The sequence below is a fragment of the Rissa tridactyla genome, chromosome 4 (genome assembly GCF_028500815.1).
Source record: "Rissa tridactyla isolate bRisTri1 chromosome 4, bRisTri1.patW.cur.20221130, whole genome shotgun sequence".
Taxonomy (NCBI): Eukaryota; Metazoa; Chordata; class Aves; order Charadriiformes; family Laridae; genus Rissa; species Rissa tridactyla.
Window position 1 is genome coordinate 29428802 of NC_071469.1, and position 138784 is coordinate 29567585.

The window sequence follows — 138784 nt, forward strand, 5'->3', positions numbered from 1 at the left end:
TGCTATGAACCTATTGGGAAGCAGAAGGCTTGGTGAGGGCCAGGGGAGGCAGCACCTACAGCGGGAGAGGCTGGAGGCAGAGGAATGTCAGTGGGACAGGGTGCTGAAAGGGGCTTGGGGAGCAGCGGGCACAGTAAGATAGCCAGTGCTCTATGTTGCAGGCTCCCCCCCCCCCCAATACCCCCTGTCAAAAGGGACAAAAGAAATTAGATGAATTCATGGGCTGATACGACAATTTGCCTTTTAAACCCAGTGGCTGAGCTGGAGCACCTGGCTGAAGGAGCCCCTACCCAGTGGGATTCTGGAAGGTGTGAGGGTGCACCCAAAGGATTGCTGTGTGTGCACACAGAGTATCTCCTGTTCTCCCACAGGCATCCAGACACAGCGCTCAGGGTCGGGATGTCCAGTGATGTGGACCTTTCATCCGCCTGTGTTTGGTATGACAAAAAGGGGTTGATACGTGTTACTGGCCACAGGTCCCACTGCAGGGACACACACCAGCAAGCATTTCCTTCTCATGAGCACCTATGGTGCCCTCCTCTGCCTCCTTGTGCCCAGAGATGCAGTGAGAGGTCTTTTGCCACCCATCAAGTTCACAGCCACCACTGTGGGCCAGAATGAGCCCACCCCAAATATGGCGTGTTGCTGGGCCAGGAGTGAGCCTGCACTCCTCTGGGAGGATTCTCTCCCTGCCTGAGATGGCCAAGGGCAGCAGAGAGCAGCAGAGATGTGGCAGAGGACAAGGCCAAGCTGATGTGTGTAGTTGAAAAGGGACTTCTGCCCCCCTTCTCCCTCCTCTCACTCTTCCCTCAGTCCTTCTTGGCGCATATAAAGCTGTCATTTCAAGACATCCCTTGACCTCCAGGTGCTCATGGGGGAGGGAGGGACATCTGCTCTAAGCTGGTGGGATATGTCTCCTGGAAGATCTCTCTTAGCTGGAGGACCTGGAGCTTTTAGGTGGGTCCTTTTCTAGCCTGCATCTATACAAGTAAGAGTATAAAGCCCTGAGCTGGATTTGAGGAGACCTGAGAGCTCCAAAGCCAGGATGGGATGGCAAATAAAGCTCTCCCCATTGCCATGCCTTTCTCCTGGCAGATGCGATCAAGACCAGCAAGAGGGCTGATGCTGCCAATGCAGCTCCAGAAGTCCCCAGCTGCTTGGGGGCGACGGTGTATTCCTCCGGCATCCGTGCCCCCTGCTCCGTGCACCCCACACCCGGGCTGCTCTTCCTTCCCCGAGCGCTTCCAGCTGGAGCGGGAGCCGGCGGCTCGCTGCGGGCCGGGCGGCGGGGAGGGCTCCGGGGGCCGCCCGCCGGCTGCCGGGCAGGCGGCGGACGGGTCTCCCCGGCCAGGCAGGGGTTAAGGCTTCTCTGTTGTAGTTTGTTTCCCTTTGCCAAAGTGGGTGTTGCTGGAATGTCTCCTCTCCTAAGGAGGGGGGCCGAGCCGTGTCCTCTGGAGAGGGGGGATGTCAGCATCAAAAAGACACAAAAGGGGGAGGTTTCCAAAAATAAAACCCTCCATCCCCTCCAGGCGCTGCCAGTGCCAGAGGCAGGCGCGAAGGTGCTCGGAGCTGCCTGCGGAGCGCGGGAGCTCGTTGGCAGCCCGGCGAGCGGGGCCGGACGCCTTCCACCTCCTCCTCCTCCTCCTTGTCCTTGCGGGGGCCGCTCGGCAGCCCGCGCCCCTGCCTCAGCCCCGCTGTCTGCGCCCCCGGCCCCGGCGGGCGGCAGGTCCCGGCGGAGCCCCGGCGCGGGATGGGGCGGTGAGCGGAGGGCGGAGAGCCGGCGGTCCCCGCTGCCCCGCGCCCGCCGCAGGATGCCAGCCGGGCGCTGAGCGGTCCCCGACGCCCGTCTCTCCCCCGCCGCCGGCCGCCACCATGCGGGGCGCCGCCGCCAGCCTCCTCCCGCTCACCTTTGCCGTCCTCCTCGGCTTCGCTGGCTGTCGGCCGGACTCCGCGGCCAGGCTGGAGCCGGGGAGCGGGGGGGCGGCGCGGCCGCGGGGCCGGGGGGCTGCCCTGGGGGCGGCGGGCACGGCTCACAGCCTGTCCCCGCCGCCCAGACCCCCCCCGCCGGCACGGCCCCTCCCCGCCGCCCTCCACGTGGACCGCGGCTCCGCGGCTGCCGCCGGGAGCCCGAGCGGCGGCGACGGCCGGAGGCAGCGTCCCGACCACGGGCTGTCGGCGGCCCGGGGTCAGGCGGGTGATACCGGGCTCGGTCCCGGCCCGGGTCAGAGGAACAGGCTGGACCCCTCCCGCCAGCGGCAGGGCAGCGGGATGAAAGCCCGGGTCGTGCCCCGGGCGAAGGAGCCAAGCGGCAGAGGGAGGATGGCGGGGTAAGTGCTGCGGCCGGGGCAACCTTGCTGGGGGGGGGCCGCAGCGGGAGCCCCGGTGGTCCCGGCGCCGAGGAGCCTCAGGGCGGAGGGGCCAGGTCCCGTCCTGAGCCCCGTGCTGCATCCCGGTGCATCCCTCCTTCCATCCCCACGGGCGCTCCGGGCGCTGCCCCGTCCCCCGCGGGATGCCCGGGGCAGTCACAAGGGGTGATGTGCGGGGGGCTTGGGCTGTGCTGCGCCTCGGCTGGCTCTGGCACCGGGCCCGGGCCCCGGAGCAGAGCAGGAGCCCGCTCGGTGCTCGCTCTCGTGCCGTCTCTCTGTCCCACACGTGTGGCAGGCGATCGCGCTGCTCTCGCCCTCACGATCTGTCGTGCGTGTGTGTCTGTGTGCAGGCAGAACGGCGTGCTGCCGGCTGCCCATCGCGTGGGGATGTGTGGCTTAGGAGCGTGCTGGATGTGATGCCCTTCTGGTGACACATCGGGGCTTCGGCAGGTCAGACAGCTGCGCAGCGCAGCGGGCGGCCGATGTTCGACTGCCGCTCCCTGGGGCTGCCTACGGCCATCCCAGAAGGCGTGTGGGCTGGGGGGCTGCCGGGGGGCAGGCAGCGCGGCCATGGTATGTGCGTGGCGGGAGAGGCTGGAGGGGCTCGCTTGGCTCTGCGGGATGGAGCCTGGCTGCTGCCGCTCTTGCTGCAGGTACCTGGCCTCTTGGCTCCTTCCTCCCATAATGGGCCCCTTGTAAGCACTCGGCGCGGCAGCTTCCCATGGCTTCAGCTGGCTCAGCCAGGGGAGGCTTCCTATGACTTGCCTGCCAGGGCCGCTTCCAGCTCCAGTCTCTGGCTGCAGCCCTGTGGAGGTGGAGGGGAGATCGTATGGCAAGGCCAGCTGCTCCGCTGCGAGGGGAGCCTGCGAGCGGGACGTCTGGCGCAGCGCTGACGTAGCCTTCGGCCCCGGGCCCCCTCCTCTCCAGTTCCCTCTCTGATGCCCGTGGCTAATGGCTCTCGTGATGAGCTCCTTTGCCAGCTGGGAAGGGCTACCAAAGCTGTTGTGTGGGCAGTTTCTCTGACCCGTGTGTGCCTGCTCTCCGTGCCGGGGGAACACAGAGGGCAGGCTCTGGGCTTATTGCCCTCTGACATGGGCAGAAACTTCTGCTAACATCAGGTGGTGAGCTTCACTAAAATACAAAAGGCATCTTAATCCCTGAGGTTTCTCTCTCACATACTTGCCTCCCTGCAAAATTTAAAGACAGAGGTGTCCCTTCTGTGTAGTTTCCTACAAGAAATCTGCAGAAATAGTAAACCCAAACTTGTTCTTCTTCCCATTATGAGTCTTGGGAAGATCCAGTTGTGCTCAGTCAGGTTTGAGCTTTTGGGGTTAGGAGGATTTTACCCTTTTTGCAGTTGGAGTGTTGTCAGCATTGCTTTGGGATCATGTGGCAGTTCAGTTGGATTTGAGTCATCTGAGATGTAGCCCATTTCTTTTCAGTGACTACCCTGAATAGTCTCCACCAGGTTTTCGGGCTGCAGCTGCCTCCAGTGACAACAGCCATCCCGCACCGCTGTCAGGAGCGGGTGGGCAGCCCCAAGGTTCACATTACGTTCAGAAGAGTGCAGAACATCTTTGCTACTAGCTCGCTTTCATCCCTTAGCCAAGGATGTAAATGGGACAGGTTGGTCCGGCGCTTAGGCTCTGTTGATGTAGATTTGATGTAGATTTGGCTTTCTGGGGTATTGAAGAGTGCTGTTGCCTCCCGGCCTTAGAGGAAGGAAGTGCCGTGCCTTGGTGCTGTGCTCCCCGTGCAGGCTGTGCTGCGCTCTCTGCCTCCGCTCTGCCCTGGAAGTTGGGAGCTGGGAATATGGGGCTTGTTCTGATCCCCAAGAACTTGAACTCTGGAACACGCATATAATGGCTTGTTGTCGGTAGCTCCAAATCGGCACTTTTTAAACTTCTCTATGACCTACTGTCTTCGGAGCTTATGAGAAAGCCTAGCTGAAATAACTGTCTGTGAGTAACCGCATGGCTTTACTCCTCATGGAAAGCTGCCTCCAGCCATTCGGTGAGACTCCATCCTTCCACCTCATCCATCTTCTTACGTCCCTCGCTGCACTGGACACATTTCCATCCAGGAAACTCAGGGCCCCTAAAAAACTTCATTTCATGATGTTTCATTTTTTTGCCAGGTGGGATATTTTCTGTTCTTCTATTTACACTGAACTCTTCCTACTCTCTAGTATGACAACCTTCATTTTCCCTTACTCAGGTAGCTTTGCAGGCTGCATTAAACCCTGGTGCTATTTATTTATACAGTTACTTTGGCCTAAATTCTCAGCTCCTGCGTGGGTTGCCTTTCCTGATTCCCCAGTCAGAATTCTCTGCTGGTACCTCCAGAGGCCTCGCTCAATCCTTGCTTGAAAAAATCCATTTTTTAGCACTGTATCCTTTTCTGGATAATTATTTTCTTGCCTTGTTTGATAGCAGCATACCCAAAATTGAGATTTTTTTTTTTTTTGGGGACCGTTTGGATGTGACTGCCACCCTGCTCACGTCTGACCTTGTTACAGGTGGGACCTGCTGCCACCCTGCTATGAGGGTGTCCAACCGCAAATCTTGCAAGAGCTGGGGTTTCGTATTTTCTCCTGATAGCTCATTGTGAGGTGACTTTTGACACCGCAGCAAATATCACAGAAAATTATTGTCTTCTAACAGTGAGCAAGGAAAAGAAGCCAGCCCCCAAAGCATCTCTGCTTTGCCGTGCTCTGCTTAACCTGCCTGTTTGCCCGGCACCCCCCCGACTGGATGCAGTCACACACCAGTCCCTGCTGCTGCAGATGAGCTATTTCTACCCAGTGCCATGGACCAGGTGACTTCCCAGTCCAGTGTATTCAGGATGATGTTTAAAGTGTTTATATGTTCATCAGTGCAGCTTCTGGTCCACGGAAAGGTTTTCCTTCCGAGTGTCGTGCAGCAGGGAGCTCCCAGGCCCTGACATACACCAGCTATGGCTGTACTCGTGTGCTGGATGCATCCCTAATTTGTGTCCCCCCGTGATGTGACCCTCCCACTCAGGCACAAAATCAGAGGAAGGTGGGTAACGGGGGAGTAGTCTGGTGAAGCCTCCACTTCTGGTGGACCTGCCTGGACAATTTTCAGGGGGATGTGAGGCTCCCCAGGTAACATGCTGGCAGTCCCACAGTCTCTCCTTCTCTCTCCCACTTTTTTTTTGCGTGTTCTGCACCCCAGTTCTTGCTTAATTGCTGTTGTAGACACCGTCTGCGGCTATACAGCCCTGCTTTACCCAGGCTTTGTGGGATATAGATTCTCGCTGCAGTGTGTGTATAGGACCGCTCAGGAGCGGAGGCAGTTAATGCTGATGTGGACTTGGCAGTGGATTTTCAGTGGCTCATGGATGCCAGCAGCCTTTTGCTAATGTTCTTCATCGGGTCTGACTGCAAATATTTCATGTGCAGTTGGATGAAATTCACTGTCCTGCACTAGAAAGGCAGACCTGATGATCTAATGGTCCCCCTGGCCTTCTGCGAGGATGCTGTAAATGACCTGAATGGAGTCAGCGTATCTGGCAGCACAGAGTGCTGCATGATGTTGAAAGATGATGCATAGATTGCTGTTAAAATAAATGCTGAAAAAAATGCTTCTACTGAATGCTTCAGAAACAGTATGCGATCATCGTTGAGGCTGTGCACATGCTGAAACTATGTGAAGCCATGATCTTACTACTGTTTTCTTGTTTTCCTTCCCCCTAGTGCTTGTTGCTGTTGCTTGGCTATGGTTTCACATAACACTGCAAGATCTCACAGGCATGTCTCACCCTGGGTACCACTTTGCAGGGCGGGGGCCTGATCCTGACCGTGGCCTCTGCCTGCTGCAGCAAAGCAGGTGATGAAGGCCTTGCTGGCTGCAGATCCTTTGCCCAGGTTGCAGGTTGTTCTGATGACTCCAGTCAGGGCCACGGACGGTACTTCCGGATGTAGGGAGGCTTCATGGCACTGGCTTCAGCTCTGTGAGGGGTGTCAGGGAGATGCCTGTCCCAGAAAAGGAGCAGCTCAGTGGGTAGTACCTGACACCTCCTGTGCACCAAGCTCTCACAACGTGCTGGGGACTGTACCTGAGCACGGATGGTGCATGCGAGCTGCGGAGTGAAGAGCAAGCTTGGTTCGCAGTTGCTTACTGCTGCCTGTGCTGTTTGGAGACCTCAGGGCGTACCTGGCATTGAGGTAGGGGCTGAGATGTGGATCCAGTGCCTCCCCCTGCGTTTTTCCAGACAGGCAAACCTGAAGGCCCACGTCTACAAGGTGAGGTGTGCCTCAGGGCTTTCTCTGGCACTGTGGCTATTCAGCTGTCTGTGCTATTCAACCCCCTTTCTCTCCCAAAAAGGGGAAACTGGCTGTTGGAAATGGTCTCTCTCTGCTCTGGTCTGAGCTGGGCTGGGAACTATTTTGGAAGGTGCTAAGCGGCCCGTGAGCCCTGTAGCAGTCCAGTGTTACAGGCAATCAAGTCACCCGCAACGTTTCATTTCCTAGGAAAGACTTGTGCTAGCTGACCTGGCCCTTGGGAAGGTAAATGTGTTAATTAACCTATCCCACTGATAAGGAGACAGAGATACGGAAGACAGATGGTTTGCTCAGGGCTTGTTTTGGCATCAGCGGCAGGGCTGGAATAGGGCATTCCCACGCAGAGTGACCTAGTGTGAGTGTTCGATGGGAGTGTTCAGCTTGGGAGACCTGCGTGAGGACATGTCTTCTGTTCTGCTCTGATCTGGGCCTGTGTTGATCTTCTTTCCACCTGGGAGAACTGCTAACCCCTCCACGTGCCCAACCATCCTTTGGTCCCTCTGCACCCCAGGCTGTCCAGGATGAGAGTGCTCCCCTCTCCCTGCTGCCATGCTTCCAGTTTCAAGGGGTGGGTAAGCAGGAGGCAGCCTCAGCGCTCAGCCTTGTGCGACAGCCAAGTGCTTCAAGGTCATGAGCGTGGCTTTGTCTCATGTCATTGTTAGGTCTGCCGGGGGCTTGGTGCATCACGGCACCCAGCAGGTCGCCTTGCCAGGCACCTCTGCCTGCTGCCTTGGAAGTCCCTGTCCCCTGTGCTGTGGGAGGTGATCAGGGGCTCCCCAGCAGCCACCCCCGGGACACTGACAGCAGACCTGGAGGGACCCTGCCACTTGTTTTGTTCTCCAGAATCAGCGCTGGATGGAGAGCCCAGGACTGGATGTGACCCACAGGTGGCTCATGCCTGAGCCACGTCTTTGCCTAAAGTGTTGGCAATGGCCCACGCAGCAGGACAAATGCTGCTGGGGGCCACCGCTCTCTCCAGCACTGTTCCTCCATGCTGTAAACATGCCGTGCTCCTTAAATCTCCTGGGATTCATTCTGAATTCTTTGTAAGGCAGTGAAAACCACATGGCGTTCAAGCCATGCAGATGTCAACTAAGGGCTTTAAGTAGAACCAGACGTGCTCCAGACTGGGTCCCATGCGGCAAAGCCCCCATAGCTATTTCCCCACTGCTGATGCCCTTGCTCACCTGAAGACCCATGCTATGTGAGGTCCTGCTCACTGGGCTTTCATCAGGAAATAGTCATGGTCCTTCTCTGCCCTCCAGTACTACCTACATGTTGCTTCTCCCAAGTGCTCACTTCCAGTCCTGGAGGTCCTCCCTGCCTCCATCTCTGCCCATCCTCTCATCCAGGAGGTATGGAAGGAAGGGATATTCCTGTCCAGGTTCTCCCTCTGCCCCTGCCTACCAGGGCATCCCTGCCAGGTTGCTCCCCTCTGAGCACGCTGGGCTGTCCTCCCTTGAGGAGCATTGCCCTGGCACTATCATCTCCCTTCACCCGGGGTTGGCAACTCGTGTCTGGAGTTGGCAGTGACATAGAGTGCCTCTGTTAATGAGAGGCTTGTGCCAAATCCAACAGGGGTTTCATGCCTTCAAGACTGGTATTGTCTGCTTGGGGTTCTGTCCCTGTCTGTTGTAGTCTCATACCTTTCCTCCTACAACCTCTGGCTCGCTGTGGGCATTGGGAGCAGCTAGCGGCATACTCCCTCCGGCATGCATGTGAGAGGTGTAGATAAAACTTGAACTTTAATCCCCGTGAAGAACTAATAGTGTGATTCAAGGCCAAAACAGCTTCTCTGGAAAAGGCAGTTATTTTGCCTACGAGAAACAACTTCTGATTATGCCAGTAAGTTGAGGTGGGAAAGGGCAAGGGCTTTGCTTTTTGAATGGACTGGCTGACTATGACTTGCAAGGTGTGCTTCAGCCATGCTGAGGGAAGAACGGGAGCTGTGGCAGTCTAAGCAAAGATGCTTATGCTGCTGCTTGGAGCAAAGCCCCTCAGCAGACCTTAATTACCTAATATCTGTTCCATCTCAGTGGTTTTCTCTCGTTACTGGTCTGGACATCTTTAAAAAGTTTAAGGCCTTTCGTGGGCTCTTATTCAGTAAGTAAAGGAAAGTTTACTTTTCTTGGATCCTTTCTGGAAATGTTTTAAAGAAGACACCCATAGATCTCTTTGGGTTGACAGATAAAAAGCTGGAAATCGGTGCTCTAGCCCAGCCAGAGCAGATGTGAGTGGATGCAAGAGTTACTTTGCCTTGTGCTGTTTGCAGGAAATCACACCAAGGGAATTTAAGTGCTTTCTCCCTGTAAAAACTACCCAGGTTAATAAAACGTTGATCCTGAAGGGCCGGATAACACTTTACAAATGATGTGGCTTCTCAGACCACTTCCCCTTCCCACGTGGAGCAATTGTGTCTCTACAGGCAGCTTCATTCATGAGCACCAGAACAATCCTTGGCACGCCTGCTACCCACTGTCTTTAGCTCTCCTAAAACGTGAGCCCCACAGCTTGAGCTCTGGCACTTCTGGAGTCTCATCTCATGCCATGTGGACGCAGGAGTCATGAGGATGCCGGTTCAGAGCAGGATCATCTTCTGACCCTGCTGTGTTCATGTGAAAGTCAATCCAGAAGACAAATGTGCATGTTTCCATGGTTCCTGTAAATTCTGTCAGCAGCTCCGACTGCCTTGTCCAGTGTTAGAAATAAACCATGCTCCCCACTTCATTTCCAGAGGCTTTCCAGAGCTTTCAGACTGCCTATTTCTAACTTTTTATCTTTTGATGACTGTACTCTCCCATCTACCTAGACATGCAACAGTTACGCATTCCCAAAACTTTCCCTCAGTGGTGAATAAATGCTCTTGGAGAGCAACCTGCAACTTCTTATTCCTTTTCATTATAGATGTGTAAATAGGAGATGTGACCAGAGGGAGCAGGATTAGCTGCCTGCTTGGGCATTGCGGAGCATTTCTTGGAGGCACAGCGCTCTCTGAGAGCTGTATGTTGGCAGTGATCCTGACCTGAAAACACATAATAAGGGAGAGGTGGGGAAGGCATCGTTTGTGCAAAGGCAGTCAAAAAGTTGTTGCAGCAAAGTGCTGGAATTAACCACCATGGAAGTGATGTGAGCATCCTGGAGCTAGTATAGCACCGTGCACATCAAGCAGGCACAGATTTCGTCACACCAAAGAGTCCCCGGCCCCCAGGGTGGTTGCACCAGAGGCAGAAAACAAATGGGGGACTGGGGTGCTCGCAGAAGGAGAGCAAGCCAGGGAGCGTCGGATGCGGCTGCTGGCGTGCCGTCCCTCCCGGGCTGGGGCTGAGCAACGAGCAGCAACAGGCGGCAGCAGTTGGGCGGAGAATGAAGTGTTGTCTTCGGCTGAAGCAGCTCGGGACACTTGCGGAGGCAAGACGCTATGACCAAAGTTGGAATCAGGCCCGATTTACACCCCAATACCACCAAGTGCCGTGAGATCTTTAGTGACTGCAGGCCACTGGCCTCCAATTGCTCTCAGGAGGAAAATGGTTCCTCTGAGCGCTGTGCCAGGAACCCAGGGTAATGCCAGTTCAAAAGGGAGATACTCCCTGAGGGGTCGCTCACACTGCGGTATTCACATAGTCCTCAGGGGTTTCTTTTCCAAGCACTTAAACAACTCAGCCCTTGTCCCATTGGTTTTGATCTCAGCTGCTGGTCCATCTGGAAGGAAATATCAGATGCTGCAGGAAATAATTTTACGGGTGACTCAGAGGTGCTGGCTGCAGAGAGACCTCAGCTTCCCTTCTTCTAACCGCGCTGCTTTGTCTCTCTGCTTAGGCCAAATGTCTGCGGCAGACAGTGTTGCCCAGGATGGACCACGGCTCCTGGCACAAACCGCTGCATCAAACGTGAGTATGACAGTCTCAGTGGGCACAGGTCTCGTGATGCACCCCTAAAAAGCACTTGAGTACTGCTGTGACCCCACATGTGTCCCCTACGTTGTGCCAGGGCAGGAGATGGACCATGAGGTCCCCGGAAGCAGCGCCACAGCCTCCCCGTGGGGCTGCTGGGCTGTGGGTCAGCTCCCCCCGCCTGCCGGCTAAGCCTGAGCACGCTGAATAATTATGGCTTTCCTTTATTATTGTTATTAGTGTCCATCCCGAGCAGGGTCTTGTTGGGGCAGGGCATTGTAATGGCACATTTATGGGTGAGTTTTGAGCCCTGGGCTCTCATCATCCTGCTTGGAGCGAAGGGCAGGTCTGTGAAAGTCCCAGCAGGTGGGAACCGGCAGAGCGGGGCTGCGCTCACGTGGGTGAGCGCTGCTGGCGCTGAGGGGGAAGTCAGGGCTGCAAATTATCTGAGTGCTATTAAGGAAAGCAATTAACGGAGTTGGCGCAAGGGCTGGGACGGGTGGGGCGGGAGCGTGGTGTGGTGCATGGGACGTGTACAAAGGCGGGGGGCTGCAGGGTGCTCCTGCAGTGCGGAAACTACCCGACCAGGGCCCTCCTGCCTGCCCCCGGTGGGGTTAATAAGGGCTCTGCTCCTCCGAAGGACCCTGCCACAGCCCTGGGGGCTGAGATCATTTTGGGCTCTCCAACCCAGCCCTGGAAGGGAAGGGGTTTGGGCAGGCACCAGCGCAACACATAACCAGAGGCAGCTGCACTGTCGTCTCCATCCTCAGCAGCTCCACAATCACAGCCCGGCCCCTGCCACGATCCCTGTCCCTAAACGACAGGGTTACACCACCCAGCCCACCCGTGGGCCCGGGCAGTTTGGGGGGCAGGGAGCACACAGGCACCCGGGCCGGCTTTCCGGACGGGAACGCCCTGCCCAGAAAACCCAAGAGCATCTGCCTTTACTCGAGTGGCAGCAGCTGGCCAGATGTTTCGCAGGGAAAGAGGCTCATCTTTGTTTGCCGTGGGATCTCATGATGCTTCGGCCGCGCTGGGATAATTGCATTAGCGATCGCTGTTCGGGAGCAGGGGGCCAAGGGCTGACTCACCTCCCTGCTCCCTCTCCCCCCCCCCCGCCGACAGAAGCCAAACGGTAGAGAGCGTGCTGTGCTGCCAGACAGCGTCTGTAAACACAGCGCGGGGCCAGCCATGGCAGCATCTTTCTCTCATTAGGGATTTTCGTAGAAGCCGTCGATCTGGGCTCGCAGCCACGCAGGCTGTCTAGCGATTGCTCAGGTGCTGGCCCCTGGGTCCCAAGGATTCATTAAATGGACACTGTCAACATGATCGGGCCTGACAGTGTCCCCGCGACTGGGGATGGTAAATCTCAGGCAGGTCTTAGGTGGAGACCGGTGATGTGTAAACATCATTTCGTTCCCAGCTACCTCCCTCGCTGGGCTTTTCTGCTGGACTTCAGGCTGCTGGGGACGTTCAGCTGTTTTTAAGGCTGCCAAGGCACGCTGGACAGCCCGTCCCAGTTAGTTTCTGCACTGTAATACTGTTTAATGTCTGATCCCATGGTCTTTGATATGGAATGTTTCAGGGAAGTTGGTGGGGTAGAAATGCAGCCAGAGGGAACCTCTTAGTGCGATGAAGCAGCAAAGAAGTTGGCATTTGGGTCTTGGGCAGGACCTTGGTTTTGATGGGTCTGAGCCTGGGTGCAGGAGAGAGGATAGGCCAAATTGTTGCTTTCATCTATGCCCTATCATCTACCCAGCAGTGTGATTTCTTCCTTCTCCACCCATGCTTTTCCAGGGACTTTCCTCTTGCAAAGTCTCTGCATAGGAATGAGCTCAAGACATGGGCAGGTTTGTTCCATCTTCGAGGACCAAAGTGCAGTGAGGACTCAGGGAGTTTTCAGAGAGTCAATGACTGGGAAGATGAAAAAGAGAAATCTCTCTCTTTGGGACACCGATGTTGCCTGGGAAAGTGGAAGTGAGCTAAGAGAGCTTAGGAGGAAGATCTCACCTGCTTGCAATGGGCTTGGTTTCTACCCGCATGCTGCCAGGTCACCACACTGAACCATCCTGTGGGGCTCCAGAGGTCTTCCCAGAGTGGGGGACATTAGGGATATTGAGCTACATCTGAACTTGGGCCTGAGGAGTTCATCCAACCTCTTGCCTGTTTAACTTCACCCCAGGGTAGGACTTGGGGGCTTATGTCCTGGCTTTGTTGGAGAAGAAACCTGTACACACGGGCTGGCCAGAAGCTGCCTTACACTGCCCATATCTCAGGCGCTGCAGTGCGCACTTGTCAATAATTTAGCCGCTGCCTGTTAGCTCATCATCCCTCCCCTCTGCTTCAGAGCAGGGGAATCCTCTTGCTCAGCCTCCCAACATTAGTTCATCAACCTCCCCTTTCATCAGCATTATTTACTATGGTTCTCCGCTGCTTCCCAAGATAGCAGCCTGGGCTGGGCTGGTAATGCAGGGTGAGTTTTTTTCTGACACGGATATTTTAAAGCTTAAAAGAAACATTTTTAATCATCATGTTGGGAAGGACTAAATAAATTCATGCACTTTCTAATCTCGTACAGATGGTCTTGCGGTTAAGATACTGGATGAAGGCGCAGGGATTCCGGGATGAGTCGCTGGCTCTGCTGCGGTCTCACAGTGTGTCTTCAGACAGTCGCATTAGCACCTGGGGCTTTTCCACATCTGCAAAATGGAGATGACATTCACATGCTCTCTCCTATTGTCTCTCTTCTGTACAGTGACTGTAGGGTTTTTTGAGCCCAGACTGTTTTTCATTGAAGTTCTGTTTTCCCTCTCTGTTATTGCTGCCTTGCTGTTGATCTGCCTGCCCGCCAGCCTGCACAGATCTCTCGCTTGTGTTGAATTGTCCGTCCCTTCTGGCTTTACTAACACAGTCAGAGCTTTACCTTAGAACTAAGATTACATATTGCTCTGCATCAATAAGCAAACTTATCCATGAGAAAGTGGACGAAATCACCCCAGTGGTACAAGTCCTTCAGCATCTTCCCAGTTTCCCTGTGGATGCCTAGCTGGATGGACAGGTTCCCCCACGTTTAAATGGGACTGAGCAGGAGCTGCTTACAGTGAAGACCTACACCATTCTCCTAGACCTGAAGCACGTGCAGAGCAGGAGGGACACAGTAATTGAATGTCACCTTGCAATGTCATTGCTCACTCCTGGGCCGGGTGTGCCTGCAAAGTGATGGGAGATTGGATTTGGTGACCTTCCCTTCTGACGGTCCTGCCTGCCTGGTCTAGGTGGGTGGTCAGAGTCACACCGCAGTCACCCCTGCAGTGTGACCTTGCCGGGAGGACTTACCTCAGGCACTGAGGACCAGACAGCACCAAACGTGATCCGTGAGAGCACCGCTAGATGCTCTTGAACAAATTAACATTGCTACTAATGATACTTCGTCAGTGCTCCAAAGCTCATCTTTTAATTAAGAGTTTTAAGATGACTCTTTTTGCTTTCCCTAAAGCCCCAGCTCCTGGAGCAGGTCATTACATGAGACTACAATGAGAAGAAATGAGTGGCTGTCATCTTAATAGAAACTGTTTATAGCCCCCGCAGCTGGGGAGAGACAGGTCCGAGTAACCCCTGCACTCAGAAACCAGAAAGCAAAGAGAGAGGTTCCAAATACCTGTATATTTTTAACCATCTTGTTTCTTCTGCCAATGTTATGGTTTTGGGGGCCTGATTCGTGGTTTCACACACTTGGCATTGCCAGTACTTCTGCTGAACAATCTGCTCTCCCTACATCGCATAGCTGGACGGAGTGAAAACCAGTGACTTTTTAAAGCTCTTGCAAGTTCTTCCTGAGTCTGCAAAGGCAACCAGGAAGGGGAGTAATCCTAGAGCTGGAATATTTCAGCTAGGGCAGCTCCCCATCCATTCTGCGTGAAAGGACCAGAAGACTAATCCCATTCCCTTCTTCCTCTTCTCTATATCAGCTGCCTTAGGGGCTTTTTAGAGTGCCTGGTTGCTTATCACTGCTTTCCTGCTTGAAGGGCACAGTCTAACTTGACTATGAACATTGTTAGTGCGAGAGGTTGTGAGAACCACTCCGATCCCACGTCCCAGCATCGCAGCTCTGCAGTATTTCAGCACGTGAAGCGGTTGTTTTCAATGGCAGGCTTCCTGGCCTGGTGGTGTTTGTTAAACCAGGCATTTATTGGGAGATAACGGTAGGGACTGGCAGCTGATTTAAATCACAGCTGAGTTTTATATTATAAATTACATCAACTTCTGGAGTGCCAGACTTCCCAGAGACGGTTAATTCCTGCCTGACTAGGACCCTGTCTCCATTCCAGAGTCTGCTGTGGTGGCTGATTTATTTTACTGGGGGATTTAATCAAAACCTCTGGCTTTAACCTATACAGCCCTACGTGACTTGGGTTCTCCATTTCCTTGCGGTCTCCCTCTCTTCCTGAGTGTTAACATGGTAATAGAGGTCAAATGAAGCATTCCAGCCAAGATATCCCTGATCTAGTTAGGAAAAGCTGATGGCAGTCTAGTTTTGGGGTGAGGGAAGGGTTATGGGGGCTGTACTGCTGTGAAAGGACCTCAGAGCCTGTACAAGGACTTTTCTCGCTTGGCAACAGTGGGCTGAAGTGTGGATGGCACACGAGGCTAGAGCTCTCTGTGTTGGTTGCCCAGAAGCAGCTTGAATCTTATGGGTATGGAGAGCACAGCCAGAGAGGGAGGGATGTGCTTATGAAAGCCCAGCAGCTGCGTGTGAAGGTGGTGGGATATCAGATGCTCCTGCAGCCTCCCTGGAGCAATCCTGGGGAAGGGGCCCTCAACCCATCCACAGGGTTCCCATGCGGCTGGAGGTTAATGTCCACCTTGTGTTGTCAGACAAGGTTTCATTGCCTTTTGGCCAGCTGGCCCTTTCCCTCTTTGAGGGACAACACTGTTTCCAGCGCCTTTTCAATTACTCTTGCCCAAAACAACGAGCCCAGTCCTACCTGAGCAAGCTGTGGTTTCCTGGCTCTCGCTGGCTGGGCTGTAAACCCGATTTGGCATCTGTTGACTCGGGAAGTGTTAGGGTCTGGCGTATAATTAATAGCACTTTCCTCCTGGGGTGCAAACTGAAGCTGATGTGCTGTAATTAGGAACACACACAGGCTCAGAGGGTGATTTGGGCATGAAGTTAATGAACTGTAAGTCCTCATAGCTGCGGAGGAATTTGAGCACAGTGACTCCAAAATCAGCTGCGGAGGGAGAGCTGGAAAGCTCTGGAGGGGACAGCTGGGGGGACCATGCAAATCAGACCCCAAAACAGATTAAAACAGGAAGGTAACACGCAAACTACTCCCAAGAGGCTGTTGTCGTGCATGGTCATCTGGCTTCTCGTCCGGCAGTCATTGCCTTCCCTTGCTCTGGGATTGAGATCCTACTCCTGGAGCTCAGAGAGCTATGGGCAAGTGCTGGAGGCTGTACACTCTGCAGACCATACTGCTCATTTATGAGCTTTCTGAAGTGAGTGCTGCTGGAGGAGAGCTTCACAGAGATCAGTGGGAAGAAGTGGGAACAGAAACAAGTCTCTGATGGCAGTGACCAAAACCCGCTTGGATGCATTCCTGTCCAGCCTGCTCTAGATGATCCTGCTTTGGCAGGGAGCTTGGACTAGATGATCTCTGAAGGTCCCTTCCAACCCCTACAATTCTGTGATTCTGTGATTCTGTGTTAGGGACCCACAGCAGCAGTAACACTGAGACTTTGAAGGCCACCTGCCTGCAGAGAAGAGATGGGGCCACCCCGATTCTGCTGGCCCAGCTGGGTGCCATCACTGTTGGGATGAGCATGCTGCCAGGAGCCCCGTGTCCACTAACCACCTTTCTGTGTCTCCGCAGCTGTCTGTGACCCACCGTGCCAGAACAAGGGCTCCTGCAGCCGACCCCAGGTCTGTACCTGTCGCTCGGGCTTCCAGGGCTCCCGGTGTGAAGAGGTCGTTCCCGAGCAGGAGTACCACCCGCCTGGTGCCGCTGCCGCCTTCCAGCCCCCTGCAAGCTCCCTCCGGAGGAGGACCAGCACGGCAGGGCGGGATGCCTCCCTGAGAGGTGCTCAGGCGCCTGTTCCACGGCATGTCCCGTCTGTGTAAGTCAAACCCAGTTCCCAGCAGGACACTTCCCCAAACCCACAGGCAGATAACGCCATGCTCACTTGGGCCAGAACCTCTGCTTCGTGAGACCGGGCAGCTCGACACGCAGTGGAGGCTTCTGCCTGGGCTGTGGGAAGGGGGTCAGGCCCTGCTGTCCCTCCCAAGGACTCAGTTTGGCCCCAGCACTGTGTCACGGTCCCCAGGCACATGCAAGAATGGGACAGGCTAGTGGCCGTCCCACGTTGAAGGAGGACCATAAAGCTCAGCAGTTTGCCCTTGTCCAGTTGGTGCGCAGCAGTAGTGGTAGCAGCAGGGTGGGTGGAGGAGTCGGGGCTGAATCTCCTTCCCAAGACGGTGTGTCTAGAGCAGTATGTCCAGGTAGTGTCCACAGGAGAGTACACAGATATGAGGTGTGCTATTAAATGCCGGTATGAGCAAAGTGATGATACTTGGAGATATCTCCTGGCAGACTGTAGCCATTATTGAGCCATTTCTTCCATATTTCTTTGTCACCCTGCTGCGGAGTGGGTCATTTTGGTACCCAGGCAGGCGCCTGTATATCGGGTACGGAAGCAAAGATGCAGCTGTTGGAGCTCACAGAGGTCTGTGCCGGAGAGACTCTGTGAGGAGTGTGTTGAGCTTGGAATGACCACTGCGGCATTGTCCGGTCCTTTTGGGTGAGGAAGAGTTTACGGCTTCAGCCCATCTGCCTCAGATCAGTGCTGAGGTGCTCTTATACCCGAGCTCGAACTCCTCCACACTTCATGCTTTGTAAAGTCCCCCTGGAGCTGTGGGTTTTCTGTTGAAGGAGGCAGTAAAGGCAGGAAAGGGGCCTTTCCCTGACAAGCACCTCGTGGTGCTGGCAGCTATTGGGGATGGAGAGATGGGAATGGTGACTGCTTTCTATACAACAACCCACATGTTTGTGTTTTAAAAAAATTACCTCTGCTTTTCTGTAAGAGTCCATGGACATTGGAGCAAAGTGTCTAGACTGTACCACTTCTAAAGGCCAGTGGTGTTCTTGCTGCTACTCAGCCAGTTGCTGGGACAGAAAGACTGGTTTTGTTGGTAGCCACCACAGCAGAGAATTTGCATGTGGCTTCTAGCAGAAGTCCCTCAGTTGTAGTCAGCAAATTACAGGTGCCTCACGAGGAGGTAACTTCAGTTTCTCCTTTTCTTCTCTGAGCTGTCTTAACTTTCTCTGTCAGCATCACTTCGAGCTGCCAGAGCAGAGGGCAGGTCATCCTTTGTTCTCCTGTATTTCTGCAGGTTGTTTATAAAGTGTCTATTGCACTCAAAGTAGCTGTTGCCTTTCCGTCTCTTCTGAAGTAGAGGCAATGCATGGGCTGGAGGCATTTCTAGACACTTACGCTCAGCCATCTACAGCTTTGGAGGGGCTCAAATGACTGACGAGGAATTGACTGACATGAAGTAATTCACTGAAGCAGGCATATCTTGGTGGCCAAATGAAAGACTATCTGATGGGAACCAAATTCAGGCAAGGCAGAGGTGATGCTGGCAGGGAGAGGTGGCCAAGCCCCTGTCATCGCTGCCCCGAGCGAGGCTCGGTGCCCGAGCGAGCACGCAGCCCTCTCACGTGCCTGCAATCCTGGTCATTGCTGACGAGTTTCCCTGCAGCGATGACCTCCTCCTACCCCTCCATGCCACCGCTCTGTGCACAAGGACTGGAGGGGAGGGAGAGCAGTGCCCTTGGAGATACAGCACCTGTTGAAGGCTTTCCCAGTAAGGAACATGACCTCAGGCTCTGCGCAGAGGACGGGGGGCTGTGCAGGCACTGGCAGAGCATTCCTTGTCCATACAGTGAGACACAGCGGCTAGCGGTCGCTGAGCTGGGATTGCTGAATGCCCAGCTGCCTGCCGTACCTTAAATCCTCTGGCACTGTCCCAAGGTAATAGGACTCCATTAAGGACCATGCCGTGCCTTTTCTCCTTCCCTCCCCACGGAGGCCGTAGGACGTCGCCTTATCCCACAAGATTCAGCAAGAACATTTGACGTCTGTCATTTGTGATGGCCGCAGGTAGGTCCCCAGTACATGGCCACCACTGATTGCCTTCTGGAGGCATCCTGTGCTGTGCCTTCCCTTCTTGGGCGATGCACAGCGATGCCGTGCAGGCAGGTGTGGGGCCGCCTGCACCCTGTCACCGATCTACATCGAAACACCTCACTTCAGCCCCTGGGCATTTTCCCGTACAATTCAGTTGCTTGGGTTTTGTCTGTGGAACATATAACACGTGGCATACAATTAGCATCACCTAAAAGTCTTGCTACTGTTAGACGGGTTGTTTCCCAAATATTTTTGAGTGTCCCCTTCAGCCTGCCAACTTCTGGGCTAGCTGTGGAGCACTGTAAGAGTGAGCATCTGCAGCCAAAGGTGCGCTCTTGCTGCCATTGCACCTGGCTGTGCCCTCCCGCTGCTTCCTTTGCGCTGGCGTTTGTGCTCCTCTGGCCCCTGGGTAAGTTAAGTTGGCTCAGTTCAATAAACCAGCAAAAAAATAACACAGCAAAATTAAGGATAATTTTCTGCCACTCCAGTGGGCTAAATTGGCTTATTGAAATATTACATCAGGACCAGAAGGACTAGACAGAATTGCAAGGCTAGCAGTGGGGAGGAGGAAAGGGGTAGACTCCCCTTTTGAGGGAAGCCGCTCATTTGGTAGATCATTTGTCTCATGAAACCCTGCTCTCAGACTTGTCTGGGCTTGGAGCCTGCTTCTTGCACTTACAACATCACCTGTTTCTGTGCTACCACTGAACTACTTTCTGTGCTTCTGTGTTGGGCTTTCTCCATACAATTGGGCTGCATACAATTGCAGCAAAAGCAAGAAGCATATTGGCCTTCCCAGAACTAGGTAGATCTTGCTCATGTTTGCAATTACAAGGGTCAGTTCTTAGGCACTGCAAATTCAGGGTTACCTTCACTGGAGTTCAGTTCACTATCAAGTCTGAGAGGAACAGCTTGTGTTTTCTAGTCCTTGGTCTCATCCTGGATAAGGACGAGTTGTGCTGGTGGGACACTTTTTCTAGTGAGCCTACCATGCTCCCTCGGCAGCTGGCTTGCTTGTCTGATTTGTTGATAAGGGTGAGGTAGGAAGAAGCTCTTGGGTTTCTCAGTGGACAGAGGACACTGGTAGTTCCAGGTCAGTGGTTGTGAGAAGACTATGAGATCCAGGACAAATGACCAATCCCCCACCTCCCTGCACATTCGCATTGCTAACAAGGACAAGTTGCGCAAGAGTTGGAGTTTATAGACCTCTAAGCCTCATCTTGCTGTGCCAAGACAGGAAATCAATCCTCACATGAGCGAATTTGCTTTCTCCTTTAGTTTATTTGTGTGTATTTTGGCCTTGCTTGTGTTTGTTTGTACGGAGGTAGCAATCAGAAGCTCTGAAGTTGTGCACTAGAACAATGTTGTATTAGATGCCATATAAACGTGCAACAAAACCCATGAATCCTCCCCAAGGATCTGCTCGCTAAGCAGGCATGGGGTTGATTTTGATTTCAGTGTGTTCTGAAGAGAGTATTCAGAGAGAGTTAGGAGACCAGCCTCCTGGGTTTTTCAGGAGTGACCTGGACCAAAATATTCCTCACTTGCCCGAGTGGTTGGGGCTGCTTTAGAATGAATTCTTATCCTCTGCTAGTTGGACTTGCTGCTTATGATGACTGCCACTTCACTGTGGAGAGTAGCCTGGTCTGAAGGTAGGAAGTCTTTGGGGATTTGGAGGAGCCTTTAAAGCCTTGGTGAAAAGCACGAAGAGGCACCTGCCTGTTTTCATGGCCCTGTTTCTGGCAGATGTGCTCAGGCTCTCCAGAGTTCATGCCTGGAAGCAGAAACAGTGATGCCCTCTGCAGCTTCCCTGACAGAAGAGCCCAGGAAGCACAACTGTGACAGCAGGAGATAAGTTACTGTCAGACTTCTGCCCTCAGCCTTGGTGAGAGGTAGCAGCTCCTTGACCAACAGGATTGTACTGGTCATACACAACTGGTTGTACTGGTTGGTTTGTATTCGCACCTGGCTGATGTGAAGGTTAGCAAATGGATCTGTGGGCTTTCCCAGTGTAGCTGTCATAGATCCATTTCTGGGCACGCTGGCAGTCCTGGGAAGATGGGGACATGGATGTCAGCCTGAGCATTGTGCTGAGCACAGGTGTCAGTGCTGCCATATTGCATGTAGCCATCAGTGCCTTTGTTTGGAGGGGTACCGGGGAAGAATCACTGCATCTTTCACTTGTCCGTATGGTGCACATTATCTTTTCTTCCTGGGACTAAAGAAGACATATCCAGCCTTATCTGAGCTCAGCACTTGCCCAGGGGAAGACATGGCTAGAAGAAGGGCAGCTCTGGGTTTACTTTGCTGACACCAGAGCTGGTGATGCTCAAGCTTTCATCCCTTAAAATACAGGCCAAGTACCACTTCCCAAGTCCCTTCAGCAGGCCATGGCTCAGCGGAGGTTCAGAGCTGGGCATCTGAGAGAGCCTGTGGGGACTTGCTAGCTGCTGCAGAAGCTGGGAGGCTTCAGCATTGCGCTACTTGGAACAGGGAGTGCTCTGGAGAGCAAAATCCTGGGGGTGTTAGAGGCCCTCCCAGCATGGACTAGCTGCAAATCCTCCCTCTTCTTGATCTCAGCCTGAATCCCTGCCCGGAGAAGCAAAGCCCCGACGGATGATTGTGCGGGTGGAGCTGCACCTCAGCTCAGAAGCCGAGCTAAATGGAAACAGCTTTGTTTTCCTAAGGCTGGAGTACCAGCAGAATTCCTGTTTATTTAGCAGGGAGTGGAAAGGGCTTGCGCCCCTGCCCCTCGCTGTTGGGATGGACGGCCAGCTGCCTCTGACTCTGGGCAGTGTGCGAGGAGGGTCCTGCTGCTGCCACCCAAAAGGGTCCCTCCTGCAGGGCATAAATCTGTAACCAGCATCGGCATGAGGGAGCTGTGCTGCCCAGATGGGGTGTGTGTGCTGGATGAGGGCTGCCTGGGAAGCAAGGCATCCTTCCTCTTCACGGAAAAGAAGAGATGACTGGGACCTGCAAAGCATTTTACCAGCAAAAAAGGCAAGGGAAAAGGACATAGCTGTGGTATAAGGTGCTGAGACACTGTGCAGACAGCTTAATGCGGCTAAGCTCTTGAGGGCAGGGAGCTTCCTCTGAGAGCGCTCTGTTTAGGCAAGGCAGTTGCTGGGAGTTGCCTGGTGTTTTCAGGATGGGAAAGGAAGAAGGCTGAGTTGCAACATGCCCGTCCCACTGACTGCTGATCTCAGAGCCTCCTCTCCAGCGCCTTGGAGGAGACACCTCCTCCCTTCCTGATGAGAGGAAGGGCTATATGCAGCCCTTGAGGAGTTGTGGCAAGTGTTCCTGGCCTGGGGACACCGGGAACCTGATGCCAGCAGGGATGCTCTGCCAAAATCTCTGTTCCCTCTCCTGGAAGCGAAGGATGAGAGCAGCAGGGAGCAAGCAGAAGGCAGCATCTTGGGTGTGCAGCAGAGGTTGCCGGGTGGAGGAAGTGTATTTTCCCCGTTTTGAAAATTAGCGGAAACCAGCTCCCGTTCTGGTGGCAATCAAATGTCTAGCATGGTCCTTTGCAGAGGAGCGCGGAGCCCATGGGTGGATGTAAAGCTCTCCACCCCGGGGTGGCCACGCGAAACATGATGTTGAGAACTGTGGCTTGGCAAAATCATCTCGATTAGCTTGTTGTTATCGAGGACTAGCAGATAAAATGAGAGTTCATTGCAAGATCACTTGCTTTTTAAAGATGCTGCTCCAAACAGAGACAGATTTGTCCTAATTGTTTAAGCAGGATCTGGAGCCTCCTGTGTTGCCAGCTTTGAACTTTCCATGTCTATGAGGAGAAGTGGAGCTTTCTTACTGCCTTACTTGGGTTGCTGCTGAGCGTCCAGGGCTGTTTTTCCACAATAAGTATAGTTCCAGGAGGTGGTCTGTACTAGCCACACACCTACTGATCACACCTCCTGCTCTTCTGCTCACTTATGACTGTCACTCACTTTACATTTATGAGGGTTACAATTTATTAATACCCAAATAGCAGAGAAAATAAAAACTGACCCTGGCTGAGAAGCCCCCCTGTATAAGTGCATTCCTGTGGCATGGGCTGTGGCAGGTTTCCTACTTTGCTTGGAATGGGATCAGCTCAGGACATCCGTGGCGTGTGACATTGAATTTCTGGGGTAAAACCCTGTTGCCAACCTTGCCTTCCACCACTGCACCGTATTTATGCGTATTTTCCCAGTGCAGATAAGCCCTAATTGCATCTTTCTAAGGTGCTTCCCTTTGGCAATATAGTTTTCGCAAGGTGGCCAAGCACTTACGTTCCTTGACCTGGAGCCAACTTCAGTAGATATCTGAAACCTTGTTAAAAAACTGAAACTAAAAAGCCAGTGCCAGTCTGTGTGAGAATATGCGAAAAGAGACTCCACTCAGGGCAATGAGATCTCCATAAGCTCCAGCTCTCGGCCCCTCTCCTGCTTTGACACAGTTGAAAGCCCTTGGCAAGCTGGCTGGGAAGCCTAAAGGAAAAACTCAAGCTACCCAAGAGGAGTGTAAATGTCATTTTTCTTACATAAAAATACTTCTATTTTTAAATTACATGATATACCTTCTTTAGCCTGGCACCAGATACAGTTGCTCTACTTTCTAGTGTTTTAAAGCTGTCAGCACCATTCTGGTTTATGTGTTTTATGTATTTACTTTCTAGGGGGTTGCATATGCTTCAGAGCAGCAGGAGGATAGCTGGCTTTTCAGGCTCCTTTTAAACTCCAAATATGGTCTTTACATTAGGCCTGGTTCTTCTGCACCTCCTTGGGAGCCATTCCTACAGCTTAATTCAGCCTCTAGGCTTTGGGAGAAAATGTTCAGATGCACTTTTCCTTCTAACTGGAAGAAAAAATGCTGCTACTGTCAGCTTAGTCTGAGACTCCATGCAAGAGAGCAGGGTGCAGGGCAAATGCATTGTACATGTGGTAGGTGAGGTAGTACAGAAAATCCAGTTTATAGCCTATTTTATATACTATACATATATCATTTGGGACGTTTATGACAATACAATTTATATAGCAGTTGTATAAAAAAGAAAGATGTTAGAAGAGCACTAAGGCCATATGATCAAATGCTGGAGAGTTTTTTCCCTAATGCCTGAATTAGGATTGTCGTCCAGCTTGCTTTCAGCTCCCTTGTGCATATGGATTATGCTGCAGTTTCTCATACCTGATCGTCTGCTGCCTTATTTGGTTTAAGCTGGTACTTAAGCAAAATCAAAGCTGTTCTTTTTGGTTTCGAGTGTTTCCCATAAATCACCAAGTGCTGGCAGGACACAATGGATGAATTGAAGCTGATTTGGTACAGGGAGCGGTTGAAATGGAGATGTAGAGCATCTAAAATATGCTCGTTCACTCTCTTTTCATCAGAATCATCCCGAGAAGTGCTGCCCTGTGTGCCTGGTGCTGGATGGGATTGGCACCCAGCTCTCCACACCAACCCATTTTTGTCTCACTTGGGTGGAGGCTCTCTTCAGAAACTAAACATACAGGCAGGAACTAAGAAGAGATTCAGGCTGGAAAAATATTATCTGTTACAGCTGAAGGAAAAAAATCCTCCATGGGAGGAAGAAATCTGGAAGAAGGAGAGGCTGAGATTTTGCAGAGTAGGAGTGAACAGCAAATTAGACAGCAGAGAGTAACGCAGCGTGGCCATGTATGAGAGACCAGCAGTGCTTGGACTTTGGAGACAAAAGACCCGAGTCGCACGGACTTTTTTCCTGCATGCCCTGGGGTCCTGCACTGAGTCAAGGGATTCTTTATTGCCAGAAAAGATCTTGACAAATTGGAAGGAATTCTGAGAACTACAAAAGCAAGGAGGGAGGGAGCCGAGGGAAATGGTTAACAGACCCACGTCTGCAAAACTGAGCCAAACGCTGGCCTTGGAGGATGGGGAGCATACTCGGAGGCTGAGGCTATCTGGGGGGGGCAGACGGGGTGTATTAGGTTGCCTGTAGCCTTGGCAGGGTGGCCGTGCTAATTTTTCAGCTATGGGGCTTTCTACAGCAGCAAAGTGCCAAACTCTTCCAGGGATGTAATGACAGGTTGATAACGACGCTGGAGCTCTGCCTTCTCCATCGGTTTGGAGCTGCTCTGCTGAGGAGCTGGAGCCCAGGTGCTGCCAAGGCAGGCGCAGCCTCTCTGCCTGCTCCAGACCCCTTCCCACCAGGGATGCCATGAAACTTTCTCCTCCCTGCTGCTCCTTGGTGTGGATATTGACGGCCACATGGGAGAGGTGTGAGAGCAGATTCGTGATCACGGTACCCCTGGAAGCACTGGCTTTGCCACCAAGCATCATGCATACATGGCAAGGAGTGCTCCTGGTGCCGAGCCAGGCTCTGGTCTTCTGGCTACTGAGCAGCTGGAGGGATGGAGACAGCATAGAACAGTACAGAATAAAGTCACCAGGTTGCTCGTTTCCCAATCCCTGGCAGGGCCAGGACTTCGAGAGTGGGCAGCAGAGTGTCACATCCCAACACAGCTCTCATGGCTGGAGTGCTGCAGGTGAGGGAATCCTGTGTGTGGCAGGGGATGAAGAGCTGTGAGGAGACCTGACTACATCGAGCTAGTAGAACCAAAGGCCAGGCATCCTGCTGGGTGTTCAACTATTATTTCAGATTAAAATATGTCTTAGATCCACAGTGTTCCCAGGATGAGTGGGAAACTTCCCAGCACCTCCTGCTGTAGATGAAGGGCCTCCCTTTCTCCAGATGAGAGGACTACACACACCTCTCCACCTTCTTGCTCTCATGCCCTCTGTGTGTGTGTGTGTGCAGCCGCAAGCTCTTCACCCCACTCACACGCCCGGGATGAGAGAGGCTTTGCTTGCCCTCTCCGTGTCCCATGTAAAGCAGGGGGCAGGCAGCTGGCTCCCCCCACTCCCCAGGGTGCGTGTGGGTGTGAGGATGAATAAGCTAAAGTGTTTTTTCAGGGCTTTGAAGTTGGCAGCCTGGTGGAGGGGGTGAGTGTTGCTAGTCAACAAGATGGAAATGAAACTCCAGAGTGCTTGTTTTCTCCCTGCTACGTGGGGGAGATGAGTGACCTCCCTATGGCCGGTGGTGACCTTTTCTCTGGCGAACGCCTCTGCAGCAGGTTTCATTAGACGGAGGCTGGTCCTCAGCTCACAGCTGTTGTGTCTTGTGGAGACAGAGGCCCCTTTAGGCTGGAGATCTTGGTGTGCTTGTGGGCACAAGGGCAGGTTGATGTATTGTCCTCTTGTGTCCCTCTGCCCTAGATTCAGGTCCTCCCCTTGCCAGGCAGGACCCTGCTGCTCACTATACTGGGGGGCACAAGGAGGAGGAGAGGGGCAGTGGAGGCATTGCTGTGGCTGGTGGTGGTGGCTTGAACCCTCTGTGGGGTGGTCATGTTGCGCGGCAGACAACCCAGCTCTCCAACTGTGCCAGCATCTTATGCCTGATTTTGTAAAGGTGCAAAAGCTGTGGCCATGGGGTGATGTCTGCAGTGAGATGGTGGCATTGATGGAGACCTTAATGTGATGACTATTAGGACACTTGTGGGTGGGTGTCTTTTCACCAGGGTGTGAGAACAGCTGCGCAACTGCCTCTGGCAGCAGTGCCGTGCCCATTCATTGTGCTGCCCAACACCAGCCCCTGCACACAGGCAGGGGAGCCAACTGGAGCAGCTTTCTCACCACTTCAGCCCAAAGCAGCATGCAGCCAAGCTGCGGAGAGGAGGGCTGCACAGCCGCCCATCTCACTTGCCACTCACCACATGAGCCGCAGGCCAGCTTGGGCAGCTCTGCCAGAGGGGTGGTAGCTCGCCTGGCCTCCCTCTCCCTCTAAATCCCTGTTTTAGTCTACGGAGTGTGCAAGGTTTGGCCCAGAAGTGGCATTTGTAATCAAGTGGCCTGGCCTGGTTCCTCTGCTGGCTCCCCTTGAAGCTCAGAGAGGTTGCAGGCTGTGTTTTGATTTTTCTGGGAGGCATTGGCCTGCACTTCAGCTCTGGCACTTGGAGATCATGGTTCTGGCCACTTTACGGGTCAGCCCTAAGATCTGATGGATCCAACCAGGAGCCTGATCTACTGCTCCTGGTGACAGCCCAGTGCCGTGCCCTTGTGCAGGGCATGTTTCTGCAGCCTTGCTGGGCCAGGCAGGTGCTGTTCCCATGCTTGGAGAGCTGGACTGCTTCCAGGGAGTCAGTTGCTCACTCCCTAATACACGAGAGCAAAGAAGAGCACTTGCAGAGTGGCAGGTGGCACGTGTGGCAAGGGAAGGGCATTTAATGTCACCAGAGAGCCGTGCGGAGACGTGTGAGCAGCCACTTTGGCTAAGGAGCAAATTAGACCCCCAGAGACTGGTTAAAGAGAACCTGTTCGCTGTCTATGTGCTTATAGAGGATCACTAAAGCGGTGTCTGGCAACTCCTGAGCAGATAAAAATAGCATTCACAGCCCATCTCTTTCTCCCTCTTTGTTCTCATGCACCACACGGTGGGCTGGGAGCCAGCTCGGGTGGCTCTACAGCACCGGGATCGCTTTGGGGGACAGAGGAAGGAAGATGCCAGGGTGGTGGTGGTGGAGGGGCAGAGGTTGGAGGGACAGAGGAGGGACATGAGGCAGACACCTGGTGCCTTTGCCGTCCCGTGGACCTGCACGTTTGTTGCTGCCGTTTGTAGTGAGAGATTCAGAGAAATCTCGACCAGCCACTGGGACATACGTCAGGGATCTGGAGTTACCACTGCAAGATGGCACAGGAGAGAGCCCAAAATGAGAGCCATGAGGACTCTGTGACAGCCCCTTGCTAGCCACGGTGAGGGATTGTGGTGGCATCTGGGTGTTGGACTGGGCGTATGCCAACGGTATTGAGTGTGTGTGTGGGGCAGGGAGCCTGACCCTCATTCCTGCCCCTGCAGCCCTGCTTCGGCAGTGCTCTTTGTGCCCAAGGCAAAGGGCGTTGTCAGTGGCACCTCTGCCCACAGGAGGTCTCGAGGTCTTGCAGGGGAGGGAAGATTTGGGTGACACCCTTCCTGCTTGCCTGATGACCTGACTGGTCTCTCCCCCTTCTCTCTCCCCGCTGAGCTGTGCCTGTGGCACTATGTGGTGGCAGGTGAACATGCAAGGGGAAACCCTGGCAGCTGCGACCTGTTGTGGTAAGCCACTCGCCTTGCCGTCTCCGTGACAGTCCAGGTGCCTGTGTCTGGTGTGCCATCTGTCATGAAAACTGGCTGCAGGTGACTGTGAATCAGGCACAAAGGCACCCAGATGGTCATTCATGTGGCCTTCATGGCACACAGGTCCCGCTTGGCTCAGCCAGGAAGGTCTCCTGCCTGAGGGAGGCTGGTGTCTGCTTCTCCTGGCCAGGAGAACTTCCCTTGCCTTCCACCAAACCCTGGGGAGCAGGGGGCTTTGAGCTTCAGTGTCTCCCTCACTTGCACAGGGGGTATCAGGCAGCCGCAGGAGGGACAGTGGGCAGCCTGAAGCGGGCAGGTTTCAGAGCTATCTCTGCTGCTCGCGGGGATAATAAACTGAGCCAGGATTTATGGACATAATGTGGGTGGGCTTGAAGTCAGGTGCCTCGTATGGTGCGGTTTCCCCCCTCCTCCCCGAGACCTAAAAGAGCTGTCTTCCTTGTCAGCATGTTTGTGAGCTAATTGATAATAAACTTGAGTGCTCTCTAAGCAATGTCTCCCCTGTGCTCCAGGGCCCAGAGCCTGAGCCATGAATCCCGTCTGCCTGCTGAGGAACCTGTTCGGAGTCCAAGAAAGGGGAAGTTTCTGGTCTGCGGTCAATTTGCTGCTTTCCAAGGCTGGCTGCTTCTCTCTCCCCCTGTAGACACAGACGCTGGTGTTGAGGCTGCCCATTCTTCTGCGATGCTTTAGTGGAAAATCAGCAACTGCCGAGCATTACAAAGGGGGAAGTGAATCACTGATTTTGGTCCCCGTGGCCCCAAGCGGGGAGGGCATCTAGCCAAAGGGACAGGCGGACGGACAAGACAGACACCAAGTATATTGTTCGGTGTTTAAAAACCAGGGGAGAACCCGCCTGTTGTCCTGGCAGGTTATCAGGGGCTGAGCATGACTCAGCCCCCGTCCTGGCTGAGCCTTCTCGCCTTGGATCTGTGTGCGCAGGCTGCAGGCTGGAGGAGCTGGGGTGGACTTAGCAATGCTGCAGCGGCTCCCCTCCATGGGACACTGCTCCCAGCCCCGTGGGCAGCCCGCTGCCTCTGGAGTGGCTCAGTGGCTGGAGGCAGCAGTCGCTTCCCAGGCAACAGGCTGGTTGTACCTGGAGAGATGGAGCTTGTTGAGCTCGGACCCTGGGGTGGGGGTTCCTGGACTCTGGGAAGATGGTTGCTTCTCTGAGGGTTTCTTATCTTCAGTTTTGTTTTGGCCAGTGCTGTCCCACTCTGTTGTTGCCCTCCTGGGAATTGTTCCTTAGGGTTCTATGGTCTCTATCATCTCTCCCTGATGCTCAGCAGGGTGAAAATTTGTTTCCAGCTGGAAGAGTGACTTTCCGATTCTCATCTGGCCAGCCCTTGCCTTGTCTGGGGTTAACACCCCTCCCTGCTGACCGCACTGTTCAGGATTCACTGTCTTCATAGTGCCTTGGGCCATCCACCCTGCTGTGGTCAGCCAGGCTTTGGCTGGGGAGAGGGCGAGGCAGGCTGGATGAAAAGCCAGTAATACTCCTGTGGCACTTGGCTCTGCATTTCCTTTACGCAAACGCAAAAAACACCATTTCCCAGCTCGCTAGCGATCTGGCCAAAGTCAACAGTTGGATGAAGAGTGGCCGATAGAAGCTATATCCAGGAAAGACTGAGGTGTTGCTGCTGGGGAGAGGGAAGTGCTTTGAAGAGTTTGCCACCTTTGCTTACAGCCCCAAGGAGGATGCCTGGCCTTAGGTCATTAGGAGAAGCCACAGCTGGATACCCCCTGGATTGCCTGTGGCTTTTGCTTAGCCAGAAAATCAGACTTTGTTACTGTGATTGGTTATTAGACTTGGTTATTGTGATTCTGTGTACCTAGTCTTGAAATTGCAGGCTTTTAAAAAAACCTGTGATTGATTCAAAAAACTGCAGTTCTCATGATCATGTGTGTGGTTGCCAGGAGCCTGTCAGCTCAGTCTTCTGCTCACTGTCCCCAGCAGGGTGAGAGATACCACTCACCTCCTCTGGGCAGGGAACAGGTTCATCTGGGACTGGGCAGGAGAGCCATCCTATGCGGGGAATACAACATTTTTGTACCTTCTCTAGCCTGCTGTCTCTAAGTAAATATAGAGCAGAGTATAACCAGTAACAAAACCTGTTTAAAATGAAGCGTTTATACACAGGCAAAGGTGCAGTGGTAGGTGTGCAGTTCCCTTGCTGGATATCATACAGGTGTCATTTGGATCCTGCAGGGATCTGTAGCACTAGAACATAAGGGCCCAGGTCTCCTTTGGTTCTCCTGACTACTGGCATGTGTCCTCAGGGGCTTATGGGGAGTTCAGGTCCTCGACCCACACCTCAGAAGGGGGCAGCTACAAGTACTTGTTGGGTAGTTTTGACCTGTTGTAGATGTGAGTCACTCTGTCTGCACAGCTCCCTCCCATCCTGAATCTCTTTTAATTTTGATTAGCACCTAATACTTATAGGAGTGTAACTTTCCATGTGCTGGTGACTGAGGTCTCTCAGCCAGTGACCTTTCAGCCATCTGCCTGGTAAAGATCAGCAGGAACACACACATCCATGCTCCTGGAAGGAGAACGCTGCTCCCTCTACCTTCCCTCCTAGACCCGTGTTTCCCCTGGACTGCTGCTGCTGATAGCTGCATGCCGCAGAGGTGAGCGTCCCAGGACATCCCAGAAGGAGAGGTGTGCTAGGAGTCTGCATGCTGTTTCTGCCCCACAGGCTGTGCCTGACACAGAGAAAGCTGTCAGCAGCTCTGACGGATGAAGAGCAGGGAAACCAGCTGCTTGGCAGGCGGTTGTCTCTAAAGGAAGAGACCACTGCCTCTTTGCAGAGATCTGTGCTGGCCAAGTGCCTGGCTGGAGGAGTGGCAGTGAGTAATACTGCATGGGGGGAGGCTGAATGAATGTGAAGCCCTGGGACTTTAAATGTCCCAGAACATAGTCCTTGAGGTCTCAGCCTTCTCAACCTCTTCAATGCCTCTTCCCTCAACTGGTGGAGGCATGGAAAGTGGTAGCCCAAGCCGCCTGCTCTGCTGATCTGGAGCTGCCCCATCTGTTTTCCATCCTTGCTCTTACCCTTAGGACAGCCACACCAGGGAGAGAACTTAGGGCAATGCAGATTCCTGGGAAGTGGACAGGCTCTGGCCATATACATTAAGATCCACCAGATGGTTAGGGGTTGCTAATGGTTTCTGGCTAGGTCTGTACTGATGTGGTGTGCTCAGGTCCGTTCCCTGAGACCCTTCAAACAAGCCAGTCCCCGTCTGCCCAGCATGGACTGATTCTGAAGGTTTGGAAGGGAGAAGCTGTGTTTTGTATTCCCTGACCATGATCCAGCCACTTGGCGTGACTTGGGGATGTATTGGGACTGACAAACTGAGATGGAAAGACACCCTTTGCCATTGATTTCTGTGGCCCAGGGAAGGATGGTGTTACTCAACTCAGTCTACAAATCCCAGAGCTCATCTGCCTAGAATAGAACCAAATAAACAAATTAATTCAAAGCAAATCTGCCTCCCCCTGCTGCGACACACACTGGAATGCTTTGCCAACAGGATCCCCACAGCTTTTCCTCAAGTGTTGCAAGTGATGGAGTAATGTTCCTCCTCCGTTTTTCCTTTGTGAAGTCGGCACTGCCCCTCACAGTAAGCGCATATAATTTCCACTTCTCTTTGTAGCTGAAATGATAATGATTATTTTATTTAAAGCCCTTCATATGTTGTTTTTTTGGTTTTTTGGGGTTTTTTTGTTTGTTTGTTTTTTGTTTTTTTACAAAATCTGATGATCCTGGGAATGACAGGAGTTGTCCATAAAGTCAAGGGGTGGAATTCCTTCAGGCAGGCAATGGGTAACGCCCAGCCAAGCCCTGCCACTTGTGTGTAACATACTCCCTTCCTCAAGGATAGATGTGATGTGAGTCTTTTCAAGCACAAGAGCTGATATTTCCCTGTCTTATGCCACCCGTCACCTTCACCCAGCAATTCTTCAAAACTCAGGGCTCAAGTTGCCCTCAAGTGATCAGCACTAGGACACTGAGCGTTGTTGAGCTGGGGAACTCTCACCTCTTTTCCTTGGGGTGCTTCCGTCTATGCAGTAAAAGACTTTGGAAACCCAACCATGTTCACCCATAGGACTATGCTTGGAGTCTCCTTAGAGCTCCATGCAGCTTTTCCTCTGTCACTAACAAAACCAGCAGCAGCACACCAGTTAACAAAGCAGTAGGTAACAGGCACCAGAAGTTCCTTCGCTGGCAGCAGGGCTGGATGAGTAGCTCAGAAATGTGTGGGCAGGTCATGCCTGGCCCCCATAACCGTCAGGGGTAGGTGGTACTCTGCAGAATCTCAGGAGAGCTTCTGAAAGGGGCTGGTAGGGACTGAGGTAGAACTGGAATAAAGTTCAGTTCTCTGCAGTTATTCTGGTTGGCCTTGGCTGATTATTGAAAAACAAGCACTGTTTGCTGTCCTCATCTCAGTTTAGATCTTGATTTTAGCAAGACAACAAATATTTTTATCAGCAGGTGATAATTTTGTTATCCATCTGTGCTCTTTGACCAGTCCCATTCGCTCTATCTCCATCGCTGAATGGCCTGCAGCCAGACTCCAGCACAGATTACCTGCGCCGCTTCTTCTCAGGTCTCCTGTTCATGCCTCCTCTCAGCAGCTCAGCCACCCATTTTCCAGGTTTTCCTGCGTTAGAAACAGTTAGGTAATGAGTATCTGGACAGGGGACTTCTGTCTCTAGCATTAAAATCGTTCATTCTTGGATTCTTAAGCTCAAGACCAGAAATGATCGATAGATCAATAGATAATCTAAAATTGCCTTCACGGCAGCACAGGTTATGCATCTTTATTTATTTATATTGGCACTGTTCCAGTGATATCTCCCAGCAGCACACGTTCCTCTCCTGAAGCGATGGTTATCGGGAGTTGGGGAATCCACTACTGGTGTGTTTTTTGCAGAAGGAAAACAGCTATACTGCTGCGTGTGGGCATGATTTCTACTAGGGAATCATTTGGCTTCGGTTTGCAGATGTTGTTTCATGGTTTGTCTGTCTTGGTTAAATTACAAGGCTCTTCACATCTGGCGTTTTGTTCCTGTGGCCAAACCTGTGCCCTGTAATCAGAGCACCTCTTAATCTTCTTTTTGCTAAACTGAAGAGATTGAATACGTTAGGTTTCTTACAGAAAGGCTTTTTCACCAGCCCTCAAATTACTTTTGTCATGTTTTTTCTTGTATCCTCTCCAGTTTTTCAACATCCCTCAGAAGATGTGACATATTTCACATGAGAACTAGATGTGATATTTTAGCATACATACTCCCCGCTGTGGTGAGGATGTGTAGGGAGGCAAAAATACCTCCCTGTTCCTGCAGTGTTTCACTGCCCTGGTGTCAGGGCATTGAATTGACAGTTCATATTTAATTGCTTGTCATTACCCGCGAAATCTTTTCAGCATTGCTGGTTTCCAGGATCGTCTCCTATCTGCAGCTGCTGCCTGCATTCCTTCTTCCTAGAAGTGTAATTCTGCATTTGGCTCTATTAAAATCCCATATTGCTTGGATGGATTTGCCCTCCACAGTGATCCAAACTGCTCTCTGTGATTGCTCTGTTCTCATCACGATACACCACATTGCAAATTTTTGTGTCAGCAGCACACATTATCAATGTCGATCGTATGTTTATTTCGAAATAAAAATATTTATTTCCAGATGAAATCCTTGAATCGTGCCAGGCCTCGTACTGATCACCCTGGAACCCATCTAATTCCCTCCCCAGCGACAACTGCTTCTTGTGTTCTGTCACACAGCCAGTTTGTTATTCATTTCACATGTGCCTGATTGACATCGTACTGCCCTGTTTATTTTTTTTATCAGAATAGCATGGGCTCTCAGCCTGTCGGTGTGCGTGTGCGTAATTCTAGCGAATGATGAAAACAGACTCCTTTGACAAGAGCAGTTCTCCATAGACCTGTTGACTTGACCTCACTTCTATATTCCTTTCCTTTAGTTCCCAATTCATTGACCTGTTCATCATCTTTTCCATTCTGTTGTTCAGGGCTGATTTCGAGCTCTCTGGCTGATGGTTACCTTGTGTATTGCGCTTGACCTGTTGGAATACCAGCGCAGCATTCGCTCCCTTTCCATCTCCCCAGATCTTACCATTATTCCAAGCTATCTAAGCCAGCAATGTCAGTGAGCCAGAGCTGCTGTCAGCCAACTCTCGTTGGATCATCCAGTCCTGCTGGGTTTAGATACACCTCCCCTGTGCTATGACAGGGAAAATGGTGACAACCATAAAGTGGGATGGACCTCTCTCTGGGCACTTTGGCAGGACAGAGCTAGTTTGCCCCAGCCATTTGGTCAGAGATGGAGGTGTTGGACAGGGTATGCAGAAGACCTGTCAGTACTTAAGTTCAGTTGCAGAGGAATCCAAGGCATGGACTTCCAAAGAAATTCCAGGGGCATATGGGCATCCAATCTATTTTGTCCCCTGGTGTACTAAAGCCTTTTCCTTGCAGGTGGTGCAGGTGAGAGTGAGGGAGACATTTACTGGTAAGCACAGAGCACCCTCTTGGAGGCTTAGTGCTGCCAGTTAGTAAGAAGGAATGGGAGCAAGTGCAGTAGAGCAAGACGTGCTGTTCTGTCAGTTTAATGCGAAGAGCTCTGCCTAGCAGTCTATATGGCTTTATCATGGAGTGTAAGAAGTGTGACCTTGTGAGCTGGGTGGCTTCTCCATGCTTAGTCCCCAGAAAACACCAAAAGCCATAAATGCAATTACTGCAGAACGTTGTAACTGCATTTGCAGGAGGGAGTTCTTGGTCATTTTCTCTTGTTTGTGACTCTCGTGGGCCAAGTTTTGTTGGGGCAGCCTGACGTGACGGTACAGGGAGGGTATCTCGGTGAACACTATTCCCTGCCAGGCTCAGGGCATTGGGCACAGTCCTTAGAGTGAAACGGTGCCATCGTGATGACTGAAAGCAGGTGAGGAGTGGGACCCTGCTCAGATAGGCAGAGCTCTGTGTCCAGGTGGTGGCTCAGGGAGCTGGGCAGTGAAGGTTGCCACAGGGCATCCTGGTGGACGGGCACTGTGGGTCAACGCAGTTACTCGTGAGAAGTATTGATTCATTTTTTGCTTCCACAGGACTCAGAGCAGAATTGGCTCTCCTGTCTCCCCCCAGCACACAGGGCCATCACGGACTGTCCGGCGCTACCCAGCCAGCAATGGCCAACTCACCTCGAATGCACTCCCCAATGGGAATGGACATGAGCAGAGCAGCTCTGGGCCACACAGCGTTTCCCAGGAGCATACCTTGTCAGCAAGGGGTAAGGCCTCCAGGGCTGTCACTCTTTTGGGGCTTCTTGGGGTGTCCTGGGGTGTGACTGAGGATCCCCAAGAAACCCAGGACTCCCAGGACTGTGGCACTGGGTGGGATGGAAAGGGAAGGTCAGCATGAGTGTTGTTGGGCTTGATGGAGAAAAAGACCCTACCGAAGGAGGACAAATCAGGGCAGCAAAATGCTGACAGCAAGGGAGAGGAGCCAGGGGGGATGTGACAGATGCCTCACAGAGGTGTTGAACATCACCCTAGCACTGCTGCCCTGAAAGGGGATTACCTCAGTCTGTAGGAATGGTGTCTCCCAACTTCCTCCTCAGTCTGAGCAGCTCTCAAGGTCAGATTGTGCAACCAGTGTCTAGTTCTTCTCTTTGGCTGTCCTCTTGGTGCCTTCTGACATGAGCAGGGATCAGGCCAGACTGCTGAGACGTGCAGCAGAGCCTCAGCAGCTTCCCCAGCTAGGACAGATGCAAGTTGTCTTCTGTAGCTTGGCTACCCCTGAAGCCTTTCTTCCACAAGGAGGCACTATGTGGCATCTCAGCCCATATGAGTACGGCTGCGAGCCTGATTGAAGCTGTAATCTGAAAGTGGGGATTGAAATGGGAGTAAGCACACCAGGGGAGGCACCCACAGAAACAGCTGTCTCGCTGGGCAGGGATGGAGGGCTATGGTGTCAAACCAGCTGGTTCATGGTTACACAATAGTTCTGCCTGTTGTCCATTTTCCATGAGCCCCCAAGAGCTCTGAGTGCCATTTACCCTCCCGTATCTAATGTGAGGATGGTGAGGGACCAGGAGGGGACCACAGGTAACTGCAAGAGGTCAGGGGGCGCTTGGAGGGAGACATTGGTTTTCCAAGTCCTGATGCTGTCTTTGATGAATACCAGTGTGGCAATTCATGTGGGAAGCCTTCTAGTGGTTTAAGGGCAGCCAGTCTGCTGGCTACTGACACGGCTTGAGAAGGAATATTGTCTAAAGCAGAAAAACACTCTTTATACTGGAGTCAGTAGGGAGTTATGGCATACAGCTGGCCAGGCAGAGCATCTTGCTGGCCATTTTTCATGTGTTGACAAGCCCTTACTGATGCTGGAGCAGAGAGCAGGCTGGCGTGAGTGAGGAGCAAGGAGAGACACTGCCCCGGGGAGAGACACAGACCCCTCCTTGCTCTGAGAATGCTTTGGAGCTTGAGCTGCAGATTATCAGCCCCCTGGCCTGGAGATGCTGTTTCTACTTAACACTGTCCTTTTCTTTCATAGGGGCCAACCTGACAGAGAAGATTAGGAAGATAAAAATCGTCTTCACACCCACCATCTGCAAACAGACATGCCGGAGCGGGCGCTGCTACAACAGCTGCGAGAAAGGAGACACCACCACTCTCTATAGCCAAGGGGGGCACGACCACGATCCCAAGTCTGGCTTCCGCATCTGTGAGCACCCCAAGGCCCCCAGCCCATCTTCTTGCCTGCTCTCCCACTCTCCTCCTGCCTCTCCCGCCTCTACAGACTGAGGGCTTGGGCTGCTATAGGGATGGGAGGAGATGGCCTCTCCCAGTGCCTTGGAAGATGTCTCCTGGGATCTTTGGGGCTTACTCCATCTCTCTCTCTGGGGGAGGAAGACAGACCTTGCCTCATTGCTCTCTTTCCTGGGCAAGCAACTTCTGTTTCCATCCCACCCCAGGTAGGGGGGACGCGTATGTTTGAGTCAGGCCTGCAGCCAAGCCTCGCCACCCCCTCCTTCTCAGAGCCAGCTCACTGCTTTTGTTGGCATCCAGTCTTGGGGCTGCCTTTCATCACCTAATTTCCTCCTGTTCTCTCCTTTCGCTCACGTGGCAGCCAGGAGAGCTGGCTGCAGGTTGCAAGCTGTTCCTATAAACAGGGCTGCTGAAACCTCTGCTCGCCTTTCAGAGCTGCTGGGATTGCTTGTCAGGTCACTGGGATACCCAGCTGTGGGTTGGGCACATCCTCTTGGAGCTAATTGGTGGGAGCAGCCTGCAGGACCTGATGGGACTTGTCCTCTGAAAGCCTCTGTAACTCTCAAGTTCTTCAAACAGTGAGAGAGTACAAAGTCTGGCTGTTGTGGACACCAACTGATACAGGGTTCATGGGAATTTCTGCCTAGATCCCAGTCCAAAGATGTGTCTCCTCCCTCCAAAACTGGTTGCTGGGGTTGAGCAAATGAACGCGGTGCAGGGTGGGAGCTCATCCCCTGGGATGAACCCAACAAGCCATCCTGGGATGTGCAGCAGCAGCGTCTCATCTCACGCTAAAATGAGTCAGGATGATCTGTCAGGAAATCCCGTGCCTTCCCTGAGTGTCGCTCACACTGAGAAATGCTCTGGGTTGCTCCAAGCATCTTGATGAGGCCAGAAATGACATGACTTCGGTTTCATCTATGGATGCTTTTTCCGAGCTTGTGCAGACGAATTGCTCCCGATTCTTTTGTCCCACTCCAAGCTTCTCCCACTTGAGCTGCTGGCAGGGCCAGGGCTGGCCGGGAGACAGGCTCTGAGGATGTGGCTCTCTGCCCGTTCTTTCCTTCTGCCTCTCCCATCCCCACTGAGCTCCCTTCTGGGCTGGGAGTAAAAACCCTGCCAAGTGGGGAGGGGGCAATGTGGAAGAGAAGGAATTGTGCTGACTTGGCCGCATGTGGCTCTTGTAGCTCCTGCACCATTCCGAGGCATCCTGTTGTGCCAGCAACACCACCTTGGCCCTGGCGGATTGCCTCACAGGTCATGGGTGCCCCAGGCTGGCCGTGGCCCCAGAGCCCAAGGAAGGGCTCATCGTCTTCAACCCATAACTCCAACCCTGAGCAGAGCTCAGGGAGGACCCTGGCTTCTCTGCATGCTGCCTGCTGGATGGTGGTGCACAGCAGGGACCCTGGGCTGCCTCCAGGCCGCAAGTGCTGACCCCAGCCCGGTGCTGGGTCTGCTCTTTGGGCACCACGGGGCTAGTGCTGGCCCAGATCCAGTTGCCTGGCCTCCCCCAGCCACCCCTTTGCTAGAGATAGTGGCTCAGTTTCTCCACTAAGCAGACCTCTCTTTGCCTTGCAGACTTCTGCCAGATCCCCTGCCTGAACGGAGGGCGCTGCGTGGGCCGAGACGAGTGCTGGTGCCCCTCCAACTCCACGGGGAAGTTTTGCCACCTGCCAGCTCCCTCTCTGGAAAAGAAGCAAGGAGGGAGAGCACCAAAGACCCCGGCCGGTGGCTCCATGAGGCAGTCCACCTATACCCTGCCCTTGTCCAACCATCTGGGTGAGCGTGGCCAGGGGCTCCAGACCCTGCATTTCCCTCATACTTCTGAGTCCTTCTACTTGAGTGCTCCTCAGATCTTCATTAACAGGCCTGAGGAGGCTACTACCTCCTTATGCTTGCCTTTTTGGGCCAGGTTGTTAGAAAAGTGGTTTCCTTAGTTTCCTGAAGGGCTCAGGTTGCTGGGGAAAGTTTTTGGCAGGTTTGTCCTGGTTTTGGGACAGAGAAGTATTTTCTCTTAGATGCAGTCTTCCTCTAGATTTCCTGGTGGGGTCAGTCTGCCTCTCCTCCCTTGTGACTTTGTTGATGACAAGATGCCCCTCAGGTGCCAAATTGTTGCCAGATTGTCACAACTGTGGTATAAACTCATCTTCCAGCTTCCCTAAACCCTTCCCTGGTGAACGTCCACATCAACCACCCTCCAGAAGCCACTGTGCAGATTCACCAGGTGTCCAGGGTGCGGGGTGACACGGAGGTGTCAGAGGAGAACAGCGTGGAGGCAGTCCTGGTGCCTCAGCTGGCTGCCGTGCCCTGGTACACCTACGCACACGGGAACGGCAACAGCATTGCCACAGAGAGCAGCCAGCAGCAGCAGAGAGCCCCGGGGCTGCTCGGGAGGTGCTTTCGGGAGGCTCTCCATGGACAGGTAAGGAGTCACCCGTCAAGCGTTAGACCATGTGTGTGGAGATACGTTTCTTGTTCTGGGGTATGGGTGCATTGGCTTATGGGGCAGGGAGGATGGCCTTTCACTGTGTGAAGCTCTTCAGCATCAGCGTAGGCATCACCCAGGTGCCGTGGGCACAGGCAGCAATGCGTTAGTACTTGGGATGAAAATCCCTTGTTTTGACCCGTTGGGGAGAACTTACTGCCTTGCCCTGACCAGGCTGTGCCCTGGGGCAGCACAGCCCAGACGTGATGGCTTTCACACACAGTCTCGTTTAAAAAGGGTGCCCTATTTATAGCAACATTTACAGCCACGCTCTGCGATTATTGTAGGAAACGTATAAAACATAGGAAAATTCCTTTCCCTCTCAGACAATAAATGAAAGTCTGATTTCCATGGAACGACGCCTTCCCGGGCAGCTCAGTCAAGCCTTGGGAAGCAAACGCACGTGAGGGGCTTTCTCACCCCTGTCCCGCAGTCATCGTAATTTCTTATTTTGTCTTTTCCCCATATGTTTCTCTTGCGTCACTGGAAAAGCATTGAAGGCTTTTGGCACCCACAGGAACACCTGTGAGCTCCCCCAGAGCAGCTCACGCTCTGCGAGACCCCTGGCTGGGTAGCCTGGGGATCAGCCCCCTCCCCACTGCTCCCCAGCCCTTTCCGGGGGGCTGCTCCCAGTTCAGTCACTCCCATCCTGCCGGAATATGTTTTCGGCCATTCCCTTAGCACAAAAATAAATGAGATCAAACCCTGGGGTTGGAAAAGCCCCACTCCTCCATGGGGAGGTGGGGGCTCTCTGCACCTGGGAGCAAATGATGATGCACGGAGATGCTCGTGGATGCCCAGAGAAGCTGTGGGAGATGCTCTGAGGGAGGCAGGGGGAATAGCAGGGGGTACCCTTGCTGTGCTCGCACCTCACCCAGTCGGGGTGATGCCATGCCCGGGAGAGGGCGAGGAGCCCGGCGGGGAGCTCTCACCTCTCCCCGCTCAGCCGCAGCCGAGCCGATCGGTATGCGAGCGCTGGGCAGGCGGCCACGCACGCCTGGAGAAGGGCCAGCTCCGGCCCGTGGGCCGCGGCGGCTCCGCTCTAATGGGGAAGCCTGTAATCCAGAGGGCCTTGCTTGGGGGGGGGGCGAGCGGGGTGGGAAAGAGAGACTCATTAAGCAGAGGAAAGTGCCTGACCGCAAGCTCCCCGCCGGGCTGGAGTGGTGCACCCATTTCGCTGGCTAATCAGCCAGGCACGGGGCTGATCCGAGGGCTTTGCCCGGTGATATCATCTCTGGTTCGTCTCCTGCTCCGTTTGATGTCCCCTTCCCCTCCAAGGGGTGCAGTCGAGGGAGTCTCGTGTTTTTCTGTCTGCACAACTATTTACTGTCTTTAACTGCATCCCCGGTCCCGCTGTGTCCCGGTGAGGAGCTGTGCCAGGAAGGCCATGCCAGCCTCTGGTCCCAAACCCTTGTCCCCTGTGCCACCTATGCTGCCACCATGCCAGCCGGCTGGGGTGGGTGGGCACGTGTCCCCTCCCTGTCCCACAGAAGCCTGATCCTCTGGTCCTCCTTCTGCAGTGCACCAACCCCCTGCCAGGGCTGACCAAGCTGGAGGACTGCTGCGGCAGCGTGGGGCTCTTCTGGGGTGTGGACCGGTGTCTGGCCTGTCCCCCCCGGCCAGGTGAGTGCTGCCGCTGGCGGGGATGGCGCGACATGGGGTACAGCACGCTCAGCAAGCAAAAGTGGTCGGGCTGCTTTGCACAGCTGAGGAAGCATGGAGCAGAGCCACAGGTCCCCTGCCGTGTGGCTCTCCTTTGCCCAAGGCCCCTGGGGACAGGCAGTGTGTCCAGGGCGGCACATGGGGCCATGCCTGCTCTGCTGCTGCCCCGAGGAGTGTTCTGGTTTGGGTGCTGGCCCCAGGCTCAGCGCTTTCTCCCCAAACAGCCCCTGCAAAACCCTGGTGCAGCCAGTGGTTCCTGCCATGCCAGCCCCGCTCGGAGGGAGAAACAGGAAAAGAGCGGCCGTGGTTTTAGGAGGTGCAGTCCTAGATCGGTGGAGGAGGCTGCAGACTCGGCCCTATAGAGTTACGGGCTTGCTCTGGGGCCGACACGGGCTTGGCAGGGGCTCTGGAAATAACACTACATCAAACAATTGGCAGGAGCGCACCCGGGGTCCGTTCCAGGGGCACGGGCGTCCAGCCCTGTTTCTGCTGCACTTGGGGGCCGGACGGGCTGATCCAGCTGTAGACGGGGATTCCTCAGCTGCTTTGCTCGGGGTGCTCCATGACGGGTATGGCCCCTTGTGCCGCAGCCCCCCTCCCACGCTGCGGTGGAGAGGCTGTGCTGAAGGGCTCCTGGCTGGAGGGAGGCAGGCCAGCGCTTACCATGTCCATTGCAGGGCAAGGTGCACATGTCCAGGGAAACATGGGCAGGGAGCTGCTCAGCTCTCCCCTGCCCGCCTGCCTGCCCCTTTCATCACAGCCTGGCTGCTCGTTCGCATGCCTTCACTGGATCGAAGGACTAAAATAAACAGACCCTATGGTCCAGGAGACTTCGACCCCTGAGGAGAGTGGTGGTGTCCAAGGCAGCAGGTTTTTGTGCAAGCAAATGTGGTGTTGGTGCCTTCTAGCTCTGAGGCTGTCCCGCTCACTCGCATGCATGCTCCCAAGAGCTGTTTGCGTCTGGTTGTCCTCCCTTGATTCAGTTCCTCCTCAGCCAGGGGTAGGCATGACTGGAGCCAAATTCCTCGCAATCACAGACGAGGTTGTCAGCATCCTGGAACCCAGCTCAGATCTGAGGAGCTCTGATTGCTGTCGTCTTCCTGCTCTGCACAGCTCTGCTGTGGCTCTGGGCCACGCTGCTGCTTGCCTGCTCTCGTCCATGTGCCAGCCCCAAGGGAGCCTTGGGCACACGCGGTGTGTGGGTGACCACAGGGTCTCCAGGTTCAGCACAAACAAGAAAATGCCCCACATGGACCTCAGCCCCCTCCTCTTCGTCCCCAGCCTTTGCATCCCCAGTCACGGCTTTCTCCTCCCCATCTCACAGCAGTCCCCCTGTTACTTGCCCTGTTGCTCTGTGATCCCCCCGTCAGGAAGCAGGGGGGACAATTAACACTTCAGATAGGCTGCAGATGGCTGCAAAGCCTCTGCACCTCCTTTCTGTTTCTCCATGCCAGGATGCTAGGTATCACTCAGCAGCCAGAGCTGCAGCAGCAATTGCTCTGCTGGACTTAGGTCTTCAGGCTTCAAAATGTGTCTCTAATCAGAGGCTTCCAAGACATGAAAACAGGCACGAAATACCCCCATGTGCTCCTTGCAGTCAGCCAGCCAGTAAAGCAAATGCACTTAAGAAATGCCTCCTAGCTGCCAGCAGGTCCCACTTTCACAGCGCAGAGCATGCCCTGTGTCCCAGCAGCAGCTGAAACTCAAGGGAGGTTGTCACTGCTGGTCTTCATTGAGTGGACAGATGCTTGTCTGGCTTTTTTTCAGAGTAATTCCATGGGGATATGAAAAATGTATCCCCGTGGGTCTTCCGTCTTCCTGTGCCGCAAGAAAATCCCATTCTCAGTCCCTCTGGCTTTGGGTGATAAAGTTTCCCCTTGGAGACCAAATGGCTCTTGTAGATTTTGGCAGGAGTTCAGGCTAGTTGAAGGGGCCGTTTTCATCCTCTTTAATCGTGTGCAAGTATCTTCCTCCTTTGGCTACCTCTGATTGACTGTCCCGTAACCAGCCCCACATGCAGGAGACCACACAGTGCAAGGGAAGGGAGCTGTAAGGCAGACACTCAATGGAGGCAGCCTAAGAGAGCCTGGCTGTTGTGAAGTGGGAAGCCCAGGCGCTGGCATGCTTTTCTCTGCTATGCTGTCTTCACAGACAAGAGATCTCACCCCAGAGTGGAGCCAGGGAAACAGTCCTTTCTTTGTAGTCTCACTGCTCTAACAGAGCCACCGAGCCCTGTGACCTCACATTGCCCTGTGTCCCTTCTGCCAGGGCTCCCAGGTCCATGCCTTTCCAGTGTGAAGGCATCGCTCCACATCGTTCCTGTCTGTACACCACATCCCACACTCACGTCCCTTCTGTCTCCCAGTCTTGCTGGTCTGTGTTGTGCTCACTCAAAGTCACTGGGCTGTAGTTCAGTGACCTGGTGTCTCGTGCATAGAGATAACATGTCCAGTGGATGTTTCCAGCTTTCTTCTTGGCACTGTGGTCTTCGGAGAGAACTTCTCCTTACACTCGTACATCCCAGGGAGGCGTGCACCAGAGCAGACTTGACAGCACTGGGAATTTAATTCCAGCAACCAGAGACAGAAATGGCAGAAGCTAGTTCAGTGTAAACACTTACAAATGTACAGAAGTGCAGCCAGGCAAGAGCCAGACAAATGGAGAACTTGTTTGGATTGACTGTCTGCCCGAGACACTGATTGTTAGTAGAGTCTGGATATGTCCGGATGTCTCCGTCGACTGCAGCTTTCATGTTTGGTACATGTTTGTGTGCGGAAAGACATCAGAGAAGAAGAATCGGAGGCAGGCATCTGTCTGAGTGAACCTGCCATGACGAATCCCTGCGATTTTTTATGTTTTGCCCAGCATCAGAAAAGCCAAGACACTTGAATGCTTTGTCTGCATCCGAAGGAGATTGTGTTAAAAGCTGAGTTCAGAATTAAGGTAGAGGTGGGGTTGACCTGGCCAGGACTCTAGTGGGTGTTACATTAGCCTCAGAGGTTTCCTTAGACTCTGCTCTGGCTTTTGGCTGTCTGGTTTGCTGCTGGGAGGGTGTATACTGTTAGGCCCCTTCAGAGGAGTTGGCACAGAGATGAGTATTCAGGCAGGCTATAGTAGAAGTCACTGGGAGTTTGCTGTTGTTCATGTAAGTGAGAGCTGAAGATGGGATCCCCCAGATATGTCAGAGACAGCCCTGGGAGAAAAGGGAGAGCCGAGACCTTGCTCCCTGAGTTGTTGGGGCAAAGGCTGTCACCCAACCCGTGAAAGAAAGAGATGAGCCAGAGCCAGGGCCCTGGAGAGTGGCAGGACACCTGCATGCTGTCGTGCAGCTGCAGTTCTTCAGCTCCGGCTGGAGATGGCTGGATGAAATGTACTGCACTGCAAGACAGGATAAATCAGCTGGAGACATCCAATGACCCTCCTGGGTCTTTAGCACTTGGAGGAGGTGCTGGAGCACGCACTGAAAGGCTAGAACAGAGAGGTAAGAGGACATGGGAACTGGAAGGTTAAACTCAGAGAAGTTTCCCTGATAGAGGGAGAAGGGAATTGGAGGCTGAGGAGCAGCTGATGTCGACACATTTGGATGTGGATGGGGGGAAGCCTAAGGACCAGCAGGGTGTTGGAGCAGTGCTGGTAAGGAAGCTGCACTGAAGCAATGTCATGTCCCATGGCAAGCTCAGGGTGCAGGGCTAGCAGCGGGCACGGTTCTGGGCAGAGCTGCTCCCCCTTACCTGCCAGACCAGATACTGGTTTTGGGTATACAGTGGTCTGTGGAGAAGAACATGCTGGAACAAGGTCAAGAGATGGTCTGTGTAAATGAAAACCAACAAGACCCAAGCTGCAGGTCGACACAGACCCCACGGAGGGTGTGGATTTGGACACTGGTTTTCCTGGAGCCTTGGCCCTCCTCAGGCACATGGGGATAAAGGAAACTGGTAGCGGAGAGTTTTCTTCTGAAGGCAAGGCGAGGCGATCCGCCCAGAGGGGTTCACAGCCCTCCTCTTCCACCTCCTCCCTGTCCCTGAGACCACACAGCTCTGCGACCAGCAGCGCTCCAGGAGAATCCCATACCGGTGATGGATACCCTCTCCTCTACTGCACAGGAGCTTTCTGCAGGGGCTTGGGGGACTTTCTGGCTGCAGCAGTAAACCTGCGTCTTCAAGGTCCTGGTTTTTTGCTGCCTGCCGTCCCTTCTTTCAGGCTGAAGTCAGCCTGAGCGTGGGCTGGGCTGCGCACCCACCGCTTGTGCTCACTGCAGATCTTCCCGGGCTGCTTTTTCTCCTCCTGCCTATGGGTTTTAACTGCATTAAGAAACAAGTCTTTGAAGGCTATTGTTTTGTTTTTATTCCCACTCCCCGTGTTTTTTCAAGTTTTTTGTCCTAGAGAAAAGTCTGAATTTCACTGGAAAGTTGGATCTTGTAATGTCTGGTTTGGCGTCCATAGCACTCCCCAAACAGACCTCCCACCGTGAGAGGGGTGGCAGCTCACCCATGGAGCCGTCCTCATCAGAAACACCGAGCGGCTCCGCAAAGCTGCACACTCCCCTGTGCTGTGCCTGCAGGCATTCAAACGGCCGCAGGAAGCCCCTTGAAAATCAACTCCCTGGTCTGCTCTTGTTGGGATCAGATCAGGGAAGGACACAGGTAAAAAAAAAAATCTGCAAATGTAGGAAGGAGGCTACGGAGGGGGCTGGTTCTACCACTGCTACACCATGTGCCACAGGGAGTCTGTCCGAGACAGTAAAGAAGGGCTGGAAGTGGGGAAAGAAGCTGAAACCTCTGCAAAATTGTGGCAGAGGCACAGAGAGCAACACCTGGGGAAGGGCAGCATTTTCAATGATTGCCTTGTTCTTCAGAGTGCTTGTTTTGCCCATCATTCATGTGCAGCATCGTGGTCTCGGCACACAGCAGCACAGTGTTGCAGAAGTGGTTTTTTTTAGGTACAGAGGTACCTTGTCCCAGCTGGAAGCTTCTGTGGGAGCAGAATGAGGTTGTCACTGTTGAAATGACCCCGAAAGCCAACAGTAATTACAAGAGTCTTTTTTCCTTCAAGTATCTTTTTCACCTTGAAGATCTGTATTGACCATGAGTAGAGCAGAGGGCTTAGTTTCGTATCGCACAACAGCACTGGTGCATGCCCTCCTCACCCCTGCCTTTGTTGGGGCGTTGGAGAAAGTCTTGAGGGAGCCTGCCTACCACAGAGCACCTGGAGGAGAGGAGGGTGGTCATGACATATCTGAACCGAAGGATTCGTGTCCTTTCCCTCTTGTCTATTCTGCCTGGGACCTCAGCTTATCCCCAGCCTACTTCTTGGTCTGGCATCTTCAATACGTTTTCTCTCTGGAAGCTGCTGTGGGGTCGGAGCTGCTCTGCTCTTCTGCCAGCGAGTTCGGCAGCTGAGGTCTTCTCTGCAGTGGAGGCTGATCTTCTCTGCTTCACACTAAACCAAGCTGAGGTTTGACTGGGTCCACCGCCCCCAGCACTCCAGATGCCACAAGGTGATGCGCTCTGGCTCCTTTCATCTCCCACATGCCGGAAAACCCAGAGTAAGCAGAGGCACCACAGCCACCCTTACGACTGCACACTCTGTGCCCACTGCGGGCATGCAAAGATGCCCAGGGTCCATCTGGAGCTGGGGTTCTTCTGTGGAGCTGGTCCAGGGTCTCCGGAAATGTCTGTAAGTCCTGAAAGTGGCAAAGGAGTTCAGCAAGGCAAGGTTTCTCAGAGGGATAGTGCCTTTTGTGTGATAAATGGAAAGAGTTGAAAGAAATGGGCTGGCTTTCAGCAGCCAAGCATTTCGTCACTTCTGATCTGACCGCAGGCTTGCCTCTTCCCCTTTTAACCGAGCGATATTGGCTGGCCTCAGGCAATATATTATCTCACCCTACAAACCTTGCCTCTCTCAGGCCCTTGTGGCTACCACCACTAGAAGTGGTTTCTTTCCACTTCACCATCAGCCAGAGCTTCTTTATCCCGTCTTCAGACAACATTTGGGGAGCAAGGGCTCTAGGGTAAGGTGTCTTCTCCTGAAAGCGATGGACAACTTCTGAAGTGTGCCTGGCTGCTTAAAGATCATCCTGCTAGGCTGCAAAACCCCTCTGCCTGGTTTCTGTGCATTCATTTCCCTTCTCATTCTGTTGCGCTCCAGTATTGTTCTAGCTGGGGACAAAGGTACTGGTTGGGAGTCCTGGGCTGTGGCTGCTTTGTGCTCACCTCCTCCTTTCTGGATCTGTGGGCTTATTGCACACATGCTCCTCTGTGAGAGCCCGATCCCACCGGGAATGCCTGGTGGCTGCAGAGTTTGCAGAAAGCAGCACTGGGTGGTGGGATGAAGCAGAGCTGGAGGGAACGATGAGGAGAGCTGAGGGGGAATCCTGGTGTGCAGGTACCCAGTGAGCACATCGCTTCAGTGCAGCACCCATGGGGCTGAGGTGCCTGGGAGATGAGGCTCCAAAATCACACCCTCAGCAAGCCTGAAATCCCTCTGCCTGACAGACGCAGCTCAGCTGCTCTGTCCCCAGCCTCAGGCTCTAGGAGGACCCCTTCCTGGAGAGAGTGTAGACAGACAGACAGACACAGGAGGCCGGGACCCCTCTGGCTGTGGGCGCTGACAGATTTCTGCAATCATCTGATTGGCTTTTTCCCAGGCATTGCCCTTTGCTGGGCTTGAGAGGAATGGACTCCCACTCCTACCAGCCGCATGGGAGAGGGGTGGATGCTGATCCCCTTTGCAGGAAACTCAGGTGTCCTAAGCTGTTTTTTCAGGGGTTTTTGGCTGTCTCTGCTGTAGTTCGGCAACATCAGAGCTCGTGGAAGGAAATGGTCCTCTGCTCGAGTAACCAAGTACAAAGCTGAGAGTTAATAGCTTACATCCTCCTGCAGCCACACGCTGTCTTCCCTTGCGGCCAGGTCCTGGCAGAAAGAGAGCAGCCTCCATCCAGTACAGAAACTGTCTTGGTTCCCCTTGGTATGGGGATCTGCTCACATTACATTACAGTTGTTCTTTCCAGGGAATGCGAATTTCTTTGCAAAATTAAGACATTTGTCCGCAGCCTCACGAGTGATTTGCTGCAGTAACAAGCCGCAGGTTTCTGCAGACTGGAGTCGTACAAGTGCTGAGGTGGCACAACATCTGCATGATCACCCCCCATCAGTGGTATTTTCTGCCTTGCCCTCTCCCCAGCAGCATCTGGCAGAGGGACGCTGCAGGATCTGTTTCTCCACAAAGGCTTTTCGGAGAGGGAGCGGGGCTACGACGCATGTCATCGCTGTTTGATCTCTGGCGTGCTTGGCTCCCCGTCGGAGGGCTCGCCCATAACGATGCTGCTTCATTTGAGCGTCTGTTATCACATCGTGCTGAGGCTGACAGATGCTTCCAAGCACAGTTAATGCCTGTCAGCAGCCCTGAGCCCAGAGGCTGTGGTGTGGGAGGACCTGGAATCCCACTGGGGCGCTGAGCCTGGAACCCGTGAGCCAGAGGTTGTTTTTCCCTTCACAGAAGGTTGGAAATGTACCCAGCAATTCCCAGTATCACCAGCAACCCCCTCTCCCCTAACATCCAGATGTTTGTAAGCACCTCCTGCTTACAATTCACGACTGAATTGTTGAAGGGGGTGAATAGATTTTTCATCTTAGTCATTCATCCAGATGCTGAGGATCTCTCTGCACCTGGAAATCCTTGTAGCTTCATTTAATATACCTGGGGTAACCAGACTTTCTATTCTCCTTTCTGGTACAGGCTGGTGAATGGCTTGTTCTCCTGTCTTTTATCTCCCAAGCGCCTTTATCCTAGGAGGCTGGTCCCTAACTTTTACATTTCAAGAAGTGTGCTAGAATGGCTTTAAACTGCATTTTGGGGTCAAAGTGTTCAGGACAAAGAGTTATGGACACACCTGTTCTCTGCCCCCAGTGCATTGTTTGTGTTCTTAACCTTTGCAGGCTCTTTCTGACCATCTCTGGCCGCAAGGATGGTCTCAATTTGTCCCTGGTTCTCGAAAGCTGCAGTGCGTTAAGAATCTGCCAGATCCTCAGTACAGCTATTGACATGGAGGCTTTCCATGTGCGACACCAGGGTGTGAGTTACTGATGCCAGGCAGAAGGAATTCAAGTGGTGGGAATACGGCTGGACCGTCACTTAGCTGTTGCACGCACTTCTTGTTTCCAAGCATACCGTCCAGAAAATTAAAAAGAAACAAGAAACCCCACCCTGGGAAAATCCCATCCTTAGGCAAAGCACCCTTCTTCCGACCGCACCCTGTGCTTACTCACTTCCCAACCCATCACCTCCCGGATTCCCTTTCCCTTGCTCCAAAATGTGGTGCCTAAATTTGATCTCCTTGGAATTTACGGGCCACATTTAACTTGCCTTTAAATAATTTGGAAAGATTCAATTGTGCAGATTATAGGCCATTTTGAAACTCACAAAACTATTTTAAGCAGTGATTTGAAATTCTCTTTGATGAGAGTGATCAGGGCAGGAAATCACATGCAGTAAAAAAGGGGGGAAATGTAAAAAGCAGGCCCTGGGCTGTTATTTCAGCATCTTGTCAAGGACCTCTGCCATTGCTTTCACTCTGATCCCCCTTGTCATGTGCCATTTGGTTATCCAAGCTGGCCTGGCAGGAGCCAAGGTGACACAATGGTAGATATGAAGCACAGGCAGCACCTCTGGGTCACTATTTTGGCACCTGCCAAGCAGCAGAGGACGCCGCTTGGGAAATGTGGCTGCTCCCACCTTTCCCTCTCATCAGAGGTGCATCCAAGGCAGACCTAGGGACCCTTTCCCCTACGCAAGGAGGGCAGAAAGAAGGTGGGATGCTGGTGGCTGGCTCTACTGCTGGTGTCCCACACTGTTCGCTTTCTTCCCAGCGCACCCTGTGATTGAGAAAGGGCAGGTGGAGTGTCCCCAAGGATACAAGAGGCTGAACCGGAGCCACTGCCAAGGTAAGCATGCTGCTTTCATCTCTCTCTCTCTCTTTGCTTTCCACATCCACTGTCAGAGCTGTAATTATCTACACAAGTAAAATACAGTTATCTAACTCCCTGATACAGATCTACAAAGAACGTGACTGATAAAAATCCCTGTGCTTTCATCAAGCATGAAAAAAACCAGGTAACACTGGACTACATGACTCAGCTGATAAGCATAGTCAGCGCATAGTTGGGCCAGCACAAGAAAACTCACCTACCAAGTCCTACTGCCACAGTAAAGACCTATGTTGCTACTCCGCTATGTGTGAATGTAAGAACACTTCTCCCATTGTCTGAGGAATCAGAAATTCTGGTGCCTGAAAACAGTTGGGAAGGTTGTCGGCTTGTTCATTTGTTCATTTCCAAGTGGGAGAGTGCCATAAAAGTGAGTCCTTCTGTTCCAAGCATGTGGCTTGCTTGCCCCACGCTGCTGGGGTCTATCTGTTTCTCACTCTCGTGGTCCCCCAGCTCTGTATGAAGAAGTCACCATCTCTCTGCTTTTCTCTCCCGTTCATGTTTATTTGGCATCGCTTGGCCCACAGGGCTTGCATTTTTCCGTGCTGTGACTGAAGTGGAATTTTATGGTTCCCTTCTCGTGATTCATGATAAGCTGAGAGGTGTCATCTCGAAGATGCAGCAGGGAGCCTGGGCCCCGGCCATGCAAAGCCAGGGCTGGCAACCCAATGACTCATCTCTTTTAGCTGGGACTTTCCACCATGCTTACTTAATTAATGATTCAGCCTCCCCATATTGTCCTCAGGGAGAACTTTCAACAAGGCAACAGCTTCTTGTCTCCTTGGTGCTCAGATCTCATCCCGTATGCAGCCACAGACAGTGCTGTGGGTATGAGGAGCTACCCCAAGACATTGGTGTCGGAGGAGCAGAGCAGCTGAGGGACTCATGTCAGCGAGCAGAGACCTGCGGCACCTGCTCTGGATTTGTGTCCCCTCTGCAGCAGGGAGAGGCTCAGCGCTCTGAGGAGCAGAGGGAGATAGCAATGTGGAGTTGTCTAGGAAGAAGTTTTCGCACATGAACCATGAACTAGAGATTTGTGCCTCTGTGTGCTCCTTTGTAAGCCGGGCTGGAGAATTTCTGTTCTGCAAACAGTCTGTTGCCTTGAGGTGCTTTTCCCATCCCTGCTCTTGCAGCGGGATGTGTGTCAGGAAGCCTAGCCACCTCACTTAGGGTCCAGAGTCAGCGATTTGGCTGATAGGCTGTGGGAGAGGCTGCACGGGGCCTTCTCTTGCCAGCCCAGGTAGGAGGTAAGCCAAGGGGCTGTACAGCAGCTGATGGTTCCTGAGGTCATTGGCTGTAGGAGAGGAGCTGAGCTGGGAAGAAGCTGAGCTCTGGCTTTGCAGGCTGTCGTCAAAGCACAGATGAGTGACTGCAGGAGGGCCCTGGCAACAGCCCATTTTTCTCTGTTCTGTATGGACAGAAAGGGTTGTCTCTGGTGCCTTCCAGCAGAGGAACAAATGGCTTATCTCTGCAAGATTTCCTCTCCTCTCCTCTCCTCTCCTCTCCTCTCCTCTCCTCTCCTCTCCTCTCCTCTCCTCTCCTCTCCTCTCCTCTCCGTTCCTTCCTGAAACCCTCGACCAGGAACCAGGCTGCAGTGAGTCTGAGTTGAGAGTGCCTGGCAGACCCAGTCAGGAAACCTCACGGTGCTGCTGAGACCAGCAAGAAGGATGGCACTGGAAGGGATAATGTGGTTGCTAGACATGAGGCAAAGATTGTCGTGGAGGCTGCAGGCTGGGGTGCCTGGAGACAGTGGTAGGGAGGTATGCGTGCACAGGGGTCACTGCACAGGACACATACTGGCACCTTAGTGCCCATATATCCTTGGTGTCCTCTGCTGACCCAGGTCCTTTCTGCTCACCAAGCACCAGTGTAAACCAGCCTGCACCTTTCCACCACAGTCTGCCTGACCTGTGGCTCTTTCTGAGGAGCAGTAGCAGGCTTGTGTGGGGTGGGAGGAAGCAGCTGGGGCAGTTTACAGATCTTGGTTTTGCAGTCCCTGAGGCCTCTTTTTGTGGGCCATCCCTGACCCTGGCATGCTGCAGGGGGTAGGAGTGCGTGGCCCCGAGCGTACTTGCCTGCTTCTGTTCCTCGTGGGGATTTCCACCACAGGTGGGTCCTCTGCTGCCAGTGGAATAGAGGGGGCTGGACTGAGGCCAGGGTGTAGCCCTGTTTTATATTAAGCTCGTAAAGCCCAGCCCTTGGTGCTTGTTTGTTTTGTGCTCTCATTACTCTAATCCCTTCAATCCCTTTGCTCATGCGGAGGCCAAACACTTCATCCAGTTGGCGTGTTGGAATGACACAGTGCCCCGACCATGCCCAGGAGTGACAGGGATGAGCCCTGAGGCTCTTCTGGAGAGCCCAAGCCTCTTCTCTGAGTGGGCTTCCCAGCACATTTGGGGTCTGGCCACTGTTTTTTCTCATGAACTCTGCCCTGTGCTTGGCACAGAGCAGGAAAACATTACATTACACAGGCAAACCCTTACTTCTCCCTGGCCCGCTGGACATCCCTGTAGAGTTGGTACCTCCAACTGACTGAACATCATGGCCTGGTCTTGACGGCCCCTGTGTGTCTCAACCATGGATAGGGCAGCCAGTATGTGAATGGAGGAGCTCTTAAAGCACAAGACTGGGGAGGACCTCTCAGGTCATTCACTCTGAACTCCGGCTGTCATAGCTGGCTGTGCAATACCACCACTTCCATCAAGCAGTGATGCTTCAGCTCCAAGGAATAAGGTAGTGCCAGGAAAGCCATCCCTGAGCATAGTTGCTCTCAGTCAGGCTCTTTCACTGTCTCCGTTCTTCCAAGTGTCCCAGCAGCCCGCCTCTGCGCCACTTCCACCTTAAGACAGTCTCTAGAGCAACACTGGATGCCCTCAGGGTACCTGCGCTCTCACCAGGGCCTTGTACACTGGCATTAGGACTGCCCTGTGTCTTTGGAAAGTGTTTGGCATGATGCTGCCTAGCATCATGTTGGCATTTCTTGTTCTTGGCCGCTCGCAGCTGTCTTGCAAGCAGTGAGTGTGCCCACGTCGCTCCCACTGCCTGCTCCCACCTCTTAGCTTTGTCTGCTCCCACCTCTTAGCTTGTAGCTTATGTTCCTGTGATTTGTCCCAGAGTGATGCTGAGGTTCATACAGCTCCTACTGCTCCATGCTCCCATCCAGCTCTTCCTGCACTGCTGGTGCTTCCTGACACAGCACATTTCGTCAGCACGCTTACTTTCCTGGTGCCAAGCACTTTAGTGAAGATATAAAGCTACGTCAATCCATGAGGAGGGCTTCCTCCTCACTCTCCACTCTGAAAGCTTCCCTCACCTCCCCCTTACGGACCTTTTGCCAATCCCTGTCTTCTCCGACTTAGCTCATACATTCCTGTGTGGTGCTGTAGGAAAGGCAGGTGCTGCAGGCCAGATGGATGAGACTGATGGTGTTTCCCTGGGATAATCCCAGCTCCCTTCCTGAAGACTGCGTCTGATGTTGTGTGCTGAGTCAGGGGCAGAGGCAGAGCTCGAGGCAGAGCTTGAGCTTGGCATCTCCCTGCTTGCTCAACCAGTTCCCAGAAGAAGACAGTACAGCAACGAGTCAGAGCTTGGCCCACCATCCCTCCACCTAGCACTGGTCTCTGTGTGCAGGGATCAGTCATTGTCCTCCCTGTATGCTGGCACTGAGTTTCTCAGCAAGGATCCTCCATGGATGATGGCTCCATGTGAGCAGGACCAGGAGTCAGGTGAGAGGACAGGACTTGCCAGTGCAGGGTTGCAAACAATGACCGTGACGGCCATAAGAGTGACCCTCCCAGGGCGGCTCTTTGGAGGAGCTACATCTGCTTTCCACGAGGACTGAGGAGCAGAGCAGTCATTCATGAGCCATCCCTGCAGCTGTAGCGAGTGAGCTCTGCGCTGCAGATGTAGGACTGCTGTCGCCACGGAGGTCCCCACCATGCTGCTCAGTGCAGAGGCTGCCTCAGACACCAGCCCAGCTGAGACGCCCTCAGTCTGTGGCACCTGAATGGGAGACAATGGGTAGGGAGTTCAGTTCACCCTCAGCTTCCCCACATCTCACTGGGCTCTCTCCTCCCCACAGATATCAACGAGTGCTTGATGCAGGGCCTGTGCAAAGATGCTGAGTGTGTGAACACCCGCGGTAGCTTCCGCTGCACCTGCAAGCCTGGCACCATGCTGGACCCATCCCGTAGCCATTGCATCTGTAAGTGCTCCAGGGAACCCCTCGGTTTGGGAAAGGGGCCTGAGCAGGTCCCCATGGCTGAGTGGAGGCTGCAGTGTGCTTCACACCTCCTGCAAGTGCAGCTGAGTGCCTGCTGTGCTGTCCTGCACTTGTGTGCAGGATGGGACCCCATCCCTCAGGCCCTCTTCATCCGTCATTCTTCTCCATGGACCTCTCATGGCCCTTGCTGCTGTTCACTGCGGAGCCCAAAGGGGACGTGCCTGCAGTGCAGCAGCAGAGGACGCAGCCTCCCAGGTTGACAGAGCTCCCACAGGAGCTGGATTTGGTTGGGGCTGTCACTGTTGGGGAAATGGCCCGATGGCTGAAGGCCAGGGATTGTTCTGGGGAGAAGATGGGGCAGCCCTCGGGACAGGCTGGGAGGCACAGGCAAAGAAAGGCCCGAGGGGGAGAGGCTGAGTGTCCTCATTTCTCTCGCTGGTGAGTGTAGAGCTTGACCTCTGGAACTGACCCTGCCGTTGTGTTTCAGCGGACAAAGCGGTGTCGATGGAGCAGGGGCTGTGTTACCGCTCGGCAGCCGGAGGCGTGTGCTCCTTTCCCCTTTCCCATCGCATCACCCAGCAGATCTGCTGCTGCAGTCGCGTCGGCAAGGGCTGGGGGAAGAATTGCGAGGAGTGCCCCGTGCCCGGCTCAGGTGAGACGTGCCCGCTTCGGCTTTGCCTGCTCTGGTTAGACTGGGGCTTGGGCTTGCCTGGGCTTGCCTGGACTTGCCACCACACAGACGACTGCAGGACCCAGAGCTGAGTGATGCAAATGCTGGCCTGTGAGATGGGTACAGCAGCCCAGGGAGCAGACCTGGACAATACTGGGAAGACAGAGAAATCCCTGATAGGAAACCACTCTGTACCAGAGGGAGAGCACAGCCATGTCTGTGTCTGGCTTTGCTTGACAGCCCTTTTGTCTCTCGTACATCTTCTGCTGGGATCAAAGCCAGGTGAGGATCAGTTTGGCATATCTCAGCATGGGGTAGGGTGGAGGGGAAAGCACCAAAATCCTCAGGGCTGGGAAAAATCTTCAGGTGGTTTGTGCAGAGTATCATGAGTGATGTGCAAAGCGCTCAGTGCCCATGTACCAGGGGTTTGTTTTTATCTGCTCTCTTGCTCGGCTTGGACCTTCCTGTGGCAAGATCCCTTCCTATCAGTACTGACCCAGGGGAGGGATTTAGTGTTTGGTGTCTGGGAGTACCAGCCAGTGGCTGTTAGAAATCTACCCTGCCCTGTGAGCAGATTCCTTCCACTCAAAGCATCCACACACTGAAGCCCATATGTGTTTCTATGAGGATTTAACCCTTAGAAATCTCCAGAAAATGATAGGATGTGAGAAACTGGTACCTGCATTCACATACATGCTTGTCTGTCTTCACTTCTTTCTTCCAATGGTCCCACCATCATGTCTGGGTGTGGTAAACCAGGTGATTCCTGCACCAGCCTCTTCCTTCCAACCTCTACGCTCTAAAGCTTTGATTTGATTTTCCCTCACAGAGGCCTTCAAGGAGATTTGCCCAGCAGGACATGGCTACACCTACTCCAGCTCTGATATCCGCCTGTCGATGAGGAAGGCAGAGGCAGAAGAGCTGCCACTCAGTTTGGAAGAGCAAGGGGAGAGCAGCAACTGGACATTGGACTGGGCAGCAAGAAGACATCGGCTGCAGGACAGCCTGCATGGGAGCATCCTGGAGGCATTCCCCCACCCTGGTGCCTCAGCAGGTGAGGGTAGTGTGGGGTTTGCTGCTTAAAGCTGCTCCATCTGGGCCCCTAGCAAGGGTGGGCAAATTCCCAGGTCCTGCCATGCCCCAATGGATGGACTTCTAGCTGATAAGGGCTTTCTACATCTGTATGAATATACAAGGTGTTCTTCAGCCCTACTAGTGTTCCTGGGGTATGAGACACCACGTCTTCAAGCCTTTGGAGACGAGATTGAGTGTTTCAGGTTCCTGCAACCACAGCTTTGCAGTTGGTGCTGGCTGGCCAGGCTGCCTCCACCCGGACCTCAGGTCTGTGTGGCAGCCCTGGCACTGCAGTCCTTGGGCTTTTGTCCAGCCCAGCTGGAGGGAAATGTGACCGACTGCTTGTGCCAGCACCTGCTGGAGTGGAAGCTCCTGGGGTCTGTGCCATGCCAGGAGAGGAGCCTGGGTGAGGTGGCTTTGGGAACAAGCCCAGGGAACAAACAGGCCCTGAAGGGGGCCTATAAGAAAGCTGGGGAGGGGCTGTTTGCAAGGGCATGTAGCGATAGGACAAGGGGCAATGGTTTTAAACTAGAGCAGGGTAGGTTTAGATCAGACATTAGGAAGAAGTTCTTTACAATGAGGGTGGTGAGACACTGGCACAGGTTGCGCAGAGAGGTGGTGAAGGCCCCATCCCTGGAGACATTCAAGGCCAGGCTTGATGAGGCTCTGAGCAACCTGATCTAGTTAAAGGTGTCCCTCCTTACTGCAGGGGGGTTGAACTAGATGGCCTTTAAAGGTCCCTTCCAACCCAACACATTCTATGGTTCTATGGTTCTTGCAGAGGAGCATAAGAGACTGAGCGTCAGTGTCTTAGAGGTGGGGTGAAATCAGGGCAGCCAGGGTTTGAGGATGAGGCCTGCCTGCCTTGGCTCTGCTCACCATGCACTGTTTCATTTTCCAGGTGAAGCTTCCCCTGCTGTGCAGGTGAGTAAGGTTTGTCTGGGGGCATCCATGGTAGCTTGTTGGGCAGGAAGGGGGATGTCATGCAAGTAGGTGACAGGGAGGTGTGAAATGTGGTCAGAGAGAGTGCTGAAGAGAGCAAGTAGCTGCTGCCAGAGGGAACAGTGTATGAACTGCAAACCCTACCACGCTGGCCGAGTTGCCATGGCTGAAGGCACTGTGCCTCGTACCTGCTCAGCTCTTGCTAAGAGGCCATTAGCTCACGCCAACAGGAGCTGGGAGCTCTACTGCACTAGTTCATGGTTAGTCTTGACTCCAGCTGGCGTTCGCTGGGGCTGGGGTAGGAGCCCAGGCTGCTGTCAGCCTTCCCTGTCTGTGGGCAGCAGGGGAAGAGGAACCGCTGCAGACAGCTCAAGGAGCGCTCCTCTTGCAGAGACTGGTGTCATGGTTAAGCCCAGCTTGCAGACAGGTGTCCCCATGTTGGCATGGGGACAACAGAAACCCCTCTAGAGCAGTTGGGGCAGGGTTCTCCCACACTGGCTGCATGAATTCACCCTGTCTGGATAGGAGTAGCCTGGGGACCGATTCTCTGCTGGGCTCTCCCAGGGCTGGCCTTCTTTATTATGAGTCTCACTTGAATAGTATGTGTCTCTTGATCCCTTCTGTCAGGAGAAGTTGGGCCATATCTCTCCTGATCATCTCTGTGCCCCCTTGCTGTAGCAGCCCAGCCCTCAGAACGTACTTGCAGCTCCTCTGAGAGAAGGGACAGCACTCCCATTGTCCTGCTTCATAGACATGAAGTGACTTGCCCAAGGACACATGAGGGCAGAGACTTGAACCAAAGCTTCCAAATCTGAAGCAAAGCTAGGCTGGGACTCGTGTTGCTCAGCTGCCTGTTTTCTTCATCTGTTGCAGAAAGTTTCTCAGAGCGGAGACCCAGGTTGTGCTCCAGCATCTCCTTTGGCAGCCATGGATTTGCCAGGAGGGGATGCTGAGAAAGAGTGTTGAGCACCAAGCACCCTTCTTGTAGGTCACACTCTGAGACAGGTTGAAGCAGTGGCTGTCCTCGGCCCTCCAGAGCCACCAGTGACAGTGGCAGTATTTACTGTGCCCGACTGCTCTTCCTGGCTGCCTTGTGGAGACGCCTGCCCCATGGCAGTGCCCTGGGTCTCACACACATGGCGTGCTGCCACTGCCCCTCTGCAGGTAGCCCCTGGGCAGGCCAGGAGCTGTGTTTTGCTCTGAACAATGTACTCAGGACAGCGTGGCCTTGCCAGCTGCACCTAGCCATGGCAGTTTCTCCTCCCAGCACAGTGTCTCAGGGAGCAAGATGAATTGGAAGGTGGGTGGGAAAATGTCTCAGGGGTGCTGCATCCCAGCTACATGCACGTGGATAGAGGCAGTCCTATGTTTCTGTCCCTCAGGGTGCTGATGATACCACTGCAGAGCCTGTCACACGCAGAGGTGAGTGCCTGGCTGATAGGAGGTCAGGGTGGCCATGGGGAAGAGGATGGGGCAGTGAGGAGGGAGGAGAGCGGGGAGGTTGGGAGCTGCCTCCGCTGCACAGCAGCCCCCAGTGCTGGGCAGGACAGGCTCCTGTCTGGGCTGGCTGCAGGGTGGCATGGGGGACCACTGCCACACCGCAGTGGCTGATGTGGGGCTGTAGGCATGCAGGGAGGTGGTGGTTCTCCAGCGAGGTGGAGGAGGCTGTGTTAAATAACAAGATGATGGGGTTTCCGCAGCCACCCTGTGGCCCCTTCCCACGTGCTCTCTTGGGGCTGTCAGTGCAGGGACACCCAGCACGGGTAAACCTTGTGTCTGCACCTCTGCCTGGGATCGGGGGCTGGGCCTCACCTTTCCTCTTCTTCCTCAGCAGAGGAAGAGGAGTCCTGGCGTGGTCCTCCCCAGCCTGGCCACACCAGCACCTGGGATGCTGCTGCTCCAACACAGCTGCCAGCACAGGGCTCAGGTGTGTGTCCACTGCTCTCAGGGACTTCCCTCCTCTCCCTGCCTGGTGCTATGGGGAAGTTTTGCCCTAAGCTCTGCCTAGGGGCTCTCTCCCTTCCCCAGCCTGCCTATCTTCCCACATGCCCCACAACTTCCCAAAGAAAAGTTCCTGCCCTACCACCCTGGGGTGTTGTCCCAGCCTGCCAGTGAAAAGCCGGCTGGCTGTGGTGGAGCACGAGAGTGATCCCATATGGGAAGCAAAGTGTTTGGCTCCCCAGATCTTTCCCCCCCTGCAGCTTGCTTGCACGGTGCAGTGGTGGCTGCCGGGTGAGGGGGATCACGCGCCCGCTCTGGTGGCTTTGGCCCCGTTCCCCCTGCGGCGCGAGCTGAGTCATCGGGAAGTGGGAGCGCGAGGGGAGGCATGTGGCTCCCAGGGCGGCTTGTTTACTGTTCCGGAAACAAGGACGCTCTTGTTCCAGGGTTGCTCAAGTGTCTGGGAGCGCGGCCTCTACCCTCCGCCGGGGGCTGGAGCACCTTGGGGAGCAGGCCTGGCAGAGGCACCTTGCTGAGGAATGCGTCTTCCTCAATAGCCTTTTGTTTGGGGTTGGGCTGGCCCCCCCTAGCCGGCTCAGTGCCGAGGGGCATGCAGTGCCCCACTGCCCCCCCACTGCTGCCTGTGCCCCACTTAGCAGGGCAGTGGCGGGGGTGTTCCCTGCTGTCACTCCAAAAGGAGCCCCCTCACAGGTGCCAGGCTCTGCCGACAGCCCTCCTCTGAGGTGTGGGGCTGGTTGGCTTCCTCACCACCCTTTTGGCGCAGTGCGGGGGACTGGGGGGTCCCAGCTGGCCCCGGGCTGGAGGCGGTGGCAGGGTCTGCAGTGTCCTCCTTGCATCCCTGTGGGCACTGGCTGCCTGAAGATGTAGAGGAGCGAGCTGAGCCTGCTCCATCTCTCTCCAAGGAAAAAAGCAGCCTCCCCAGTGTGGTGCTGGAGACAGAAGGCAGACCCTGGACTGCTGCCCCCAACCCTGTGCTCTCTTCTCCCAGGGGTCAGCAACTGTGCCTCTTCACCCCTCTCCTGTGGAGCTGGCGCTTGCGTGCTCACCTCGGAGGGATACAGCTGCGTGTGCCACCCTGGCTACACGCTGGACCCCAGCCACCTCCGCTGCATTGGTAAGTTGGCACCTCCTCTGCCTGCTGGGCCTCCATGGACCATTTGGTCCTCCAGGTTCCTGGGGGAAGGTTTTCTGGCAGGTCTGCTGAGCCCCTGCCCACCCGCTGCTCCATGAGGCTGGCAGGAGGGTGGTAGGGGGCTGGCAGGAGGCTGCTGTGGTGACTGCCTGGCTTCCTTCCTTGCCTGGGCACAGATGAAGATGAGTGCCTGAAAGGTCCTTGTGCTGGAAAAGGTCGCTGCATCAACAGCGTGGGCTCCTATTTGTGCGTCTGCTACTCTGGGTACACCCTGGCTGTCTTGGACGGCAAGCAGAGTTGTCAGGGTAAGTCGTGTCCGCCTGGCGCAGGGATGCCACCTCCCCAGGGTCTCCCCAGCCTCCCGCCCTCATGCTCTCTCATGCATGTGTACACACACCTGCACAGTGCACACACCCCTGCACACACGCATGCACACCCGCACACCCTCCCTCTCTGCAGGCCTGCCCATGGACACCCTGATCCATGGGGATCACCCTCTTCTGCTCGCTCAGGGGCAGGATCTTGCCCATGGAGATCTGTAATGCCAGCTCTGATCACTACTTCATGGCAAGGGGGGTGCAAGGACAGATGGGGGATGGAGGAGAGCCCTGGCATGGGTCCCTTGGGAAAAGCCTGCTGCAGGTGGAGCAGCTCCTCTCCTGCACCCAGCCTTCCCCACACTGGAGGGGCAAGACTCCGGGACTGTCTCCCTGTGTGTTGCCAGATCGAGATGAATGTGAACAGCCCTCTACATGCCGGGGACAGCGATGCATCAACACTCCTGGCTCCTACCGCTGCGAGTGCAAGCAGGGCTTTGCCATGGGCCCCAGAGGACAGTGTGAAGGTGAAGCTCACTAATCCCTGTTCCCCTGGCCCTCCAACTCACCCTGTGCAGGCCTGAACACCTCCTTTTCTCACCACTTCATGTGTATCCTCCTGCAAGGGAGGAGACCCCCCGCCCCGTTTGTCTGCCCTGTGTCTCCCCTTGAGGGCTGCCTGTCCTTTGCTGCAGGAGGGACAGGCTTTCCTGGGCTGGGAGAGGGGAGTTCTCCTGAGATCCTCTCCCACCTCCCCAGGGAGATCCCCTATGACCAGCCCATGCCTACTTCCTATTCTGGGAGGAGATGCCCATGCATTTTCATGCCAGCTTGGCTCTGTCACCAGACCCTTGTGCTGGCAAGTGGAATCCAGGGAGAGCAGGCTGCAGAAACTCAGGACACCTGTCCCCACAGCATCCCGCTCATGTGGCGTGGCCTGGGCCCTTCAGAGTGTTCGACCTTGTAAACATACAATGTGCCTGCTCAAAGATCCCCCTTTCTTGGTAGCTCATCTACAGCAGAGAGTTGGAGACTATTTTAGGAGGCAGTACGGGAAGCAGGGCATGCACAGAATGCTGCTCCCCCGGCTTGGCCTCCAGAAAGCACTTGCCTTAAGGACTTCCTGAGCTGGAGGCTGCATCCTAATCATAGTTATGAAAGTCCCTGATGAAACAGCCCTGCACAGATGTTCTCTGATCCCTTTCTCTGCCCATGCACATTCCTGGCCTTGGCAACATCCTGCGGCAGCGGGTTTCGCTGCTGGATTATGTCAGCCCTCGGGTGTGGGTGTAGGATCCTGAGTGATAAATGGGACTATAAGAAGTGTTGCCCAAGCCCTGGAAAACTCATCTCACCTGCTCTTGGGCATTGCTGTCCCCCAGAGGGGAATTCTGAGGATCCAGCTGGAGGGGACATCCTGGAGAAGGCTTCACTATTTGCCTTTGGGAGCCTGAAAGGAGTTTGTTTCTTGGCAGATATCAACGAGTGCGTGGATCCCAGCCCTTGCCCCCACGGAAAGTGTGTCAATACACTAGGCTCCTACAAGTGTGTCAGCTGTGGGGATGGCTACCAGCCCAGGAATGGGAGATGTATTGGTGAGGAACGTGGGCTGTCTCTGGGTGGCACCCATGCCCCCCACGGCAGTGCTCCCTGCAAACCTCAGAAGGAGCAGGGTCATGGGCAGCATGCTCCTCCCGCGGGCAGCCAGCCTGTGTGGCCAGGGCACAGTGCCCTCGCAATTTGGGTGGCAGGGAAGGCCCTGAGCACCCTCCCATTCCATATTGCTCTTTGCTGTGTCGTGCAGATGTGGATGAGTGTCTTGCGGAGGGGACCTGTGCTCACGGGCAGTGTGTCAACCTGGACGGCTCCTTCCGCTGTTCCTGCTACCGAGGCTATGAGGTGGCACCTGATGGGAAGAGCTGCCAAGGTATCGGGGAGCCCTGAGTCCAGACCCTTTGAAGTGTCATGCACCCAGTCCAGATGTTTCTCTGGACTCTTCCTGAGCACTTGGATCTGCCCAAGTCCTGGCCACCGTGTTGGCTGGTTCCCTCAACACGTCTGCCCCTCGTCATGGTTCCTCTGCATCCTTCCCACTCATCCCACTCTCCCTTGTGTGCTTATGCAGACATCGACGAGTGCACTGCCCCGGGTGCCTGTCCCTCTGGACTCTGCCTCAACACCGAGGGCTCCTACTCCTGCATGGCTTGTGACACGGGCTACGCCGTGTCCAGAGATGGCAGCACGTGTGAAGGTACCACTTTCCCAGGGACAGAGGATCAGGTGCTGGAGGGAATGAGGGAGGAGACCTTGCCACAGCTGGGTTATTGGTGGGGCCCAGGGACTTCTTCAGCTTCAGGATCCTTCTCCAGCTCTTTAGCTCTTTGATCTGCAGATAGTGGAGGGAGGGGCTGCAAGCAGATATCACCTAGAGCAGCAGGAAGGTGATCTTCCTCACCCAGGAAAGGGATGGGGGCAAGGACTCATTGATGAGACTCCTGGACTAATGGTGACCTGGAGGATGCTGACAAAGGCCAGAGGAGTACAGGAGGCCTGGAAACAAGGGCAGAGAGGAGCCATGTGTGGTTTAGTTCAGAACTGTGTGTCTGGAAGCATGTGCCCCGACTGTAGGTCCTCGGGGAGAAATTTTGGGTCCACAGCCAGTGGAGAGACTGTGGGCACCCTGGGGTCCTCTTTTTTCCCCAGCCCTTAGTGTAACTTGGACATGTTTAAAAAGGAGAGGGTAGTTCAAGGGCTCTGCTGTGCCAGGTATGCGTGGCAGAGAGTTAACGCCAGCATGGGTCTGTGTTGGTTGCTTTGCTCAGGACATGAGAGCGCCCTGTCCCAGCCTCGCAGCCTGACTGCCCCGGCGCAGGCAGGGAAACTCCCTCCCTGGTGGCTGCCCCTAGGGGACATCCTGGACTTGAGATGGCTTGAGGTGGCTTGTTGCAAATTCCCTGTTTGGGGCAAGGGAAGGGAGGGGGCAGAGCTAGCAAAGGTATTTGTTTAAAGATTGGCCCTGTGCTGCAGATTTCTCTCTGGAGCACTGCAGAGCTCTGCAGCCTGCACAAAGCTGGCAAACAGAAGATCTTGCCTTTGATGTGACTCTCAGAAGACCCCCCCCTGCATGGGGGCCTCCAGTGGGGGAGGAGAGGGAGGCTTTCCTCCCTCTCTTCTCCTCTGTTTTGGTGTCTGAGAAAGCCAGCATGAAATGAGCTTATTTTCCATCTGATTTTTGGGTGCAATGGAAGAACCATGATTTGATGACTTCCGTCTGCCCTCCCCCTTTCCCAAGACTCCATGTGAGACCCTTCTCAGCCACCTTGCCCCAGTCATGTCACGAGGGCACCTTATCAGGATTTGATACTGTTTGCGTCACGCTGACCCGATGGCAGGATGGCACGTTCCTCCCTGCCTTGGCTGGTGGCCTTGTCTGTAGATCTGTGTTTCATATTTGAAAAATGATAAGGGTTTTGAGATAGTTTTGTGATAAATAAACTAGGTTATGGTTCATCTCCAGAAGGATTCAAGAATTTTGCTACTTGCAACCCTCTGAGGCTGAACAGCTGGGAATCCTGCCCCAAGGCAGTAGGGATCAATGCTCATTTATGCCTGTGTCCTGCTCAAATGCTCTACGAAGGGGAAGAAAAGGTCCCTGCCTTGCCCCCAGGAGCTGCCAGTCTCAGGGCTTTAGCTCCTGGCAGGGGAGAGGAGTACAGCAGGACCTTCTCCACTAGCATGCCTTCTGCTGCCTGCACACCAGCCCATCCTTCTGATTAGCAGCATCCTCCAATGCTTCCCCCTACCTCATGGGCCTGCAGGCAACAGCAGCCTGCTGGCATGTCACAGCCCCCTGTTAGAGGGAAGGCACCATTTTCTCCTCTGCTGTCAGCAAAACCCCCAGAGTGCCAGCAGGCTCTGGCCAAGGCCTGAGGGAGTTGGGTGGGAGAGGGTTTGTGTGGACCTTTGGAGCTGGGTAAGAACTGATGTAGGGCCCCAGCCAGCTTTGCCAGGAGAAGGACACTGGAGGCAAGTCTGGCACGTAGGAAAGCAGAGCCACAGAAGGTATGGCTGGTGCTGGGATACTTCCCTGGTGTTTGCAGTTTGTCAGCAACTGTGGCTCTGCGCTGGCCTCATGGTGGTTGTGGTAACCAGTGCAGAGCTCCCCAGGACACTGGGGTTAGCAGTATCCCTGTGCTCACAGAATCACAGAATGGCTGAGGTTGGAAGGGACCTCTAGAGATCGTCTTGTCCAGCCCTCCTGCTCAAGCAGGGCCACCTAGAGCTGGTTGCCCAGGACCACGCCCAATTTTCTTTATCTCCAAGGAGGGAGACTCCACAATCTCTTTGGGCAATTTGTGCCAGTGCTCAGCAACCCTCACAGTAAAAAAGTGTTTCCTGATTTTCAGATGGGACCTCCTGTGTTTCAGTTTGTGCCAATTGCCACTGGTCCTGTCACTGGGCACCATTGACTTGGTGCTGGGATCCAGTTTATCCTGGTCCCTGTGATGGAGGGGAGTGAAGGGTCTGGGGTGACTCCTCACACCCCAGTAACAGGGAGTCTCTGCCCTCATCTCACTGTGACGGGATGGTCTGGGAGGGCAGCTCAAACCCACTTTGCAGGCCAACAGCTGAGTGATGGCTTCTCTGGGTGGGGGTCTTCTCCAGTGACAGCAAGAGCTGGGGCCTCACTGTGCTGTGCCCTTCTGCTTGACAGATATGGATGAGTGTGAGGACCCTGCTGTTCAGTGCCTGGGGGGAGAGTGCAGGAACACCCTGGGCTCCTACGAGTGCCACTGCCAGGCTGGCTTCGAGCTCATCAATGGCACCATGTGCGAAGGTACGAACCCCATCCCTGCAGCCCTCTGGGTCTAGGACAAACAGCCTCCCTATAGATCCTCCTTCTTTCTTGGCAGGTGATGCCACCATGCATGGCACACCCATAAGGTTGTAGCCAACTGCAGGATAACCTTGGAGAGGGAAGATCCCTGTCTCCATGGCAGGAAAACCAGGGCTCAGGAGCCCTGCAAGGGCTGCCTGTAAGAGAAGGGGGAGAGGGAATCCATGTGGCTTAGGTGAAGGATGTTCCCTAGAGCTGGGTGTATGGCCCTGACTCTGCTTCCTCTGCAGATGTGAACGAGTGCCTGAACAGCGAGATCTGCAGCCCCAATGGCGAGTGTCTCAACAGTCACGGATCCTACTTCTGCATTTGTGCTCCTGGGTTCTCGAACACGGCTGGTGGAGTCAGCTGCCAAGGTGAGCTGGAGGATGGCAGGGGCACACATCGGGACCTGCCCTCTGCTGCCTCCCCTGCTGTGAGATCCAGGTTGACGATTTTGGCCTGATTTTGCAGATGTGGATGAATGCGCAGACAAGTCCCGGTGCTCGCAAGGCCAGTGCCTGAACACAGAAGGCTCCTACAGGTGTCTGTGTGAAAATGGATTCAAACACTCCCAGGAGACTGATGACTGCGTGGGTGAGAGCTCATCGCTGGGGAGATCAGCCCCCTGGGGTCTGGGGGGGGATGGACAGCCAGTGCTGGGGGGGAGGACAGTTCTCCTCACAGCACCCAAAGTTGCTGGAGACTTGTAAGGAGGACTAGCAGTGGCTCAGGGTCTCTGGCCAACTGAACTTGACCCAGGTGCTGCCGTAGAACAAGCAGGGTCCCCATCTGATCATCCTCATTCCTTTGCCCTCCTCCCTGCAGACGTGGATGAGTGTAAAGAGTACGGGGATGCCATCTGCGGCACGTGGCGGTGCCAGAATAGCCTGGGCTCCTACCGTTGTATCATGGGCTGCCAGCCCGGCTTCCACTGGACCCCCTTGGGTGACTGCATTGGTGAGTACAGCCCTGGGTGTCCCTGTCCCTCCTCCTGGCAGGGACAGGGTGGCTGTGGGACGTGTCTGCCAGGGGCGCGGGGGAGAAGGAGGAGGAAGCATGTGGCTGGTGGAGAGGCAGATAATGCTGAGAGTTTGTTTTCTTGGCTGAGCTGCCTGCTTGTGTCTAGACTTCTCTCTTCCTGGCATCTGGAACAGACACCGCATTGTACTGCTTTCCGCTTGGGGAGAGTCCTAGGCAGGTTACAGCCGTTCCAGGCTTGGGGCTGGACCGCAGCTCCCTTGTAAGCTGTGCTTGCTGGGGCTGCTGCCCGTGCCAGTCACCTGCCTGGCAGGGCTGGGTGAGGGGAAAGGCTGCTGGTACCACTGTGTGCTGGGCTGGGGAGTCTGGGTTTGAAGTTTAGGCTCCAGCAAAGAGGAAAGAGCAAAGGGGTTTCTGCAGTTTTTGAGGCTCCCCCCGGCTTAGGGGAGGCTGCAGCAAGGAGGAGCTGCTGCCAGCCGCTGGGCTCTGGGCTGTGCTAGGACTCAGACTTAGCATGTGGAGCTGCTCCTGGCCTTGGGAGCAGTGGGCTGTGGGCACGCAGCTGCTCTGCCTACTCCAGGGAAATAAATCTGCCCTGTGCAGGTAGGAGGGGAGCGGGATGCAGCCAGCAGGGCTGTAAACCTGCCCTCCATAGGCAGAGGACCCAGTTGTGATTGTCCAACCCCACTGGGCTGGGGCAAGGCAGAGATTACTCCCTAGCACTGTAGCAGTTGGAGAAAAACTAGGTCAAGAAGAACAGTGCAGGAGGGTATCATCCTAGATCTGCCTGCACTTGCCCCCCACACTTCAGTTGCACCCTTGTATCTCCTGCCGATGTGATTCCAGAGTCTCTGTGTCCCTTTATGCCTCTGCAGGGACCTGTGCTACCCTAAGTCTTCCCTGCCAGCCTCCTCCCACACTTCCCATCCATTTCCCATTCCCACCCTGCTCCTGTCGCTCTGTCCATGTGGCCTCTCTGCATCTTCGGATGTTGCAGGAAGCGTCTATTAACACGCACATTCATAGCAGGGGAGTGAGTGGGGCAGCCAGTCCCAGTCCCTCACATCAAGGCAATGCTTGCCCCATCCCTGTGTCCTGGGGTCAGAGGAGAAGGGGGAGACGATTGGGAGAGGTGGAGTCTGAGGCAATTCCTGCTCTCTGTTCTGCTGCAGACATAGATGAGTGCGCCAACGAGACACTGTGCGGGAGCCACGGCTTCTGTGAGAACTCAGACGGCTCCTTCCGCTGCCTCTGCGATCGTGGCTATGAGAGCTCACCCTCCGGACACTACTGCGTTGGTGAGTCTCCCGCGGTCGCTCTGCCAGTCAGTGAGGGAGAGCCATTGGCAATGCCAGGCTGGTGTCCCCACTGTGTGATGGCTCCTGGGGCATGGATGGGGACTGCATCTATGCATGGGGAATCCCAGACACGGACAGGGCAGCTCATGGAGGCAAAACCCCTCCCCTTAGCACAGCAGATCCTCAGGACTGCAAAGGAGCAGGGCTCTATGAAAAGGCGAGTGGCTCCCAGTGAACATGGAGCCCTTCTCTGTGCAGGTGGAAAGGAGGTGCTTGGGGGCTGCAGGCACTGAATGTGCTAGAGAGGTACTTTAATGGGTGCCTGGAGAGAATAGACAGGGTGTAATACAAGGAAAAACGTTTTCACCATGAAGACAGGCAGGCAGTGGAACAGATGCCCCAGATGGCTGTGCAGTCGCCACCTTTGGAGGTTTTAAAGACTCAATAAGAGAAAGCCCTGAGCAGCCTGGTGGGATCCCAAACTGACCCTGCTTTGAGCAGGGGTTTGAACTAGAGACCTCCAGCGGTCCCTTCAAATCTGAATGATCCTGTGATCCAGTGACTCACTGCAAGCTGGAGTTCAGGCTCCTTGAATCCACTGAGAGCAGGGCAGGAAGCTCTTGCCAGACTCGTGTTGAACAGAGCTCTCAGCTCGTCCCTAGCAGCTTCCATCTCCCTGCTGAAGAGTGACTCCATGCTGCAGACCATGCACAGGCTGCCCATGCAGAGGAAGGGCTCCAGCTGCCACCGCTGCCCCTTGCTTTGCAGATGTGAATGAGTGCGAGCTGATGGTCGCCGTGTGTGGGACTGCGCTCTGCGAGAATGTGGAGGGATCCTTCCTCTGCCTCTGCCCCAGCGACCACGAGGAATACGACACAGAGACAGGGCAGTGCCAGCCCCGAGCAGCCATGGGTGAGTAGGCAGCTGGGACAAAAGCATGGGTGGCAGCTAGAGCAGGAGCATGGTAGTCCTGGCTGGGGTGAGATAAAGCTGAGGAGTTGCCAGGACTCCACAAGCCCACTCAGGCATGGGCAAGCTTTCGTCTGGGAGGAGCTGAGGAGCCTGAAAGTGGGGACCTGGGAAGGTCACGCTGCCGGTGATGGGTGTGCTCTGGGACCTCGTAGGTGTGGGATGCTGCGTTGGGGTGCCAAGGACTCCATCCCGTCCCTGCCCTGCTGTCTTCTAGAGGGCCCTGAGACACACGCAGCCCACCTCTCTGACAGCGCAGAGCGCAAGCAGTGCTACTACCACATCAGTGACGTTCGCCTGTGTGACAGTGTCCTGGCCAAGAACATCACCAAGGAGGAGTGCTGCTGTACGGTGGGGGCAGCCTGGGGTGACAACTGTGAGACTTACCCCTGCCCCATCCCGGGCACAGGTAGGACTGTGGACCCAGCACACTGGGCAAGGACAGTGCTCTGCCCACCAGCTCCACCTTGGTTGCACTAACGAGCTGTTTCTTTTCTTCCCATCTCCCCTTGGCATCTGGCTCCTGGCCAGTGGAGTACCAAGAGATCTGCCCTCTTGGGAAAGGCTATGTTCCCCAGGAAGATCTGCTCTCAGGAAAAATCTCTTTCACAGGTACTAGCACCATTTTCTCTCATTTCTTCCGGGGGGAATAGAGAAGGTGCTGTGCAAAGCCCTGCACAGAGATGCATCCTCAGGAATATCTGCCTGGGGCTGTGGTGGTGGAAGCTAACATCCTGCTACTGCTTTCCTCTGTCCAGAGAAATCCCAGATTGCCAGTATCACCGAGCTGGAAGTGCCCTTTCCTCCAGTCCTGCCTCACTGCTGGCAGTGACTCTGTCCTCGGTGCAAACCTCCCATGCCCATATCGAACCAGGAATGGGGTCCAGTAAGACACAACCCTTGGGTTACAGATAGATGTCCCAGTGGCCGGCTGGCTCAGTCTTTGCTTCACCTTCAGGGGGTTGTGTTCTCAACCTTCCAGAAACACACATGAGTTTCCTATTTGTGAAAGTTTCCTGTTCCCTGTCATCCCTCGTCCTGCTCTGCCTGTGGGTGCTTCCCCCTCCGCTCCCAGGAATGTGGCCAGTGGGAAAGGCGGGGGGCTCACTCTGGGATGTGCCAGTCCAGGCCAAGGTGCCATGCTGGCTTTCTGCAGGCACAGCACTCAGCCACCAGCTTTTATGGCTTTGCTCCCTGAGATGCTCTCGCTCTCCCTCTCCCTCCCTCCCTCAGACATGGACGAGTGTGAGATATTTGGCTCTGAGTTCTGCCGCAACGGACAGTGTTTGAACACGGTGCCGGGCTACAAGTGCTTCTGCCGTACAGGCTACTTCTATGACTCCAGCAAGCTTGAGTGTGTTGGTAAGATGGCCTCAAAGAGCAGCGGGGGCTCCTACCGTCTGCAGAGGGACAGCGGTGCTGCTGCACCCAGAGTTGTCCCTGCTGCCCATGCCACAGGGCCAGCTCCGGGTGACAGGCTTCCTGGGACTCTCCCGGGGAACGAAAGAAGAGGTGGCAGGGAAAGGGTCGCATTGCCCATGTCTGCCAGCCTGAAACATTGCTCTGTCCTTGTGCGTGGGCAGACCAGGACGAGTGTCAGAACGAAGTGTACTGCATCAACGGCGAGTGTCTGAACACGGACGGCTCCTACCACTGCTTCTGCAGCCTCCCTCTCGTGCTGGATGCCACCGGCAACCGGTGTGTGAACCTCTCCAGCAGGGCAGGTGAGCCCGAGCCCCTGCTGCAGCACACCTTCACCCTGCACATCCCACCCCGCAGCTGGATCTCCCAGGAGGGAGCAGTGGGTGGGGGCTCAGTGCCGGGCTGAGGGGTGCCAGTGCCAGCAAAGCGTGCAGCCAAGGCAGGGGGACAGGAGCTGGGCCACACGGTCATCCCTCTCGGGACAAAGCGGGTAGCACTCTTCTGGGTGATTTTTATGGCATACATTGCTCATGGCACCCACAGATGCCTTGGAGGAGTATGAAATCCACCTGGATGTCTGCTGGCAGACCGTCGCTGACTACATCTGCCAAGACCTGCTGCATGGCGAGCAGACCACGTACACCGAGTGCTGCTGCCGGCTAGGCGAAGCCTGGGGACAGAACTGCGCGCTCTGTCCGCACAGGTCCTCTGGTGAGTGGTCCAGCATGGGCCAGCATCACACTGGCAGCGGTGGGGACGGGCTGGGCTGCTGCCGGTCGTGCAGAGTTGGCCACATATGGCTGCAGTGAGGGCTCCTCTTGTTGTCTGCATTCCCCAAAGCCAGCCCAAGGAGTGGGTGAACCCTCCCCTTCTCCAGAGTTGTGCTGCACCAGAGGGTAGGATGTACCTGAAACTGGTTTGCAGTGAGTCCAAGGTGACTGAGGGGAGAGTTCCTCTGTGCATCCTGCTGCTTCTGCTTAGCTTAGGAGAGGTGAGGCAGTGGTAGTCCAACATGGGAGCACACTGGGAATCAGGGTTCTCACTGCTCAAGGACTTGCTGGCCCTAGACAGGAGCTGGTCTTCTCGAAGACGGGGTGCTATCAGCAAAATACAGAGCTGCAGCTTTGGAGGCCACTGAACGCAGGCTTGGCCAAGCTGGCCCAGTGTGGGCATACCCTCTCTGGCTGTAGCCGACCTACTTCTCTTGAGCCAGGCTGCACTGACCCTTCCTTTTCTCTCACCATTTCCAGCTGATTTTGCTTTCCTGTGTAATGGGGCCAGTGAAGACAGTGAGAGAGGGGCTGAGCTCCGAGAAAGACCTAGGTATGAGTATGGACCAGGCTTGGAGGACCCCCACTATGGCCTTCCCGGTCCAGATATAGGCCCCTACTACAATTACCTGGAGTCTGAATACGGAAACCCCGATTCTGGTTTCCCTCGGAGGGAACCCATCAGCGAGTTTCGTGGCAGCCTTCACCATGGCCCAGGGCGGTCCTCGCCCCGCTACCTGCCCAGCCAAACTGGTGAGTACTGGGAGACACAAAGATGTACTTTCCCACCCAGGTAGTCCACTGGGACTGCGTGGCAGATCCCACCCCAGCCAGATTGCTTCAGGCTTGGAGCGAGCTCTGTTCCTGGCTGCTCTGAGTCGCTCCTGGCCTCACCAGCACTGTCTTGCCACGTGCCCGATGTCCCCTGGGCATCTGGGCAGAGGGTCACCCTGCTCTGACACCGTCTTGCCACCTTCCAGGCCTCTACGAGGGCTTCGAGGGGCTGCAGGCTGAGGAGTGCGGGATCCTCAACGGCTGTGAGAACGGGCGCTGCGTTCGTGTGCGGGAGGGCTACACCTGCGACTGCTTTGATGGCTTCCAGCTGGACATGACCCGCATGGCCTGCGTGGGTGAGTGGCGGCCGGGGCCAGCCCGGGGGGTGTCGGGGGCTGCAACCCGGTCCCGGCATCCATCCCTTGGCGGCTGCCGCTCTCTGGCGGTGGTGGCTGGGACAGCTGCCAGAGGATTATCCCGTTCTCCGACTGCTTCCGTCCCACAGAGCTGGGAGGACCGTCCTGGAGGTTCAGCCTGCCACTTTCTGCTGGCAGCTACCTCAGGGCGTCGCGGGGAGCAGCTGATCGCCCCATTCTTCGCACAACGCTCTTGTACGCCACCAGCCACTGTTACTCTCTCCCTGCTTACTTTCCTCTACGTTCACCTCTGCCCTGGTGAAATTCCTCACTTTCCACCCTGCCCGATGAAACACGGTCTCTGAAGCTTCTCTCTCCATCTCCTCTGCATCCCTATGCCATGCCTCCATCCTTCTCACGGTGCAGCTCCCCAAACCAGCTGAGGCCCCGGGCACTCAACAGAGCAGATGAACCCCCTCCTTCCTTAGGCACGGCACTAACTCCAGCTCCCAGCATCCTTATTGCACGACACGATCATGCAGCTTCTTCCTACAGAACCCATGGTCTCTGCCTCCCCAAATGCTGCTGGGCAGAATGGCTGCCTGAGCTGTTATTTCTCCTTCTGCGTTTGTGCACTCAGTGTCCTTGGCCACAGTGCTTTGCACTTGCCTTCAGTGAATGCTGTCTGGTTGATTTTTGGACCGCTCCTCTGCTTGCTCAGAATGAGTCTGAACACCCACCCCCACCCCGAGTGCTGGCATCACACACATACGTTTCATAATCGTGGGGATTCTTCTTTTGTCCACCTTAATGACAACACTGAATGGAGTAGGGGTGAGGACAGGCGATGCTTTAAATGGCTTTTATTGTAACAGCCAGGTATTGCTAATTATCTTTGGAGTGCGGCTTTGCAGCCTGTTGTGCAATTGCTGCGGTTTCATCTAGACCGTATTTTCTCAGTCGGCTTGAGTGTGTCATGTGAGAGCGTGTTGAAATCCTCGCCGTGGCCAAGGCACATCATACCCGGCCGCTTCTCCCTTATCTGACACACCAGTTATCAGGTCAGCGAAGGGAACCAGATTGGCTTAACATAATCAGGCCTTAACAGAGCTGCACCAGCTATTTAATGACCCTGTTAGGCTTTGGAGGGTTATCACCTAATCACTCACAAACCTGGCCTGCCTAAGGGAATGGGGGTGAGTAGTCTGTAGTTCTGGATTCTCCCTGCTCTGTTTTTGAAGATACTTACCAGATTTATTCTTCCTCGGGTCTCTCAGACCTCCTTTATCCTCCATCTCAGAGAAAACTGCTAACTTTTCAGGAGCTGCGGGAGCATTAAGCACGTGAAGATGAGTTGCAGCAAGCCTTTAGCAATCTGGCTGTAGCTACTTTATCTGAGTGTCGAACCTCTCCATCACAGCATAGCCTTTCCCTCCCTGTACTCCTGCATCCTCGTTTAAACGCTTCAAACATGGTCTGCGCCCTGTCTGGTCACCACGAGCATTTTTATGATGGCTGGAACAAAGCCCACATTAGCTGCTCCAGCCAGCTTGGCTGGCTTTTGTTTCCTCTGTCGATAAGGAACAGACCGACATTCCCCATTGTTTCCTGCTAATGTATTTACGGAGCCTTTGCTTGTTGCCTTTCGTGTCCTGGACTAACTAGCACGCATTTTACACTGGAGCCTGTCTCAATTTTTTCCCCTTCAGTTCTCCTACATGGTGTTCAGTCACCCCCATGTTTTTACCTTGCTGACTTGATGCCTTTAGGGTACTTCTGCAGCTGCTGCACTGCTTCCCCTCTCACCTGCCTATGGGGACAAGCTTGCCCTGGCTGTCTGCCCCCACCCTCGCCTGAGCAGGCAGGCTCCAGAGCTTGGTGTGCACTGCTAGTGTGACTCTACCACTTCTGGTTTTCAGGTGCTTCTGGGCTAAAGTAGGCTTGGTTTACTTCTCTCAATTCGGTGGAAGGTCTGCTCTTCCTGCTTTTACCTTTCCCTGGAGCTCCCAGCAAGGTTGCCTCCCTGGGCTTCCCAGGCTGCCGAGCACATCTTCCTTGATGTGCTGGCTAACATTTCCTCCTTGGGCTTCTGAGCAAGCCCATCCCTTCCACGGCGAAGTTCTGGTCCTGAGGTTTAGCCGAAGTCTGCAGTGCCTGTTCAACCATTGCTTTGCCTGTGTATGAAGGCTGACTTGTTCCTCAAGCTCTCTCATCTCAGGTTTCCCTTTTCCTCCTTCTTCCTCCCGTGGCTGCTGTGCTTCCTCCTACCGCAGCTGGAGTTTTTGCTTCCAGCTTCCTTCTCTGGGGTTGCACTTCCCTTTCTTTGCCAGATGGCCCCCTCCACCTGTGCTAGGGATAACATGAGATCCCCAGGGTGGTAAAGCTCTTCATCCCTGGTGGGATCCATTGGTCACTGCTGGGGCCTTCACTCTCCCTTGGGTGGCCATCTGAACCCATCAGCTCCTCCCCACTCCCACTACCTGCCAGTCACGGGGGACTGAGGATGGAGTTTGTGGTCAGAGGGCTCGGACCTGCCTTGGCAGGTGCCGATTTGGGCTCTGGAGGTCCTGTGGTTGCAAACAAGGGCTCTGGGGTGCACAGGGATGCTCTGCCCAGCTGATGGCCCCACCACAATTTGGGGTGTCAGGCAGGGTGTCCATCACAGCAGGGCAGCTGCACGTTTTAGCCCAGCAGCGAGCCGGCCAAGGGAGCCCTTTGGCACAGTTTGCAGGTTAATAAAACAAGTCCTTGTTTGCACAGTGCAAGGTCCCTCTGTGTTCTGCTCCTAGAGGTGATAATCAGCCTCTCAGGGCCACCATCATCTGCCTCCTCGGTCTTGTCCGATCAGGAAAAGGCATTTTCCAAGGCCGGAGGTGGCCTTTCTCCCAGATCTTATGCTAGCACAACTTATTAGCCGGAAGCTGCTAACCCGGGGGTGTCACCAGCTGCAGAGCATGGGAGGGCGGGGAGGGGGGCTTATCTGGTGTATATTGCTGGGAGGGACTCCCTCCTGTGCTGGGGAATGCCAAATGCTGGGGATGTCACCCCTGGGGACTGAGGGGTCTCTGTGGATGTGCTGAGGAGTGTGGGAGGCTGGTGGGGTCGCAGTGGGCATCCTGGAGGTGCTGGGAGACGGCATGGGACACCTGTGGGGGAGGGCTGGCTGGGTGGCAGGGGCACAAGGAGGTGCTGGCTGTGGTCTGGGACTGCTCGCTGTGCCACCAGCTCACCCCAGTCCTTCTCCTCCTTGCAGACATCAACGAATGCGAGGAGGTGGGTGGCCCTGAGCCCCTGTGCCAGGGCAGCACCTGTGAGAACACAGAGGGCTCCTACCGCTGCCACTGCTTGCCAGGCTACGTGGCCCTGGCCCAGCCCCACCACTGCGTGCCCCAGACAGCCCAGCGCCCAGCGGCAGCGTAGCTCTAAGGGAGCAGGGGTGAGGGGGCTGAGGGTGCTCCCCTCCAGCGCGTGACTGGCACCCAGGAGCTGGGAGCACACAGAAAGGACCATCCCCACCCCCCAGGACTGCGGGTGCTTCGAGGCTCTTCGCTCCTTCTCCTCCGAAGCGCACAACTTCCCTGCCACCTCCCAGCCTCCGCACCCACCCTCCACCCTGCCAGCCCCTGCTCCTGCCACAGCAGAGCCCACCCCGGCCCCCAGCAGCTGTCGCATCGCCCCGTGCCATGGAGACGCACGGGACATGTTCCCCTGCCACCCAGCCCCAGCCTCTGCCCCCTTCGCTCTGCTGAGAAAGGGGGTTCATCTCCCTGCCACCGCTGCACTGACCTAGCGACAAGCCTCACCCACGCCGCAGGTGCTGGCCCCGCTCCTCAGGAAGCATCCAGCCCCCAGGCTGGAGCTTTAAGTGAGGGGTGTCAGCCCCAGCTTCTTTCTAAAGCTGCTGCCTAACCTTGGGTTGTGGTGGAGAGGCCGGAGGGGCCCCGGGGCCAGCTCTCCCTGCAGCCAGCCCAGGCGCATCCCTTAGCCCTGCACTTTGCCTTCGTGCCCCGCGCTGGCTGGGCAGGGGGACAGGTCCAGCTTCCTTTCTGTAAAGTTGTTGGTGACTTTTTTTTTTTTTTTTAACCGAGTCTGCTGGAAACTTCTCTCATGTTGTTAAATAAAACATTTATTTTGGGCCCCTGTGGCTCAAGACACTGGGGCTGGTCAGAACTGTGCTTGTCTTGCCTCTGCTAAGGGGTACCAGAGCCACATCCTCCCTGTGGATGCCTCCCTCCCTTGCCAGCCTGGCAAGGCCACCCCAGCCTCATAAGCCAATTCTTACCCCTCTCACGCTGGCACCCAGCCTCTTCCTTCTCCTGAGCCAGAGCAGAGACCCTTGCCAGGCCAAATACTTGCTTATCTCCCCAGCCCAGCACCAGCCAGAGGAGCCAACTCCAGTCCCGCCCCCAGACAGCACAGTGGTTGCGGCTGCTCACACCCTGCCTTGTTCACAGGCCGGTGGGCTGCAGTTGAAGCGTGAGAGCACGTAGGTTTCTGCAGTTGGCAAGAGCCCTCAGGCAGGTCTGGGAGCTGCTTTTCCAGACCGAGAGCCCTCACTGGAAAGGCCTTTACCTATGCCAAGCAAGCAAGGTCACGTTCTACACCACCACCTCCTCAGGGAGCCTTTGCAACAATTTCAGGCCAGCACAGGACCAGCAAGGCAGGAGCGCAGCCAGACAGTGCCAGTTGGACACCCTGCTAGCCAGCAGCAGAGACGCCTGGCTGCTCACAGGTCACGCACACTCAGGCCAGCATACCACCTCCATCCATGCCTTCAGCGGAGAAGTAAGACCAGCCCAACCCCAACTAGAAGATGCCCAGCCACTCTGCTTTTCCTCCTGCACCTCTCCACTCACAGAAGACAACCCAAGCAGATTTTGTCTAGCCTTTATTAAAAGGAAAGTTATAAAAAGAGGTTCAGGAGCTCCCAGCAGCTCCAAGTTAGTAGTAGTGCAAAACATTGGTTAGAGAAAGAATCATCCCTGCAGAGATGAATGTCATTTGGCTTTGCATCCACAAAAAGGAAGTTTTCCCAGCTACAGTCCTGCTGGCTCGCGCAGGGGCCCAGGACAGAGCAGGCTCAAGGAAAGGCTCCCTCCCTCTCCTTCAGCTGCATGGATGGCAAACGCAGGTGCCAGGGGCATCCCGGTCACACCGGGGTCTCCCGGAGCAGGAGAAGCACAGGAGGGTGGATGCAGCCAGCGTTCTAGAAGAGGCACTGAAGGGTTACCAGGTAGCAGCTCAAACACCAGCCAGGTTCATTGCAGAGAAACTCCTTTGTGAGGACAGACAGCTCCATTTCAAACAACTAAAGTGCCTCCGCAGAGCAGCTGGAGGACGATGCTCAGTCACTCCTGCAGCAGACACTGCTCCCCCTCGAGCTGCTGTGAGAACACCCCAGAGGGCTCTAATGGGGCAAGAGCCCTCTGCCCGCAGCTGACCTTGCAGGAACACAGTACTGGTTGCTCAGAGGCTGCAGAGCTCTGAAGGAAGCAGTAAGAAATGCTTTTTATATAAAAGAATTTGGCCTGTCTTGTCTTCTGTTTTTCCCCTCCCCAAGCCCTGCTACTGGCAGGGCTCCTCAGCTGGTGATCTGCACTGGTATCTTCCAGCAGAACAACATCTGGTCCTGGTCATCCACCAGCTCCCACTTCACGATCAGTTTAATCTGAAAGAGAGAGAAAAGCAGAGGGAAATGAGTGTGTTCACGAAACTGTACGGCAAGAACACGGGAAGTTATCACTTGTGTGGAGGCAGGAGGTCCTGGGAGCTCTGCGCAAAGAGGACAGAGCTGGGGCATTGCCCCCGCTGCAGCAGATGGGCCACGCTCATGGGGTGACCCCTGGAGTATCTTCCATGGATGGAGGGTTCAGCTGTGCGACACAGGAGACCTCCACCGACTGTACTCGGATCCCCACTCTCTGAGTAAGCAGGAGAGTGGAAACACCCTGCGGCCCCCCAGCTGAACCGCACCCTGGAGCCAAGCACCCCCAGTTTGGGAGCATTTGGCTGAACACAGCAGGCTCTGCAGGGGGCTACATACGAGCCTAGAACAGAACGGGCAGATACTTGGGCAGCTGAGGGCACTTAGCAGCTGCTTCCTCCGCTGGGTCTGTCCCAAAGTGTGAACTTGAGACTTTGGGACTGAGTCACACTCATTGCAGAAGTGCCACCAGATAGTCTGAGGAGGCTTCTAACCTCTTCACCACCACCACAGGACAAGGTGTCCCTAAAGGCAGGTGGTGAGACTGCCCCAGGAAGGGCAGTAGCCCTGAGGAGCAGACCAGCTGCCTGCTTACTTACACTGGGGTACTCGCTCTTCACAGGGAGTTTATTCAGGTAGCTGTAGGAATGGCCCTTCTGAATGGGGCACTGGATCCCGGACTTGCATCCATCAGGCTCAGGAATAGGAAAGGGGATGTCCACGTGCAGCATCTCGCCGTACACCCTCGCTTTGCTGCCCTGGCTCTCGATCTCTGCAGAAAACAGAGAAGCGTAAGCAAGGCACCAGAGCAGGGAACATGTTTCTACCTTACACCCCCCCTTCCCTTGACGTACCCTGTAAGAACACAACTAAGTGACGCTCTTCCTCCCCAGCCACTTCTTTCCACCCAGACCTCTCTCCAGCCACCCTTCCCCACTCCTCTCCAAGGAGTGGGACACAGAGGTGATCGCTCCCCCCCAGCTTCCCCCCTCCTCTCCAAGCAGTGGGATGCAGAAGTGATCCCCCCTCTCCCCCCCCGCAAGCAGTGGGACGCAGAGGTGACCTCCCCAAGCCCCCGGCCACCCAGCTTGGGGAAGCGATTCTTACTGCTGGCGAAGGTGACGTTGATGCTGTAGGATGTTCCCTTGTGGAGCTGGCAGGGCTGCGTGGGACAGGGGCTCACGTTCACCTCCTGGATGCTGCCGTCTTTGGAACCTGCAAGGAACAGCCGGGTTTACCGGGCCCTCTCCCCCTGCTGACCCCCGACTCCCCCCTTCTCGACCCTCCGCACCGCCCGGGCTGCTCACCGCAGTCCACGAAGCGGAGGGGCTCGGCCAGGGCGGTGGCGGCGGCACCCAGCGCCAGCAGCAGGGCAAGCGGCGACGGCACCATGGCGGCGGCAGCGGCGGGAACGACGGCAGCGGCTGCTCCCCGGCGGCGTCACATGAGCGCGGCGGCCCCGCCCGCCCCTTCCGCGGGGGCGCGCCCCGCCCCGGGGGCGGGACCGTAGCGGCGGGGGAGGGAGCAGCCGTGTCCTCGTCCCGCAGGGCGGGGGGGGCTGGAGCTTGGAAAAGGGCAGCGGATACGCGGCGGTGACACCGATACCGAAGGACGGGACGGGCTGTGCTGGAACTGCAGCGCCGGGACAGACGGACGCCCCCTCCAGTACCCCCGCTGCTGGGCCGCACTGGGCAGCAGCTGGGTTTAGCCTGGAGAAAAGGAGGCTGAGGGGGAGCGTTATCGCTCTCTACAGCTACCCGAAAGGAGGGTGTAGCGAGGTGGGGGTCGGTCTCTTCTCCCCAGTCACAAGCGATAGGACAAGAGGAAAAGGCCTCCAGTTGCACCGGGGGAGGTTTAGATTGGATATGACGAAAAATTTCTTCACCAGGAGGGTTATCAAGCATTGGAACAGGCTTCCCAGGGAAGTGGTGGAATCACCATCCCTGGACGTATCTAAAAAACACATAGATGCGGTGCTGAGGGACATGGCTTAGTGGTGGTGTTGGCAGTGTTAGGTTGATGGTTGGACTTGATGATCTTAAAGGTTGCTTCCAGCCTAGGCGATCTGCGACGTGCTCACGCAGCCTGTGCAATGAGCTGGGAGCTCTTTCGCTGTCTCTACTGAAAGGGGGAAAAAAACACTCAAGAAGCTAGTAGACGGGCTGGTATCCTTATTCATTACTTATCCCGCACCTCGTGTTCTGCGTGTTGAAAACTCTCTGTGTAACGCTAGTGCCAAGACTTACATGTACTAAGTAATCACTGCGGTTGCTGCCTTTCACAGCACATACACATTAGTCCTACTTTTGCAACGCCGGAGACTCCCAGCTTTGTCCTGCTGATGCCGAGACAAACCAGAGGATGTCCAAGACGCTTCAGCAAGCGTTTGACCCAAGCTAAACCTTAAGGCTTCTCACTGATTTCACGTGGTAGCAAGTGTTTCCCTTAACAGGGTCATGTCAGGAACACAACGGAGATAAAGGCACACGAGCGCTGATTTGGCAGGAACGCGGCAGAGCTGACACAGCTTCTCCCCTTCAGACCTCTGTCCCAGTAAGGTGTCTGCCCGCTCCGCCTCAGCTGTGCTGCCAAGTGACTCAGAGGCAAACCCCCCACACTTTGCTCAGGCTTTCCGCAAAGGATGTGGCACCAGAAACCCCAGAGGTGTTAGTGGGACTTGCTCTTCCGCATCTCTCTGCTGAGCACTTCAGCAAAAAAAAAAAAAATCCCTTCCTTCGCAGGGTGGGGCTTTTATTTTATTAACTTTTTTAAAGATTCTGAATAAGCATTCAGTTTACAGAGGCCTCAAGCAAGCAAGGCCAGGGTGCTTACAGCAGCCCTATCAAAACAATACAACCCCAAAAGGCCCTGCTGAGACTAAGCCACATATTTAAGCCCACCTAGCACTCTTCGTAACCGACCCACATAAAGTCTTTTCCTTGCGCATGGGAATGCGTGGCCTTAGAAAGGCTTTCCTTCTCCCCATCCTTCAAGTCCTACAGATGATAAACAAAGCTGGCTATGTGACCGCCGGGAACGGGAGTGCCGTCGGGTCAGAGCAACACCATAAACTACCGCCACACATTCGCAGGATAAGCAGTGTCATGCTTGGGAGCAAATTCCACAATACATTAACTGAGGATGCCCCCCCATCAAACGGGTCTCCAGCTGCCTTAGCTTCCCAGACGCTTTTGTGCGATAACAGCAACTATTTATGTACAACGCTATGCCTATTTCAAAGGCTTTGGACTAACGACTGTTGAATCTAGGAACAGAATTAACACATCTATCCCCCCCAGAACTGGATTAATAAAAAGCCTAACAAGCCTGTTTGTAAAACTACAGCCAAGGCCTTTAGACAAGAAAGAAGCAGAAACCTTCTGCCCAAGGTTTTTAGCTGGTATCACACATTACCATCGTGCCAGTTTTGCAATAACAGCACTAAAGCACTAAATTCCCCAGGGCAGCATAACCGTCATCAGCCTGACAGACCTTGCTTTTAGGTAAATGCCCCTTTTGACATCTGATACAAGACATGGGCCTCCAGGTCACCTTGGAGCACAACATTTCACCAAAATACTTCAGAAACAGTCAATGCAACTTTAGGCTGGTCTCATTATTTTTTTTTTACAGACAGACAGGGGGACAGAACTCCTCCTAGATTACCGACATCACGGGGAGCTTGTGTTAAGGTGCAGAAACACCAGGAGAAAAGGCCAAGAAAGCCAACAGATAAATTCTTTCCAGCAAGACTGATAGATGAGTTCTTCATTTCCATAATCCAACCAACCCTATTATATGAGGAAAAAGTCTCCGGTTCCACTTTATGAGCTAGCTACACCAAATGAATCCAAATCCCTCCAGCAGCATTGCATTTGCAGCTCAGTAGTTTAAGATGCACCTGCAAGCACTACAGCAGCACTGAATACACAAATCAGGTTCTCGGGAAAATCCACATACAGACACTAATCAATTTGACTGTTCTTTCAGCCAGAACATGCTCCTTTTGCTACAAATCATCAGAATTCACGATGAAATGCATCGCAAGCCGCTGTCACATTCAACACCACGCCAGAGGTTTTATTATTGCCAGTTCCCGAATCGCTGAAACAAGCTCAGTTTTCCACCAAAACAGACACAAGATGATTTAAGCACACACATTGCAGAGGAGAATAGAGCGAAACATCTAGAGAATTCAACTCGCAGACAAATCTCTTCAATACAGTGTGCTTAAAGGGAGCTAAAGGAACTCCCCAAACCCAGATGCCACAGACCAGAATAAGAAGGGGAAAACAAAACACAACCAAACCTAAAAACAGATTACATCAAGCTGTCAGGAACAAGATGGCCAACAAAATCACAGCCCAGGAAGGAAGAAAACATAGACTGTAACTCTGTGTAAGAGAAAATCACCGCCATACCACATAGCCAGCAGAATGAAAAAACAGCCAGCGATAAGAAAGAGGTGCTAAAAAATAGCTGTTCTCCTCAGTTACACCCACCTCTCCTCGCTACTCCAAAAATTTGCACCCAACACCTGAGTCACTCCTCAGCACAGTGGATTATTAATTAGATTAAATTAACTCTGAGAGGGGCCAGCTAGCCTCTTTCTCATTCTTTTGGTCTGCATTAACCATCTGAGCAACATCCCCAAGTGCCTGGAAGGTACTTGTCACACTTTTGATACTTAACATTGGTAAAAATGAAGGCAATTAGAAAGTAAGAGTATCTGGTTTTGGGGCTATATCCATTCTCCAAAAGGTGTTCACGGTGAATACAGTCACAACACGGGGAAATGCAGTGGGATAGGTCTAATACACCCTGCAGGAGAGAGCAGGAAAGCCACTGCGATATGGAACGGAGGCATGATGATCCCCCGCCTTTTCTCCCAGGAGTTCTTAATTTGCTTCTCCCAAGTCATCTGCTTTAGGGACACCACATTGATAATAACTGGAGAAACACCCCAATATGTTTTTTTTTTTTAAACATTAAGTGTTCCAATATGCCTGATTGAGGATTCATCTACCATTGCAGGTACCTACATTAATACCAGCCCACCTGGGACCCTGCCTGTGATACTTTTCTGGCTTTATCCTAACATCATTGGAGTTAACCCAAAAGAAGCAAAAGTAAACAGCTCAGACCAGTCTTTATTTACATGCTCAGGGTGGGACAAACTAACAAAAGCACGTGGTTGCAAAATCATCGCCTTGCTTAGAGTGGAACAGTGAGAAAGCAAACCACCAGGGCCCAAGGTCCCCTGATGTTAAATCACCCCCTTCTGCTGGGATGACTGGTTTTCCTCTGCCATCCCACTGTGTGACTCTCCACAGGGCTGGCCGGGGGTGAGGAACAGGATTCCTCCCCCAGAAGCACACGAGGAAGAAAGAGATAAAGGCTCTTTTAACCGTGACGCACCTTTGAGCAACCAGCCAGACATGCTGTCACATGTCAGATCATCAGGCTTAAGAGAGAAATTACGCAGGGCTGCTCAGCTTAGGGCTGCTCTGCTTAGGGCTGCCAGCCAGCCTCAGGACTCAACCGGGTAAGAGAAGACACATCCACAGCAACTCTCTAGAGACAAGTTTTCCAAGAGGAAAAGCACCTTGAACAAAAGGCATGTAACCTTTTATTGGGCCCGAGTTCCTTGTTTGCTTGGCATTTTGACTGTGAAGAGTCAATGATGCAGAGCCACTAAGTCCCTAGGAGGGAGCAGATCGTAGCAGAGATGGCTCTGGAGAGGTACCAAGGAGAAGGTGAAACCACCGAGAGAAGTGTTGCCCATACCGCGGTCCCTGCTCCAGCAGGAGGGAAGCAAGGAGCCGGAGGGAGGGACGATGGGGGTGTGCGGGAGGCCAAGCACCCCCTTGGAGGAAAACTGGCCTCCGTGGGGATTTCTGAGCTGAGCCCCCGCCTGATAAAGGACAGCAAACCAGAAAAGCCAGGATCAGGGGAAAAAATTAAAACCCCTTTCGGCTTGGCCCCGTGCTTGCCCCTCAGCTTGTCGAACTCCCCTGGGCCGGCGCCTTGATCCCTCTCGGGGTCTCTGGGTGCTGCATGGAATTAACAACCCTCACAGCTAATTCCAGGGCAAACATGCCCCGCTAGAGAGCACCGCGTTAGTTATTTTATTACTCTTTACTGTTTTATTGCTGTGTATGTCCCTCCATGAGTGTCACCACTTATGGAAACAAACATCCCCAAGGCCGAGCGGCAGCTTCATGACCTTGTGCAAAGCTCCAGCGGCTCTGCTGGCTTTACAGAGCCAGCAGCCGAGCTCTGCCGTCTCCGGGGACACGTCAGGTCGGGTCGGGCCGGCCCGGCCGATGGAGACGCCACTGCCGCCGGCCCCGGCCCGGTGGGCGGGCAGCGCGTTGCCTAGCAACCCTCGCCGCCTCAGCACTTCCGCCTCGGCGGGCGCCATGGCGGCCCTCGCCGGAAGCGGCGGAGCTGGGCAGCCAATGGGCGGGCGGAGGCGAGGAGGGGGGGCGGTGCTGAGGCGGGCGTGAGGGGCAACATGGCGGTGCCGGGGTCGCTGAGGAGATGGTGGAGGTTGGCGCTGAGCACCCGGATGAGGTACCGCTCTGCGGTGGCGGCGGCCCCGCTCCGTCCCCTTGACCCGTCGGAGGTGTCGAGTGTCCCCGTGTGTCGCCGCTCTGCGGCAGAGGGTGGTGGCTGCGGGGTCGGGCCGGCTGCCCTCGACTTGGGACCCCTCTGAGGCTCCCCCTTTCCTCTCCTCTCCCACAGCTGCTGTCCCGCTCCCCTGTGCCGAGGACGAGCGCTGCCCGCGCCCCCGCCGGGCTCTGCCTGCGCGGTGGGCCGCCCGCTGCGGTGGGCATCGTCCTTCTCCCAGCCAGGCCCGACGGAGAGCGACCCCAGTGAAGGACAGGTCTTCCTCAGCGAGAGCTGCGTCAAGGTAGGGACCCCGGGAGGCAGCTCCGGTGCCTCTGGGAGGGACTTCGAAGCTGCCTGGCCTGCCCTAGGCCCATAGGGGAGGCATTTGAGTGTTTGCTAGTTTGTTCAGCAGGTCTTCTCATCCTCTTCCTTTTCTTCTTTGCAGAGGCTGCTGGAGATCACAGAAGGTTCAGAGTTTCTCAGGCTGCAGGTGGAAGGAGGTGGCTGCTCTGGATTCCAGTACAAGTTTTCCTTGGACACAGTTATCAATCCCGATGACAGGCAAGGACAAAGGGGTGTAGTGGTGGTCAGGTGTTACTGTTCTTTACAAAGGTGACAAGAAGGGTGTGCGTGACTGTTGTGGTTTAATCCCAGCCAGCAGCTAGGATCACACAGCCATTCACTCGCTCCCCCACCTGTAGGGTAGAGAGAAGACATAAGAGAAAAGGAAAAAATCTAATGGGATGAAATAAAGACAGTTTAATAGAACAGTAATGGAAAAGGAAAATAATAATAATGGTAAAATAATATACAAAATAAAGTGATATAAAACAAGTCGCTCTCGCCACCCGCTGATTGGTTGCCCAGCCCATCCCAAGCAGTGATCATGCATTCCTGCTCAGCCCCCATTTATATAATGAGCATGACGTCTATGGTGTGGAGTATTCTTTTGGTCAGCTTGTCCTGTCTGTGCTTCTTCTCGACTTCTGTGGGAAGCAGAAGTCGTCCTTGACTAATGTAAACATCATTTAGCAACAATTAAAACAATAGGTATTATCAGCATTATTCTCATACTAAATCCAAAACACAGCAGCTAATAGAAAGAAAATTAACCCTATCCCAGCTGAAACCAGGACAGTGACATGATAGTATCTTGCTTTGAATGGGGGAAGCCTGTGAGATAAGGGAAGCGCTCAGGCTGTGCTTCTTTGTCATGTCTGCAGCACAGTTAATGCTGCAATATGCTGCTTTTCTGCAGGGTGTTTGAACAAGGTGGCGCCCGTGTGGTCGTGGATGTGGACAGCTTTGCCTTTGTGAAAGGCTCCATGGTGGACTTCAGCCAGGAGCTGATTCGCAGCTCTTTCCAGGTGGTGAGCAACCCCCAGGCAGAGAAGGGTTGCTCATGTGGGACTTCTTTCTCAGTCAAGTTCTGACTGGACTTCCTGTGGATGGACGCTGTCTGCAGACCCTTCATGGCAGTCTTTAGAGGGTTTTTGCTTGTTCTTTTCCCAGCTGCTCCCTCTCATCTCCCTCACACAGTAACACAGCTGTTACACATGACTCCAGCTGTGTGTGCCTGCACTGAGGCTGTCTCCAAGACTTGTTGGCCTTCCCTTCAGAAACATGAAGTAGCCATGAGAACGCACACGGGAGCATCTTCAGCGCCTTGTGAACCACCGGCCAGGTGGTGCTGACTCGCCTACCCTGTCCTGAATGTGGAACCACTTAACTGCTTGTCTTTGCGAGAGATGGCTGTATATATGCGTGTGTGTTTATTGAAAGTTCTTACTAAAAAAAAGTCTTTGAGATTGTTTGGTATTGCTCATGCATTCCTGTGTGGGTAGAATCTGGGTTCTTTCAGGCTACTGTTGCTTATCCTTTATCTTCCAGCTGGATGGGACTTAGGGTCTCTCTCCTGTAGACCTCCCAGTTATACTGGTTTTCCACTCCCCAAATCACAGTGGGCTTTTTCAGATACTTCACTGTTCTCTACCCAGCGGGCTTGTCTTGGTCCCAGGAGCTTACAATAGTTTTGCTGTCAGTCCCTGGGATGAAAGTTTTTACTTGTTCAGAGTAAGTGAACATATTGATGGAGTGAAGTGAAGATATTGAGGAAGGAAGAATTAATAACTTATTTCTTTTATTTAAAAAATAAAGAGTGTGTGTGTGTATATATACATATATATGTGTATATATATATAAAAAAGAGTGTGTGTGTGTATGTGTATATATATATATATATGAAAATACCTTGCCCTCCATCCCCCAGTGCTATTTTAGGCTGTTCCTAAACCTGACTTGGAATTTTAGGTTATACAAACTCTCGGGTTTCATCGTGTGTCTGCCACCTTCCCTTGCCAGCAGGAAGGGAAGTTCAGGTGACGCATGCAGAGGAGGATCTGGAGTACTACTTAAGGGTCCTCAAGTACTTTTGGCTTAGTTGTCTCGGAATCTCTTCCATAACTTGCTTCACCGTTTAATCTCTGTTGACCTTGTGCCTGGTTTTATGAAAAAATGAAATAACTCCTTTCCTTTCTAACACTCCCATAAAATGGGAAATCTGCAGGTTTCCAGAGTAGCATCCTTTTGATTAGTTGTTTTCTGTAGCTTTTTATCTGCCACTAGATGTCTTTTAAATTTAAGTGGTTCACCTGCTTCGGGTGAAAGGAGAGACAGGGAAGCTATTTTTGTTCTCTCTCTTATGTTTTATCTGATCATAACCAAATTGTCTAAGACTCAAGTCTTTCACTCGAGTGAGTGTGGGACCACTGCATGACTCTGGTCTCAAGGAAACTGCTTATGAGAAACCATAAGCTTTTTAAGACTCCATGCCACAGGCATTTTTGTTGTTGAGCTTCCTAAATGCCTTTCTAAACGGCAGTGCATATTTACAGCACTGCTTTGCCTATTGATTTCTATCACTCAGACAGTTGATAGCCAACTTAATTTCAGTTTCACCTGTGGATATTACAGGAGTTATGTGTGAACTGCTGTGACTTTGTCACATGGGAAATATGGATGAGATTTGGAGCAGCAGCTCTTTTGGTCTAGCCTTTTCCATTTCGGTTTCCTGCAGTCAACAAATTCTGCCTAGTTATGTTTCTATTGGAGGGAGCAGGGTGTAGCACTGTCCCACTTTGTAAAAGGCAGAGAAAAGGATATGATGAAAATACTTGGCTAAACCCCTGCAGAATGTCTTGGCCCTATCCTTAAGCTCCCAGGCCTTGAATGTGACATCAGCCAGAAGTGCCTTTGGAAATTGTAAGACCTAAAAGCTTGTGTAGGTAGAAGACATCAGATAGATAAACTCAAGTTCTTTCGTCTGGGATAACAGCAAAGAAAGTTTGCAGAAGGAATTGCTTTCTGAACCGGGAAGTACAGATCCCATTCTTGGTCCTGTTTCATACAGTCTGACCTTGGTCAAGTCTCTTTTGGGATCTTGTATGGGAAATAAAAGTGCAGCAATGGTGCTGGGGAAGAAGAAGCAAACCAGCAGCTACCAAGGCTTTTTTTTCCCTAAACTAAAGTCTGCCTTCAGCCCCTGTAAGCACGCAGCCTTCATCTTGGGTTATTGTTCTTACTAAATGTAAATGTGCCATGTCTGAACAACCTAAAAAGGGGCCTCCTGCCTTCGCTCTGCACTGATGAAGTAAATCAAGCAAGTGCTGTCCATGTGGAGTGCTGCCCCTTTCAGAGAATCTGCCCCTCCGTCCCAGGGTCTGTACAGAGGATGAGACTTTGGGTCCCCACCAGTGTCACCAGCAGCGTTGCTGGGCTGATGGGAAGCAAGGGAAGCTTGCATGTGTGGCTTGCTGTGCCTGCATTTCTGGCAGTACTGCTCTAACTGCACTAGGTGGACCCCTTACACCTTGGGAGTTGCGACTGGATATATGCATTTTGACTTCTTTCTGGGGCGAGGGTGGGTCTGCTCTGTGCAGGACCTAGGCAAGAGCAAAAGTTTCTTTGCAGTTGCCCGTTTTGGAGGTGTTGCAGCAGCGTGATCTCTAGATCAGAGAAACTGCTAGGAGCTGGAGAGGTTCCAGCTGTACAACATGTTGCTCTTGGCTTCCTGGTCCTGCTTCCTGGGAGCAGCTGTAAATCTACTGGCCAAAGCTACTAGTCTTCCAGTTCCCAGTAGGGAATGGGTGCGAAGTGCTATCTGTCACCTCCAGAATCTTCCTGGCTCTTAAAAAAAGTCTCTCAGTACATCAGAAACTGAAAACTTCTGCTCATGTTAGGAAGTCAGGGGGTTGTGTTAGCAGAGGGGAGTGACCTTGGTGAATTTTGGCTGTGTAGGCAGAAAAGGCTGGATCCTGGTTCCTATGGAAGGAAAAAACCCAAACCTGTCAAGGTTTATTCAGCGTTAGGGGGCAAAGATAGCACTTATACTGAAGGCTGTGGGGCAAGACCAGTGGTGCCAAGAGAAGGGTGCAGAGGATTAGACAGGGCATTCGGTTCTGCCTGGGCTGTGAGGGACTGCCAGGGCACGCCTGTGAGCGGTCTGTGGTGTGGGGGTAGGTGGGAGCCCTTGTACTGAACCATCAAGAAAAAGCAGGAGTACGGAGCTGGAGGTGCCGCCTTCGCTTCATGGCAAATGAGAAACTGCAGTGGAAAATCTTTCTCTGCTCCCACATGAAGAAGGAGGATTCTCTCAGTTCACCCACCTGACAAGGAATGAATGATCAAGAAAGATATTTATGGAAACCTACGTTAAGATGTAACTTCAAGGGAAAAGGGCACAATTATCAGTGTCACTGACAGGCGGGTAGAAGAGGATGGAATAGAAATCCTTACTTTGGTGAGGGCTTGTTGGAGCTCTGCAGGGACTTGTTAGTGGATCAGCACATCCACATCCTCAGCCTGTGACTCTGGTTCTGTTCTTGAAATGAGTTATCTACCATCGCCTATTAACTGTGGGTCCCTCTTCCAGGCTTCAAGTGGTAGAGAAATAGCAGATTTTTGTCATGCCCCTTTTCTTGTGGTTTAGGGATATGCATGAGAATACTGTGCTCATCTTGATGGGCTTTTGTGTGGTATTTCTTGCTACAAAGAGCATTTGGGGGTGAGTGGTTCCTGTAAGACTGAGGGCCAGCCTAGGGTGGATGTTAGGGGAACTACTGGCCCTCTCCCCCTCCCACCCCTCCCCCCCCCCCCAATTTTAATCTGCAAAATTTCACTAAGGTCAGTCCTCTCCTTTGTGAAATTGTATGTCTGTACAGAGCTGTTGGGTGAATCAGGAAGACAGTAAGGGGTGAGGAGCCCATACCCCCTCCAGATGACACCCACTGGGGCTTCTGCTTGCCCCACATGGTAGTGTAATTTCCTGCCACCTTAGGGCTTGCCTGAATCCAGCACCTGTGGGAGGAATCGCTGAACGGTGGAGGAAGCAATAACAGGAAGGCACAAGTGCGTGAAAGAAGGCTTCTCTTGTCTGTGTCCCACACTGTGAAGGCAAATGCTTTTGTATCAAGACTGTCTTCAGCCTCGCAAGCATTTCAAACGTCCGCTGGCAGCTGGAAGTAAAAAACCAGAATGGTATAAACCCCACTATTCACACCATTAGCTGTGACTGGCCAGAAGAATTTATTGAATTCAGAGCAAGCGTGCTGTATTTCCAGGATGAGCTGCTACAACACGTGCTGGCGGGCCGAACCGCGCACTGTCTTCACTAGCAAACACAGCAGTCGGGTTCGTTAGCAGAGGGTGTGATCATCTGTGCACCATTTTGATGCTTTGTGCTCTTTGCCTGTTTTCCTGCACACCAGCCGGAGCTCTCACCTGGAGTTCACCATGCTCCTCTAGAACGGGCCGTAGCTGCCGGAGAGACTGGCAGCAGAGAAAGGGATAACCTTGTGTAATGGTGTGTTTGACACGTCTGTCAGCCACCCTGGAAGAAGAACTACAATTCATTGGTGAGAATGAACTGCAGCCACCTGTATGGTATCAAACTCTTCCATTTGGGTCATCTTTTTATAGTAATTTTTTTTTTTTTTTAATGAGGATGAATCCTTGAACCAAACACTGTTAGGGGCTAGGTATAGGATTAATGTTGCAGTTTGGATCTTGCTGAGTTCTAAGGAATACATTTGCTCTGTGTGGTTTCCAGGATTAGGCTGCAACTGGCTTTAATCTGTGTGGATACCTGCCCGGGAAACAGCTCAGTAGATCATGGACTTGGGGTGGGTCTAGCATCCCACCGTGGACAGAAACGCCACCGTGGTGAGGCAGCTGAAGCTGTTCATGACAGCGAGATGGGCCGTTACGCCAAGGATGTGATTCCTCGCCCCGTGGGGAGCAGTTTGTGTGCAGTGCTTCCTGCCTCTGGCCTTCCCATCACTTGTACGGCTCTTAGTATTTCCTGCTTGTGCAATAAGAGTTTATGGCCCTAGTCTTTGTGGTTGATTAGAGCCCAAGTTTGTGCCCCTGTTTTAATCAGTGCTCATTTACCTTTGGCATCCTTCAGAGGAACAGAATGGTATGTCTTTCAGTTGCCATGGAAACAGTGAGACTAAATGCACATTTCCATGGCAACCTGCCATTATCTTCAGCTCTATCTGTGGGTCTCATTTTCTGACCATGGGGGTGGGGTGGTGAAAATGGAACTTCATCTCTTAAAAAAAATAAAATTTAAAAAAAAAAAAAAAAGAAAAAAAAAAGAGGAAAAGAAAGATGCTACCACCACCATCATCACCACCCCTTTTCCTCCTCTGGCTCAGGCTTGGGGTTGAGAGAGGCCCGTCACTACTGCCGCCATCCCATGCGCTGGAGCTCCACAGTATTGTCTTCAGCTCCTTTTCTCCTTCACCTTTCTAAAAATAGAGACGTTCGGAACAATTTGATGACAATGTTCCAGCACTTCTCTGAGCTCTTTGTTTCCTCAACCAACGCTCCCAGAAAAGGCCCTTGAAGTTAATTGAACTTTCCAACGGGTTCCAAAGGTCAACGTGTCCCAGCTCCTTTTAGTCCAAAGGGCCAAGGGTTAATTATGGAGTCTAAGATTCCAAAGAGAAGCCTTTGTCTGGTGGGACTGGAGGCACCAGGGCACATCACATTAACCTCAAGAGCAAGGGACCTTCTTGCAAGGGGGGCAGCAAGGACTGCTCCAGGAGGTCATACCCATCAGAGTTGGGGATCAAAGGCGATGCTTATCTGTTTTGTGTGCAACTCAGGGGATGCAGGGCAGAGGCACCAGGTGTTTGCTGTATGATGGGTCTTGCAGCCCCCCTGGCCGTAAGTGCTCTTGGCCACTGCTAACTTCTCTGCCTCCCTCAGCCACTGAGTCAAAAAAAGGACAGAATCTGCTGTACTTTGAGCAATTGCACGCAGCTGTTCCTTAAGCCAGTGTTCATTACTCTTGTTCTAGCTGGCTTGACCTTTAGCTAATTCCTCTTATTCACAGTCTAATCTTGGTTACTGAGGGAAAAAGCTTGTGCCTTGGCGCTGTTCTAGCCTGATGCAATAGAGTCATCCACGGAGAGGATGTGGTAGAGCTCTCCTTCCACATCTGCCCCACTAGCCTTTCACAGGTGCTGAAGCAGAGGAGGATAAAGCTCTGGCTGCTCAGGAGTTAGCATAGAAGCAGATGCTGTCTTCAGAAAAGGTCAGCCAGGTGAGGCAGGTGCTGCTCACACATGAGTCTTTTGCTTGCCGATTGCACATGGCAGTGCTGTCACAGTCAGCCTGGGTTTGTGTTGTCTCATTGAGGGGAGAACAAAGACCAGAAAGCCCCGTACATTGCTGAACTTGCAGGATTTCACCATGGAAGAATTACTGCCTGGACACACTGCCAGGTTCTGGTTGTGAGCTACTGCTTGGAAAGCACTGAGAATGGTCTCTGGGATGTGGGGACCTCCCTTCTGAGCTGAGCCCTGGGACAAACTCTGCATGATCTGCATGGGCAGAAGTTTGCTGGAGGATGTGCCACTGATGCTGGACTAGGCTGTCCTCTCAGGACCAGCCCGAGAGCAAGGACAGCCTGGACTCTTCCTGCTGAGGACCGCTGTGGGCTGGCAGGCTTGTGCCACGGGCTAGACCACAAGGAGGTTTGCCTGTGGACTCAGTCGTAGCCCTGCTGCTGTGCTCGCAGAGCTGCACAGCTGGGGTGGCTTTAGGCTCTTCTCCTGGTGCCCAGAACATCTGAGCAGGCATTGACTGAGGCCCCTTGTTCAGCTTCTCCATGGTGCACAGGGTCAATTCTCTGCACCAGTATCCTGCACCATGTCCAGGCAAGGGTGGCCGTGCTCTGGCCAATGTGTCCAGCAGGTTGCATGGCATGCTTCCCTTCGCCTCCCTGCCTACCCACACATTTCAGACCTGGAAGATTCGCGTTAAATATAGAAACTTTTCAGGGAAGAGCTAATGGTGTTTGGAAAAGAGAATTCAGTAGCTGCCTTTGGTGACAAAGGCAGAAATAACAGGGTGATGCTATTGTTAGCCGAACTTTATCTACCGGCACCTGCAAAAGCTTAGTGGGGAGCAGGGAAGCAGTGGGACTGCATGGCCGATCCCTCGGCCTCTTAATAAAATGCTTCCTCCTGCTGCCACTGTCCTATGTTCCCAGATAACAGGCACAGGCCAGAAATAGGACTGCAGTGGTGAAAGAAGTTACTTAATCCTCTTCAAGCTCAGCAAAAATGTATCAGCAAAGAGCCAATTCACAGGGCAGAGCTGAATTACACGGGAGAAAATTGTGTCTGCAAATCAAATGGAGCTCCACCCCTGTGAGGGAGCGAAGACAAAACAGGCTGGTATGGGAGAAGGGGGAATAGCCCAGAGAGATGCTCAGGGTGGAAAGCAACAGGAGGTATTTGCTGAGTCTCCCCCAGCTCTGCCACAGAAACACAGGTTTGTGGATGGATGTGGCCATCAGAAGGTGGGAGGGCACTTACAGCTGTCCAGGAATCATAAGGGGCAAAAGAACCTGGTGAGACCTGGGAGCCTCTAAGAAGACAAGAATTGGTGAAAGGATAGGGTGTAGATGGGGCGTTCATGTAGAAAAAAGCAGAATGGGATGGAGGAACAAAGAGTAGGCAGTTAGACCAAGGGGATACAGGGGCTGAGCAGGGTACGTGGCCGTCCCTACAAGATAGAGCTGTGGGAGTGCCAGAGCCATGAAGCCACTGAGCCGCTCTGCTTTGCACTGGCTGAACTTTGAATGGCCACAGCCTGTGGGGAAAGACCCTCAGCAAACAAAAAGTGCCAAAGTTTCAGAGATGAAAACCAGACCTGCCAAAGGACTGGAAAAATGCCTGCTTTTCAAGGACTGCACCCAGGTGGCCTGGAGAAAAGGCAGCAGATCTGAAAAGCAAGGGTGCAGAGGGAGCTTGGTCAATGTGCTACATCCTTAGCAGCATGGGCTAGTTCTGCAAATGAGTAAAGGCTCCTCTTGAAAGGAGTTGAGGAACAGATTTCTGCTGCTAGAGGATGCCCTCTTCTACAACATGCTGTGCATTGCAGGTTGATGTTCTCTTGATCCATCCTGGATGTGGTAATTTTACAGGGCAGATGAGACCACTAGAAGTGTTGGGTTGGGAGGGCTTCCTAAAGACTGGGGCTTCAGGGGGAAAAGGGAGGCCCTAGGGCCCCTGGGGCTGGTCCGAACACAAAGTAGTTGAGCAGAAGGACAGCTTATTGAGAGAGTTTTTTATCTCAAGACAAAATGAGGACACATCTTGCACAGCGTGTGCTACACTGGGCACAGAGAGGTCTCACTCATAGCCTGAGGTCCTCGCCTAATGCCCAGGTGTGAAGGGCTCACTACATGTGACCCTGCAAGCTTCTTCTGGCCCAGGGGAATCTGATCGTATCCTCCCAGGGACGCTGATTTACGTTGCTTCTTTTGGAGTCTGTGTTCCCTTTGCCCCCTCCCCTCCTGCTCATGTTTTCCAGAGGCATTTGATTTATACATACTCATTCCCTTCCTCACAGGAATGAGTTTTGGTGCGTGTTGGTTGCGTGAGAGAAAAATTGATAGAGCAGGTTGCAGAGCAAAGCAGCTGGGATCTTTCTTAGGAGAGCCGCAGTCGTTAATTATAGGAGTCTAACTAAACCCTGGCTCAGGCAAGAAGCATTTTCTAGATCTCCCTCCTTTCTTTTGTACCTCCCTGCGCAGGTTGTCACATCAAAGCCAGGATTCAGGGACGAGTCAAAAAAGACACCCACCTTTTTGAATAAAAATGGGATGCCAAGTGCCAGGGAGCTGCTCCCTTTCTGGCTCCCTCCTCTCCCAAACTGGTGCAAGGGGCACCACACCTCTCCCCATCCAGGGCTGCAGAAGCATTTGTCTGTCCCTTGGGCTTGCTCCTGCTCCTTCCCTGGCTCAGGCGGCGCGGTGAGTCAGCTGCTGCCTTACTAAAGCCTCTCAGGTCTGATCTGAGCACCAGTGTCCTCTCCCCGGCTCCGGTCTGTGCAGCCCGGCCAGTACCTCTGGATGGCAAGGTCCCCAGGGGCCCGTTTTATTAGCAGAGTCACTGCAGAGCTGGGTATTTCGGTCACAAGCAGCCTCATGTGTGCATCGCGGGCAGAGCCGGCAGCACTGGAAAGGATTTTCTCTGTATAAATTTACCCCAGAGGAAAGAGAGGGGGAGAAGAGAGGTAGGAAACGTAACCTGGACGGCCTTAAAAGCCAAATACTCCTTATGCATGTGCCTCTCAGATACGTTTCTGGCTGATGATCCCAGTACAGGCCGTGCTATTGCCCTGTTTCTGAGCCTGCCTACACAGATAACCTCGTCTGAACATCGCCAGCTTGCTCACAACCTTTGCTCGTGTCACTTCATGACCTGTAATACTGAGATAAGAGTGCTTGCCGCAGCACGAGTCCGCCTGCATTAACAGCGAGGAGATACTAAGAGGAAGGAGGGCCACGAACATACCGAGGGTAGACAAAGCCGATTTGGTCTCTTTGCAGAAGAAAGTTGTTATGTGTTTTCCTCAAAGTTTCACGGGGCTGCCGGGAGATGTGTGTGCCTAGCCAAGGGAGGTACTGTCATCAGAAGCTGATTCTGGTACCCCAAATGGATGCTTATGGCCTTCTGCTGGGGCTTGGGCAGGGAGAGAAAGGAAGAGGGGCACTGGCTCGCTAATTAAGAGACTTTCTCTCTCTGTTGCCGTTCTGCTGCTCAGAGGGGGAGGTAGAACCCATGCCTGATGAGAGCCTCTCGCCTGTGCTGGGACCCCTCTTAAAAGCTGCTATGCATTCAAATAAAAAAAAGAAAGAAAAAAAAAATTCCGTGAGTGCTTTGATAGTCCTCACAAGAAAGTGAAACAGAAGAGTCTTTGAGCTGCACGTACAAGAAAAACCTCTGTACATCACTGAAGGAAGAAAGGCTGGCGGAGCCGAAATCTGGCAACAGTCACCAGCTGGCGAGGGAGGTGCTTTTCTGCCGCGAGCTCCTGTCACGACTGATGCAGAGAGAAAGAGAGGAAAAGCGCAGGATCTAGGCATTAACTAGCACCTCAAACCCACCGGCGTGTCAGTGGGATGGGGAGAGCGAGCCAGCGCTCGTCCTCTGCCTCCACAGAGGGGCTTCACGCGGGGCTGACCCCAGCTGAGGCACCCAGCCTTGACACATCACCCCTCCTCCTGCGGGACGCCTTCCTGCTGCAGGAGCCTCCCAGCCAGGCAGCATCCCCATGCTCTGCATCCCCCTGGGTTTCCATAGCAATCGGTGGTGTCAGATGCATGGGGAAGCCGATGGAGGGAAATGAAGGTTTCTCCCCATCCTGGGCCAGTGGTGGGGTGGGAGGAGAAAAGGAGCATCTTGATGCTCCTGATGGAGGTAGCAGCACCCAGGCTGCCTCGGTTCACCCTCAGACAGACCAGGCCAGGGTGGAGTGGGAGTGTGTAGCCCCCAAGGGCTGTGCAGGGCAGGTTTTGGGGGACTGCATGCATCCCAGAGCCAGCCCCACACACCCCCTGCCCTGGCAGGGCACCCTCTGGGTGCTACTGATGATACCAAATGGATGCCACCCCTGATTTTGTGTCCTTTCCTCCCGCAGCTCCATCTCCTTCCCCCACAGCCTGCTCCTTTTCCCCCCTCCTTGGTGCATTGTCAGTCAATGAAGTCAGAAATTAATCTTTGGCTTTAATGGAAAACACAGTGTGGGGGTTGGAGAGGCACAGGCAGCCTTGAAAGAAGCATTTTTATTCCCAGGATGGGGAACGGGACACTGGAGTAAAATCCCAGGGAGGGACAGAGGGGTCAGGTGATGGAGGGGAGTGCGGGTATTCAAGGCAGTGCCCCAGCAAGAAGAGGAGGAGAGTCCTGGGAGAGCTCCCTGTACCCTCGGCGTCACGGGGAGAGTGGATTTCACCATCTGCTAACCATCCCCACCCCTCCCCACACAGACAGGAGGAAGGGGGAGACCTGCCCGTTCAAACCAAAAGGAAAACTTGGGGGGGACTTTCAGAAAATAAAATAAAAATATCAATTCAAATCCCAAAAGTTTCATATTATATAGCTTTCTTTTTAAAAAAAATAATTTAAAAGATAGGTCGGCTTTGAGATGTAACTGTCATGTTGAAAGAAAGCCCAGCTACTCCATTTAGAAAATGTCTAAACAAAATGTTTTGACATTTTCAGGAAAAAATTATCCCGTACATTTTCAGACAAAACTTGTTAACAAATGTGACTGAAGAGTTTGGCATCCTGAAAGCTGCACTTTGAGGCAAGCTTGGCATGTGCCAAACATGTTTCATTACACTGCTGGGCATAACCCAGGCATCTGAAGCGCGGCAGTGCCGGGCAGAGCCCGGAGAGATGCCCAGGGAACGGAGCTGCCCAGGGATGCTCAGCGCAGGCTGGGCAGGTCCTGGCCATGCCCAGGGCAGCTCCGTGTGCCTGCCTAAGGGTTTCACCCCAACCCGGCTCCTGCCAGCACCTCTCTGCCCGCGGTGGGAAGGATGGCACAGGTGGAAAGGATGGCACAGGTACCCATGGGCCGATGTGCCTGCTCCTGCCTTTGGCTCAAGCCGTGGCTCTGCTGCAGGAGTGAAAACTGGAGCCCTGATCATTTTTAGCGTATGATGGTGGGGAAAGGAACTATAAATAAGTCAGAGCCATCTTTCAATGGCTCGTGCAGCATGGGGAAGAGAAACACGAAGGTTTCTGGCATAATCACATTCCTGAAAGGGGCCTCTCGGAGAGCCTGAGTGCATGATTTCCTGATCAGAGAGATAGGAGCAGGCACAGGCATAGAGTACTCTATCCCTGCCTGGCCTATTGACAAGCATACACGCTTTTCAGCAGCGAGATTAGATGTCAAGAGGAAATTGCCATTTACAACGGCAGCGTACGGGTGTATGCTGAGACCTCCAGTCTCACACGGCACCTCTGCTCCGGGCACCAGCTGCCGTACAGCTTCAGCTGCCCACACCGCTCTCCTCCATTCCCACCCCAGCACCCTAAGGAGGATAAGGGCATGTATCAGGGGGGATATCACAATTGCCCACACCAGGCAGGGCTGGGCTGTCTGGGCTTGTTTTCAGCTTGATAAAACAGACCTTTACAAGGTATGCCCTTGAGGTGGGAGGGTGACCAAAGCCGGTGCCAGGCAAGACCCTCTGCAACATTTCATGGCTTAAATAGTTTAACGCTCACCCGTCCCAACAACCTGTTCTGGCATGCTGGGAGACCTGAGAGTCTCTGACCTATTTCCATGAATTCAGCTTTTTCCCTTCTTCACCACTTCTGCTCCCGCAGCCTGGAGGAGGGAAGGAGGGGCTTGGCGGAGGAAGCGTGAGGAAAATGCATCTGCAAAGGTAAGAGAGAAAAAAGCAAGCGGCAGATGTGACTCGAGCTGTCTGCGAATCCCCAGAGGGATGGGAGGACTGCTGAAAGCATCTCCTCCGAAGCAGCTCACTCCCGGGAATGCCTCGTCTTGCTGCAACAGGCTTGACACCAGCGCTCCCAAACCAGTGGCTGCGGGAAGGCAGTGGGAGCGTGACACGTGCCCTCTCAGTCCTGACAGCTGCCAGGGACTTTTTCCTTAAGTCGAAGCAGGCTTCAGAGTTAACATCTTCCCTTCTGCGGGGCTCAGGCACCCCCCAGGGCCCGGCTGCTCCAAACAAAGTCATACATAGCAGCAACAGATAGCAAGAAAGCTTCACCCCAGGGCACAGGTCTCTCTGCAGTTATTCCTGCTTTAATAGAAAATAGCCCAAGAAATAAAGCTGGCTCCTCCCCACAGCCTTGGTCCAAGGCTCCTTGCAGCAGCCAAGGACCATGGAGCAGTATGAGGTGGCTGCCGTGGCAGCTGTGGAGCCCGGAGCAGAGGGATGGAGAGGCAGAGCAGCTGCACTCAGTGCCCGGCTCCCAGCGCCGCTGCCTGCAAAGCCTTTTTGGAAGAAAACGCTGTTTGTTCTGACATTTAGAATAGATTAAAAATCGTTACAGGCTCTTCTGGAACATTTTAGAAGGTGAAGCTATTGATTTAAAAACTCAACATCAGTTTTGTAAAAGAGGCGAAATCTCTCCGGCTTCCTCCCGTGAGCACCAGCGCCTGGTCCTGGCTGATGGCAGGAGGACGTTTGTCACCGCGCCACTCTTCATCCCCGGTCCATCTCTGCCCTATGCCTTGCGCAGGGTTGTGTGAGGGGGCACTCAGCTCCCCAGAAGCCTCCCAGTATGTGGAGGATACTCAATCTCTTCCATTTTGTGGATCCATTAGGGACTGGTGGTGTTTGGGGGCATTTCACATGCCTAAAAACAGCACCATGTGAACCTGCTGCTCTTCACTACCTGCTGCTGGCCATGTTGGAGGTGTCCCTGGGTCCCAAGGTCGTGTCACCTTAGCCAAACCGCTGCCCTTTCCTTCCTGGGATTGTCCAGGATGCAGCACTGCCAATGCCCCCAAGTCACACAGGCCCAGCTTATGCTTCGAGAGGCTGGAAATTATTTTTATTTTGAAAATATTGACAACTGTATGAAAAATATTTTTATTTGCAGCTCTCAGAAACACACCTGTAGACACTTGGCCCCAAGGAGGGGTGTCAAACACCATGAGCTGAGGAATGAAGTTGTGAGGGCTGACATCACCGTCTGTTTGACAATTGTTCATGCCATGAGGGAGGCAGTGGCCTGGTCCTCAGTGCCCCACATGTCTTCTCCTCCCCTGTCTCCTGGCTTTTTGCACACCAAGGACCCTGTGTTCAAGGAGCAACTTCACACCCGCTGTCATTTATATCTCCTCCTGACTCTGCCACCTCAACCTCAGACGCCATTTCCCTCAGCACTGCGTAGCATCCCTCTCTGGCTCATCCTGCTGATGGCAATTAATAACTTTACTAGTTTCAGTTTAAGTGCAGGCAAAAGTCCTCTTCTTCATGCCTCCTCTTCATACCAGAGGAAGAGAACCAGAGGAAATGGTCTGAAGTTGCGGCAGGGGAGGTTTAGATTAGATATTAGGAAGAATTACTTTACTGAAAGAGTGGTCGGGCACTGGAACAGCCTGCCCAGGGAGGCGGTTGAGTCACCATCCCTAGAGGTGTTTAAGAAACGTGTAGATGTGGCACTTCAGGGCATGCTCTAGTGGCAGAGATTTGTGTGTGTATGGTTGGACTCGATGATCTCAAAGGTCCTTTCCAACCATGAAGATTCTATGATTTTATGATTCTATGATACCTGCACATTCACCTGCTCCAGCTTTGGTTGAAGAGCTGGAGAGCTGCCCAAATTTTGCCTGTTTAAGCTTTGCCCTGTGGCTGCCAGGACTGCTGCGATCTCTTCTTTCCTTGCCATCTGGCCTCTTTGGAAGATGAGGGACATTGAGCCTACCTTGGTGAGTACACAGACTTATTGGGTACCTCCGGCCACTGCTGAGGTCAGAGATGCTCAGGTGCATGTGTCCCAGCCTGTCTGCAAGAGCCTGTGACACAGGTACTGTGACACAGCCCATTTTGCATGGCCCTGTGGCAGCAAGACCACCAGAAAGCAGGGGGACCGGTGGGGACCTCAGATTTAGGCAATACCTCTAGTGAAGACCTTTTATTCCTTTTGTTGTGCTGAGATGAGGCAACCAAAGGCATCACAGCAGTGCTACCCGCGACAGAGGGTGACAGCCATGCTGTTGCCAACTTAAACAGACCCATATGCCACAATGGCTTCAGCTTGACTCTGATTTTCTTTACCAGTCTGGGTGTTCGGCACTTGTGATGCAGGAGCAGAGGTGGTGAGCTGCTGGGTACCACCGGCACAGGCAGTGAGGGCTCGGGACCCCTCTGCCTTCCAGGTGCTGAGTGGGAGGATGAGCATCTCACACCACCCCAAGCCCCCATGCTATGCTCGCCGCCAGATGCCAGCCAGCTGTGCTTGAGCACTGCACGGGGCTCTTTGGGGACACAACATGTCCCTGGCTGAGCTCCTCAGAGCATCCTTGTGCCTGCTGGGAGCAGGTAGGTCCCCCCTGTGGTGACATTAATGCAGCAAACCGCAGCAGTGCTCAGCGCCTCAAACTTCTTCCTCCATCAGCAGAAGTGAAATGAAATTGCCTCCGCTGCTGACTCTGGACCGAGCTAATCTCTTGGCCCCTAATCAGGGCAGATATGAAATTTCTTATCTGTTGAGTAAAATGGTGCTGCACTTCAAGCCATCCAATTATTTTTTCCAATAAGTGTGAGTGAGGGGGCTGGTGGGGATGGCTGTGGGAACTTGTACAGTCAGCAGTGTGCTGCCAGTGGGGGGGCCCTGGCCTGGTGGGCACCTCAGCCCAGCACCTCATGCAGGACCAGCCAAAAACACACCAAAGCATGTTATCTCCCAGCCAGCACGGCCCAGAAAGGGACCTGAGGTGGGGTGCTGTGGGGGTCAGGCTGTCAGGCAGGACCTGTGAAGAAGCTTGCTGCCCACTAAGGACATGCCCAGGATTCCCCCCAACATGGCTGCAGAGTGGCAGAGTGGTCCCCCGCCTTTGGCCCGGAGTGGGGGCACTGCAGGCTGAAGGTGCTCTGATCCACAAGTGCAAAGCAGAGATAACAGGTTCTCTGTCAAACATCGGTCTGCCTTCAAGGCCGGCAGAGCTGTCCTTGAAGACCTGCCCAGAGGAGACCCATCCACCTCCAAGGGGGAGGTCTGTGCTCCGTCCCAGAGCCTGGGGACCATCTCTAGCGAGCGCTCAGCCAAGACCATGGGAGACAATCCAACAGAGACAGCAAAAGCCAATGGCAATGAAGTGACTTTCCCATCCTGGGTCAAAATGCTGTTTGAGCCCCGTCCAACAACATCCGATGCCTGGATCACCCAGCTCCAGCATTCCCAGCAAGGCAGCTATCAACCTTTCCTCTTCCTTGCACCTTGGACATCAGCAATGGTGTGGTTAAGTGGGAGGGAGGATCAGAAAAGCTGGCCTGGCCACATGTGGCATTGATGTGTGGGCATCTGGAAGCCCCAGACGGGGATGGGAACACAAAGGCAAGGGAGGTGGCAGAGGAGGAGGAAGAAAGATGGGACCAGAAGATGGGACAAAGGACATAGGAGCCCTGCAGAAAGCAGAAAAGTGATACGAGCAGGAGGAAAAGCTCTTGAAGGAGAAGTTGCAGGGGAGAGTAGCAAAGGAGAGAGAAAAATGAGACAAATGGAGTCATTCCAGATGAGTCCTCCCTTCATTGTCCTGCTTGAAGTCATACTGAGGAGCAGCCCTGGCATCAATTTACTGGGTGCTGTAATGGCTGCAGCCCCCTCCCCATTACCCCTGTCGCCATCCCCACACCCAAGACACTGGCCAGGAGCGGGTAAGGTCTCCTTTCTTTGGTGCTGCTCTGCGGGCTGAGCAAGCTCTCTGGGAGGGGTGCCCACAGCTCAGGCCCCCACAGCAGCGGGGCCAAAGACAGGGTTGGGGTCATTGCCATCCACCACTGGAGACTTGGGTGACCTTAGGTGCTCAGAGCAACCCCAGTAAGGTTTTGCTTCCCTTCCCCTTGTGCCTTGTTGCTTGCTCACTGCTGCACTCCCCCGGCACCCCACTGTTCTCCCAAATCCCCTGCTTCGCTCCCCCTGCTCCCCCAGCCAGAGCTCCCCCATCCCAGTGACTCTGCCAAAGCTGCTCCTGGGCCACGGTCCCCAGCTCCTCTGGCCCTTACAGGGTCACCTTGCAGGGACAGCGTGCCACGCAGTGCCCCATGCATCCCAGGCAGCGGGAGAAGGGTGCCAGTCCTCCCTGCAGTCTCCTGGATCCTTCCCAGCACCTCGCTGGACCAAAAAGGTTCAAACAGGAATTGAAGCCCCTCTCTTGGGGGGGAGCTTCAAAGGAGGGAGCAGGCACCAGCTACAGCTTTCACTGCTAAACTCTATGTTACCAAGCAGGTGATGGTGGAGGCTGCAGCAGGCTGAAAACCAGGGACATCCCCTGCGACAGCAGCTCCTACAGTGAGCGTCTCCACGGGCCACCACACCAGCGGCAGGAAAAGGATGTTCAGACGGAGCAAGGGAAACAGCCCCTGCTGCCCTCCCCATGCCACCGGGCTCTCTGCCGTCTTCACAGGGTCCGTGCGGTTTGCCTGAGAGCAGCCAAAACACTGGGAACGCAGAAGCCGAGCCTCAGCTTCACGAGGTGACAGCTATTTTTTTTTTTTCTCTTCCCCAACCTTTTAATAATGCCAGTAAAATGTGCAAAATAATTCAATGCACTTCAGCACTTAACATGCATACAGTCACCAGTTAATTGGGAAACCGTTTTCAGGGAGGGATTTGCAAGCTTTTGCGTTAGCAAGGGAAGAAAGAGAAGCCTGCTCATTTGGGGCAGAAAAAGTTGATTGCTATCTAATTGATAGAAATAGCGATTCACAGCTCTTTTCTCTAATCTTCTGACTTCCCAACTTTAAGTGGAATATGGCCTCTTTCCTTTCTGACTGAGGTTGTGTGAAAAGTCTGGGAGGAAAATCCAGCACCTTTGCTCTCCGACATAAGGCAGGAGGGTAGGAATTCTGCCCTGGACCAGATGCTCGGCACTTACCCTGAGCTGGCCCCGTCAGCGAAACCTCAATTAAATACCTGTCAGATTCAGGGACCAGGCGCCTGAGCACCGGGAGGCTACCTTGGAAAGGCAGCCTTGTTCCTGGGATAAGCAATGCTAGGAGATGCAGACTTTCTCCAAGGTGGTTCCCGCCATTTTCTAAAAGGTTTTCTCTATTTAAATGTTAGCTCTGCAAAATGGATTTGCTCTTGAATCCTCTGACTGAGAAGCGGGGAAATTAATACAATAAAAATGTAGCTATGTAGAACAGTTCTCCGCTGACCTCTCAGCCTTCCTCTGACGGTAGGCTTTGAGTCTGAATGGGATTAATTGGGTTTCCTTCCCCGTTACAGTGGCAGGCTTCTGCTCACCCCCTGCCCGCCTGCAGCTGAGCCGAGCTTATGCCGTGTCCTGCCTAACACTGCCTGGGTGCAAACAACGGGCTGGAGAAAATCTAATTTTGGGGAATAGGAAGGTCCTGGTTTTCTGTGATCAAATTCCAGCCTGGTGGGGGGGCTTATTTTGACCCAGGGTCATGCAGCATCCCTTGTGCTTTAATATTTCTGGGCACTTCACCAGAGCACCTCACAGGGAGGAAGGATTTTCTAGGAGGAGGGAATGAGGTGCTAAAACCTGTCTTTAATATCTGAGTCACAAGACAGATGTAAGCATTTTTTCCCCCTCTTTTTTTTTTTTCCCCATTGCTTTGTGACACATTATTAGACCCAAACCACCTGTGGAGGTGGTTGAAAGGGAGGGATTCAATACCTTGAAAACTTGGGCCAGTTCACCTGGCGGAAGAGCACTCTAAATTCTAAGGGAAATATCCCATGTACTGGCTTCATTTCAGATGGAAATCCCATATACATCATCAAAAGTAACCAAACAGCTATGAACTGGCTTGGCCCACAGAAAACAGACCCAAAGTAAGAGATACAGACTATTGCCCCAAGAGCCCAGCCCCTAAAAAGAGCTGAAACACACACGTGTTGCGAAAACGTCTCTTTTGCGCCCACAGCGCTTGCTGGTAAACTCCTCCTGACATGACATTTTGAACAATTGCATTTTAGACCAGCTCAGCTCAAGAGCACACAAGGGAGGCATCGCTCTGGGCTTCGCTCTAAATAATGCATGTGGGTTTCTTCGTAAAATAACTGCGGGTGACATCCCGTTTGTCAGCCTGGCCAGCGCCGCGTGTGCGATGGCCCCTTGGCCGCTGCTGGCAGGGGCATCCTCAGCCGAAGGAATCGAGGCCACAGTGTAAGAGAGTCCGCATCATTGGGGAAAACGGCATCCCAAGAATTGTGGTCCTAAATTTTAAAAAAGGAGGTCTAATGAGAAAGAATTTGCTTTAATCAAAAATTAAAAGAAAGGATGTGACCTCTGGCTAGTAGCCACTCCCAGGTAACGATGAGATTAGGCAGCCCATGGGCCTGATGCTCCACGTCAAGTCCTCTCCTGCTGTGCTTAGGGGTTATTCAAGCCTAATCCACGTTCTTCCAAAAAAAATAGGGTGCAGGCGTGGTGGACAGCCACGCCACACTGACTACCTTTACCCCTCACCAACCACAGAAGTCTTTGGCGAGGTGGCCAGGGCAACCTCCATAGCAGCCATCTCAGAAACCGCTCATCCTCCAGCAGTGATGCTGTGGGGCCGGGACCCATGTTCTGTCCTGGGACAGGGAGGAACAATTCCTCCCAGGCCCAGGAGAGCCCATTTTCATGAGCGGGAGCTGCTCCTGCTGTTTACAGACGCACAGTGGTTTTGGGGAAATGCTAACTGCTGGCTTGTCACTTTGACAGCAATGTTTTCTTGATGGCCTGTCAACTGCTGATAACAGCAACGTCCTCACGCTTAGGAGCACAAGTCCCAGCATAATAAATCCCACGCTCTTGTCTAAGGTTGAGTGGTGGAGAGAGACGAAATTGGGTCATTGCTGCTGCAGATTTGTCGGCGAAGTTGGGGGCGCGTTCAGCAGAAAGCTGGTGGCTTGTGAAGGCTCTAGTCCCACGGCTTGGATGGGCCTCACAAACGTATCATGGCATTGATGAGCTGCCGGGCGGGGGCAGCGAGGTGCGCAAATCTCTGACAGCAAAGAGCGGAGAGGAAACAGCAAACATCAATGTCCTCTAAAGGGATTGCAGAGAAGGGACTGCTTCCTTGGTTACCATGATGGCTGGTCAAAAAGCACGGGGTTTGGTGCAAACGGTGCATCAGAAAGCAGATTCGGGTAATGCTCTTGCACGCCCCAAGGAAGTGGTTTCAGGAAAGGATGTCTCCTGCACTGAGGGTAGAGGCGGAATCAGGAAAGCAGGTGAAGAAAACATCCCCCTGCCTCCTATATTGCAGAGCCAGGGGGGAACCAGTGCAGTAAAGAGCAACCTGGTCATACACATTTTCACAGCACTGGGGGCTTCCCAAGGATGCGGGGTAATTCTGCTTTTGGAAAGGCAATGGCTTTGACCAGAAACAGCTTTCAGAGTATGTTCTGTCCTACCTGATGAACCCCTTTGCCTATTAAGGCTGTTTCACCACTGTGCAAGGGAAATCAGTGAGTACGGAGATGCCCATAGACACAGAACTTAATTTTCTAAAAATGGCTGGGGGTGTGTTTTCAGGGCTGAGAGACAATAAGTCCAACCAGCCCTGGAGCTCCACCACCAATCCTGATCAAGTCATCTGTTGCTGCTGCAGAATCCAGGTGTAAAAATCTCTGAACTGGTGTGCCCTGCTTTAACCCAGCCTTAGCTTCAGACACCCCTCTTTCTACTATGCTGGTCCACCCCAGGGTGGCAAGGGTTAAATAAATTGTTTTATATGACAGGTATGTCTTTTCCTGCTTGCCCAGGCGTGTTTCAGAGGAAATCCACAGACCACAGTCTCCGATGGTCTGTACGGACTTTGAATCCTATGGGCTCTGATCTATAATAAGGGCTCTGAATCAGAGCGCTGTTCCTGCTGTGTATGTAGGCTATTTCTGCTCCTTATAATTGTTTCCGATGCCCCATGATGTCCATCAGTGAGCTGACATCCAAAATTGTTTTGATAGTCAAAAGACAACCAGGAACAAATACAGCATCCCAGGAAGAGAAGCGGGGCTGAATAACTAGAGCTTTGGGTGGGCAACCTTGAAGGAGAAGCATGGGCTGGGTTATAGCTTCATACAGTGAATAAGCAGCATGCACTCTGCATGCTTGTACCAAAAAAACAAAAGAGATGGTGTAAGAGCTGTAGAGATTTTGGAGGGACTGTAAATCCGGGAGAATAACCTCTTTTTTATATATATTTGTGTTCTCTAACTTCTCTGCAAGTGGCCAGGATTTCAGCAGCACAGAGCTGTGCTAAGCTGAGGAAGGAGAGCCCAGGGAGCCAGCAGCATGGGTCTGCGCCCTGGTGGTGTCGTCCTTGAGGTATAAAGCTTTGAGCGAGAGGCTGGACAAGAGTAAATGTGTTTATAAACCACTAGAGCCTGACAGGTATAAAATAAGGGTCCTGAGAGCCTGGATGCAGCCAGACCCCACGTGAAGAACTGTAGCTTTCAGGCTCACAAGCATAAGTATCAATTTATCCACTTTTTATAGAGAATTAGATACGTATGAATGAAGCGACTGAGCCTCCAAACTCCAGCGTTTCTCTCATTCCAGAAATTCAAGTCATGTTGGAATACTATCTTTTTTTACAGGGATTCATGAAATACAAAAAAAAAAAAAAGTCTTGGAATTTTTCCACTGTTTCATTCCTCCCTACAAAGATCAAGGGAAGGCTGACCAAAACGATATTGCATGGTAGAGCCAGCATTACCCTGCTTATTTGACTTGGTCCTCTTGAGAAGACACTGAATTGCTCACTCCATCACTGGAGATGTTGGTTCTAGGTGTCTGTCCTTGACAGGACCTCCACACCCTTGGGCCACTGCCATGAAGGTGACCCTCCAGGAAGATGACCTGCCATATGTATGTCACACCACATCCTTGCAGAGAGCTGCTCCTGCTTTCCAGAGAGGAAAGAAAACAGAGGACTGGCCTACGTGGTCCTCAGAGGCAACACAACAGCAACCACTGGCCGGATGCCTAGTGGCGTTGCGGAAGTGGTGGGGAAGCATTGAAATGAGGAGTGTGTGGTGGCCTCCTGGACCAGCTCAAGAAGTTTCCTTTCCATCCACTGAAGGTACTTGCTGGGAGGTGCATCTGACTCAGCCAAAACAGCCCATGTGTGACGTCGGACCTCAGTTTGTAGCACCGAACCTGGAAACTCTCATGAAGATGAATGGTATGTATCACATCAAATCAGCACCTTAGAAGCTAGCAGCGGCTTAGCAGAAAGATTTGTTCCAACAATGAAGCGAGCCCTGTGTTCTTCAGAAAGAAGAGCATCTGTTCATGAACGCTTGACTAATTTCTCATTATCTTATCGAAACAGCTTATGCCACTGGAAAAGCATCTCCAGCACGGCTAATGTTCAGCCAACAGTTGGTTACCTGTTTTGATTTACTGAGATCATCAAGAGTGACACATTCATTGTACGAACAGTGTTTCAAGAGGAGAGAGAGGTAAAAGCCATTTGAAGAGGAGAAACAAGTAAAAACCACTCCTTTAAAGCAAGGACAAACAGAATAAGCAGGAGCAGAGCTGGTGGCTCTGTGGGGCCTGACCTGTAGCCATGGCCAAGGTGAGACGCTGGGCTGGGTTTGTCCATGGGCTGCGTGGATCAACTTCCAATAAACCTACCTGCTCCCTGGGGTCTGGGTAAGGTGAAGTGGGAGTTTCTGTGTGGGGCTATGTGGGCCATGCCTGTCTCTCGTGGCCTTTGTCATGCCATGGTCATATCCATCACTGTGTTCGTCTGCTCCGTTGGCTTCCCCGCTAAAGGGCTGCTGCCCTTGGACTTCCCCGGCATATGCTGTGTGCCGTGCCCCGGGTCCAGCCCCTGCGTGTGCTCCCTGTGAGTCAGTCCCCTGTCGCCTCAACAGCAGGCTGGAGGCAGAGGAATGTCAAACTTTGGGCTGAATTGTACATCGCAGACTCCAGATCTGCAGTGAAAAGGTTTGTTGCTGCTCCCACTGGGAGAGTTAAGCTCAACTGTGGTTGGTCCCTGGGGCCAGTCCCCTTCAGTGATATTTTCCTTCAAAGCATAAAGGAGCGGGGGGGGCACTCTGCTTGTGTCCCTCTCACTCATTACAGAGCCCAGTGATTTGTTTCAGCTTCTCCATCTGTGTCACAGAGATAAAGCGATTTGCCTATCACTGCACAGCACTTGGCGATGGCTGGGCGGAAAGCACTCCGAGAGCCAGCCCTCACCTTGCTCCAGCTGTAATATTGTGGCTTCCCGAAGGAGCTGAGCCGGGGGAGCTGGCCCTTTCTGCCATCCTTCATCACTTTTGCATCTGCCGGCACGACACGGATGCTCCCTGAGCATGCTGGAGCTCCGCTGCTCTGGCTGCAGGAGAGATGGAAAAATGAAATATGCCTGGGGTGTGAGGGGAGGAGGGAAGGGACAGGGAGGGAACCGGTGCCTGCTGTTTCCACATCTCGGGTCTTTCATCATCATTACAGTTGTAAATGACAGTATACAATTTACCGAGAGATAGAAGTATGGAGGAAGCAGAGAGGAGAGGCTGGAAGAAGAAAGCGAGAAGAGGTAGACAGCAAGAAGTAAAAGAAATGCGGGTGCAGTTTAGGGAAATAAACCAACAAGCACAAAGAGGAACAGCGCCAGACTTCAGAAACAACAGAGGGAGAAAAGGGAGGGATGGAGAGAACCAGGATCTGGCAGGGCAACAAGGGAGATAGGAGAACAGTTCTCCGGGAATCAGCTGGAGGAGGCAGATGCTGGCTGCTTCCCTGGTGCTCAGGAGTACTGATGGTTTATTGATCGAGGGAACCTAACATATTCCATCCAGCAATATTTCATGGCTGGGAAAGGCAGCTGATGTTTGGGAGGAGAGGGAGCGGGGGCTGCTGGCAGCCTGCCTTTTGGCTTCAGGCGGCAGCGGTGCTCGTAGGGTTAAATCTGGGTTGCAGAATGCAGAGAGAAAGGACAGGGATTTAGGAGTCATCCAGCCTGATGGGATAGCTTTTAGAAATAAAAATAAAGGAATTAACAGATGCAGAGAAACACAAGGGACAGAGAAAAAATCATTTGTCTAACAGATCTGGCAGAGCAGGGCTTCTCGCAGAGGTCGAGCAACCACCTAAAGCTACAGCCCGTGAAAAATGCACTCATACTTACTTGATGAAGAAATATTTTCTACTTATATAAGCCTCATGAAAACACATACAAAATCACAGCATCTGTAAATACACGCAGAGAATCTAAGACGCCTGCACCGAAATTAAAGTGACCTAAAGGACAAATCCAAGGCAGTGTGGTTCACGTTTGAGGGTCAGAAAATACGATGGTATCTGGGCTTCAGCTCCCTGATTGAGGTGATTCATTAGCTTTTTGGCCAAGTGTCTCTAATCCCATGACTTGATCCCATCCCTCGGCCTGCAGAAGCGCCTGGCTCTCCTGCTGCCGTGTGGCGTGGTCCTCTCAGAGTTCACCTGGCAAGCTTCTTCCATTTCATTTCTCTCTCTTCCAACCTCTGACACATTTTCTCCTTTCAGCAACCCACAGGTTTTTCTATCCCAGCCCCTAACATCAGGGCTGTGAGCACTGGCTCTCCCTGCCAGCTGCCTGCTGGCTGCCAGAGGGGCTGTGTCTCCAGGCAGGTAACTGCAAAGCCTTGGGTGACTACTCGGGTTGTTCTCTCAATGGCTTGGTGAGTGTGGATTTTGAAGCCCAAGGTGCCATCAGACACCAGTGATAAGTCACAAGCAGCCCACGGGGCTTTGCACAAGTGTGCAATGGAGCACAGGCTGTAGCAGGGATGGAAGGTCTCTTTGGGTGAAGCGCAGAATTGGGGCTGGTTTTCTTCAGGAATATGGTGGCCTCTGGGTGACTTCGGGCATCTTGGGTGTCCTCCTGCCTTGTGAGCAGAGGCCAAAGTGCCACGGAGGTGGCGGAGTTGCACATGGCTGCTTAGCACGCTCTCCAAAGCCAGGCAGCGTGCTGAAGGAGGGTGGGCAGCAGCCACCCAGGATGGCTCCCATGTTCGCCTGCCAACCTCAGCCTCCTTTCACACAGGCAGTGAGGTCTGCTGGCAGCCTGCGAGCTGGATCCAGTCTCCAGGACACTTCCAGCCTGGAGGGGTCTCAAGAAGCTGAGTACCAACCCAGCTCCCCAGACAGATGCCGCAGGATCCTGGTGGCCGCAGGATCCTGGTGGCAGGGGTGCTGCTGAGCTCCTTGGGAGGGACACCTGTGACAGCCCCCACAGCTGGTAAGGAGCTGGGGTAGCTCGCTCACGTGCACGGATTGTTTTCTCCTTTGCACCCCCCACCTCCAAAAGCAGGGAAGGGTGGATGATCACCACCGGGCCCCCATCTGAGCGGAGCTGTTGGCTTCTCCCCCCACGCAGGACAGGCAACGGCTGTTCCCCACTGATGGCCATGCTGCTGCAAGGTTTTCCTTTTTTTTCTGGCTTCAAGGATAGGCAGTTGGACACAAAACAGGCTGGGATGGCAAGGACGAGCCCTGCAGGGTCATGGGGACCAGACTGCCCTGTGACCACAGCATGGCTGTGGGCTGAGCTGGTGGGGACGGCAAGTGGGGGAAGCACCTGCAGACAGGAGTGAACCCGTGTCTGGGTGGATACGTGGAGGAGGTTGAAGGAAGGAGAGAAGATGAAGCAAGGGCATCAGCTCCATGCTGCCTCCTTCACCTGCCCTCCTCTGCCTTAGCACTGGGACCCTGGGAAAAGGCAGGGAGCTATGAGAGGGAAGCTTTGGGGAGTGGGAGGGGGCCCCACCAGCTCCACAGCCCCTCACACCCTGGGAGCGCGTGTTCCCAGTGAGATGCAGCACCAGGTTGTCCCACTCCTCAGACCTGGCCTTGAATTGGTGGAATTCCTCAGCCTCTGCAATGAGGCACTTTTCCTGACTGTGTTCATTCGCGCTGGCTTTTTATACAACTCTTAATGAATTTCAGGGTTTGCCCCTTGTAGAGCCTGGATTAAACAGAATTTTAATGAATATTAAGAGTAATACCTTTAATTGAAAGATAGCCTCCATCTGAGGTGAAATCTTGGCTCTGCAGGAGTCAGTGAGCAGCTTGCCAATAACTCGCTTGAGCCAGGATTGTACCCATTAGCGTTCAGAGCAATTTCAGGGCTCTAGCTTTTTCACAGATTTAAAGAGAAAATGCCACAATTTGTTGTAATAATGCAGCTCCCTTTAATGAGCAAATTAAAGGAAGTTGGTGCAGAGCAGGAGGCAAAAATGGGATGGCGAGGAGAATGCTAAAAACCTACCATGCCAGTGGGGTGACATTCTTCCTGTGATGCTCCTCTCCCTGGTGTGGGCACCTTCATCCAGCCTCCATCCCTTGCCCTGCACACCCAGCCTATGCCCAAGACTTACCAATCTGTTGATCCTGGCTTTCCTAGGGTCTGGCTTGCTCCACTGCACGGACAGCCCTAGCTCTAACCCACGCGCTGGTCAAAGCCATGTCTTGAGGGCCCCTGCTCTGCAGCTCCCAACCATGCTCCTTTATCTCTGCCTCCTTCAGCCCATGCTCAATGGCACCTGCTTCTGTCACCATGATGTGGCATCAATGGCTTTCTCTCCGTTGGCTTCTTCTTGAATTAGGTTTAAGCTTATCATCCTCACATCCCTAATTTTATTCTTCCTCTCTTCTCTGCGTAGCTTCTGATTGCCCTTATTGATCTCCCAACCACTTTTGCTCCAAGCTCTCCTGAAGGCACTTCTCCTGCGGCTGGCTTGTGCCATTATGTGCAGCATCACAGATATACACACCACATTCCCCTCTTTCGTGTCCATGCAATACCTGCTGCTGGCGTGTTGACTGTCACTGGCATCTCTGTGTCTTAGAAAATGGTATTTACTGAAGTCCACCTTGCAGCCAGGTGAAAAACAAGAATAATAGCAATGGTGCCACATCTTCCAGGCCCAGACCTTCTTGCTGCATAGTTGCACTGCTGAAGGAACAGAGTAGGCTAAGGTGAGGCCAGAGACTTGACAAGAAGGTTTGGCAGGCAGTTCCTATGCGGATGGAGAACAGGGCTTTAGGACACCCACAATAAACATTGGCGAAGGCTTTAAGGACTGGTGAGGCCAAGTCAAGTCAATTCACTGCTTTAAAGGCAGTAGAAGTGAAGATGATATGATCAATGCAGCTCCAGCCAGCAAGCCAGCGTGCTGCTGCTTCCAGGACAACCTGCAAGGCACAATGGAGAAGCCCTGTGGAGAGGGAATTACAACAATTGAACCAAACGGCCATGTGGGTGTTTACTGCTCTTGCGAGGTCATCAGGGGGTGCAGTAGATCTGGGTAAAGCCTGTGCGAATTGTGCAACTGGGGAAAAAAACCCCACAGAATACTCTTTGGTACCCCACCTCCCCGGTTTCCAGGACCAGCAGGGCCGCTGCAGGACCTCATGCTTCAGAAGCACAATGGTGTGACATGCAGCACGGGGGAGCGATACCCAGCTGTGAATGGCCTGGTTGGAGCAACTTTGCAAAGTTGGCACATCGGTCTGGAGCAGGGGCTTGCTTTTAAAAATACAGGACCTTCAGACAGCTGTGAGGCACTGGGGTTGGGAACAATGTCTGGCCACATGTCCTGGACAGGCTGCTATGAGGTGACCCTGGCTGGGACAGCTCAATCCAGAAGCTACGTCATCGTTTTGGCCTTCGGACCTTACCTGCTCAGGCCCAGAGCTGAGTTTCTGTGGTCTCATGGGTTGTGGATGAGGACAGCATGCTTAGTGATGGTACATCACGGACCAGGTGTTACCTCCTGCACCCCAAACCATGGGAAGACCCAGGTATTTTCCTCTGTTGTCCTTCTCTGCTCCACTCTGGAAGTCTCCACAGCCAGCACATGAAATCCACCTTCTCCACATCCCAAAATCTCCTGTTCATCCTGCAGAGAGGGCTGCGTGTGCACATCTCTCCTGCTTGGAGGAGGAAAAGGGCAGGCAGGCCAGACCCTTCAGGATAGCCTTGATGCTGTTTATGTTGATGGGTTTGGCATGCTGCATTAGAAACACATCAATGGCTTTTGGAGAGCCAGATTTCTAACATCACTTGTTAGAAATGCGCTTTTGTGCTTGCATCTTTAAATATCTTACAGATAACAGTATCTTAAGTCAATTGATTATGGCACAGTCCCTCCAAACTATTACCATTAATGTCATAGCCTGGCTCACTCGACACCTGAAATACTTTCCTCTTTATAAATGATCTCTAGTCTGAGGTTGAGGCAGTTATTGGTACCACTAAATCTATAACTCTGAGAAGGGACCCAAATAAAAAACAAGTGGCTGCACAGACTTCATGCACAGTTGGCTGTTACAGCCGGCATCCACAAGAAAACAAATATATTGGCTACTTCTCCTTAGATTAAAGCTCCCCACCATGGCCTGCCTCTTGTGAAAGTACCTCGGAGCTAGTCTGAGTCAGTGTGGTACCAAAATGGTTGCAGATGCTGTCCTTGTCACAGGTCCAGCTCGGGGGTTGTCCTGGGGTTAGAGAGGCAAAGCTGAATGGGCAATTTATACGACCGTTGTTTCCCTCTGAACCCCGCTGCTATTGTATTTTTGTCTCTATCTCCAGGCAATCTCACCTCCCAAGGTTTGTAAGGCTCTTCCTCCTGTTAATCCGGCCCCTACAAGGTGTTTTGGCAGCTGATGGGAATGATTATTGGCCTGCTATGGATTTCAGATGGTGCATCAGTACCACCCATGGTAGTGCTTGCTCTCCAGCAGGGACAGCACTGTCCTTGTCCTGCTGCAACGATCGAGAGGGAGCTTCGATTATAAGCACTTCTTTTGGTAATTCATTGCTTTCTGTACAAATACTACCCTTTGAGATGCATTTTCTCTTGCTTCCTTTGGCCCATAGGTGGTATGTTTTGTAAAGTTTGATAAGTATTCAATTCAATTATTGCAGTATTCAGATAGGAGGCGGGTTAAAGTGGTTTTAGTGCCACGGCTATCTTCCAGAATGCGTTTTTACTTTTTCTGCAGTTTGATATGGTAACTCCAGTGTACTCCTCAACTACTCAGCTCACACCCAGGTCGAGAGCTGTTATTATGCTGGAGGACAATTTGGTTACGAAGAGTGGTTTTAAGCTGATGGCACAAGCTTTAGCAGGACCCTGAGCCTGGAGGAGCCATTGCCCTGAGAACATGAGACTCCATGGATGTCCGTATGAAGTCGCTCTTGCTACAAGCACATCTGCACCAGGGCTTCCCACCCATCTCAAGGACCAAGCTCTCCAGAGCCTTATCACAAGGCAGGTCTGAGCAGGAGGGGTGTTTCCCAGCCACGCAGAGGTGTTCACACAACCTCTTGTGGTACCCAGCCTGTGACCTTCTGCAGCCTCCAGCAGTCAATTCAGGGACTGCTCATTGCAATCCCCCTCGGAGGGTTCCAGCCCTGAATGGGTGCAGTAGCTCTGCCAACACAAAAACAAGGTAACCATGGCCAACAAGTGACATCGGTTGTGCCTCAAAGGCCGCAGTGGTCCTCTGGGAAGTGGAATAGGTGTGGTGTAGGGGCCTGAAGCCATCCTTCTGGCAGCTCAGTGCATCCTTGGCTCATATCCCAGAGCTGAGTATCTCCCATTTTTCCGTATGACAAGTTGTTCCTGGGGGTCTCCTGGCCTTCACCTCCTGTTTCCTGGCAATTTTCTCCCACTACTCATCAATTTCCAACATAATCTGAGCATTTTGAGGCAATAGTCCCTGAGCGCTGCCTTGCGTGGGCTCACTGCACTCCAGCCCCCTCAGCAGACTGAAAGCAAACCCCAAAACAGCCTGACCAAGCTCATGGGGCAGCAGCAAGGTTTAGATGTTGGAGAAGGCTTACCATCATCCCAGAGCCTCATGACATCCCCTGGCCAGGTGCAATGGCCTGAGCCCACAAAAGCTGCAGCTGCTGCCCTCAAAAAATCGAGGTCATCCTCAATTAGTTGCCACTAGTTCACTCCCTGACTCTCCCTGCATTTTTCCCTCCCTGACTCATCCATCCTTGTATTGCATCTCTTGCCGGCCTTTACCCCTCCACCTCTGTCACCCCAAACTCCTCCAGACTCCAGACCCCTGTTTCTCAGGGCAAAGGGTCAGTGCTAGTACCAGTCCCTGGCAAGTACGGGCAAACCAAGAGGCTTGGTGGGACACAGCCTGGTCTGAATGATGCTGGTGGAGGGTCTCAGGCTGCAGGAGCTGACGTCCGTGGCTTGCTAGCGGGGATTTGTTGGGAGGATGCTGAGGGGGGCATGGGGTTATTGAAAAGGAATCCAAGGCCTTTCTGTGGAGAGACGAAAATGGAAATTTTGACCTTGTCTGAAGATCAGAAATGGACTGCAGAGCCCGGTTTGACTTTAATGAACGGAGAGCAGAAGAAGGGCCTCTCTGGAGGTCCCTGCCCTCAATTTATCCATTTTCTCCCTATTAAAACCACAGCAGTCCCTGGGGGCGGCAGCTCCAAAGCCCATCTCATTTTGACATTTGAATGAAGTGTTTGATCTCGGAATTATTATTATTATTATTTAATATTTGATGTCTGATAATGCCTTTGGCACACAGACAGAGCATATGGGTGAGACAAGTCCCCAGCCCAAGGCTTTAGGACCACGATTCCAGCTTCCAGTTAGTCACAGGACACCAGAATGCTGCTCTTAATGAAAAACGATGTGACGCATATGTGGTATGAGTCATTATAATGTTAACTACTGTTACTTCAAGCCCAGACATCGCCAGGATCGCTTTCTTCCCCAAAGATGATTCATGTGCCTCATGCATGACAGTTCAGCCATTTTTTTTGCTTATTCAAGTGAATTTCAATTTTATTTTTTTTTAAGCGTTTGGGGGGCAAAGCCCTTCTGTTCCTGTTCGCCGAGCTGAATGTCCTTAAAATGTTCACAACCAGTTTCCCAAAAGGCTTGATACCAGGAAGGAGGAAAAAAGGGAGAAGACCTGAGATGTGCAGGACTGTGCACACGGGGGTTTGCAATGGGAGGCTCCCCCACCACAAGGTCCGCTCTCCACCCCAGCCACAAAGCGGAGGCTGCCCCATGCACCCAGCTGCCCATGAGACAAGCACAAGCCCTCGGGAGAGGGCAGGGGGATGCTGGAGCGTCTCCAGGAGGCTGCGGGATGCCGCAGGCAGGGATGCATGCCACTCCTCTGAGACAGCCAGGGACTGAGGACAAATGGGGAAGGTCCCTGTGGAGCTCACACAGCTGCTCCTTGATAGCTTCCACCTAACCCTGCTGCCTGCCTTTCATCTCAGGCTTCGGCAGCGTTGTACAGCTTCTTGCCTCCTGCCAAGATCTGCGTGAGGAGCTCCCCAGGGCTCAGTCTGCCAGCCTCTAAAGACACTTTATTCAGCAATTAGTCACTGGGGGACCTGCTTTCAAGCAGGTGACTGCCACCGCAGGTAGTCGCTCTCTTTGCTGGGGTTGGACTTAAACCCTCTGCAGCCACATCACTGCGCAGAGCCTGAGAGCCCCCGGTCACTCTGGCTGCCCGTGTCCCCATGTGCACAGGCTGGGACACATCCTCACTCAACACGGCCTTTTTGGGCAGAGCAGGACAACTCTGAAAGATGAGAGGGAACAGCACAAAAATAAGGAGTAGGTGAACTTTTGAGGAAGTGAAACATCGCAGATCAGGCCCTTGTGGGATTACAGAATTGAACCCTGTTGGCTCAAAACCAGCTCTGGGACGTGGGGAATTCGCTCTCTGTCATCTCCTCTCAAAAAGCGACTCAAGCCTGCTATTTTCTTCTTGCCCTCCAAGGCCCCGGGGACTTGTGGCTGCAGTCTGTACCAGCAGCAGAACCAGCCCTGGTAGCAGGGTGGGTGAATCATGTCCATCAGCCATTGACCTCACTTCCATCCTGATCGGACTGGGGCAAGCTTTGCCAGGCAAGCACGTGTCATGGGCTTCTATTTTTGGGAAGATTTATGTCAGAGTGAAGTCTTCAGTTTATGCCCTAAATTCAACATAATAGGATGCAGAAGCGCACAGACAGGTCTAAAACACTCTGCCTTGGCCCAAACACATCTACATTTTTTACAGATGAAGCTCACTGAGATTTTTTGGTACAGGCTACATGGGAGTACAAGTTTGGGGTTGTGTTTACTTAAGGTTCAGTGGCTTTTTCCCCTTCATTTTCTTCATAACTCGGAGTTGCACCTTCAACAGCAATCTCAGCACTGCCATTCAGTGACACCATCCAAGCACTACCTGGTTGCAGAATCACAACACATCAGGCTGGAAGGACCGTACCGAGGTCATCCATGGCAGACAGGTAGTCCCACCAGCTCAGCTTTTTTTTTTTAAGAGAGTGTTATCTTTCACGGACAGATTTACCACAAGGTTCCGGCTGCGGGTGAAAGCAGCCAAAGCATATGGACCAGCTATTCTGGGTTTAGAGCTGCTTTGCTTTGCCAGAGCGATGCAAAGCAGCTAGACAGCACACAGGGTTCCCTTCCCTATCCCACTCGTCCTCCAGATGTCCGCTATTTGCCTGAACACATCCCTTACATGATGTGCATGCACCCATACACACCAGCTCCTCCTCCCTCCTTGCTCCCCTTCACATCCTTGTACATCCCTGGATCTCCCAACCTGCACCTCAGCTGGCTCTGGTCCAGGAGCATCAACTCTGGATTTGGAATTCATGGAGGTCTCTTGCCCTCATGAGGACTCACCCTTTTCCATAATGACCTCCTTCTCCTGTTGTCCCAAGTGGGACGGGCATCCAAGCAACACTCCAGGAGGATGGGAGTTTCCTGCGCTGTGAGGAGCTGGAGGTGCTGCCAAGAAGGTTCCCTAGCTGAACCGAGGAAAAGGTCCCGCTGAATGGCTATTCACACTATGTCAGTTGAGAGCTTAATTATCACAGAATTCAGGTGCTGTGAATAGATTCCCAAAGGTACCTGCCTTCCCCCAGCCATCATCTGCTGAAGAAAAGTGCCTGGATTCAGGCAGCCTGAATAGAGAGACCCCTACTTCGATATGGCCACACAAGACGGCATCGGGGCCACAGGCGATGGGGAGCAAGTTTGGGTTAAGAAGGGACTTCCCTGTGGATTTTTCTGCACTGAAGCGTTTTAGTCTTCAGCCTCCTGAGAAGCCGACGTTTACTGAGAGGGAGGAAAATGACACTAATCCCAGAAGGATGCTATTCAAATATATCGCAGACACAGGCTTCTCAGGAGCTTTAACTACACGGGAAGTTGGAGACATCTGTGTTATCAGGTGCTAATCATATCAGAGGCGTGATATAATCCAATGCGGGGTGCTATGTTTCGTAAGGGATCTGCGGCTTACACCTTGCTTACTGCTGCCTCCTAAACAGCCAGATTTCCTCGTAAATGCTTAAAAACTTCATTCCGCTCTCCAGGGCTTGGTGCTTCACTTTCACAGAAGACTTTAAATTTTTTTAACAGTATTTTTCACAATAAATGATCTGAATCTCTCTTCTAATTGAAAAACCCCAACTTATCCATAACAGCTGAGTCACTACCAACACAGCACTGTAATATTTTTATTATTTTCTGTATCACTCTATGAAAGCAATCTGACAGCATGTTGGGGTTTTTTTTTCCTCACCACTGTACATTAACCAGATGGTTTTCACTCTATTGTCCACAGATACACCCACATCTTTTTTTACCCTTCATGTTTCCAGTTAATTTGGAAATCACTAGTGATTATGAAGAGTTGAAGTCGTTCCTTCCAATATGCTTTACCTTCTCCTTGTCCATGCTTAATTTCTTCTCCCATCACACTGCCCAATTAATTAGCTTTGGCTGATCCCTCAGAAGCTTCTCTCTCGTCTCTAGATTTCACTAATCTGATCATTTTTAAAGCTGCAAATGTAACTTTAATCTGTTTAGTGCTCCCCCCAGTCATCATAAATAGGTACTTCAAATCCCCCCACTTATTTTGCCGGCGCAAGGGACACTGAGTGCCCCTGACGAGCAGGTCCTGCCTGTTGTCCTCTGGTCCCACAGATGCAGCCACCTGAGCAGCAACGCCCAGTCGTCTCAAGTGTGATTTTTTTTCCCTTTCATCGTGCCTCCGCGCTCTGTTTCTGCATCTTTGAGGATGCTCCGCAGCCAAGTCCTCACCTTCGTGGAGACCTTCCAGTTATTGGGGGTTTTAGTAGTAGTGTCTGTAGCGTCTGTCCCTTTCTGGCACAAAATCTTTCATCTCAGCTCTCTGCTTGCAACTCTCTGGCAGGGGTTCAGGCTTTCAGTCTCGAGTGATCTGGGGTTTGTGGTTTTTTTGGCCGTCAATAAAGTAATGTTACCAAATTTGTCGTGGCGTATTTATCTGTTGCTATGTCTGTAGTTAGATGAAGCATGTGAAGCTCAGGACATATTGGCAGGGAGTTCTTAATGTTTGAGAGAACATAATCAAAAACAAAACCCCACCTTCCTGTGCGAGGCACTCCTGAAACACAAGCACAGCCTTTTCCTTGTGTATTTTATGTCTATGGCAACATTTTTTCCAATTATTTTTTGAAGAGGGGCATCATTTAGCTGGTATAACAAGTCCAATGTGATAGTGTGTCAGCTAATATTTAATCTAATGATATCTCATTTACCTTCTGCTGGATGGGGTCTTGCCAGAGGTCTCCCTTGCAGCTGAGAGCAAAGGGCCATTTTGATAGGCCCTCCGTTTTGATTTGCCTTCCGTTCATCCCAGCGGATGCGTAAATACAAGAAGTTTCGGTGGAGTGCGAGGCTCTGTGCGTTTTGCCGCACTCCCTTCGGAGCCTGTCCCTTTTCCTTCTCTGGGCAGGAAAGTTTCTGACCAGCAGCTTATCCTCAGTGCCCCAAAGGTGGTTCATCTCTGACCGACTCCTCCAGGTCACGCAGCCCTTTTGCCTCATGTCACCTCCCTGGGACGCTGCCCCTCTCTACTCTGCACTGGATGGCTGCAGTTATAAAAGCCAAGCCTCAAACCCCGTCGCTTAGGCTGGTTTTCGCCATACCTCCATAAGCACTAGCGCGCACATATAATATATGTGCATGTATACATTTTTCTCAGAGCTGCCTGAGGTCAGAGAGACTTTGATTTGGGATGCTAATGTCGCCTTATCATTGTTAAAGCAGGAGAAACAGTGCTGCAGCTGTGCCGCTAAGTAGTGTATCTGTCAAAATTGGCGAGGGCTAATCCCCGGCTCTGCCGGTCAACTGCAGCGCCTGCGTGTTAATCCAGGGATGTGTGTGGCCCCTGTGAAGGACAGAGTGGCCACCCCAGGCTGACGACAGCAGCCGGACAGGGGCTGTGCATGGGCGGCTGTGGCGGAGGTGACAACACACACTGGGGCGGCAGGGCTGCCTCCATCAGCCATCCTCCCCGCTCGCCTCCTGCCAGGCGAGTTGCCACCTTGGCATGGTGTAAGGCCAAGGCAGCTCTCCAGGCCTTGGGAAGCCATGGATGAAGATGCTTCATCCAGCAACCAAGTTTTTCTTTCAGGCTCCCCCATGGCATGGAGAGAAGGGGTTTGAAGCCCACATCTCGCTCCCTCCAGCTCCACAGCCCCTCCAGCCTTACCAAAAGGCTGTCCTTGTGTGATGAGGCCCTCTTTGTTTGCCTTTAATTAGCACACGCTGGCTGGGCAGGGCTGCAGGGGCTCTGGTAACTGAGGCAAACAACAGGACTGGGAAAGCAGGCAGCCAGCAGCAGACTGCTCCATCTGACCGTGTCCCCACAGGCTCCCAGGCATGCAAGGAGGACTCATGGGGACTGTCCCCCGGCAAAGGCAATTGCCACCAAACCTCCTTGTTCCCAGCCATGCAACGGCAAGTCTCACTGCCTCCCCTGCTCCCTTACAGGCCTGCAGCTCACCCTGCACCCACGCAGGACCGGAGAGACCCAGGCTCTGCTTGCAAACACCCCGACAACCTGTGTCACACACAGCTGGGGCTTTACTTCCTACTCGCTGTGAGTTCAGCTGAGTTAGAGTTGTCAGAGAGATGGAGGGGCCACCACAAGTCACCTGCTCTGTCCCTCTGCCCCAAAGCAGTCACCTGCTGAGGCCATTCCCAAAGGATGCCTCCAACCTGGACTGATGAACCTTGGATGATGGAGATGCCAAACCTCCTTTTCTGTGTCCCAAGCCCTTTCCTGTCTGTCCCTCTCCCTAGGGACATGGGGATGGACTATTCCCTTCTCAGACACCCCTCAATCTATGCTGGCTGGGTCTGGCCAACAGCGACACCTTTTCCCTGGTCGTCGCCGTGTTCACAGCGGCAGCTCTGAGCTCCAGTGGACATCCTGGATGACAGCCTCCTGACCGAGGCCCCCAGCCTAGAGCTGGCATTTTAGGCTCACATCCTTCTCAGATCTGCTGGAGGATGCAGACAGTGGAACATGTGGATTGCCCCCAGGGAGGGAAAGCTAGCCACCCATCACTGGTTCTTCAGGGAGCGCAGGCTCTTCAGTCCAATTGTTATCCCATGTAATCCTGACAATCCCTTTGGTTTTGCAAAAGGATCTCACAGCTGCTACTGGAAAGATGTGAACTTCTCTGGGAGCTGAAGCAGAGAGGAGGCTGCCCCGCTGTCTCCTCCCCCAGCCAGAGCCCCAGCCCCTCTGGGAATGGGACCATGGGACCCACCTGCCCTGGCACATAATCCATCATCCTGTTCAGCACCTGGAAGAAGCTGGGAGGCGTTAGAGACAAGCCTGGACCTCCAGAAAGGCACGTTGTGCTGAGAAGCCACAGCGTGCTCCCCAGGGGACCCCGGTGCATGTTGCGAGAGATGACTGCTGGGCAGCCGGTGCAGGCAGCTGTGGGTCACATCTGGGCCTGTGTGGCGTGGTCCACTCCTGGCAGAGCAGCACTGAGGACCAGTGAGGGCAGGCAGCTCTCTGCCCACACTTTGGCAGGTCCCTCCGGCTGGACCAGGCTTCAGCTCTGTGAAAATCTGCAAGCAGTCGTCCTGGTGCTGGGTGCTCCTGAGCTGGGGGAGCCGCTGGGGGAAGCTTGGGCCAAGTGGGGAGATAGTGCGGGGCTCGGGAAGTTGCTGAGAGTGGGGGAGCAGCACGGGCGCCCCGGGGCATTGCCTGGGCTTGGGGGGTGCGGGAAGGATGGGCTGCAGGGGCTGCAGTGTTGAGTCCCGCTGTGCTGGTGCAAACCCGGATTAACTCCACTAACCAGAGTGCTGCCCGGGTGCGTGTGAACCAAATCAACATCCCACCCGGGTCCTTATGGAGCAGGGCAGAAAAATACCTGGCTTGAGCCAGCGAACGAGCTGCCTGCCCCTGGGACGCAGCCGCCCTCAGCACCGACAGCAAGAAATCTCGTTTATCCTTTTCCTTTAAACTCTGCTCGCTGGCACCGGGTCTTTCCCTTGCTGGGGGAGTGGGAAGGGCTGTGCCCTGGGAAAGGCAGCCAGCAGAAGAGAGAGGAGAGAGTTTCTGCCGCGTTATCTTAAACCAGCAGCAGGAGAAATCGCGGCGGGCGGACGCGGCGGAAGAGGAGCGGTGGCGGCGCGCAGCTCTCATTGCCCAGCCCGGGGAGCCGGGGGACACCAGCCAGCGAGCGCGGGGTCCCTGGGCACGAACGTGAAGTACGGTTCTGCTGCAGCTAGAGGGCTTCGCCGCTGCCGCACAGCCCCGCACGCCGCTGCCGCACACCCCGGCACCGGCTGGAGCTCCGCCGCGCCGCCCCCCGCCGCTACCGCCAGCCCACCGCCGGGCCCCGCCGCAGGGCCGCCGGACGCACACCGCGGGGTGTGGGGGGGTGTGTGTGTGTGTGTGTGACAGGCCGCGACACCCCCACACGCCCCCGGCAGCCCGCCCGCCGTCATGCCCGCTCCACTTCTGCCGCCGCCGCCGCTCCAACTTGGCGGCTGAGCCCTTCCCCGACACGCAGGTAAGGACCCGCGCACCGCTCTCGGGTGGGCGCATCCCCGCTCGCAGGCGGGCGGGTGGCTTTCCTGGGGGGGGAGCGAGGGGTGGGGGGGGGCCCGACTGCTCGTCCCCAGGCTGTTCCCGTGGGGCGGCAAGCGGGTCGCCGGGGAAAGCCAGCCCGGCGCCAAGCTCCGGGTTGGCCCGGGGGCGGGGGTTGGTCAGCAAATGTGTCGGGGGCTGTAAAGCTGAGAAGCTGCAACCTGGAGAAACCAGGACTAAATTACCCGATTGGAGGCTCTGGGGTGGGGGAAATGTAAGGGTTTCAGCAAAAGTTTTGGAGGCCGGATATGTCAGACCAACTGCAATGGCACCTTGGACCCAGACAGCCATTGGGGCTCTCTCCCCGGGAGGCAGCTCGGCTGCTGGCTGAAGTTTGGGGATTGCTTTCCTTCTGCTGAAGAGCTTCAGCAGCCGGCAGGAGCCACCCTGCCGCTGGCCACCCTGGGATGCACCCGGACAGGGGAATGGTCCAGGGACCTCTGTCGAGAGGGCTGCTGCCAGTACCATAAATTGTGCCAAGGAAATGACTCGCCTGAGCAGCACCATCTCCCTATAGCCCTGCAGACCAGCTTGTGGCTGGGGGAAGAGTCGCACATTCAGGAGTTTTGAAGGGAAGCGCTTTCCATCTCTGCCCTGTTTATAATTCCTTCTCCGAAGCTGCTGCAGGTTCCATAAAAGCCGTGCTGCTCTCCCCAAACCCATTTTACTGGGCCGCCTGCTTTGCTTCTGGAAAATATAAATTCCCTTTTCATAAGCTCAGGATCTGCCACCAGTAGAAACCTCTTTCCCAGGAGGAAGGTAGCGCTATGTAAATACCAGGGATAACCACAGGAATGGGGTCTGAGCCTGCCTGCAACACACAAGGAAAAAAAAGCCTTGGTCTCTGGGGGATAATAGCTGGTTACTTTGTAGGCTGTCAGGAGAAGGAATTACCCAAGCCAAAATGTAGTGACTGCATTTCTCCAGCAAAAGTTTCTTGTGTCATGAAAATGGCTGGCAGAGCTAAAGCTTTGGGGAGCTGAATCCGCTTCACTTCGGCTCCCTGAACCACCATCAGAGGCAGGTAATAAACACCATTATTAAAGAATGAGTAATTTGCTGCAGCTCCAGCACGGTGAATTTGTACAGCAAATCCATGCTTTTGCATGGTACCCAACCCCTCCCTGCCCTCAGCCCAGCCTGCAGACGTCACCATCACTTGTGGAGAGGTGACCAAGCACTCCGTAAAAATTTGCCCATTAAAATCCCGCTCTGCCACCCACAAGCTCAGTGGAGCAAGCCCCAGAGGTGTCAGTCCTGCCCGGCCCAGCAGCCTTCAGCAGAGCAGGCTGGGGGCTGTAGAGAATGGTCCCCTAGCACGGGCATGGGCCCTTCGGGCCCTCATGCCTCAGCTGCCCACTCTGCGTGGGATGGGATGTGCTCACAGCTTCCCAGGAGCATCCTCGACCTTGATGGGCAGCCCAAAGCTCTGCCTTCCCTGCCCCCATCTGCCACCCCGTCCCCATCAGCGTTAGACCCCAGACACTAATGCACCATGCCCCTTCCCAAAGCCTCTCTTACCTCTTCTAGACTACATCGCCCTCCTTCCCATTTAATATCCATGCTTGGAGTTGTTTTCCACCTCCCTTGCAAGCACAGCCCCTGAATCAGGCAGATTTTGACTCTTTTCCGCCTATATTCCCAAGCCCTGTACCTGAGCCTGGGACTGCCAGGCACCGTGCACAGGACATGGCTCTAGTGTTGCTTTCGGAGGGTAATTTCAGGCAAGGTCTTCAGCCAGTATTTATCTGTAGAATTAGAGATGGGCAAATGATTGACTTTTCCAGCTGAAGGGCCAAGCCACAGCATTAGAAAGGGGGAAAAAAAGTACATTATGTATTTCCTTCAAATTGTCTTTCTGTTGCTGCTTCTCTGTCAAGTGGAAAAGGCAACAAAAGAGTCCAAATGCTTTGCTCAGCCTGGAAGGGGAGGCTCCGCTGATGCCCAGCGTTTTTCAGGTGTATCACTTAACCCAGCTTTGTTTTGGAGTGAAACCCTTCAGGTATGTTTTGAAAAGCAGAGCTGGTCACAGCACTGCTCTCCAAGCTCTATGGCTGGAGACTCAACTGTTGGCATGAAAAATTGGCTTGGGGCACGTGTGCAGCAGCTCGGAGATGCAACGCCGCGCGTGGTGGCCGTGCTGGTGCTGCTTCTGAGCTGGGAGGCGGTTTCTCCGAAAACCATCTCAGCCTCCAAGCCTGGGAGGACAGGGTGAGATGGATGCATCCCAGGGACGCACTGGGAGGGAAGTGCCATGAGCGGGATGTTCTTGTTCAGCCCGTGTGGGACCACTCTGCTCACCCAGAGCAGAGCCACCTCCTGCGATATGTTACGACACCGGATGGGCGCAGGCAGCAGCCTGAGCTCAGTCCCAGGAAGCGCTGGTCTAAATCCAGCTGTGATGTGGGCAGGGAAGAGAAACGGGCCAGGAAGAGAGGCAAAGCATCCAGATGGCAGAGGCAGGAGCAGCCCAAAGTCCCACTCAGCCAGGCACAGTCAGGTCTTGACAGGGCCATGGGAAAGAAAATGTGACACGGTTTTGTAGCATCTCTTTGCATACCTTACGGAAGATAATTTAGCATCATCCTCTGCATGCTTCTGGCCCCCTGGGACCATGGGACAGACAAGAGCCATGGGAAGTCCAGGGGTAGCTGCTGCCTTTCCTCTCGCTGTGTTGCTGAAGACAGAACAAACCTCTCCTATAGCTCCCGCCAGCATGAACTGCGCTCTTTAAACACAGAGGGCACACCTCCACCTGAGGATTCGATTTCTTTGGCAATAACAAATATTAAAGAGAGGGTCAACATTTGGTTTGGATTGCACCTGTTGACCCAGGTAATAATTTAACACCTTGAAGTTTGTCTCAGGCTGTGGATGCTGGCCAGAGTGGGGAGAGAGCGATCCACTTACGTGCTGGAAGAGGAGATCAGCTTACTGCTGATAAATACAGGCTGCGTTGGGAAACTTAGGGTTTGGAAAAGTAAGCTAGAAAGGTGTTGTGTACACAGCGTAAGTTCATTTATAAAGAGAGAACAGATCATTGGCAAATGAATTAAACACCTGAACTGTAGAGGAGCCCTGTGAATCCCCAGGAGAATCAGGCCACGGTAAGGAAAGTGGAAATAGCCCTGAGCTGAAGGAAGGCAGACAGTGGATAAAATAAACAGGACGGCGGGGAAAGGAGGGTGCCGGCATGCACTAGCCTTCAGGGTGGTTATGAATCATTTGAGTATGGATATGTTTTAAACAGAGACAAATGAGCAGTCCTTAACAGCCACTTTACATTGCCAGCTCCGATTGATAGGAGGGGGATTTGCAGAGAGATGCAATGATGGAGTTTGGTGCTGCAGCTAAGCTGCTCTATCAGCAAGGCACAGCCACCAAGGGGAGGACATCTCTCTGTCCCTCCCGACACTGGCTGCCAACCTCATGCTATGTCCCCATCCCTGTCTTGGTCTCAGCTGGTGTGGGTCTCTCACCTGGAAGAAATTCGGGTCCTATTTGCCAGATCATTTCCATGCTGGGTGACAGACCATGGCAGGGAGAGCATCCCCAGGGTGCGGACCCCAGGCACAGCCCTGGGGCAGGCTGGGCAGGAGGACTGAGGGGCGCAGGGCTGGTCTCAGAGGGGGGCACAAGACACGGGTCTGCTCCAGGGCAGGGTATCGCTGCTCCCCATGAGTGATGCTCGCCTTGTGCCACAGGTCCAGGCAGCCCAGAGTGATCCATGGGGAGGATGGGGTGCAGGGTCCTTGGGCAACACCAACCGTGAAGAGGCAATGGCCTGTGGGACCTCATGGGCAGGAGAAAAGCCTTGAAGTGGAGATGATGAGACTGGAGCAAAGGGTATGGCTGAAATAGGGGAAGCAGGGAGAAGAGCTTGGAGCCATCTAGGATACCCACTGTGTTCAGTTCAATACTGGGTATAAATAGCAATAGAGAAAACCTGATGTGAAATTGAGGACTGTAACCATTAGCATAGGAAAATCAGCCATGAACAAAATCGCAATCTGCAAGCAAGAGCTTCTGAGCATCTTCCAGTGGCAGCGAAAATATCCTGGTAGTAAACACATCTTGGGGGACCTCTGTGAGATGCTCCTGACAGCTTGGCGTCCATATGGGCACCCCAGGCAGGAAGTCTGGTCTCAGGGAGGGATGGAGCTGCCTCTGTGCTGGAAACATTCTGGCTTTCCAGAGCCCAGGGGTCAGTGAGTTTTGCTCCAGGTAGCTCTACAGGAGTGAACGTTTCTAAGATGGCTTTCTGCACTGGGGGTAGGGTGCCAATACCCCTCTGTCCAGCCAGCTTTGTGTGCAGCAGCCTTGGGGTATTGCCTTAGGGTGGTCCTGAGCTGAGGAAGAGGAGGTTGAACCTCCCAGTCTGAGCTGATGTTTGCGCAGGCCAGTGATTTGGATGCTGCAGGAGACAGGGGAATTGACTCTCCCCTGCCCTGAGCTGCAAGTTGTGGCTGAAATGAGCAGTCAGAGCCCGACAGCATCCCAAGCTCATCTCACTGGCTGATGCCTCAAAGGGCTGAAGATGCTGAGGGACAGCCCCAGCAGCCTCCCCGTGTGGGAGTCATCACCATGACCTCCTCCTCTTCCCAGTGACCCTGCTGGGTCCCCAAACAGGAATGTGAACAAGCCTCCAGTGAAAGCTATCTGTCAATTTTGGTTAGCATCATGCGCCCCTTTAAAGCCCCTCAACTAGGGCTTGCTGTTGAGGGCGCTGCAGGGCTGAAGGTTGTTTGGGTGCAAATCCAGCAGGAGTGCTCCAGGGCTGAGGAGACAGCCCCTGCGCGGCTGTTGGCACCTCCAGAGCTTCCTCATCCCTGATCCCATCCTGGCCTACTTCCCTGGCACAACACTGCTGGCCGGGTTGCCCATTCTCCTCCACCTCAGCTGGCTGCCCCATGGCCACCCCACTGCCCTCCAGCACTGGGGCAGCCCCCAGGAGCAGCCCCCTCTGTGTTGCCCCCTCTCCTCCACCATCCCATATGCCCAGGAGACCCACACCCAGGGCAGCCTGCGGAAACTCCTGACAGCCACCTTATTTACTTGTTTGTGTTTCCAGCTAAAAAAAAGGATGCCGAGAGAGTCCAAACCTGCTAATTATACACCTAGCCACCCACACAACCATGTGTTTTATTACCATCACCCTCCATGCTTCCTCCTTCCCCCCCCCCGCGCCTTGCCGTCTCGCTGAGCCCTTTCCCCCTCTCCCTTCCATGAGGGGTTCATCCCAGCGGGTCACGTCCAGTGGCCGCATCCACGCCGCTGAGCTCCGAGCCTGGGCAGCCGCTGGGGGTCACAGCAGCGAGACCAACGCCGGCCGTGGGGTGTTGGGGAGGCGTAGCCGTGCCCAACGACTTGGACACGCAGGCGATGGGCCCGTGCTGTGTCTGCAGCCGCCGTCGCGGTCCCGCGGGGCTGTGGGATGCTCAGCCGGGAGAGGCGGGAGCCGGGGAGGCCGGGCAGGACCGGCCGGGTCCCCCCGCGTTCCGCGGCCGGAACGGCAGCCTGCGCCGCGTGGAGTGCCTGGGACATCTAGCGGCCACCTCTCCAAGTGCCGGGTCCCGCCAGGGGTGGGTGCCCGACCTAACCTGGGGGTGCCCGGCCGGGGGATGGCGAACACGGCGGCAGCGGTCCAGCAGCGCCCTTGCCAGCCCCGCCGCCCCCGTGCCACGGCGGCAGGGCGCAGCTAGTTTGCAGGCGCCGCCGGTTTGAGGTTGAGTGTTACCACCGCATCTTCCCAGTGTTTGGAGGCTCCCGCTGCTCCCCCGTTGATGCTCACGGGCAGCGCGTCTGTCTCGCTGGCATCGGGACTGGGGACAGGGCGGTGGGGTAGCCCGCAGCCCTGCAGAGCCCCCGGCACAGCTCCTCCAGAAGCAGCCTGGCTCTTCCCTGCCAGCCCCGGGGATGGATTTGCGGTTTCTTACCATTAGGGAGCAACGCCTTAGCTCTGAGCACAGCTGGGTCAAAACACTGCTGCAGAGAAACATTTTTATCGGGGAGAATAAAGACTTGATTTCCACCTGGAAATTGCCCAATTTGACTTGCGAACCTTGAAAAGCAGCCCATTGCATCCCAATTCTCAGAGCAATCTACTCTCTGTTGGAGGCGGGGAGCCCATTGCTGAGGCACTGGCTCTCCACCTGTCAGGAGATCAGAACAAACGCTTTATTCACTCCTTTCTGGCTTTATCAAACCGGATGCATCAAAGTCGTGAATTAGATGCTCTATATCATGAACGCCTCAGCTATCCTCCCTCTAATCTATGTCCATGGGCTGTGTGTCACCTTCTTCCTTCCTTCCTGGTTCTCACCAACTCTTTCCCCTCCAGCAGCTCCACATTCCCTTTCTTCTCCATCCTCGTGGCCAGGGCCCAGTTATCTGCCTGGCTCAGATGTCACTTTGCTTCCCCTGCGCCACATCTCTTGCCCACCATTTCCCTCACCACTGTTGCCCCTATGGCAGAGAGAAGGCTTGGTCTGCCCCTGCCAGACGCATTGTCTGTGAGCCCTCACAGCCCTTCCTTCATCCCTAATATGCCCTCTCCAGAATGCCAGCTTCCCTCCCTGCGATGCTCTGCCTTTCTTTCTCAGCAGCCCTTGTGAGCTGGTTTTCTCTTGGATGCCCAGAGGCAGAGGAACTGTGCCCTGGCAGGTCTTGGGACTCTGACTAGAAGCCCCCAAGGCACCTTCTGAGCGCTTCCAGGAGGGCCTGGGCTCTGGGAAGGGTGCTAGCCACAACTATGCTTTCCTGCTCCATCAGGAGTGGGCTCACCCGTGTCGCGGGGCTATGGCAGCTGTACCTGGCCATGATGCTGCCTCCCACCAGCCAGGTCAGGAACAGGCATTCATGCCTTGGACCGGCCAAGGCAGCAGCACAGTGGGGCACTGCTCCCCGAGAGCACCAGCCTCCCCAAGTGCTGTCCTGAAAGGGAAACCTTTGGCCAGGATGGGCTAACCTTCTCACTTGGGAGTCTGGGGACATGCAACGCAATCGCAACCTGCTAATGAGCCCAGGAAGCAAGGCAGAGTGTTTGCTTGACAGGGCAATTAAATGATGATTGATTCCTGGAACAGCTACTTAATTCATCATTAACTGGGCTTATCATAGCCGGCATCTGTGCCGAGGGTCCCTCTGAGGGCGGCGCTGCTGCCGGCGGGGGCGGCCAGCGACCTGAGCACCTCTCATGTGGGGGGAAAAACACGCAGGATGGTCCTGAGGGGACCTGGACTGCCCCAGGGGATGTGGTGTGGAGGTGAGATCTGTGAAGCACGAAGCTGAATTTGCTACCTCTTTATTTTCTTGCCTTACTTCGGCTCCTTTTATCCACTACTTGCCTTGAGAAGCTGGGAGTACACGCAACGCAATTGTGCTTTTCCGACTCTGCCGGGGACCGCTGCAACCGGCCTAGGGAGCGTGGGGGGCCTTGCTCCACTGGCAGCCGTGCGGTGCGGGGCAGCAGCTCATTAGGGAGCCAGCAGCCGTTAGTCTCGGCGGTAGGGCTGCAGCAATAGTCCAGCTCAATCAGGGCACTGGAGTCTGCCTTTTCCCAGGTGTGCCCTGTTCCTGGACTCACGTTGTGCGTGTAAAGTTGTATGTGTGCATCCTCCCTGTGCACCTAACAGCATCTCGCCACCATCACCTGCTGCCAGTACGGCCCAGGCTAGCCCCGCGGGGCTGATGGATATGCACGCTATACAGTCACGCTGGTAACGAGGACAGAGAATGGCCACCCTTTGCTAATTTTATCTTTTACAGCTTCCTTGCTGTCATCTGCTGGCTTCATTCCTCTTCCCCCAAGCCTGATTATTACCAAGCTTACTTTATTACCAGGCTTACTTTATTACCAGGCTTACTTTATTACTAGGCTTACTTTATTACCAAGCTTACTTTATTAAATCCCTGTGTGGCCAAATTCACTGTAGGATCCAGATAATCCAAATGGGGCTTGGGGACGACGGCGGGGCTGGTTTGGCTCTGTCCTTCCGTGCATGTGTGCATGCAGGGCTGGTCCTTGCCTTCCCTGCCATTCCCTCTCTAATACCATCTCTAGTGGTTTGATGGCCCCCATCTCCACCTGCAAACCCAGACTGTTCGGCGCACACAAGCATGCGTGCTTTCTCTATGCGATGCGGTGATCTTGGTGACTAAGGAGTGGGAAGCATCTCTAACCCCTCCGGCACTGGGACTCCTCACATCAGCTCTCAGAGAGGGAGGTTCCAGGCTGGCTGCTTTCCGGCAGGGCTGAGCACGCTGCTGTAGGCATGCTGTGTGATGATGGCCCTCGGCGTCCCCTCCCCACTGCCGACAAATGCCAGGACTGGGTGCTAGGACTGCCCTTGGTGGTCACTTTGCCTATTTATGAGAAACGCAGTGAGATCTCCTTCCGCGCTTTTCCCCTTGTCCCTGCAGCCCTGTCGTTGCCCCATCCTGCTCCCAGGGAGAGCATCCTCCCCAACTCCTGAGAGTGGAAAGCAGCAAGGAAAAGAGAGTTTAGTAAATCTTCTATAATCCCAGAGGGAACAAAACTAGCATGGACTAAAAGCTTCTAGCTGTAGCCCTGCCCTGTCCACGCTTAGTGCAGTGCAGCAGCCTCCGAGGTCCTGGCCCTGCTCTAGGGATGGCTCCAGGGCAATCTGAGGGACCAGAGAAGTTTGAGGTCTCCCTGCTCCCCTGGGGAGAAGCCCTCAGCCCTGCCCAGCCCACATTCGCAGAGACTTCCCCATGCTTCAGCAATATTTTCCTGCTGTTTCTTTCGCTACCCACACCGTTGCTCTTCCCAGGTGTGTTCACCCTGGGGATATTTGTTACCTGCAAGCCCTCCCCGCCTCTTCCTCCCAGCCCAGGACAGCCAGACATCTCCCACCAGCCGGCCCCTTTAGCATCCTTCAGGATGCCCAAAGTCAGCAGAGTCCGTGTCCAGCAGCGGTCCGGCTGCACAGATGCACTCTTCCCACCCAGGCCCATGATACCTGCTGCCTCCCACGTTGTCTTCTAGGTGTCCAATTCCTCTTGGCTGCTTTCCCTTCTTTTCCACTCTCCCCCCTCCATGCTCTGAGTGTTTCCCACCGCTCGCTGCTGTGAACGTATGGCTTTGCCGCACAGCTCTCCCCCTCCTCTGACCCGCTGACCCCAAAGTGGGCAGAACGACAACCTCCCGGCAGGCAGGGCCCACTGCCCGTCATCCAGCAGCCTGTCCGCAGCCTGGCTGCTGGCATTTCTCAGCACATTTGGAACCGGCTCCCTCCGTCAGCTCCCAGCAAGATCCCATCCCTCCGGACCCTAGCTTGCTGCCAGAAAGGTTTCTTGAGATGAAGCATGGATGCCCTCCCAAAATGGTCAACTTTCTCTTGCTAGAGCTGGGCTTCTGCTCCTGCTGGGGCTGCTGCTCTCAAATGACGCTCAGTGACCGGCCTCTCCTCACTGTTTCATGAAAAAGCAAGGTATTTTGGTGGAAATATAATTTGCATGTTGAGGTAAGCAAAGAAGAGGTTCCTGCTTTCCTCGCCTGAAAACCAGGATGAAGCTTTGTGCGGTCTGTGCGGGAAATAAAACCGTCTGTGCTACAAATATGCATCTCGCTTAAATATTTTGAAAATACTTAACGGCCATCTGCTGTACCAGCCATTACAGGCTTTATTAGTAAGGTGGGAGACTGCAGAAAGCAGAGAATAGTTTTGGGGAGGGGGAAGCGGAGAGCGTTCACCAAAACGTGCAGAGTTTTAGCAGCGCGGGAGTGCTTTTGAACAGCTCCATTTTCCTGAGCAGCTTCGCAAAATGTGACGACCACTGCCAGAGCAAAGCCCATCGACGGGGTCATTTAAAACCAGGTACGGCACTCAAACCTGTGCGGTATGGCAAGAGTTTGGCCAAGGGGATAGGACCACTTGCGCTTTTCACTCTCTGGAGTCTTCCACTCCAATATTTTTATTTATATTTTCTTCTTGAGGACAGATTTAAACCCGAGGTGATGTGCTTTCTATCAGACAGCCTAGTGCACCTCGGGGTACCCTATAGCAGGTGGAAGCGTGTCTCTGCTACACAGCATCCTGCAGAGGAGGCAGTGACAGAGGTCTCTAAGGAGGACAAGGAACATTTGGGGTCGCAAGGCAATAAGGTGGCATGGTCTAGGAGACGGGAACATGCTAGAGAGCAGCTGTAAAACACGGGACCTGGGTACCGAGGAGCACAAAGTAATTGTTTCTCTCTCCTGGGGAACGCTGATATTTCACTACGCGTTTTCTTTGTGCCAAGGTGGGTTGGGAAGCCAAAATAGCAAATGCTCCTCCAAAGAAAAGGGTTTGAAATATTTCAGCTCAGAGATTTTTGTGCAAAATAAAAAAAAAAAAAATCAGCACAAGGTTTCAGCGCTCTGAAATGGAGGAAGGGGGAGGAGGGTGAATCTTCCTGAGGAAGAAACCCATGTTGACATCTGTAGCTGAGGATCCCATTTGGACTCGGCATTTTCTGAAGCCGGTGGCCCAGAGACAGGGCTGTGCGGCTGCCAGCTGTACCCAGGGGTGGAGCCGGTTTAAACAGAGGTCTGATGTGACGGGTGGTTTACTTAAATTGTCATAATTTCGATGTGAACCAAGCCCCGTGGTGTCTCCCCTTTAACCTCCGCATCCCTCTGTTCCTTTGCACAGCCGACTGAGCATCCAACACTCCCCACCCCAGCCTAAATGCCACCTCCGTGTCCTCACAGCAGCCTCCTGGTTTCCCTCAGTGCCTAGCCACTCTCTCCCCAGCCCCTGCTCAGCCTTGAAAGAGTCCTAGGAAACCTCCTGGGTACCTGAAAGCCAGTTAGGTGCATCCGTAATGCCTGGAGGGCTGTAATTCACCATGCAACCCTCCGTTTTGGGAAGACAGGGAGGCCCCTCAAGTGGCTGTCAGCATCTTATCTGCTTCTGTGCTGTCTGTTCAGCTTTGTCACAGCACACAGTATGAACCAGCAGAAAAGATGCAGTAGGTCCTTTCCTGTCAGGCTGCACGTGGCCATCTCAAGATGCATTATAGATACAGCAAATCCTCATCTTAATCCAGCCTGAATCAGATCATCTTGTTGTGGGGCTGCATCCTTATCTTACTGCCAGCTGGGGAGAGATGAAGAGATGCTCAGTTTGCCGAGATAGCATTCAAGCTGTAGAGAGGCGGGGAGGGCTCTTGTTTTCTCCAGCATTGCCACGTCTTTCTGTTCCGACTAGCCTTGTCTTGACACTAGCTCTGCACGGGCGAGAGGCTTTTCTGCTCCCTTGCCTTGCTGAAATAACAGCCTCCTCCCTCCCACTCTCTCTGCTCCCGCAGGATCACTCCCCCCCACCACTGGCAGCATGGAGAGCGTGCGTGAGCTCCAAAACCCACTCTTGGCCAAGGCCAACGGGCACCTTCGCAGCAGCTATTCTTACCACCAGCATCACAGCCAGGACTACCCCAGTCATCGCTGCCAAGGGAAACTGTATTCCTACATCTTCCAAAACACTGGTGGTGCCAGGACTCACCAGCTGCTGGATGCCAGTTCCCTGCAGCTGGCTGTTGAAGCCTTGTACGGTCCCAATTTCATCCTCGTGAAGGATGAGACCGCTCTTAAGGCCAAGGACAGCAAGATGGAAAGCTGCGAGACCACTTTTACGGAAAGCAAAGAGGCTCCATCTGATGGTCCCGACGGGCACGAGGCTCAAGGGTCCTGCCTGGTAGAGAGCGACATCCGCATCCAAACTGTGTCCTACGAGGTGGAGGAAGAGGAGCTCCAGGAGTACGAGGTGAGCTTTGCCAGGTGGGATGGCACCAAACTCCTCCTCTGGTGACTCTGGCTATCAGCCCAAATTCTTGGTCATTTATTTTCCCTTCTTTCCCCAGAGCTTCCCCCCAGGCCATCCCATCTCCTGCCTCACCAGCCCCTCCCTGTGCACCCAATATTTCTTCTTCCTCCTTTTCATTTCTGCTCCCTTTTCCTCACCGCAGACCTCAGCTTCCCTGAGGGCAGCCTGGCTGCATGCCCACTGGGAGCAAAAGGGGAGGTGGGCTCCTGTCTGCAGGATCCTTGGGATGTGGGAACCCTTTGAGAAGGGCAGCCTGTGGCCGCCGTGGCACCCAGGTGAAGGGGGAATAGCAATCCTTGCGTAACAGCAAAATTCACATGCCTGATGGCAGCAGCCGAGAGAAAGCTTAATATAAAGGCAGGATGAATCTCATAAAGGAAGAATGAGAGCTGGCAAAGCAGCTTCATGCTGCACTCCCTGCCCCACCACAGCTTGAGTGGTGGTGCAGAGGCTGGGGAATGTCACCTTGAGAGGTGGGAGTGGGTCCCCGGAGCCTGCTGGAGCTGATGTCTGATGACCCAGCACAGCTCTGCTGCTTTCAGTGCCCGTGGTGGGGTCTTTTCAGATGGCAGTATAGGGTGTCCCCACCTCTGTGTGCCTTCCCCACTGGGATACATCACTTCCAGGCTGGTTTACGGATGGCCAAGCGGTGCCCAAAGGCTGGAGGGCTGACCACAGCCGCTCTGAGCAATGTGCTCGCTAAGGGGACAGGACACGTCGCCCCTGTGATGGAGGCTCCAATTCAACCGCTTTCCCTCACTTGCTAAATTACTTTAGCAGGATATCGATCTCCTAGTCCCTAATGGGGATAAGGCACTTTGTTTAAGTTTGTTTAAGCAGACAAAGAGCCAGTTCTGCCAAAGCTCAAGATATTTCAGTTTAAGACTATCTATCTCCCAGGGAAATCCCAGACCCCCAGCAAGCGAGCTCAGCATTTGCTCTGGCAGGGAGCCGAGGATGCACTCTGCTCCTGAATTTGCTGAGCTACATTTTTTCCTCATCAAACCTGAGGAGCTGAGGAGGCTAAAATATTATTGCAACTCAACTCCTTGAATTTGCAGGTGGGAAACGTGTGAGAATACATGATGGGGCCAGGAGACAGCAGGAGCCGGGAGGAGAGGGGCTGAGGCGCGGGGCGGCATGGGGAGGTGGGCACGTGCTGAATCCACCTGGTTTTTGCAGAGTGACTCCTCCAGCGACAGCGAAAGTGAGGATCATTTCCTGATGCTTCCCCCCCGGGACCACCTGGGCTTGGCCCTTTTCTCCATGCTGTGCTGCTTCTGGCCCCTGGGCATTGCTGCCTTCTACTTCTCCCAAGGGGTAAGAGATTCCTTTGCTTGCCTGTGTGTGCTGAGCAAAGACCCCGCAAGCCACAGCAGCCCTCGGAGGGGACCAGGCACCTTTCTGGTTCTAGGGCTCATCTCTGTGCCATGCCCAGACCCCTGAGGGCTGAGACAAAGGGTGCTCCTGGATATCTCCATGACTGCTGTGGGGTTGCAAGCCCTCCAGCTCTTGTGTGGGTTACTGGAGGTCAGACTTTTTCTTTTTTGGGTCTTATTTAGGGAACTGGGGCTCCCCTTTGCCCTTTGCCCAAGTTCTCTCCCTCCACCCAGGCTCAGGAAAATAGCATTTTCCCACCTGCCTTCCCATTCTCCAGTAATGCAGAGGTCCTACACCATGACCCACTCCGAGGCAGCTCATGGCCCAGAGTCAGGCTCCTCTGGAGACTGGACTCAACAGGCAGCCTGGTCTCCATATCACCCCACAGCTCCTCCATCACACTTGTTTCTGACACGCATTGGCTGAGCTGTGTGAGCCAACACCAGGCTGGGAGAGGCTGGAGAGGGTGGTGGCCCTCGGGCTGCACTGGCTCAGAGGAGCTGCTGCCTTCTTGAGGGCTTAGCCCACACCCCGGGCTCACTTACATCACCGTTGACCCAGAATAATTCATGCAGAGCCAGGGGATTTACTCTACATTTGCACAGATGCCACTGTACCAAGAATAGATGGGGGGGAGGCATTAAGAAGTTAAATCAAGATGATAGAAACAGAAATGGAAAAGTATATAACACGAGTACCTGGCACAGAGGCGGTGACAGGCAGGGGAAGCTTTAACTCGTTAGGACCCAGAGGAGTGGCTGATTTCACGTTTTTCCACATGGTGCAGGGTAGCACAGTGTACTCCCCACGTGATGGTGTACTTGGTGCAATTTAAATTTAGCTCCATTTGCTATAACTACCACTTTCACTCACTACTCGTTTTATATATATATATATGTATGTATGTATGTATGTATATATATGTATATATAGGGTATATTTGTATCTAGTTGGTACCACGCAGCCATCGCCCCTGTGCACCCACCATTTGCCGGGGCTTACGAGGGGCCAGCCGCCCGCTCACAGCTCTGGCCAAGCACCCAGATGGCTGGGGCTTGCAGACAAACAGCCAAAGCCCACGCTTCCCTCGGAGGCAAAATCCACAGGGAAATGTGTGTAGGCGGCACTGCTGAGCCGAGCCGTCCCGGACTGACAGACACCTTGCTGTCTGTCCCCAGCCTTCACGGGACACAGTGGCCGGGGACAGGAGGGGCTGACTCATTAGTGAAATGACTGGATGCAGGCTAAAAGGCCAGGTTGGTACGGCTGTGAGCAATGAGCGTTTCTTCTCCTTCCAGACCAGCAAGGCTGTTTCCAAAGGAGATTTCCACCTGGCCAGTTCAGCTTCTCGCCGAGCTCTCTTCCTCGCCGCGCTCTCCATAACCATCGGCACAGGAGTGTACGTCGGGGTGGTGGTAGCGTTGATCGCTTATCTCTCCAAAGGGGGCCATGTATAGCCGCCACCCGCATGTCAGCGCTGCCCCAGCCCTCCTGGGATCGAGCTTTCCTGCGGAGCACAGGCCACCAGTGCCTGCAAGGGCTGCTTGCACGGCAGGACCCCGGCCTGCACGCCCTGCGCAGGCTCTTTCCCCTTTCAGACAAACAGTAGACCCACGTTCTTCCCGAGGCTGTGGGGTGCCACCATCCGACAGCAGGGAACTGGGCACCAGCCTGGCTGCTGGGACCAGGAGGAGCACATTTGCCTGCTGGAAGATGTCCAGGAGAGACTCTGCGTGCTGCTGCTGGGCTGGTGCCACCACCCCTGCTCTGGGGCCATGGCTTCCCCTTCCAGCCCCACGGCCGGGAGATCCACGGCTGGTGCCCAGGCTTGACCCATGAAGGGGACACGCAGGAAGGAGAAGGGATACGGCGACGGAGAATGACCCCGGCAGGCTGGTGTCCTGGTGGGTTCTCCACATGCCCATGATGGGGACAGCATTCTCATTTCGGTGCCACGGGGTGGCACCTGGCCCCTCAGCTGCAGCGAAGTAGGAGGACACAGCATGGACACGACCAAAGGGCATGCTCTCCGCATCCCTGTGGAGACAGACCCCTCATCCAGGGGACATCCCAGTTGCTGGCCCGACCCAGGCAAGAAACAAGGAGGAAAGCAGGCTGGCAGTTGCACACCATCACTCCCATCGTTGGAGCAAGTTGGCAAAGACAACGAGGTTTTCTCTGTGTTAATATTGACTGTCATGATAATTGCAAGTCGGAGTCCCCATAAGGCTGGCGTCACACAGTGCTGGGCCCTAAAAAGACTTGTAATTGCAGTTTCTACCCAAGAAATGATGTGTGAGGGCTGGGGGCCTGAAGGACTCCGCTCTCAGCAGTAGGTCATGGCCTCGCACACAAAGAAGGATGGAAGGAAAAGGCTGAGGTGACACACCAAGCCTGGGGTGGGAATGCTGTTTGCCGGGAGCTGACATCCAGGGAGGGGGAAGACTCGGAGGGAGCCCGAGACACAGGAGTGACCCCAACACACTTTTTTCCCACGCCTCCATCCAAAGGCTCGGCTGACAAGGAAATCCCACGCATCCCCGCTTACATCTTACTTTCGCTAATTCGTATATCGTCAGCGACACATCACGTGCTTCAGAGGTGGGTGTGAAGGCAATGACTGCCCCAAAGGGCTGCTGTTAAAAGGCCCTGCCTCGCCCCCCCCACCCCCCTCCCCAGCATCCACCTTGACCCTCCCTCAC

General features: G+C 53.8%; 4 protein-coding genes across 4 annotated transcripts; 3 read left to right on the plus strand and 1 right to left on the minus strand.

Moving 5' to 3' along the window:
• Positions 1-1734: 1734 nt before the first annotated feature.
• LTBP2 (latent transforming growth factor beta binding protein 2) lies at positions 1735-75720 on the plus strand. The gene is made up of 35 exons (XM_054200915.1): positions 1735-2327; positions 10489-10559; positions 16436-16679; positions 35007-35188; positions 36454-36624; positions 38247-38447; positions 38822-39090; positions 40674-40776; positions 49683-49757; positions 53881-54003; positions 54509-54673; positions 55521-55745; positions 56667-56689; positions 58090-58129; positions 58542-58634; positions 59655-59780; positions 59975-60103; positions 60523-60642; positions 61591-61710; positions 61920-62042; positions 62241-62366; positions 64830-64952; positions 65243-65368; positions 65466-65588; positions 65820-65951; positions 67145-67270; positions 68039-68182; positions 68457-68648; positions 68771-68851; positions 69473-69601; positions 69823-69963; positions 70205-70372; positions 70912-71184; positions 71412-71561; positions 74815-75720. The coding sequence occupies exons 1-35, from the start codon at positions 1873-1875 to the stop codon at positions 74979-74981; spliced, it is 5259 nt and encodes a 1752-aa protein (XP_054056890.1). The 5' UTR covers positions 1735-1872; the 3' UTR covers positions 74982-75720.
• Positions 75721-76432: 712 nt separating this feature from the next.
• NPC2 (NPC intracellular cholesterol transporter 2) lies at positions 76433-78728 on the minus strand. Its single transcript, XM_054200922.1, has 4 exons — positions 78573-78728; positions 78373-78480; positions 77865-78037; positions 76433-77229 (listed from the first exon to the last, which is right to left on the minus strand). Exons 1-4 carry the CDS (start codon positions 78655-78657, stop codon positions 77143-77145), a joined length of 453 nt encoding a protein of 150 aa, XP_054056897.1. The 5' UTR covers positions 78658-78728; the 3' UTR covers positions 76433-77142.
• Positions 78729-83735: 5007 nt separating this feature from the next.
• ISCA2 (iron-sulfur cluster assembly 2) lies at positions 83736-85686 on the plus strand. Its single transcript, XM_054200921.1, has 4 exons — positions 83736-83841; positions 84013-84181; positions 84326-84441; positions 85139-85686. The coding sequence occupies exons 1-4, from the start codon at positions 83783-83785 to the stop codon at positions 85311-85313; spliced, it is 519 nt and encodes a 172-aa protein (XP_054056896.1). The 5' UTR covers positions 83736-83782; the 3' UTR covers positions 85314-85686.
• Positions 85687-122690: 37004 nt separating this feature from the next.
• Positions 122691-137539, plus strand: SYNDIG1L (synapse differentiation inducing 1 like). Its single transcript, XM_054200550.1, has 4 exons — positions 122691-122797; positions 134188-134642; positions 135885-136022; positions 137381-137539. The coding sequence occupies exons 2-4, from the start codon at positions 134214-134216 to the stop codon at positions 137537-137539; spliced, it is 726 nt and encodes a 241-aa protein (XP_054056525.1). The 5' UTR covers positions 122691-122797; positions 134188-134213.
• The last annotated feature ends 1245 nt before the right edge of the window (positions 137540-138784 follow it).

What these genes read in the sequence shown, in the direction of transcription:
- LTBP2 (XM_054200915.1), top strand. Translation starts at nt 1,873, where the DNA reads ATGCGGGGCGCCGCCGCCAGCCTCCTCCCGCTCACCTTTGCCGTCCTC. An exon ending in CAATGGCACCATGTGCGAAG is followed by an intron (nt 64,953 to 65,242) that starts GTACGAACCCCA and finishes CTTCCTCTGCAG; the next exon opens with ATGTGAACGAGTGCCTGAAC. An exon ending in GGAGACTGATGACTGCGTGG is followed by an intron (nt 65,589 to 65,819) that starts GTGAGAGCTCAT and finishes TCCTCCCTGCAG; the next exon opens with ACGTGGATGAGTGTAAAGAG.
- NPC2 (XM_054200922.1), bottom strand. Translation starts at nt 78,657, where the DNA reads ATGGTGCCGTCGCCGCTTGCCCTGCTGCTGGCGCTGGGTGCCGCCGCC. An exon ending in CAACGTCACCTTCGCCAGCA is followed by an intron (nt 78,038 to 78,372) that starts GTAAGAATCGCT and finishes TGTTTTCTGCAG; the next exon opens with AGATCGAGAGCCAGGGCAGC. An exon ending in TGAAGAGCGAGTACCCCAGT is followed by an intron (nt 77,230 to 77,864) that starts GTAAGTAAGCAG and finishes TCTCTCTTTCAG; the next exon opens with ATTAAACTGATCGTGAAGTG.
- SYNDIG1L (XM_054200550.1), top strand. Translation starts at nt 134,214, where the DNA reads ATGGAGAGCGTGCGTGAGCTCCAAAACCCACTCTTGGCCAAGGCCAAC. An exon ending in AGGAGCTCCAGGAGTACGAG is followed by an intron (nt 134,643 to 135,884) that starts GTGAGCTTTGCC and finishes TGGTTTTTGCAG; the next exon opens with AGTGACTCCTCCAGCGACAG. An exon ending in CCTTCTACTTCTCCCAAGGG is followed by an intron (nt 136,023 to 137,380) that starts GTAAGAGATTCC and finishes TTCTCCTTCCAG; the next exon opens with ACCAGCAAGGCTGTTTCCAA.
- ISCA2 (XM_054200921.1), top strand. Translation starts at nt 83,783, where the DNA reads ATGGCGGTGCCGGGGTCGCTGAGGAGATGGTGGAGGTTGGCGCTGAGC. An exon ending in GCGCTGAGCACCCGGATGAG is followed by an intron (nt 83,842 to 84,012) that starts GTACCGCTCTGC and finishes CCTCTCCCACAG; the next exon opens with CTGCTGTCCCGCTCCCCTGT. An exon ending in GTTATCAATCCCGATGACAG is followed by an intron (nt 84,442 to 85,138) that starts GCAAGGACAAAG and finishes GCTTTTCTGCAG; the next exon opens with GGTGTTTGAACAAGGTGGCG.